This window comes from Rhinopithecus roxellana, chromosome 10 (assembly GCF_007565055.1).
Source record: "Rhinopithecus roxellana isolate Shanxi Qingling chromosome 10, ASM756505v1, whole genome shotgun sequence".
NCBI lineage: Eukaryota > Metazoa > Chordata > Mammalia > Primates > Cercopithecidae > Rhinopithecus > Rhinopithecus roxellana.
This window is the reverse complement of record NC_044558.1, coordinates 97,563,046-97,684,941: the sequence shown is the minus strand read 5'-3', so window position 1 is coordinate 97,684,941 and position 121,896 is coordinate 97,563,046. Positions and strand designations below refer to the sequence as shown.

The following is a 121,896-nucleotide window of genomic DNA, read 5'->3' as shown; positions in this document are numbered from 1 at the left end:
GGGAAAACTGAGGTTCAAAGAGGGAGAATTATTTACCCAGTTATAGTGGCTTGATTCCAGAGCCTGTGCATGTGATCACTGCCTGCCTACCATCCCCTCTTTTTCAAGCTGGCTGACCTCTTCTTAAAGGTTCCAGAGAGCTCTTCCCTCTGCTCTAAGAGGGAGGCAGGGACCCAGAGGCTGTGTGCAGAAAGCCTCAGTTAGTTAAATGTGCTGGCTTTCCAGGGCTTAAGCGTGGGGCCTCAGAAACTCAGCTGTACTGGAACAAGAATCCATCAAGGAATTACAACAACAACAACAATCAAAAGGAACTAACCTAAGTGTCCATCAATAGGGGATTGGCCAGATAAATTGCAAAACTCCTACTATGTCTACTAGGCAATCACTTGAATAACCAAACCTGCATAGAGGAATATTTAGTGAATTGATTTTTTCAAATGAATAAAAATGTTATAAAACAGAGTATCTTTTTTACTAGACAGATAGATATTAAAAGATACAAACATATAAACTAGACTTTAGATTATAAACTAAAATGATAATAGTACTTATTCCTGGGTTCATAGTTAGTTTTCCTTTAATCTTTCTTTCTTTGTTTCTCTTTCTTTCTTTTTTCTTTCTTTCACTTTCTTTCTTTCTTTCTTTCTCTTTCTTTCTTTCTTTCTTTCTTTCTTTCTTTCTTTCTTTCTTTCTTTCTTTCTTTCTTTCCCTTTTATCTCTTTCTCCTTCTTTTCCTTCCTTCGTTCCTTCCTCCCTTCTTTCTCTTCTTTTTTTCTCTCTCTTTCTTTCTTTCTTCTCTTTCTTTCTTTGTTTCTCTTTTTGCTGGTTTATATATACTAAATTTTTTGCCAAATATGATGAGCTAACGTAAAGAAAAGAGAAAAATTATTACTCTCAAGGGGTAAGGCATTCTGATTTTCTGAGAAATAAGTTCTTACTTTTTAGGAGAGCCCACCCCACCAAACACCGTAATTTTGCTCAGATCTGATAATTTATGTTTTCTCCTAATAAAAATGTGAATCCTTGGCCTGAACAGGTTGGTCATTATTTTTTTAAGTGTCTCCTGTCTCCTCTGTAGGAGACACCACTCAGTGCCTATCCCTAACCCATTCCCCTTCTTCCATGTAAATGAAACCCTGATCTTGTCTGAAAGTCCACTTCTTTCTCATGTATCCCCTGGGTGGATCCTGATTGGTCTAAGCCAATCTTCTTTCCTTATCAGCAATTGGTTTGCCAGTAACCATGTGACCCAGTTCTGGCCAAAGAGGTGTGAGGGGAGTTCTGCTAGGGGGTTGGGGGGGGGGGCAGGTTTCCTTGCAACATTCTGAAATAATGGCTCTTCTGCTTGATGCCATGGGCAGCTGCAATATCTGATACTGTGAATGCCATCTTTTGACCAGGAGATATGTCATTTTGGGGACAAAGCCAATCCTCTGAAGACAGAGCAAACAGAAGGAAACACTCTGGGTTCATGCCAATATTCAGCTGCTGAGTTCTCAACCTCCAGGCATTCTTAGTATGCAAATGAATGCACTTTTCCTATAGATTCTACCATGTTGAATGAGGTCCCTGTTACTTGCAGTCCAATGCATTCTAACTGAGATAATCTTATTTCTTCCAAACTTTTCTTGGTTTATTTCAAACTGTGATTCCTAAGATAAATGTTAACTAGCATAGGGTATCAAGGGTTTTATTCATGTAATGTATATTCCTAGCCTTTAAAGATATACTGATTTTCTGTTTCTCTGCTTCTCAAGTTTGCAGAGATTAATGTGTCTAAACCAAAATGTAAGAAGATGACTGAGCAGTTGAATGAAATGGAGAATCACATCGTGGAGTGGGAAACAGGGGCATGGACACATCCAAGTTTTTGCCATGTCTCACTACTAATGTATTGTGAGACTAATTTTTCATCAGAGATCCTGGGATGGGTTTGACAATACTGATTATAGGGCTTTTTATCTCTGACATGTTAAGACTGAACCAGCTGTTTCCATAGATCTATCTACATCTGTGAGGATTCTGTGGCCAGGAGACCGAGATGAGGTTTATGAAAGGATGGTATGCCCGAGGAATTCAGGAATCAGAAAGTGGTGACATTTCAGATTCGAATAAACTGCAAAGCCAATCGTCCCTATGGGGAGAATGGAAGAAGCTAGGGAGCCTCCACCCATTCTCTGTTACTTTATCCTTTAACCTGCCTCGGTTCCTGCAATTTCACCTTTGGCATGCCATTCACTTGGGTTAAGCAGCATCATCTTTTGCTGCTTTTACAAAGGAGGGAAAAGCTATTGGATTAGATCACTTTTCTGTTTTGAGAATTCAGAGATGGGGGAGCACTTACTGACAGGTGCATCATAAAACCCAGAATCAATCTCAACTCAGCAATCCCTAGCCAAAATGTGAGTCTTCTCTAACTCCTGACAGATTCCAGGCTTTATAACATGAAGTCTTTCTCTTTGTTCTGTCCTAATTCCTCTGTATCTAATTTATTTAACTCAGCAAGGATATGTAGTAAAAGAGTATAAACCACACAGTTACACAGCCATGGGTTCAAATCCCAGCTCTGCTGCATGCCAATACATTGTAAGATTCATGAAGGTCAGGATGGCATCTGCAGCTGTATCCCCAGAGCCTAGCATATTGGCCTGCCATATAGTAAATGCTCTACACAAATCAATGTGTAGATTCTGTGTGGTTCTGGGAAGCTTACTTGTTCCCACTGAACTTCACTTCTTCTCGTCTTCGTTTCTTTCTTTCTTTTTTTTTTTTTTTTAACTTTTATGCAAAATCTTTATTTGGAATATGTGTGTTACTGAGCAGACCAGCCGCCATCCTGAAATAGCAAGGGTATTTACATTGTGCAGATAAATATAAGAGCTCCTTGAAGACATTCATCTGTGCTTGGCCGGTATTTTATCTGGTACTTTGCTCTGCTTCTCTCTTCCCCGTGCCTATTATTCTTCATGCACCCTCACCTCTTATCACCTTAAGACATCCTGTACCACCTGATCTGCAGGCAATGACTGAAGCCAACAATCAGCCATTACCAATTGTGTCTTTCTGGGACCCATTCTACCTGCCTTAGGTATTAATGGTGCCTAAAGAAAGAATAAACTGATGAAAGTTTCTGTGGTTAGCTAGCCATGGTGGTGCACACGTGTAGTCCCAGCTACTTAGGAGTTTGAGGTGGGGAGAGCACTTGAGCCCAGGAGCTCGAGGCTGCAGTGAGCCATGATTGCACCACTGCACTCCAGCCTGGGCTCAAGAGCGAGATCCTGTTTCAAGGGGGAAAAAAGTTTCTTTGGCATTGCCAAGCCCTGTCTTCACCAAACTCTAGAAGTTTTTTTTTTTTATTTAGTATTTCATTTTATTCTTCTACATATAAATCAAATGGTCACTGGATTAGTAAATTTGAAAACTTTCTGTGTGTATTGACCATAATCTTAACTACTGTATCCTTGAAACATGGTATAAATTTTTTATTAAAAGTAATTCACTCTGATTTTTATTAAATCTACTTGTCAGCCGGGCGCGGTGGCCCAAGCCTGTAATCCCAGCACTTTGGGAGGCTGAGGCGGGTGGATCATGAGGACAAGCATTCCAGACAAGCCTAGCCAACATAGTGAAACCCTGTCTTTACTAAAAATACGAAAAATTAGCCAGGCATGGTGGTGGGCACCTGTAATACCAGCTACTCAGGAGGCTGAGGCAGGAGAATTGCTTGAACCTGGGAGGCGGAGGTTGCAGTGAGCGAAAATCGTGCCACTGCACTCCAGCCCAGATGATAGTGTGAGACTCCACCTCAAAAAAAAAAACAAAAAATCTACTTGTCAGGAGCTCATTGCTTTGCTAGTGTCCACTGATCAGCCGGAGATAGTGATGAATGGCCTGTTTGCATTTCTTGAAAGAAGATTTCCATTCTGCTGCTCAACACAAGTTTTTTGCCTTCTTTAGAGACTGAGGTCCATCCTATGGTTTTCCTGATTCTGGAGAATGGCCTGCATCCTCCCACTTAGGACTTGACTGTGTTCATCTAGTCCATCCCAGGGCTGGAAAGGATGTCCCTGGTGGTCCACAAAGGTGACCCAGCAGTGCCTGAACTTCCAGAGGTCATGATGGAGATTTGGGTCCCAGCCCTCTGCAGCATGCACAGCCCCTCATATCCTGGGAAGTAATTATAGATGCAGGCAACGAAGATGTGCAGGCTCACACATCTGTTCTCCCAATGAAATGTAGCCACTTGCTGGGCACAGCTGAAGCAGGTACTCCAGGAGATGAACCAGGTGACCCTGTAGCACTGAGCCCGGTCCAGCTTCCAAAAGGAAATCAGGTACAGGAAGTACTGCTCTGCATGGAAATCTTAATAGCAACTGAGATTATTCAAAGCCTGGTTAGGTAGGATGCCCTTGTGCTGGTCCAGAGGGACCCAGGTATCATTGTCATGGCACTCCACCTTGTAGCACAGGTAGGTCTGGTGCTGCCCAGAGACTGAAGGGTCATTGGTAAAGTTGTAAGTGAATGTGTCAGGATCCATCAGGTGTTTGGGAATCTCCCCCAGCATAGTGTGCAGTAATGCATAATTTGTATTCAGTTGCTTCCAAGGATCAAATCGCATTCTTTGGTTGTACACAAATTTGTCCCAACAGTGTTGAAATTCATCATAGTTCATGATCGTCATGCTGGCATGTGGACTGTTTTTTCTGACACCACCATCTGTGAAGCTCCTCTTGGTAATCTGGTTCCCAGAAGTAGTAGAGGTGGGCAACGAAGATGGTCAGGGTGACCTTGCCATTCTTGGCCAGGAACTCTGCCACTTTCTCTGCATACTCTGGCCAGGGACTCCAAGAGACGTACCAGATGACCAGGTAGTCCTAGTCATGATGCAGCCTTCAGTTGCAGAACCAATCGAGGAATCTCATCTCTGGGTGGTGTTAAGTTTGATAGACCTGGCCTCCAAAGATCCTTGTGTCCAAAGGGAGCTTTGAGGGGTCCTTCTTGGTTTTCACTTTGTGGCACAGCCAGGTGGTGTTCCAACCTGAGAGGATGGATCTGTTTTCAAAGTTGTAGTAGAATGTGCCTGGATACATCCACTCCATCGGGTTTCTGATCTGAGGCTTCATGAACAGCCTTCTTGGCAGGGTTGTCCTAACCGTGATCTTTGTCTGAAGTTTGTACCCCGCCCCCACCTCAGAGATGTTTCTGCTTAGCTTCTCTGACAGTGAGGGCTCGAACTTCAGCTGACCCAGCAGTTCTTCGTTTCTGAAGACAAGGTGGTTTTACCATTGAAGCTTCTGATGAGGGTGAACTAGGTTGACCACTGTGGAGTTCCCTCTGGCTGCCTGTCACCATCCCTAAAATCCCATCACAAGTCAATCCTTCCCAGTCAGGCACTGCTGCCCAGGCAGTGGGCTGGGCATTGTAAACTGCCTGCCATCAACCAGGCTATCATCTGCCACCAGACAAGGCTGAGAGCCTCCATTCCACCTCCCTCTGTGTGCTCTTGCTCCATAACCAGTCCCAACATCTGGAGGCAAACTGGAGACTTGTTCAGTCATCCGCATATTGCTCTGAAGGTGGCAAACATCTGCAAAAGTGGAAACCAGGCAAAGATATGCTGGATCTGCCTCTTTCTGTGTTAGGCGTCTGAGTCCCACGGGGGCCCTAGGGATTTGGCCTTGCGTTGGTGTCTTAGAGTCATCCAGTGCCCAGCACAGACCTTAACACCCAGTTGATTACTCTGTGATTTCTAAGTGAAGGGATAAACACAGGAAGTTTGTGGTCACAGTGGTACCAGCCAAACCCTTAAGAGAACCCTGGTCCAGAAAAGAACTACAAAAGAATATGAGGAGGAGGGAGGCATCTGGTTCCTTATTTTCTGACTGTAATAATTCAGACAACAGGGAAAAGAAAAGGCCAAGGGAGGTGGAAGCACTTAATGGAAACCTCCTTTGACTGTGATTACTCTTTTTTTCTTTTCCTTTTTTTTTTTTTTTTTTTTTTTGAGACATGATCTCACTCTGCTGCCCAAGCTGGAGTACAGTAATGCGATCTTGGCTCACTACAACCTATGCCTCCCAAGTTCAAGTAATTCTTGTGTCTCAGTCTCCTGAGTAACTGGGATTATAGGCATGTGCCACCATGCTCCGCTAATTTTTTTTGTATTTTTAATAGAGACAGGGTTTCTCCATGTTGCCCAGGCTGCTCTCGAACTCCTGGCCTCAGACGATCTGCCCGAATCAGCCTCCCAAAGTACTGGGATTGCAGGCATCAGCCACCGTGCCCAGCCTGTGATTACTCTTAATAGCACAAGTAAAGAACTGTGGCTCCTCCACTTCTGAACTAAGTGACCTGTGACCTCAGTTTCCACGTTGGTGAAATGAGGAAAAATCCCACCCTCGTCAAGTTTCATTGAGATAGGAAAAAAATGTGAAAATACTTTGGAAATGGTGTGTTATAAAAGTGATCATCATGAAACTCAGTGATGATGATGATGGCAAAAATAATGTCAGCTTATGGTTATGTCTTCATTCATTCAACCAGAAGTTATGAGCAGCTTTTCTGGGCTAAGCACTGCTGGGGATACAATAAGATAGCCAAAATCACTGCCATCTTGCTGTATCCAAGTAGGGGCCAGACTTAAGGCCACTAAATACACACATGATAACATGATTTCAGATGGCAGTCACTAATATAAAGAAAACACTAATACAAAGAAAGGGATCCGATAGGCAGTGAGCAGCGATGGAGGCTACCTTAGCATGGCCTAAGGAGATGGCATCTGGACTGAGACCAGAAGGAGGCGGACAAATCAGTCATGCAAAAGGAAGAGGCAAGTGGGTCCAGGAGCAGCAGGAACAGCAAGTGCAAGGGCCTGAGGTGGGACCAATCTTGGTGTGTTGTTGCTGTTGATCTGTTTGTTTTGTTTTGCTTGTGAGAGGCAGAAAGGATCACCTAGCTGGAAAGCAGCATGAAATGAACTTAGAGAAGGAGGGGGTAGCCGATCCCATAGGGGTTTTGATGCCATAGTAAGGGCTCTGGATGACTGTATTCTGTGATAAAAGCTCACTCTGGCTGCTTCCTACAGTGTGGGTTGAGGGAGCAAAGACAGAAGTGGGGAGGCCAGAGAGGAGGCCAGTTCATGTTCAGATGAAAGAGCCTGGCACCTGCTAAACGCTAGAGTGTGGCAATCTCATTGAATCCTCTCAGCAACCCTGAGAGCTGCAAACCTTTCATGCCCTTTATCATACAGAGGAGAAAACTGAGGCTTCGGAGGCATTGAATAGCTTGCCCAAGGTCACAGAGCCTAACTCTAACCCTGACCTTAGCTGACGTAAATAGTAGAGCTTGGATTCAAACCCTTGCAGTCTGATTCCTGAGCCTACCTGACCCCGTGTCATAACCATCAAAGGCCCTTTGAGTCAGGTGGTGAGGCCAGGGAGGCCCCCAGGAGGGCTTAGTCCTTCCTGAAACTCTGCCACTTTGGATGGACGCTGCAGAAGCCACTGCCCTCTAAAATGCTCTCTTGAATCAGGGACAAACCCTCAGACCTGGTTCTGTCCTGCCACTACCTGTACCAGTGGAGGTGGGAACTCATTTCTGCAGACATCATGAATTATTTTATTTTTACAAAGACTTTTGCTGAGGCATAACTTACTACAGTGAAATGCATTTATCTTCAATGTACAGATAATTGGGTTTTTACAGATGAAACCCCACTCCCCACCCCTTACCCTGTGTAACCACTATCTAGGTCAAGATGGGGAGCATCCCTCACTCATATTCAGGACAATCTTTAAGAGTAACATTTATGCCCCCAAACAAAGCATGTCTGCCCTACAGCAGTTTTTGCCAAGATCTCCCGCCTCCCCTTCAGCTAGGATTCTGCTGGAAACTCCTCAGGGGAGCCCAGACCCTGGGCAGAAATCTTTTACAGCAGATTAGCACCAAAGCCCTTGTCAATAAACTAAGAAGTGAAGCAGGGTGGCTTGGTGAATGCTCCGGTCTCTGGGGTGATGGTGTTTTAAGAGTGACTCAGATGAGCATTTTCACACACCTCTCATCTCCCGGCAGTCAGTGAGGCAGGTGGTCTCCATCGTATTTGCAAAGAGGTCTCAGTTTCACCATCTGTGAAATGGAGGAATAGGAAGGGACAAACTTGAGGAAGTGGAGTCTTTTCCAAACTCAAAAACCCTAAGAGTCTCGGGGTTGTGAGAAAGTGATAAGCCCAATCAAATGCAATTTCCTCCTCTCAAGGTAAAAGCAGTTCCTCAGACTCCCCAACTCCCACATCGTCAAAATTTGACATGGGAGAGAGAATATGTGCTTGTCCTCCTCCTGTCTCCAGGGAAGGGTCTCTACAGAGGACATTTTGCATTTGCACGTTTCTGGGGAAAACAGCAGGAGCTTTCGAGATAAACATACTGGGATTCGAATCCCAGCTCTGTCACTTACCAGCTGTGTGGCATCAGGCAAAGTCACTTCACCTCTCTGAACCTCAATCTCTTCACTTGTGTATGGAGATAGCAATAGCCCCTACCACGGAATCCTTGTTTCAAGGATTCAATGAGATAATGAAACTGGAGAGCTTGCCCAAAACTTGGACAAGGCTCAGTTAATATTTGCTATTATTACTGCTGTTGCTGTTTCTTCATCTTTGAGCACAAGGGAAGTGTTGTATAGACCTGTGCTTCTTCCTCCCTTACCAACTGTCATCTTGCCCCCACCTGTCTATTGTCTAGATATCCAGAGCAGTAGCTGCCTGACTTGTCTGGGGGTATCCGCATATCCCAGGGGGAGAGACTTCTGGAAGATTCCCCAGGACAGAACTCAGGTGACCTCCAAGATTCAACCCCAAGTCCAAGTGCTTGGCATCTCATCTGTATAAAGTCCCCACAGCACAACCTGCAATTGCAGCTTAATACGCCTCTGTTCCTCTTAGGTTAATATATGTATTATTTATAGGGCTTTATTATGTGCTCAGAGGGCTCCCCTGAGAAATGTAATTGTGCATTGGGAGGTACATTTGAATAATATTTACAATTAATTTCTGACAATAAAGCAATGCACAGAGGCTTCTGTGCAGCAGGAATGGGCCCTGGGTTGGTTTCCCACTAACCACTCCCCTGAGAAAACTTGGGTAGCTTTTAAATATCTTTCCAATAGTCCATTTCTCTCCAGCATCACCTCTGTTTACTCAGTCCAGATCCACCATGGCTCATCTGAGGCTTCAGCAGCCTCCAGGCTTCCCCCGCTGCCCCTGTCCAACCTGTCCTCGCCAGAGCAGCTAGGGGCGTTGTTCCAGCATGCAGATCTGAGGTCAAGGCTAAAGTGAGCTGCGATCGTCCCATAGCACTCCAGCCTGGGCAACAGAGACTCTCTCTCTCTAATGTCTCTGTGTGTGTGTGTGTGTGTGTGTGTGTGTGTGTGTGTGTGTGTGTGTAACATTTACTGGGGTTGTTTTCATTGGGGGAAGTGTATAATTTTGATTATTGGCTGTCTGTCCCATAAGTCAATGAATGAGCTCAGGAGGACAGGAACTGTGCATGTCTTGATCATCTGTCTATATTCAGTGCCTACCACAGAATTAGGCAAAAAGGAGGTGTTAAATGCATTTTAATGGAATGGATGAATGGGTGGATAGATGGTTATGTAAGTGAATGGGTGAGTGGATGGATGGCTAGGTGGATATTGAGATGAATGGCTGGGTGAGTGGATGTCGGAGTCAGTGGGTAAGTGGGTGGATGAGTGGATGTTGGGGTGGATGGGTGAGTTGATTTTGGGATAATGGGTGGGTGGATGTGTGAGTGGATATTGGGGTGAATGAGTGGGTGAATGGGTGGGTGGATGTGTGGCAGATATTAAAGTGAATGGATGGTAGATGTGTGAATGGATATTGGGATGAATGGGTGAGTGGATGGGTGGGTGGATCTTGGGGTGAATGGGTGGATGGGTAGATCTCAGAGTGAATGGGTGGGTAGACAGGTGGGTGGATGTTAGGGTGAATGGGTTGGTGAAAAGATGAATGGATGAATGTATCACAGGAGCATCTGTCCTTGCGCCACTTGATGCAGTGCCAAAGAGTCTAGACCTGGTCGTGAGGAGGCCTGGTTTGTGTCCCTTATCTGCTATGGTTTGCTATATTATCTTGGGTGAGTAACTACCCCTTTCACAACCTCAGTTGCTAGAAAAGTAAAATAAGTGAAAATAACTTTTTTCGAAATGCAAATTTCTTGGAGCTCAAAGGTTTGGGAATGGCAGGTTGGGGACTTCAGGGCTTCTCCTGCTGCCCACAACATAGCTCTGTGACTTTGCACTGGCCGCGTCACCTCTCTGAGCCTCAGCTGCTGCTCTGTGAAGTCAGTGGGGAAGGCAACAGGGAGGTGAAGGCAGGAACCTCCAGAACTGAGCCACACACTCTCGCTTCAGTCTCTTTATTCGAGAGAAACTGTGTACTCAAAGGGAGGAAGTAAGCAGACCCCATGCTGAATTATTTCACAGTAGAAATAGTAGATTCCTCTGTGGTCCTAGATACCAAACCCAGCAGCAATTTTCCAAACCCAGGATTTGGTAACCATGGGCCTAGGGCATCCCAGCCCCAGCAAGAGCATAACATGTTAGGGAGGAACAAGAGATGGTGGCAGGGCAGGAGCTGAGGAATCACCAACCACTTCCATCCAAACCAAACACCAACTCGTTTTGCAGAGTCCTCAAGGGAAGCTCTCAAAACCCCAGTTCCCTCGTCTGTGAAATGGGAGGTATCTGGGCAAGATAAGTTTGAAGGTCCCTTATGGTTCTCACGATTGGATTCTATCTTCTCCCACCCATCCAGGCTCCCAATCCCACCAGAGCTGACTCTGGAGTCGAATTTGAGCCAATCCCTTCCCTTTGTCAGTGCCAGTTTCCTCACCCCTTCTGAACCTTGCTGCTAGAATCTCTGTGCCTCTTTTCTGGAGGGGGACCCCGAGAACCTGCAGGGCTCTGTGTGCCCTGGGAATTATCTAAGGCTGGCAAAGGCATCCTGGTGCCTCAGGCCCTTCGTGTTCTTGCTCTTCCCTGCTCCCTGTCCTTGCTGGCTCAAGGGTCAGCTGGAGATGGTTCTGAAATCCAATTCCTCCCTCTCTTTTGACTTCCATTCCTCTCCTCTTCTCTCTTTCTTTCTTCCTCCTCCTCCTTTTCCTTCTTCTTCCCCCCAACCTCTCCTTCCAAGGGCTGAAGAAGTTGGGCATTGAGGCAGCTGACTTGATTCAAAGCCCAGCTCCATACCTCACTCACTGTGCAACTCTGAACTACTGAAGTCTGCTCTTGAAACAGAAACTCACCTTCTGCACCCCCCACCCCCACCTTGCTATGATGTTCCCATCTGCCAGGGCCAATTTGAGGTTTCGATGTTTGTGCCTGAACCATCATAGGTACTTCATGAATGCCTTTCCTTCATCATCGTGCTCTGGGACATTTCTGTCCCCTCTCCTGTCCCTCCCCTAACCTCAAACACTGTCTTCTTTTCTTTCCCCTCTACCTCTTGTCCTCACAATCCCTCAGCCCACCCACCCCACTCAGGAGGCAGGGCTAAGTAAGCCCCCATGGCTGAGTCCTGGGCCCAGAGAGAAGGCTCTGGGCACTAAGTGTGTTGGTTGCCTGTGCAGCAATGCAGGTGAGCACACTTTGCACACTGCAGGGACGATGCATGCATGACCCATGGAGATGCTCATATGAAGCTGTGGGGACAAGACTATATGGGACGTTAAGGCTGCATTTAAGTACTTGACAGGAACCTAAGTCAGAACAGGAAGACCAGCAGAGCAGCCAGAAAGAGGGAGGCCAGACTCTAAGGAGGAAAACAGCTGGTATGAATTGTGCTTCTGTTTATCAGCTTTTCCAATGACAACATGAATTCCTGGCTCCCCCAGCCTGGCCTGAACTGCCAGAAGCCCAGGAAAAGCAGCATCCTAGGAGCCAGGAGGCCCAAGTCACTGATGACTGCTGCTGTGACCTGGGACAGATCCCATCCCATCTTGTGCCTCAGTAAATGTGGGAAGAGGGGAAATGGGGGCCACTGAGCAATATTTAAAGCTCCCTTTTTGCTCTCAAACCGTCTATGTTCAAACTCTTTAAAGCATTCAGAGACTCCAGCTTGGGGTCAGTTCAGAGCTTCCTTGTCATAGGCATTAAGGCACAATAAGAGAAGGAACAGTTTGTCTCTTAATGAAGTGTGATTCCAAACAGCCTGTGGCCTCGGGAACTCGCCCAGCGCGGGGTAGACATTGCATCTGTTCGTTGCATCTTGTTGGAGAATCAGCTTAACAATGAAGGGACTTGGAAGAGAACAGAATGTGGACGCTTAGGAGCCAAAAGGCCTCGGGCCCACAAGGGACTGCCTCCTGCCAGCCTTCCCTCCCCATTGCCTTGCTCTCTGGAGACACAGGAGGTGGGAGCCATGGTAGGAGGCTGTTAATTGCCATTGAAGGAGCTGGAAGCCAAGTGCATTTTCTCTGCCACGTTGCATCATTTTTGAAAACTATTTGCAAAGTTTCTTAAAGGCCATTAAGATGTTCATATTCATTTGCAGAAGAATCAATATTTATGGTAAAAATCTCCAAACTTTTTAGGTCCTTCCCAACTCTGCAGCTTCATTTGAGTCAGGCAAACTGAAGTTCAAATCCCAGCTCTGGCAGAGACTAGCTGGGTACCTTTGGGCAAGTTACTTAACCTCTCTTAGCCTCAGATTCCTCCTATGTAAAAGGGAAGTTATAACCGTACCTAACTCAGCGTTGCTGTAATGATTAAATGAGAAAACATACATAAAGTGTGTAATATAAAATGTGCTAAAATCTTCATAAATGTAGGTTATCAATACACTAGAATAATCTCCACAGATAAATTCCAAATCGAAGAACAGCTTCTGGAGCCAGACAGAACCAGGTTCAGATCTTAACTCTGCCACTGATTAGCTGTGTGATGTTGGGCAAGTTACTTTCCCCCTCTGGGCCTCAGCTATGTCATTTGTAAATGGGGCAATGACACTCTGTTTCACAGGGACGTGTCAGTATTAGATGAGAAAAGCCATGCCAGGCACCCGTATCCAGGAGGTATTTGGTGTCTGCAGCTCGGAAACACAGTTCAAGGAGTCCAGCTTCAGATTCTGTTTCAAGTGACTAAGTCCTCGGACATAATCTTCTTCCCAGGGGACTCTCCGGAGTTGCTTCCCAAACTGCATTTTGGACCCGTCTCCAAAGGCATTGAGGAAATTAACCAGAATAAGAAGCCCCACCACCAGTGTCTTATTCTAAGCACCTCCAGCCAGAGCTGAGTGGATTAGGAAAGGCAGAAAAAATCCCTGTGATGGGGTGAGAGCTGCTGGTGAAGATGCCTGCCACAACCCCACCCCCAGGTAAGAGGGGCAAGGTGAGATCAGGGGCTGGCACCACCCTGACCCCCCAAATAGCTCCAGCCTAAAGCACCATCAGCCTGCAATGTTCTAGGGTGAGCTGCTCCATGCCTGCATCCTTTGAAGTTTCTTTTCTCCTTTCTCACTCCTTTGCCAAATCTCAAGTCCTCATTGCATCCCTCACTTGTCTTGCCCTTGCAAAGAGCCCACATGACCTCTCAGAATGGGTTATCTGTCTTCCTAGCTGATCCGAAAGCTAAATTCATGGCCTATGGAGTTCATGGGCTGATATGTCACCTTCCTCTCCCAGGTCACCTATGCATTTCCACACACTTTAACACAGAGCAGTGACTTGAAGGTAGGGTTTTCTGGCCAGCTACTGATAATAGGTATACAAGGGCCAGGTGTGATCTGCATCACACTGGGTTTGCTCTGACCTCCCCACTGCTCACATCAAGAATGGACCTTGGAGAGTGTCATTTCTGGGGTGCACACAGCAGGCAGCTTAATCCCACTGCCCTATGCCAATCCCAGTTCATGGCAGTGCTTTTGAGAATTCTTCCATTTTTGCTTTGAGTCAGTCAAGGCTGGTCTCCCAAGAAGCATAAATTGCTAGTCCAAGGCTGTGTGGAACACAGCATGTTCTGTCCACTAAGAGAAAGGGGTTCCAGGCCCTCGAGTCCCAGCATAAAACACTGTTCATCCCCATGCAAAATGCAGTGGGAATTGGCGGATGCTAAAGAGGTTCTTGCCTTGATCTTCAGAAGACATATCCTTGGGTGTCCCTGGGTTGAGAGGGCCCATTGAGGGGTTCCCCGGTGAAGCTCAAAGCATGCTGGTCTCCCTCTCATTCATCGAAGTCCTCTCATTCATTGATGACATCTTGGTAAAGCTTCTATGGCTGGGGTAGGAAGAGTGGCCTGTGTCTTCACTTAGAGCATTGACCAGGCGGGAGAAGAGGGCCACCTTGAACTTCTTGAAGTCCTGACCCATGAAAACATACAGAATGGGGTTCATGCAGCTGTTGGCAATGGCGAGGGCAGTGGCCAGCGGCAAACCCAGGCTGAAGACGGAACCAGGCATGGCAGTGTGGTGGAGCTCTAGGAGGTTGAGTGTGTGGTAGGGGCACCAGCAGAAGAAGAAGGTAATGATGATGGTCACGATAATCTTGAAGGGCTTCTTGGTCTTGGCCAGGCGGTTGCGCTGCAGTTTGCAGACGATGGTGAGGTAGCAAGCTGTGATGATAAGGACTGGGACCAGGAAGCCACAGAGGAAGCGGGTGACAGTCACCACCATGTGCCGGCTATACCCCACAGGGTCCATTTGGGAGTGAGCGGGCCATGAGGAAGACCCAGGTGTGGACAGGCTGAAGTTGTTGAAGCAGGATATTTTCCCATGTAGGTTGGCTGTGTCCCGGAAGACGAGAGATGGGGAACTCAAGAAGAAAGCCAGGACCCAGATGACCATGCAAGCCATATAAGCCAGGCGAACACTGCGGTGATTCTGGGACCAGACAGGGAGGAGCACAGAGATGCACCGGTCGAAGCTGATGACCGTCAGCAGGAAGACACTGGTGAACATGTTGTGGATGAGAAGGAAGTTGCTGATCTTGCACATGGCTGTCCCAAAAACCCAGTGGTAGTCCATGGCGGCATAGGTGATATGGATTGGGAGGAAGACATTGAACAGGAAATCTGCCACTGCCAGGTTGAGGAACCAGACTGTGTTCACCGTCTTCTTCATCTTGAAGGTGGCAATGATGATTACCAGACCATTGCCCAGAATCCCAAGGAAGCAGACGATGCTGTAGACCACCACCAGGAAGATCCTGGTCACCCTGGCTTCCAAGGGGGATAACTCCTCCAAAACCACAATGGAGTCTAAATAATCAGGGTATTCATCACCATAACTGATGGAAGTGTTGTAATCTTCATCCTCCATTCTCTGCAAGAGAAGACAGGCACCATTAGAGGAACCCTAGAGCTGGCTTTAAGAGGTTGACCAACACCAGCAAGACCAAAACTGTTCTCCCTGACTCTGAGCAAGTCCAGTTTTGTGATTTAACCATTTCCTTCTTTGCTATTTTATTTATTGAACAAATGCCTCTCCGGTACCTCCCACATGCCAGGCACTATTCTAAGGGCATTGCATCCTATACTCTCTTAATCTTCACAACAACTCAGTAAGGTAGGTAGGTTATGAGCCTCATCTTACAAATGAGGAAACTGAGGCACAGAGAGCTTATATCACTTGTCTAAAGTCCTACAGCTAGGAAAAGGCAGACCTGTGACTTGAATCCAAGCTTCAGAGTCTATCCTTTTGACAACCATGTTTTCTGCCTGCCTGGGGCCCTCTCTTCCTCTAGAGCCTAGTGGGGGAGACAATTTTTCACCAAAAAGTCCCTCAAATAATGGGAACATTGCAATAATGGAAAGTGCAATGAAGAAGAGGTATGTGGTGCTGTGAACTTGATTCCAACATGCTTCTAAAACCGAGTGGACAGCCTCGTTGTGATACCTCTGTGCACCCAACCTGTCAGTGATCACTGGTCCCCTTTGGAGTTCAGACCACAAGGTTTCCTCACCATTCACTGTTGTGTTGTCTGCACCTCTCCAATGTGAGTCCTCAGCCAATCAGTCCCAGTACACAGCTAGAAACACCTGCAGGGAAGAAAACAAAACAAAAAGCAGCAATTGGATCCAGGTCTAAGAACCAGAGGGTTGAGGGGACCCAGCCAGAAATAAGATCTGTTTATTCTTATTCCCATTTTACAGAGAAGGAAGCCGAAGTTCAGAAAGGCTGTTACTCAGCCAAGGTTATGCAGCGAGAAAGGGATGGAGGCCCTTGAACCTAGGTCAACTGACTCTACCCAGGTCAAGTGCTGGACCCTTCATTCTAACCACTCCTCTCCCCCAGCACATCCCTAGCTGACAGCTGGAGTCAGGCATGAGTAAAGGAAGACACAGAGGAGGAGCATGGATGGCTCAATCCCCTACCAGGTTGGGACCCAAATCCACTACCAGAGCAGGACCCAAAAAATACTGTTTCAGGCAGTGTGAGCACAGAGAAAATAGAAGAAGATCCGCACAGAGTACCTGCTATGTGCCAAGAACTTTTATTCCTTCTTGTTATTTAGTCTTCCTGGGGACTTTTCCAGGCAGCTGTTATTATTTTTGTGTTAAGAATTAGGGAGACTGAGGCTCAGAGAAAGAAGCATCGTTCTCGCTGGACTTTCTCTGGGCCCGATGGGAACCATGAATGAGATGCAGGCTCTGAGGCCACAGCAGTCTGGTATGAAGACAGACACAAATATATCCACCAAGCCTCTGCTGTGCAGACAACTTAAGTGGCACTTCAAGCAAGCCCCATAACAATCTTGCTGAGTATTTTTCCAATCGACAGGAGAACAAACATATTCTGAGGAGTTTGCAAGTTTGCAAGATCTTAGAGGCAGTGATTGCATGCAGGGTTCATACCTAACCCCAAACCCTTACGAGCTGTGTGGCTTTGCACAAGTGATTTCTCTTCCCTGAATCTCAGTTTTCTTGTCAATAAATGGGAATTCTCACTTCACAGAGTGGATATAAGACTAGAAGCATCAGGAATGTGGAGCGTTTAGCTTGGTATTGGCACATAGTAAGCCCTCAATAAATATTAGTGACTGCATTATTGCCTAGAGGTGCACAACTGATTAGAAGAGTTTAAAACCAGGGCTCTGATACCCCAGAGCCCATGCACTTTTTTCTGCCGCTCAAGATCTCCCCATCTTGTCAAATGGGCTCCAAACCAGATATTTCAGCTTGGTGAGACTGCCAATCGATGCTTCATTATAAATAACTCCAACCTTCCTGCACACAAATTCATTACTGATCCTTACGGGCTTAAGGTTATACTTTATTACATAGAAGTCATCTTTTGCTTTTATTAAATAAAAGCCACTTGGAAAATTCCATTGAGGGCTTTGCACTCAAAGGGCTCACAATTAAAGCTTGGGTGTCATCCCACTCTATGCTGGGACAATATTTTAGTAGTGCCCACCACGGGGTCCCCAAGGGTTTCCTGTGGCACTGGAATGCAGAGAGAAAATGGGGACACTGGAGCTGGCCTCCCGTGACTGCAGGAAACCTGACAGGCGTGCATGACCGTAGTGGGGAATGCATATTGAGCTCTTGTGTATGCCAGGGACCATGCTGAGCTCTCAGTCCAGATGGTCTCACTTTAACCCCATGAGGGGCTACAGCAGGGCTCAGAGAGATCAGGACCCATGCCCAAGCATACAGGCAGGGGCTGGAAGAGCTGGGATATGAACCACATCTGCAAAGCCTGGGCTCTTAACCATCACTCCACACTGCCCCTGAGACCATGATCTGCTCAGATTGATGACCATCACCAACATTCCTTTTGGAAGAAATGACGAAGTTGTGCCAGACTATGCAGGAACCAGGGATAAGGACATGGCCTTACTAGGGTCCCTTCCCAAAAGGAGCTCACAGGTACAAGACAAAGAGACAGTGTTGAGGCTGGGGCAAGACTAGAATGCCCCCCAGAAGCCCAGAGGAGGGGCTGTTACCCAGCCTGGGAGTCTGAAGCCTCCTGGGGCCAATGGCATCTGAGTTGAGTTTTAAGGACAAGTATGAGTTAAGAAGATGGAAGGCACAGAAAGGAGGAAGGGCATGCCAGGCGTCTCCCCATCTCTGACCTTCCCTCCCTCATTGACAGTGGCTGGGTGTGTGAGTCCCGAGAGGAGGTCAAGGAGGATCTGAGACTCAGGACTGAGTGCTTTGCACAGCATCTGCAGAGATACAGCCTGAAGCAGATGACATCCTGTCGGGCTCTCTGGCTGGGCTGGGAGCAGCTTGGGGTCAGAGGCCATGTTTTTTCATCTTAGACCTGGGGCCAGGCTGGGCTGGCACAGAATGGCGCTGACATCCTCCGGGCATGTCTGTCCTTCCACCCCTGACTCCTCATCCTTCCAGGAATTGAGTGGATTCGTGTCCCCTGTTGGTGCATTCCCCTCCATCCCAAGACCCCTCTCTCTCTCTGGAAGTGTAAGGGAGGCACAAGTCACGGGTTTGCTTTGAGCCTCTGCTCTGTCCTAACACACATCCCTCCTGTCCTGAGCACATTTCTGCTCCCAAACCAAGCGGAAGAGCAGACTCTGGGGCCCAGTCAGACTGCCTGCATCCACATCCTGGATCTGCAGGAACTCCCCTGTGACCTTGGGCAAGTCAGTTACCTTCCTTGCAGCTCAGTTGTCTTATCTGTAAAATGGACTTGATAATAATAGCTCCTATGTCATAAGAAGATGGTTGTGAGGATTAAGTGCTTAGAACAGGTCCCTTTATGGGGTAAGCACTATATCGTTGTTATTGTCATTGTTATTATTTCTCAGGCTTCCACTCTTAACTCCCTTCTAAAATGGTCTTTGCCTGGGATGCTGGGATGAGGCTAGGAAGCCAGAGGACCAGTGAGTTCCTGCCCACTTGTGTCTCCAGTTGTGGGATCAAGGGCAGGTCAGAAAGGGACATAGAGGACGGGCACGGTGGCTCATGCCTGTAATCCCAGCACTTTGGGTGGTTGAGGTGGGAGGATCACTTGAGGCCAGGAGTTTGAGACCAGCCTGGGCAACATGGTGAAACCTCGTCTCTACTAAAAACACAAAAATTAGCCGGGCATGGTGACACATTCCTGTAATCCCTGCTACTCAGGAGGCTGAGGCAAGGGAATTGCTTGAACACAGGAGTGGAGGTTGTGGTGAGCCAAGATCATGCCATTGCACTCCAGCCTGGGCGACAGAGTGAGACTGTCTCAAAAAAACAAAAAAGAGGGACACAGGGAAGGATTTTGCTTCTCTAAACTCTAATGTCTCAAGTCGGGGTAAGAACACCTCCCTCGTGCTGCTGGGAGAATCGTGTGAAGACAATGAAGCCTTTGCCAATTGTGAATTGTAAAGAGCTGTCAAATTCTAGTTACCCAAATTCTTTAAATTCTCCACAACCAGGAAGCTTATGAAAAAAGTATGTGTCACTATATATACCGCTAACCCTTGAACAATACAGGTTTGAACTGCGTGGGTCCACTTATATGTGATTTTTCTTCTGCCTCTGCCACCCCTGAGACAGCAAAACCAATCCCTCCTCTTCCTGTTCCTCAGCCTACTCAATGTGAAAACAGTGAGGATGAAGACCTTTGTGGTGACCCACTTCCACTCAATAAATAGTAAATATATTCTCTCTTCCTCATGATTTTCTTAATCACATTTTCTTTTTCTCTAGCTTACTTGATGGTATGAGTAAGGTATGTAATACATACAACATAAAAATACATGTCAATTGGTTGTGTATGTTAGTAACAATACTTCTGGTCAACAGGAGGTTATCAGTAGTTAAGTTTTGGGGGAGTAAAAAGTTACATGTGGATTATTGACTGTCAAGTGAGTTGGCTCCCCTAGCCCCTAACTTGTTCAAGGGTCCAGTGTACATAATATGTACATACATACAGTTAACATATGCTTGATCTCTCACTGTATGTGCTTTGCAAGACTCCATAATAGCCCTGTAAAAATAACTCCTATTTGCAGATAAGAAAACTGAGGTTCAGAGAGGTGAATACACTTGCCTGGGGCCACACAGCAGGGAGCTCTGACTCCAGAGGCTGACTTCCAAGGATCCCAAGTGAAAAGGCTCTTGGGCTCCTCCTGTTTCCCTGAGGGATTATCAGCTCTCATCCCAACCACTCTGACCTCTGTAAGCCTCAACCTTCAATCCTGATAGCCCAAACCTTTGTCAAACTCCTGGTCCTGCCACAGAGCTGCCTTCTCTGAGCCACCCTCACAGATTTCCCTTCATCTCCTCCTCAAGGCCTCTGCAGTCAGTTACCACATGAAAATCACACCTGCAGTGCTGTGTAATTCCTAGTCAATGATGTTGCTCACTGACTCCCTTGGGTTACCCTTTATGAAGCTCTCTGCCCAGTGAGAAATATGAGAAATACTCTGGAGGATTCAGGGTAAGGAACAATGTTGCTTCTCCTGAGGAACCGGGTTGCTTTCTCGCTCTTAATCATCCATGGTCTACAGCTGATCACATTTCCCTTTTTAATATGACCACAAGGAAGCTCAGAGTCATGTTTGTTGGTCAAAGGCACAGAAACCTCTAGGCTACAGGTTTCTGCACTGGTTTTGGTTGGTCCTTATGTCTACATCCAATTATACTTTACATTGGTTTTACTTCCTTGTAATAAGTAATAATTGACTGGGTGCACATAAGAGCCCAAACACTGTATCAAGCACTTGCACTGCATCATCTCATGCATCTCCAACAACCTCCAAGAGTGGTACTGCTATCACTCCCATTGTAAAGGGAGGAAGTGATGCTAGTGTCACAGACTTCAGCCAGTGACAGACCCACATCTGGGTTTACTCTGACTATGAGTCTTGCTCTTCACCACACTGCTTACTGGAAAGGAGAACACATTTACCGATGTCTGTTCACACCTTTCCTGATGCACCAGGCCCTCCAGCTCCACCCTACAGGGACACCCTCCTTGTTGCTCCACTTTTCCTAGCCCCTCAGGGAATTCACCCTCCCAGTTTTCAGGATAATCTAGCTGAGGTCTGGGGTGCACACACACACACAGACACACACACACGGGGGTTACTCCCCAGAGACCACATCATTCATCACAGCCCAGGCAGGCAGGCTGGCCTGACAGCAGTCAGTCTGCCTCCCTTTCCACCCTCAGCTGCCCAGAGAACCCAGGGGAAGCCCATTCTCCAGGCCCAGCACCAAGATTCTGCCTGAGACCCTGAACTCATACTGGATTTGGCCCCAGGGCAAAAGCCACTCCACCCTTAGCCTCCTGAGTTAGAACTCCCTAAGCCAGTCATACTGGTCCATTCCCTGGGACAGTCCCAGGAGGGATCCAGAAGGGAATGCCAGGGAGGAGGTGGCAGCACAAGGCCCACGTGTGGGCGGCAGGAGACTTGCTGTGTCACCTGAGCAAGCTGCGTCTCCTCTCAGGGCCTCAGATGTGCAATCTGCAAAATGGGAATGATAACAATACTCACCTCACCTGTGCTGCAGGACTAGAATGAGCTAAGATGACAGGAATTTGTTTTTGGAGTCAGGACTGGGCAGCAGACGGTCTCGAGAACACTTTCAGCTCTGGGATGCCCTGCATATGCCTGCACCAGGTGCTCCTCCCAGCTCATCAGTCTTGCCAAGAATGTCAGAGAAAGACCCCGGAAGGTCAAGGCCCCAGAGGTCTGAGAGCTGTGCTTTGTGGGACAGGCATGAACTGGAACAACTGAAACTTTTCTTGACCAACACATTTACTAGGTAGCAGTCTCTAAAAATCAAAATCACTTTTTTTTTTTTCAGTGTAGAAGTTTCCACTCCCTTTTAAATTCCTTCTCTAAGCCCAACCTCATCCCTAGCAACCAGGTTCAGGGATCCTCCCTAGGAAGGATCCCCTCTGCCTCCTGTAGTAAGTGGAAGGATGCACTCTGCACTCCCCACCCCCTCAAAATGTGCATCCACCAGAAGCTGTCAGTGCGACTTTGTTTGGGAAAAGGGTCTTTGCAGCTGAGATTAAGGTAAGGATCTCATGAAGAGGTCTTTTGGGGTTATAGTGGGCCCCAAATGACAGTCACCGTGTAAGAGGAAAAGCAGGGGGAAGATTTCACATGGACAGAGAACAGAAGGCCATGTGGGGATGTAGGCAGAGATGGGAGGGATGCTGCCCCAAGCCAAAGAACATCTGGAGCCACTAGAAGCTGGAAGAGGCGAGGAAGGATCCTCCCCTGGAGCCTTCAGAAGGAGCATGGCCCTTGATTTCAGAGTTCTGGCCTCCAGAACCATGAGAGAATAAATTCCTGTTGTTTTAAGCCACTCGGTTTGTGACTGTTTGGTATGACAGTGCTGGAAAACAAATACACGCCCCATTCTGGCTCCTACAGGGTCCTCCTCACCTAGGTGGGGCACATGGCATTTATGTGATTATTGCTGGCTTATGCATCTGATTAGATAACAAGTTATCTGAGGACAAGAACTGGGTCTTATTCAGCTCCATTTCCTCAGACTGGAGCAGAATCCAGGCACCAGACAGGTCCTCTGGATATTGGGCTTTCTTCGGTTTCGTTTTGTTTCTCTGACACTATGGACCAGGGTGCCATGTGGCTTGAGCTTACTCACAGCATGGTAGCTTCAGGGGAGTGGGCTTGTTGCCTGGCAGCCCTGAGCTCCAGGAGCAAGTGTGCCAGGGAACATGGTCTTTTATAACCTATCCTTGGGGGTCAGTGCTTGGAAATCACATAGGGGTCACTTCGGCCATACTCCTTTTACAACTCTATTTTGAAATGATTACAGACTCACAAGCAATTGCAAAAGTCAGTGCTTGGAAATCACATAGGGGTCACTTCGGCCATACTCCTTTTACAACTCTATTTTGAAATAATTACAGACTCACAAGCAATTGCAAAAGTAGTACAGAGAAGTCCCATGTACCTATGACCTAATTTCCCTAATAGTAATATCTTATGCAACTCTAGTGCATTACCCAGAATATTGTTTGATGAATGAATGAACAAATGAATGAATGCTTTTTTTTTTCTATCTCACTAGGTCTGTCTGGATATTACAAATAATAACAGTGACATTGTTGATGCCATAGAACATAGAACAACACAACAAAGGGATGAAGGGCCCAGAATACTGCTTCCCATCCATCAGGGCTAGACTTTTGCTCCATGACCTGTGAGCTGTGCGACCCTGGGCACATTACTTAGCCCTCTCTAAAGCCTCCATTTCAATATTGGTGCAATGGAGATAATCCAAGGAGCCACCTCCTATGGCTGTTGTGAGAATTGAAGAAGTGGTAGTGGTGAAGCATTTGCAGCACTGCCTAGCATAAGGAAGTTCAACATTAATCATTAATAAAGTACTTCCTTTGTGCTGGACAATGAGCCAAGGAGTTTATCCCATCTCACCCAAGCCTCATGATCACCCTACAGGGTTAGGACACAATTGTAAGCATTTTCAGACAGGGAGGGACACAGAGGCTCGGGGGGCTGAAATAAGCCCTGTGAAGCACGTTGCATCACTGTAGAGCAGAAAGCCAATGTTGTTATTTTTGTTGTCAGCAGTGGCTCTGACCACAATCAGCGTCCACCCAAGTCTTTTTTTTTTTTTTTTTTTGAGACGAAGTCTCACTCTGTCACCCAGGCTAGAATGCAGTGGCACAATCTCGGCTCACTGCAACCTCTGCCTCTGGGGTTCAAGTGATTCTCCTGCCTCAGCCTCCCAAGTAGCTGGGACTATAGGCACATCCCACCATGCCCAGCTAAATTTTTGTATTTTTAGTAGAGATGGAGTTTCACCATGTTAGCCAGGATGGTCTCGATCTCCTGAACTTGTAGATCCGCCCACTTTGGCCTCCCAAAGTGCTGGGATTACAGGCATAAGCCACCGCGCCCGTCCGTGTCCACCCAAGTTTTCTATCAGTACCTGGTTCTGACTCTCACTCTGTCCAGTTCCCCAGGCCTCTCCCTCTGCTGCAGACCATGTCTTACCTGACAATGCTACCCAGGCCACCCACACAAAAAAGCCCTACTATGTAACATGTGCTCATCCTCCACCAGCCCCCAGCTCAGTGCCTGGTGCATAGTAGGCACATAATAAGCACATGCTTTACCATTGCTGGCAGCATAATTTATTAAACACCTACTATGTGGTAGGAGCCAAGCCCATTAGAAATGTTGTCACAGACTGTTCCCAAACAACCTTGCAAAGGGGATGGTATTCTTCCCCATTTTACAGAGGAGGAGACTGAGGTTTTGGAAACATATACAGCTTAATGCCCATGTTGTTGCTGTTGTTGTTGTTGTTAGTGTTACTATTTGTGGCTCCACTCAATTGCTCATCTTGTGTTTGCGAATCCGAACTCCACCTCTCTGCCCTGAAGCTTAGCCCATGCGGGGGCCCAGATCCCACCCTTATAATGGGCTACACACACATACACAGGCATGCGTGCTCACACAGACACACACATTCAAATGCACACACACACACACACACACACTTCCTGCCTCCAACGGAGGAAGATATTTACAATCTCCAAACCCAAAAAGGATTGCTATCTAGCGTACTCAAGGAGCCCCTTCCTGCAAATCCAAAAAACAGTGACCCTAACAGGACAATGGGCAAACGATAGGAACAGGCCATTGACAGGAGGGAAATCCCCAAACCCAGGCATATGACAAATTGAAGATCAAAGAAATGCACATGAAAACCACGACCAGATGACATTCTACACCTTCTAGACTGTGGCAAGAACTAGAAAGCTGCACGCTTCCCAGGTTGGCCAGGTGGGAGCACAGGCACCTCATGCCGTGCTGCAGGTACCTGCGAACTCCCTGTGATGGCTCCTGAGTGAATACCCAGGCAGTGCCCCACCTCCCTGCAAGGAAGTACACAGGGAGGTGTCCACGTGCATTGTTTTCAGATATGTCTTCTTTCCCTAGAAGCAAATTCTCAACTGACGATTCTGGCAAAAGTGATTTATTAAGGAAGCATTTCAGGAAAAACTGGTGAGGGAGTGAGGAAGTGGGAGGAGGCCAGGCAGGGGTGCAGCATCCCACAGAGTCCTACAGAGGGTGGCCTTGGCTCACGCCCATCAAGGACCCTGGGAACAGTGCAGGTCACATTCCAGGAGTGTTTGCATGCCTCCACCCTGTCCTGGAGTGCGCACTCCCAGCCGCTCCCAGCCTCTGAGGTCAGTTCACCAACAAAGAGCCACAGGTGCTGGCTTTTGGGACCCTAATAGTGCTGCCCTACATTGAGAACGTGTCTGCAAAGCAGCAACACATGTTTTGCAAGAATCCAGCCAAATAGCAAGATGCACATTGAACACATTAGAACGGCTCCATGGGAGAGAGGGTGGGAGGGGTCACGGGACTAGGAAATAGGGCTACTGGGAAATGAGCGCTATGAAGAAAGAAAATACAAGTGCAGAGGCTTCTGGGGGCCCCTGATGGAGAAGTGGAGGGATGGAAGGATATAATTATGTCAACCGTCCCTCCTCTCCTGAGGTCCAGAAAACCCCAAAACAATCAAACACTCCAATCCCTGCCTGGGGCTCATGCTTGGGTGGTGCCCAACTCAGAGTCTTGGTTACTGAATCCCTGACCAAGCCACAATAGCCAGGCAGGGGGCCAAACACTCAACCCTCAGAACCCCACCCATTTTCCCCGTTAGGCGGGAATGAACTTGGACCAGCCAACGGAAGTAACGTCAGCCCAGCCAGGAGCGGCTGTGCAGAGTCCTGAGCCCCAGTCCTTCCTTGCCAAGCCCAGCCCCTGCAGAGGGTGGGATGGTCACCAGGCAGATGATCGTGTCCTACCCACACCCCCGCTGCTGGACCCTTGCTGGGACAGGGACAGGGCCTCAAGGTCGCATCTGGCTCCTCCTGCCATGCAGAACAAAACCCTCGAATGGACATTATCGGCTTAAGTTTTATAAAACAAATACACATACAGTCCTCTGTATGGTTCAACCACTATTCTAAACACAGCTACTAATGAGAAAACAGGCATAGAGAAGGTGCCCAAGGTCACATACAGGGCTCAAGCAAGTAAGGTAAGTCCAATTAACCATGCTGAAAGAATGCTCAGAGACAGGCTTCAAACCCAAAGCCTGCTGAATTAACAAGTTCACTCTGTCCACTGCCTCGCCTCCTTGGAACATTCCAGAAAACTCTAGCTTTTGCCCCAGTGGAACCTCCCAAGGGCCCCCAAAAAATCAATCTGGCAAGATTTGGGGTATGCATTTTACAGACGGAGCAAAGCAAAGTTCCGGGTCCTCTGCGATTTTCTCCCCCAGGTCTGTCTGCCTCTGGTTAATAGCCTGAATGCGAAATGCCTCCAATCTCGGTTACAGGAGAAGCCCTTTGGAGGCGGGAGTCATTCATTTATTCATCCATCCTCCAAGGACTTGTGGAGCCTTCTGCGCCCCAGTGCTGGCATGGCTGCTGGGATGCAGCACACCGTGGGTAAGAGCACACCTCTTCTCTCTGCAGCCTCCCCCTAACTCTGCAAGGTCTTGGCATCAGTCCCACTTTACCAACGGGGATGTCTGAAGCCGAGGCAGGGGAGCGAGTAGCTTGCCTCACACCTGCCTGGTTGGTTGATCGATGACCGTGTCAAGCAGGGATTGCAGGGCTGGAGGAGATCAAGGTTGGGTGTTTACCCTCCAGCTCCTTCCCTGTAGGGTCTCCATGGGTCGACTTGGCCACAGCTACACTCTCCAGGCACCAAGAACCACTGCTCCCTCTTGCCCCTCAGCCTAGGGACAGTGAGTTCTCCTTGCCATTACCAGGACTGGGATTCAAAAACCAAGTTCATATGGATCCAGGGCCCCATCTCCTCTGGCTGTTCCCTTGCCGGTGTGTGTCCTAGGGGCTCAGTGTACAGCAGAGCCGGGGGCCATCTGGGCAGCAGATATTTGCCTTCTGCTTCCTCGATTAAACTCCTTTGCCCAGTGGGTTCCTTATGTCGCAAAGCACTGGCTGCTTTTCTGCCCTGGTCTGTCTGTCCTTCGTCTCTTTCCCTACTTCCTCCTCTGTCCTGTTCTTACTCTCTTCTGTCTCATATCTGACTTGTTCTTTCTGCCTCTCTCTCTCCCCCGGTCTCTGTGTTTGCCTCTTTTTGTTCCTGGCCCTCTCCATCTATTCCATCTCTCTGCAGTCTCCCTGTCTTCTCCGTCTCCACCTCCTCCTCTTTCTCTTCCCATGTTGCCTCCAGCTCCTGCATGCCGGTCATTGGTCAGCCCTCCCCCTCTGACAGGCTCAGCTGCCCCTCACCTGCAACATTCCTCACCTGTGTGCCCAGCCAGCCCAAGCTTCCAGCAGCCGCTCTGTCAATCTGCTGTCTCTTTCATCGGAGCCTACCACTAACCTCTTCCTGAAAGCAGGCCACAGGCCAAATGCAGGGGCTTTATCAGGGCCTGTGGGCGTAAGAGCCCATCAGGGAAACTGGAAACATTCCTCGCTCTGCAAATGACCATGTTTGGCCTGGCTCCTGTCCCCATCTTCTCCCCACATGACCCACCCTGACTGTCCAGCCAGATGGCTCAGACACCTCTCCTCCAGTTCTGTCAGCCTCTAAAAGTTGCTGGGAGGCCCCTCAGAGGACATCTCTTGCAGCAGGGGAAACTAAGGCCCAGAGAGTGCATGACCCTCTCTAAATCATAGACAGGAGGGACTTGGTCTCTCTTGCTTATGTTGTATCCCCAGAGCCCAGAACTGTGCCTGGCACTTCCGTAACTTGTGCCTCAGTGTGGTCCACATACTGTTGCATAGATTTGCAAATAGGGAATCAGAGAGGTGAAGTGACTAGTCCAGATTCACACAGCCTTTAAGCATCAGCTCAGGATTTGAACCAAGGACTTTTTGACCCCAAAGCACAAGATCCCTGCCTCAGCCAGCAGCTGAAATGTAATGAGGCCTGCCAGTCACCACTCTTGCCCTCAAACACGTCTCTTCTGAGCAGCATACCAGCCTCCCCCAGGCCTGGATGACTGTAGGTGCTGATGCCTTTGCCTGCTGCCAGAGTTTCTGGGCTCGTCCTGTTCACCAGATCTCCTACCCTCCAGGGCAGAGAGAAGGGGCGTCTCATCTCCCAAGGATGGCTCCAGAGACACCTCCACATCCCTGTATCCCCAGGCTCTGAGTGACTCGGGAACCTGGAAACCACACAGTGCCTGCAGATGTTCCAACCACAGGCCTGGCTGCCAGCCCCAGGACAGAATTAGCTCCGTGTCAGGACAGAATTTCCTGCCTGGTCCCACGCCCACATGCGGGAGCTCGCACTGAGTCACTGCAGCAGGGCACAGTGGCACGGGCTGCCTAACAGACTATCCCATTTTCTTTAGGATTTGGAAGGGGCCATGACGGAGCTTAGGACTCCATAAGAACGGGCAAAAACAAGGAGCTTATGCCCCTGAACTCAGACAGCCCACCAGGAAGAGCAGCTGATGAGCACACGGACACAGGGAGACCCCCCAAAATATTCACGCCACTGCCTGGCATCCTCCCATTAGAACACTACTCCTTGAGCCTTAAAAGCGTTTCCGTCCTCCCCGGGGATCTCTGTCTCCAGATCTCTGTCTATTCTGTGCCCTACAGGCTGACCTGCTTGAAAGCTCAATAGGCTGTTTGCCCTCTGACCTCTGGTTTGATCTACAACTGCAGGCGTGGAGCGTGCGGTTGGGTGCAAACCCTCCAGCTCCCTCCCTGTCAGGGGTGTGCGGCCACAGTCACGCTCCTTGGGTGCTCTAGCGCCTCGGTCTAGGGGCAGTGAGTTCTCGCCCTCACTGGACCCAGAGTGTGGTAGGGATCCCTTGTACTGTCTACCCTTTTGTCAGTCCTCCCCTGACTAAGTTCTCATTAATCACCTCCTTTGAGTGGGTTGTCTGTCTCCTGCCAACACTCTGACTCAGAAACCAGACTCTCCACGCCTCCCCCTCCCTACTTACCCCCACATCTATCAACAAGTTCTTCCCATTTTGTCTTCCCAACAACTCACAAATCTGAGCATCACCTCTGCTTACCTATGTGGCTACCTGGGACTCCTAACTGGTTAGAAACCTATCTACCCAGTACACAGACAATTTTATTCCTAGTAGACAAATCTTTTCAAGAAGCAAACCACATCGTGTCACTCCTTGCTGAAAACCTCTTAGCACCTCCTTGTTCTTAGAATCAAGACCAACGCCTTACTATGGCCGGAGCAATCTAGACCCTGCCTACCTGAGGACTGAGCTGAGGCTCAACCCCAGACCCAGACTGAACTCCGACCAAGTTCCATGAGAACACGTCATTGCAAACTCAGCCTCATTATCTTATTGGACACCTAGCTGCCCTTTTACCATCTCCCCAGCAGCCATTCCTAGCCACAGAAGGTCCCCAACAAGAGCACTTGATGGACATCTGTCCTTCCAGGCCGGGAAGCCCCTGTAGACCCCAGTAATGGGTCCCGCGCACAAGCCCTAAGTATCTTCCCAGCCACCCAGCTTGTGCCTCTCCCCATAAACACTGCCCCAGCCCCTGAAGCTGCCCTACAAACAAATTTTCTCCCCTGTGCATATCCCACTGGACTGGGAGGCCCAGCACCATATTTTGTTAATCCCCTGACGTCAGGCTTGGGTCCACTCACGCAAATAATCCCCAAGCTATAAACACATTGTAGCTACAGGGCAGCTGGTGCTGGGGCTGCTCACGGCTTGCTCAGGATGTGGTCCAGAAGGCAGCTGGGGTGAGTGACTTCTGCCCATCCTGGGGGCCAGCCTGTGGTGCGCACTTGGTGTGCTGTTCTGAGTGTGGGCTTGGAGTCTCAACTCTGGGAGGTGACGGAGGCCCCACATGCCTTCAGAAGCGCCCCCGAGAAGTTGCTGTTCTCTTACAACCAGGTCAGCACAGCTCACCCTCTGCCCTTGCTTCTCTTCTCTGGCATCCTGAGATACCTGGAAAGTGGCAACTCAAGCAACTTCCCCAGCCACAGGGTCCCAATCTGCCAGGGTGCAGGGAGAAGGGCGCAGAAGTGGAGAACCCAGACTCATCTGCTCTGCAGCCCTTGTGTTTAAGTCCCATGCCTCTCTCCTTCCTTCTCTGTTGCTCTGGCAGATGAATGAGAAGAACATTGCACCGGGTCCCCCAGACTCACACAAGAGCCCTGGCCAGGTATACTAGATGCAGGGAGCCATCCTGTGAAGGAGCATTAGACCCTGGAGTGTCTGCGTTAAATAATATCAATAATAACCACCGTAGTAACTACATTCTGTTGAACACCTACTATGTGTGCTAGGACATTGAGAAGCCCTTTTTGAGCATCATCTCACCCAACCCCATGAGACAGTGGCCCTTATTTTGTCCATTTTAGAGCTGAGAAACTGATCCCCAGGGAGGTTAAGAGTCTTGCCTCACAAGGTCAGGAGATCGAGACCATCCTGGCTAACACGGTGACACCCCGTCTCTACTAAAAATACAAAAACAAAATTAGCCAGGCGTGGTGGTGGGCACCTGTAATCCCAGCTACTCAGGAGGCTGAGGTGGGAGAATGGTGTGAACCTGGGAGGCGGAACTTGCAGTGAGCTGAGATCCCTCCACTGCACCAGCCTCGGCGACAGAGCAAGACCCCATCTCAAAAAAAAAAAGAGTCTTACCAAGGTTATGTGGCTGGTGAAGGGCAGAGGTGGAATTTGAACCCAGATGAAGAATCTCACGCTCTTTCTTTTGCAACGCACAGGCTCTCCTTAGCAAATGTCCTTAAATATATCCCTGACTCTTTGGCGTTTCAATTTCCCCATCTACGAAACAAGGAGGGTTGGAGTTGATTATCTCAAAATTCCCTCTCAGCTTTCAAAAGACACCATAACTGAATGAACCAAGTGTCTATTTCCAGCCATGGGGCCAATATAAAAACACAGCACGACTCTGCTCCATGCTGTGTTATCCTGGGCAAGTTGCTTTACCTCTCTGAGCTGCACTGGAGTCACCTACGAAATGGCAATAATAAAACCTTCCTTTCAGGAAATCAGGTCAGCGGGAGGGTCTGGATAAAGGGATCTTCTGGGACCCTGACAGCTCTAAGATCTCTGGGCCAGAGGTTCAAGGTTGATTTATGTTCCATCTGTGCGCCACTCCAAGAGCGAGACTGGGGTCCTGGCTGCCTGCAACAAGGTTGTCTGATGCATCTCTCATTCCAAGCTGCACGGCAGCTAAGAGCCCACTCTTGGGAGTCAGCTAGACCAGGTTCAAAGACCTTTCCTAGCTCAGTGACAGTGGACAAACTGCTTCTCCTCCCTGAGCCCCATCTGTAAAATGGGCTATTAGTACTTCCTTCCTGGGGTGAGCATGAGCGTGTCATGACACAGTGATGTGGACATGGCACCTGGTACACAGCAGGAGCTCAGCAAATGTCTGCATAGAAAAACCAGCTTGTGATGTTCCGTGAGCCCCTGTCCCACAATAGAGAGGACAAGGCCGAGTCCAGCTGGCTGATTCTGCCCAAAGGAAAGGGCTTTGTTTCCAGAAATTAACAGAGCTCAGAGAGTAGCCTGGATAATGTCTAGAAGCCTCGGGGGGAGAGCCAAGCCGCAGGACAGAGATGCCTCTCAGCCTCCTCCCAGGCCTCTTCTGCCCCGGGCTGGATGAGGAAGCCATGGCTTCTGCCATTCCCATCCTCAGCTTGGCCTCTCACCTCCCCGGCATCCCTACATCCTCTGCAAGAGGCTCTGCAAAGCATGTTTCACTTTACTCAAGTCCCTCAGTTGAAACCAAGCTATTGTCTGGCCTCAGTCAGGACAGGGCATTAACACCTAACAAGGAGGTGGCCCTGGCTGGGTAACCTGGACCCGCTCTCCACACCTCCAAGTCTCTTTTTCCACTTCTGGGGCATGTGGACCACCCAACATACCATGATGATGAAGGAAAATAACCTCTGTGGCACACCTAGAAAAACAGCCAGCCCTTTGTCAGGTCACACACAATGGCACTTTCCCGTTATTCTCATTTCACAGATGACAAAACTGAGATTCAGAGTCAGTGAAGTGAGCAAGTGAGCACGTGGGTAGAACCCGGAGCCCCAGGCTGGGCTTCCAGCTTCTCCCTTGGTTTTCCATGGAGTCATGTTACATATCGTTTGGAACTAGGTTTCAGATCTAGCTCTAGCACTTCCTGGCTGTGTGACGTCATATAGGTTACTTACCTCTCTCAGCCTCAGGAACCTCATGTGTAGCATCTGTCTCAAGGAGTTGTGAGGATTCAATGCAACAAGGCTGGTGAAGTGCTTGTCACTACCACAGCCACTGCGTTAATAGGGAAAGGGGATTTCTTTCACAGGGTGAAACTGAGATGTGTTTCTACTGCTCGCACAGTGAAGCCCACTGTTTTAGGGTCCCAGGAGAATTTGGCAGGGCACAAGCCCCTTCCCAGCTCTCTCCTCTGCTCATTCCCTGAGCACATCCGGTCCAGCGTAGCCCCACCTGGACCTCTCACTGGCCACTCAACAGCCTGTTCCCTCAACAGCAGGCCACCTCGTTCTGGAGACTTCCTGCCCCGGTCTTGACTGTTCCCCTCCAGGGCTCCTGTTACTGTAGGAAGTGTGCTCAGCATGGGCCCAAGGAGCTGGGAATGAGGTTTGGCACCTCTTCTTGGGAGAGGTCAGAAAACAGAGGTTCTACTGTAGGGTGAGGACGGGTAGGGCAGGGGCCCCTCCAGACAGGCTGACTCAAATCCCTCAGGAGGCTGAGAAGCTTCCGACAAGACAATCTTGACGTTGGGCTCAGCTCTGAAGGCCAAAGATTCTTCCTTCCAATCCTCTAATCCTCCTGTTTCCCTTCCTCCATCCTTCCAAGAAATAGTCATTAAATTCCGATTATGAGCCAGGCCTGGATCTGAGTACTGGGGGTTGCAGCAGGGAACAAACCAGACACATCCCTGCCCTTGGAGTTGGGGTTGGGGGGGTTGTCAGGGGTGACAGATGCTAAACAGTCAAGTAAACAAATACATAATAAGGAGCGCAAACACATCTGGAGCCAGACTGCCTGAGTTTGAATCCCAGCTCTGCTGTGTGACCATGGGCAAGTCACCACACCTCTCTGTGCCTAGTTTCCTCATCTGGAAAATAGGAGTCATCATTGCTCCTCCCTCACAGAGTTGTTACAAGGATTAAATGTTGGTAATGGGTTTATGTTGGTAATGTTTTAGAAGCATCTTGGTTCATCTGAAGCTCTACGTAAATGCTGAAAAAATAAAATGAATATAAGAGCAGGCAGTGATTTGTGCTGTGAATAAAATATAAAGAGGGTCATCTTTTCAGAGAGGCTTCTTGGAGTGCTCTCTCTAAAATAGAATTCCCCTCTGCCAGCATTTATGCCCTGTCCCACCTCTGAATGGAGACCTGAATACACAGAGAGGGAGACATGGGCTGGTGTTGCGGAAGAGCATGGTAGTCAGTGGGAAGAGCAGATGCAAAGGCAGGAGGATTGCTTGAGCCCAGCAGCAGGGCTGCAGTGAGCTATGATTGCACCACTACACTCCAGCCTGGGTGACAGGATGAGACCTCCATCTCCAAAAAAAAAAATGCCAGTAGTGGGCAACATCTAAGGGTCACACTCCTTGCCAGATGCTGTGGGAGTAAGACGGCCCAGCCACTGCCTTCATGTAGAGAAAGTGGGTGCAGGAACAGATCATGGCACAGTCAGTATTCTGAGACGTCACCTAAATGCCAGGCTTCCAGCAAACCGGCCATGCTGGGCTTGCATTACAGAACAGGGTTATCCACAGTCCCCACCCCTCCCTATTTTCCCCTGGGGTAATAAGCCAGTTGCAATTTGCCATTGAGTTAGTCCAGGGTCTCTGCTGTGGCAGAAATAAGTGCAATCCAGTGAGAGAAAGAGGAACCAAGTCATTCCCACTTTCAGCTTTCATAGGAGAGCACATATTTCTTTGTGGGCATGAAAAGTGTTCATAAATGGGTCATTTGGGTCTCCTGCCTGGCCCTGTTGGTCACTGAGTGTGTGGCCCTGGCTCTGCACAAAGTAAAGGGAAAGGGCTGGGGAAATCAGGGGATGCTTCCTGGCGGAGGCGGCATTTGAGCTGAGCCTTGAAGAGTATGAAGGCTTTGCCAGATGGAGCAGCCGAGGGAAATGACATACCTGCAGAGGCACAGAGGCTTGATAAAGTGTAGATAGGGGCTGTGTGTGTGCGCGCGTGTGTGTGTTTGTCTTAGGGGAGGGGAGAAGGCAGGAGATGTGGCTAAGGAAAGAAGAGAGTTTCAGATTGTGAGATCCCTGCAAGCCATCAACTTTATCCTATGGGCAATAGGGAGCCATGGATGGTTTTAAGCAGAGGGTGCCATCTTTCTAAAAAGATTCCAGCTTCTAACCTGGGTGGCTGATGTGGGGGCTGTGTTGAAGAGGAGAGGCTGGAGGCAGGAGAATAGCAAGAGGCCTGGTGAACTTAGGGCCCTTCTGCCAATTCCAGGCTGACCCAGAAAGCGCAGTTTTTGGAGGCTCCGGGTGTCAGGATATCCCATCAGAGAGCCGGGAAGCCCAGCAATCTCTATTTTTCTTGAGGATTTTTCCTCAGCCCACAGGGACTGGTTTGTTTCCAAAGCCATTTCCATGGCAACCACCAATGCTCCAAGAAAGGTCTTGAGTGAGTGGAGGAGTGAGGACCAGAGATACTCAGATGGGTCTTCATGGGAGAAGCCAGGTCACAGAGAGGGGCCCATACTATCCAGTCCTGGGGGCTAGGAGCCATCTTTCCCTGGAGTCCGTGATGCCACAGATAAGCTATGGTTACCATGGTAACACTGAGTCCCCATCCCTGGACCTCATGGACCCACAGAGCCTTTCAGCCGGGGGGAGTAGGCAGAGATAGGAGGGAGGCAGTGCTGAGGGGCAGCCAGAACCTGCAGCTTACCAGGCACATCCCAGGACATGTGTGTGAGGCAGGTAAGTTTGAAGACCGCCTCCCCAGCCCCCACCCAGGAGATGAGCAAGGTGCAGATGAAGGAGCAGTCTCTGGGGTCTGGTGTTGGAGTTCTGGAAAGGCAACCCCCACTGCAAATTGATGCCAGATACACGCTGCTGCTATGCCTTCAATTCCACCATCAGGGTCCTGCTTTCAACTTTCCCCCCAGTGAACTGAAGTCAATGTCGTGATGACGGTGGAGAAGCAGAGGCCCACACACAAAGAGGAAGGAGCTTTTGGACACAGTTATACAGCAGAATGCGGCAGGACTGGGACTCAGATGCCAAAACCATTCCAAATATGTCACATCCAGTTAGTGGTTGACGTGAATGTGTGTATGTGTGCGTGTGAGATATTAACACTTAAAAGTGCTAGGGAGACCGGGCAGGGTGGCTCATGCCTGTAATCCCAGCACTTTGGGAGGCTGAGGCAGGAGGGTCACTTGTAGCTAGGAGTTCAACACCAGCTTGGGCATCAGAGAGAGACCATGTCTGTAGGAAAATAATAATAATAATTTTAAAAACTAGCCAGGTGTGGTGACACACACCTTGTAGTCCCAGCTACTCAGGAGGCTAAGGTGGGAGGATTGCTTGAGCACAGGAAGTCGAGGCTGCAGTGAGCTATGATTGCACCACTGTACTCCAGCTTGGATAACAGAGCAAGACCCTGCCTCCAAAAAAGAAATAAAGTGCCAGGGAAAGGATGCTAAGGGGAAAAGGCAGCAGAGAGGGAGAGCTGGTGGAGACAAGAGGCAACAGGAGGAAGGGTGGGCCACTGAGCATGGGCATTAGCCTCCCTTCCCCTTGGAGAGCCCAAGTGAAGTCAGTAACCCAAGGCCACTGACCCAGGACAGGGCTGCAGGACTCATGGGAAGTCCCAGGCTGGGGACAGGGAGGGACTGTTGGGGGGACCTCCAAGGCCAAGTCCTTCCAAACCAACCTGCTCCCTGTGCTCAAGGAGCCCAGTACCCCTGAGCATGGTTCAAAGTACCTGGGCCTCTGCTCTTGCAGGTCCCTCTGCCTGGGGTGTGCTTTTCACAAGCATCCCCTTGCTCCTCCCAGCCTCACGTGCACAAATCCAGGCAGAGCAGGCAGCAAGGTGACAGGAGGAAAGAGAGCCATCCTGCTACGTGCCAGGCACCTAGCTGTGAATTTGACTTCCCCTCATCTCCTTGTGTCCTGACAACCCATCTTCCCCCTGGCCTGAGGAGCAGAAGAACATTACCCCCATTCCACAGATGTTGAAACTGAGGCTCTGAAAGGAACGAGATCAGGATCACCACCCAGTGCCTGGTGGAGCCAGGACTTGAACTCAGACCTGTGGGAACCCAAGGCATCTATACCCTATCACAGCACTTCCAAGCATCATGGATAGGCTGACGGGCCCCTTTCGCTACAAAGCACTCCTTCCTCCCTAGGACTTCCCTTACATCCTGCCAGCACAGCTTCTCCACGGGGAACAGCCCTCACCCGCTGACTGTCACGGGGTCCTCGGGTGCAGCTCTGGGGTGAGAGGAACCAAAACTGAGAGTCTGGGGCTGATGGAATCCACCCCCTGCTTATGAGGCACCGATGGCAATACTCAGTGCCTCCACTCACAACAAACCTTCAAGGTAGATATTTTCATTCCCATTTTTCAGATGTGGAAATTAAGGCATAGAGAAGCAAGGGCACTGGCCCAAGATCCCACAGTAGGAAGGGGCAGAGGAGAGGTTTGAATCTGCGCTGTCCTGACTCCGGAGTCCACGTCTTCAGTGACGGTCACTGTCCTTCATGTTCTGTGGCTTGCCTGCTGCACGCAGGGCCCTGCCATCTTGTATCAGCTGTCCCCACCTGTGCATCTGTCCCCACCTTGCACATTCGCAACCCTACCTCATTGACTTGGGGTACTCAGAGACTCCAAATTACTCCCCCTCTGCACAGTCTCCACAGGCTGGCCAGACTCCCAAGGCAGGGGGCGCTGCAGAGGCCTGTCCAGCCACATGGAGTTTTGAAAAATCCCAGAGCCCTGAGCTGCCCCAGGGTCCTCCTGCCTAGGCTGCTAGCCCCAAGCGCAGAGGCCTTGGAGCGCTCAGGCAGGCTCTGGCCCCTTGGAATTCCCTGGCTCCAGCCCAGGCTGCTGACAAATGGACTGGCACCACTGCCAGCAATCAGTACGGTGGAGTATGAGATCCCACCCTGTTCCCAGGCACAGGGAAGGAGGGACAGGCTGCCCTTCCTTTTGACCCCGTCACCAGGCTGTCACTTCTCCCAAGGCAAAGCCCAAGCCTTGACCTAGGAGGGGTCTTGCCGGAAAAATTGCCCCCCACCCTACCCCACCCCACCTTCCATGGAAAACAAAAAGCTGCTTGAAGACCAGAGGAAATTCCAGAATCCTAAAAGTCATTGCTGGAGAGGCTTTAGGATCAAGGGGTCTTGTACCCTCATCTTACAGGAAAAGGGAAGTGGCTCAGTGTGGCTGAGAGCTTAAGCCTCACTCAGTTACAGCAAATCCACACACGAATCCCAGCTTGGCCCTTCCCATGCTATGATTTGGGTTACCAAATCACAGACTCCTCATCTGTAAGGGGGGTCAATGTAAAGATTTCATGAGATCATGTATGTAGGGTGCATAGGGTGACCGACCAGTTGTCCTGGTTTGCCAGAAACCAAGGGGTGTCCTGGGATGCAGAATGTAAAGTGCTCAAACTGGAATGTCCCAGCAAATCAGGGCCCGCCGGTCACTCTGTGAACATGAAGAGACTGGCTCCACCAAACCTGCCCTTTGGCTATTATGTTTAAAGAGAGCTATGTCTGGAGTCAGCTATCAGTGAGTTTGAAACCCCCACTAGCAGAACTTCTAGAAAGACTTGTCAAGTCTTTAGAAAGCTCTTCCTTTTTTTCGCTAAACTGACCTTGAGCAACCTGCCACATTCATGTCAGTGTTGGTTTAGGCCCCTGGAGTCACACAGGACGAGCCAGCCACCTCCCTCCCCAGGCAGCAGCCACTTCCTCCCTTTAATCTCAGCCAGCACTTCCTCTGCATCATTCTTAACCCCTTGCCAGCCGACCCTCACCAGGCCATCCGAGCTGTTCTCCTGGGTTGGGGAGGGGTGCCACAATACATTTTTGCTTGCAGGTTTGTTGATTTTTTATTTTTGTTCACTTATATACTGGCGTGATGCAGCTGTGGATGGTGGGAGGTTCAAAAGAGGCTCACTTATACAGAGAACATAAATTAAAGTAAAAGAAGGAAGGGAAACGTGTGTAGAGTCAGAAAATGGAGCCATGGCTAAGGGTGAAATGCAGGGGACAAAAAATGTCCTAAATGCTGACAGTGGCTGGACCACACACTGGACCCCCAGCTTCCTGAAAGGGGGACCCAGTTACATGAGTCACATGCTCCTTGTGAAAAACCAAACCCACTCAGGGGGAATGGCAAGGCCTCCTGATGCTAGGAGCAGAAGGACTGTCTCCAGAAGCCTGTGGAGAGAAGACATGGGGGATCTGATCACAGAACGGGGCCTCCAGTTCCTGAATGTTTTAAGGGAGGCACCAAACACTCACTGACGGACAGCACTGCCCCAAACTGCAATTCAGTAAAAGCCGCTTTTCCTAGATGTGACTGTGAGTTTCAGGCTACACAACCAAAGAATCCAAATTCTTTGGATTACATGCATTGCTGGTATAAGCCAAAGAATTTTCTAGAATATCTGAGAAGGGGCCTGAACCGTGGCCTTTAAGTCATTCTCCCTGACGTTGTTTTCTCAGAACTGAAGCCTTGGTAGCAGTAGCAGTGGTAAGCGGGACACTACTCTTTCTTTTTTCCCCCTCCCCTTTTTAAATTTTATTTTATTTTAATTTTTGGAGATAAGGTCTTGCTATATTGCCTAAGCTGGTCTTGAACTCCTGGCCTCAAGTTATCCTCCCGCTTTGCTTCCCAAAGTTCTAGGCTTACCAGCATGATCCATCAGGCCCAGCCCAAGGGACATCATTCTCCATGGCCCAGGCTCGAACACCATCTTTTTTTTTTTTTTGAGACGGAGTTTTGCTCTTTTTGCCCAGGCTGGAGTGCAATGGCACAATCTCAGCTCACCGCAACGTCCATGTCCCGGGTTCAATCGATTCTCCTGCCTCAGCCTCCCAAATAGCTGAGATTACAGGCATGCTTCACCACACCCAGCTAATTTTGTATTAGATGGGGTAGAGATGGGGTTTCTCCATGTTGGTCAGGCTGGTCTCAGGTGATCCACCCGCCTCAGCCTCCCAAAGTGCTGAGATTACAGGCATGAGCCACTGCACCTAACCCGAACACAGTCTTTCTCTACACCAGCTGGGGGTGGGCCTGGGGCATCCTTACACTCACTTATCTGTGAACATGTTTTATGAAACAGAATCCTGACAAGGACACACTTGACACACAGGTGGAGTGACCCTCCATCCTGGCTTGCCCATGACAATCCCTGTTTATGCTTTTTGTCAAGCTCCTTCCATTCTCAAAGTGCCCCAGTCTGGACAATAAATCCTAGTTTCCCTACTCATAGATCATTCCCTCCTCTGGCCCAGAAGCTCCTGTGTCCTGGCCTTGCCCACCTACTTGTGCCAGGCCCTAAGCTAAGCACATGTCCTGTGTCATTAAATTCCCATAAGGGTCTGGTGAGGCAGGTACTACCATGATCCCCATTTAACAGATGAGAAAATGGAGGCTCAGAAAGGCTGCAGCTGCTGTTTCAGGAGGTAGCCACGTGCCAGGAACGTTCCAGGATTTAAACACCAGTTGTTTCTGCACAGACGGCTACTTTCACTACCTCTATTTTTCAGATGCAAAGACTGAGCCTTAGTTCACCAATAAAAGGGTGAACTAAGGCCCTTACCAAAGCCCCTATGGTTTCAGCCAGGAAAGGACCACAGAATGTCCAAATTTCAGAGTCAGCTTCCTTCAATCCAGGCTCATGAGCTGTGGGTCCTTGGGCAAGTGACATGGCCTCTCTGAGCCTTGATTTATCTCATCGGTAAAATGAGGTTGAATCTTGCAACTCACTATTGGGTGAATGAGGAGTAAACACAGGACCGGCACCTGGACCCTGTGCCTCAGCCCAGCTCTTACAGCTCTACCAGGAGGGGATGTGTTCCCCCAGGAAGTTCACAGTCCTCAGCAGAACCAGTGCATACTTCATGGAGTCACAGCAAAATGAGAGGCAGCCCCTTATTCAAAAATTACTGAGAATTCAGGACGGCAACAGCCAAGTGTTAAACCAAGCGCAGGCCTTCTGAACCCTGTGTGGCTGCACTGGTCACCAGCCCGAGATGCTGGCCCTGCCCCTCAGCTCTGGGGAATTTGAGGGAAGAGCCCTCTTCATTTCAGGCCCCAGCAGGGCAGGGGCTTGGCGGGGTGTGTGATTTTAGGAGGGAGGAAGGAGCAGCACAGCCAAGAAAGAGCAGAGAGAACAGAGAATGGCACCTCCTCAACGTAGACAGAAAGAGATGGGGAGGAGGGGCAGGGAGAGGAAAGCCAGCAGGAAGAGGAGAGATGCAGAGGGACTGGAAAAAGGAAGACAGAGCGGCCAGGGCAAAGCTGCAAAGTGGCAGAAGAAAGACGAAGGCAGAGCGAAGAAAGTCCCCAGGAAGAGAGACCCAGAGGGAAGAGGAAAGGGCAAGGCTAAAAGGAGTCTTCTGCCAGCTTCTGAGAAGGTTTAACAAGACCCCACGGAGCCACCTAGTTTGGGCAGGGAGGGCCCAGGAATAACTGTCCTCCTGGGGTGGGGGCCGTTTGCTGTTGCATTTGCATACATTTAAAAGCACAGGAAAGGCAGTGCTGGGGATTTCCAAAATTCCCAAAGATCAGGGAGCTATGGGCAAGGTGTCAACCCCATAGCAGAAATGGGTGGGGTTTTGCTTTGAGATGGAAAGCCAGAGCTACCTGGCAATGGGTTAGACCACGCACTGGTTGGAATTGCCAATGGGAGCTCAATCACAACTTACTGCAGCCTCAACCTCCCTGGGCTCAAGTGATCCTCCCACTTCAGCCTCCTGAGTAGCTAGGACTACCATAGGCATACACCACCGCACCCCACTAATTTTTTTTGTACTTTATAGAGATGGGGTTTCGCCATGTTGACCAGACTAGTCTCTAACTCCTGGACTCAAGTGATCCCCCCACCTCGGCCTCCCAAGGGGCTGGGATTATAGGCATAAGCCACTGCATCCAGCCTCAATGTCACTGGTTGATTTTAACACAGCCTGTTTGGTGATGGGCTAGAGGCAGTTTGGGAAGGTCTGGCAGACACAAGATGAGCTAAAAGCTATTCCAGGCAGTTCTCTTTATTGAGCACGGGTTTCAGTCATTATCTGCTCTAGAGGTTCTCTTCATCCATGGATATTAGCATCAAGGAGAGCCCACAAGAACATATTGTTTTCCCTACAAATATTTCACCCAGAGCTCAAGGGTATTCTTGGAATGAGACGGGAGGTCCACTATGAGACATAGGTATTGACTGACTACCCATGGCCTCAGGAGGCCACCAGGAATGCATCACAGTCACAAGGATGATGTGGACACTGGAGGGAGAGGTAGGCTCTGTGTAAACCCCACAGGACTCTCTCAGCTGGTTCAAAGTGGGCCAAAGGTGGCCTCATTCTGACATCAAGGAAAGATGTAGTCAGCTGGACAATAAATCCAGCTAGTTTGAAAACCCCAAATGTGGTTATGTCACAGTCAGGGAGAAAATAGGAATGAAGACCATGGGCCTTAGAGTTTACAACACATCTGCTATTCACATAATAACACTCTTAGCCTAATGGCCATCCATCCACAATGTTAATAGGCTTTTTGAATTTAAATTGCTGACCAGGCATCACAACTCCATCTAACTGGTGATGTTCAAACCATCTAAAACTATAGAAAGATTATAATGAAAAATCTTGCTCCTACCTGCCACCATTCATCCAGTTTCCACTGTACCCACCTTCCTATGTTAGCTCCTTATGTCTCCTTCCAGAGTTTCTTTGGGGAAATACATTCTCTTTTCATTTCATTTCTCTCATTTTGTATAAAAGGTAGTATACTGAACACACTATTTTGCAACTGGCCTTTCTTACCTAACAATTTATCTTGGTGATGATTTCTTATTAGTATATTCATATGTACAAAGAATCTTATCCTTTTTGATAGTTGCATAGTATTCCATTGGGAGATTTGCTAGCATTTGATTAACTAGTCCCAGGGATGGGCACTTGAGTTATTTCCAGTTTCTCATTGTTACAATGTTGTAATAAATCATTGTGTGTGTTACAACGTTACAATTAACTACAAATATGTATCATTTCCCACATATTCTTAATAGAGTCTGGAGTTCTCAAGCCCTGGTCTTTCATAATGAGCAAATGGACTTTAAGCACTCCCTTTGCACTGACTGTGCTGTGTTTTGATACATCAAGAATATCTTTTAGAGCCACTTAGACCTTCAGTCCCCCGTAGAACCAGGGCCATGTCTTTAGCACAAGGTCTGTCTCACGGGAAGTCAGAGAACCTTGGTTCCTATTTCAGCTGTACTGGCTGTTCCAACTCCCTGTCCTCAGTTTCCGCATTTATCAAAGGGAAATGACAATTGTTTGCAGGGTCACCGTGGGGAGCAGGGATCAGGAGAGAATTCTGTGAATATATGACAGTATCCACAGTATGAGGGAGATTTCTGCCTGAGGCCTCCTTGTCATCCCAGAGGGCAGATCTGTACTCTGTGGGTTCCCAGAGAAGATGCCAGTCAGGCTGGAGGAGGGAGTCTCTGCAGAAAACAGAGCAGCCACCCGCCAGTGACAAGTTTCCAGTGTGATCCCTGATCCCATAGCAGCCGCTCTGAGCCCACAAGGAGCTGTATTCTGGAGGTGCCTTCGGTGGCCCCAAGCAGCCCTGAGAACTGCCAAGTTGAAGCTGCTTTTATTCTGTTTTAGAATAAAACAGTGATCACATTCCCAGGGTGTGGAGACACCCCTCCCCTCCATGAATTAGTCTCAGCTTTTCCAGCCACTCAGGAAAGGATCCAAAGGAATTTTCCACCCATGGCTTACGCAGAGCAAATCCTGGTGGGCAACAGGGTGCCTGCCCCACTTCCAGGCAGGAGTCCTCATCTCCTGCTTTGCAGCACTCACATCTTCCCAACTTACCTCCCCTGGGACCCCAAGGTGCTGACAGAGGAGCCTTTGTCTCCCTCTTCCTGGCCTCCATGCCCTTTGCCAAGAACCCTGGCCATGATGTCTCTGCTGATGCAGGTTTCCAAGGCTCATTTTGTAACCACGAGCAGAGGTCTTTGAAACCGCCGCCTCGCTGAACCATGAGAACCATCAAGGGTCCTCTCCATCCCTTACTTTGCTCCAGCCTCCCAACAACGTTGAGGACCACCTCTGCCTCACAGGTAAGTAAACTGAAACTCAGAGAGGTCAAGCAACTTGCCCAAGATCACACAGCTAGAAAATGAAGGAGCTAGGACTTGAACCCAAAAGCCATGTTCAATGTGTGATGGTTAAGGGTATAGATTCTGAAACCAGACCACCTGAGTTCAAAAGCCAGTTCTGTCATTTACTACCTGTAAGACCTCTTTGTTGCTTAAATTCTTTCCTCAGTTTCCCAATCTGTAAAATGGGGCAATACATACCACACAAAGAACATACCTCATAAATAGTATATACCTTCTAAAGTTGGTGTTAGGATGTAAGAGAAGGAATATAAACAACTAGAACAATAATACCTGGCCCATGGTAAGTTCTCAGTATATTAGCCATTGTTATTATTGTTGCTGTTGTTGAGTATAATTATGAATCTTACCATTATATGACATGGCCTCAGACATAAATGTGGCATGATTCTAAGGGAGTATGATTTAAAAACAAATCAAAACAAAAACCTCCTCTCAGAATTTCTTTCACACTGAGGTATAAATATCTGATGACCTATTACATATTTCTCCTTCTTACATTCAATAAACTTTATTGAGCACAGATTACCTGCCAGGTGTCAGGCTGGGAGAGAGAATACAAAGATATAGTTCCCACTGCCAAGAAACCCAAAGCCAGGTAAGGGCAACAGACAATGAGTAAATCATGACAGAGTAAGCCCAGGGCTAGGGGGACCTGTCGGCATAGTATCAACTCCAGCTGCCAAGTCAGGGAAGGCTGCCTGGACAAAGTGAAACTTGAAGGACAAGCAGGAGTTGGCCAGTGGGCAACCCAGGCTGGAGTAACTTCAGAGGCACAAAAGCATTGCACTTTCACGTGATATAGCTGGAGAAGAAGGTTGTGGACTGAGTTGGGATTTAAAGCTGTGATGGTGGAAGGAAACTCAGGTACCTTCCTGAGTGGAGTAGAGGTAGAGTTTCAGCCAGAACATATGGACCCTGGTGTCTCTAAAATCCCAAAGGGGTAGCATGACTAGGGGACGAAGCCCCAAGCTTCCCTCCCCAAGCCCTGGGAGGTATGTGCCAGGCAAGGGGTGCTTTCTCCTGAACTCCAGCAGGAATCCCAACCCACTCCAGGGATCCGGGACTCAGAATTAACATCCCAGCCCTCACACTGTGAATACTTCTCCCCCAAATTTAGAAAGAGCCAAAGTGCCAGCCCACCTCCCAAGCCCCTCATATAACATATGCCTGATTTCCCAAAAGCAAAGATTTCTCCTTCCTTCCCTGCTTCTTCCACCTTCCCCTCAGCCTCTTCCTCCTCCATATCTCCTTCCATGGGCCGAATCACAGACACCTGTTCCACTTTGGCCTTCCTCTCCCCAGCTCCCACCCTCCAGGAACCTGAGCCAGCAGCTTAGGACAAACCAGCTCATCAGGTCACACACACATCCACACTGGCTCCACCCACCCTCCTGCTCATTCATTCGTTCTACAAGGGGAATAGAAAATGGACCCCAGAAACTCCAGCACAGCCATATTTGAAGAAACACAGTCCAACAGCCAAAAGTTCCTGTAGACCTTTGAAATTTTTACTGCCACCTCTCAAAGAACAATAGAAGGGTATTGTAGTGGATGTTTTTCGTACCCAGTCTGGGTCCTTTTCACTAGCAGGGTCCCCCATCTGCCAGCTGCAGGGAGTATTAGATGCTAACAGCTCATGGCTGCCCTCTCCTCCTAAGAATTGCCCTTAGCAGAGCAGGAGCTGCCTCTGCCTGGCTGCCACAGGGCACAATGCTCACTCCAGGGCTCCCCGGGAATCAGACTGAAGCTAGTCTCACCTGAGGCCATATGCTCAATAACCCCTTCCCTCATTCCCCTTCTCCTGAGAGCAGAGCTTGGACTGGAGGAGGCAAGTGAGGCACCTGCCTTGAGTGCAAACTTAGGGAGGAGAGTTGCCAAAAACCTCACTCATCCAAAAAATAATAATGTAATGTAACATTTTTTCAAAATCAAAGTTACAGCTATTCAGGAGGCTAAGGCGGGCAGATCAATTGAGCCCAGGAGGTCAAGGCTGCAGTGAGCTATGATCATGCCACTGTTCTCCAGCCTGGATGACAGTGAGACCCTGTCTCCAAAAAATAATAATAATAATAAATAAATAAATAATCAAAATTAATGTAAAAAATCGCATGATGAGCAAAACATCAAAATAAAGATGGGATTCCATCCTGCACTTTCTTTTTTTTTTTTTTTTTTTTGAGACAGAGTCTTGCTCTGTCGCCCGGGCTGGGGCTGGAGTGCAGTGGCCGGATCTCAGCTCACTGCAAGCTCCGCCTCCCGGGTTTACGCCATTCTCCTGCCTCAGCCTCCGGAGTAGCTGGGACTACAGGCGCCCGCCACCTCGCCCGGCTAGTTTTTTTTTTTTTTTTTTTTTTTTTGTATTTTTTAGTAGAGACGGGGTTTCACGGTGTTAGCCAGGATGGTCTCGATCTCCTGACCTCATGATCCGCCCGTCTCGGCCTCCCAAAGTGCTGGGATTACAGGCTTGAGCCACCGAGCCCGGCCCCCATCCTGCACTTTCATGCGCCTGCGTCACTCACCACCCCCTAATCCTGACTCTGCTGGAGAGCACACCCTAACACAGAACGTGCACCCAAATCCCTATCTCAGGCTCTGCTTCGGGAAACTCGATCTGAGACAGGGATCCAGATCAGAACCCATTGCAGGGGTTCTTAGAACATACTCTGACTCATTCCTCTCCTCTGTATTTCCACATCTAAGAGACCCTGATGTCCTTCCCTAGCTCCTCCCCACACAGCCCCATTCCAGCCAAGGCTCTGCCTCTGCTTACTGCCCTGGCAGAACTGGGAATTGAGCACACATGGTGATACAGTTTGAATATCTGTCCCCTCCAAATCTCATGTTGAAATCTGATCTCCAGTGTTGGAGGTAGGGCCTAAGGGCAGTGTCTGGGTCATAGGGGTGGATCCCTCCTGACTGTCTTGGTGCTATCCTCCAAGTAATGAGTGAGTTGTCTATTAGTTCCCACAAGAACTGATTATTTAAAAGGAAGAGGTCGAGGGGAAGGTGGAAGAAGGAGGGAGGGGAGAAAGGATAAATCTTTGCTTTTGGGAAATCAGGCATATGTTACATGAGGGGCTTGGGAGGTGGGCTGGCACTTTGGCTCTTTCTAAATGTGGAGGGAGAAGTATTCACAGTCTGAGGGCTGGGAAGTTAATTCTGAGTCCCGGATCCCTGGAGCGGGTTGGGATTCCTGCTGGAGCTCAGGAGAAAGCACCCCTTGCCTGGCACATACCTCCCAGGGCTTGGGGAGGAAAGCTTGGGGTTTCATCCCCTAGTCATGCCAACCCTTTGGGATTTTAGGGAGACACTGGGCTCCAGATGTTCCGGCTGAAACTCTAACTCTGCTCCACACAGTGCCTGAGTTTCCACCATCACAGTTTTAAATCCCAACTCAGTTCACAGCTTTCTTCTCCAGCTGTATCACGTAAAAGTGCAATGCTTTTGTGCCTCTGAAGTTACTTCAGCCTGGGTTGCCCACTGGCCAACTCCTGCTTGTCCTTCAAATTTCACTTTGTCCAGACAGCCTTCCCTGACTTGACAACCGGAGTTGATACTATGCCAACAGGTCCCCCTAGCACCCTGGGCTTACTCTATTAGTTCCCACAAGAACTGATCGTTTAAAAGAGCCTGCACCTTCCTTTCCTCTCTCCCTCCTTCTCTCCTCATGTGATGCTGGCTCCCCTTCCCCTTCCACCATGAATGGATGCTCCCTGAAGCCATCGCCAGAAGCAGATGCTGGTTCCATGCTGTTTGTGTAGCCTGCAGAACCATGAGCAAAATAAACCTCTTTTCTTTGTAAATTACCCAGCCTTGGGTATTCTTTTATAGCAACACAAAATGAACTAAGACACATGGTAATCATTTCATCCAATTGCCACATCTGGGCACCTACTATGTGCCAGGTGCATTCTGCCCCTGCAACCTAGCCTTGGATCTGGCAGCAGATACCTTTCCCTCCATACCTCATTCTCTCAGATTCCCCCTTCAGCCAGACAGTGCCCACCTGAATCCCCCACTCAGCTCAAAGAAGCCCAAGAGACCAGCTGAGCTCAGTCAACATCATGCCTTAGGATTTCATGAACTGGTTACATTTCCCAAAAATTTTTGAGACTGTCATAGAGTTGCCACCTTTCTACATTTGCCAAGTAAGGATTTTGCAAAACTAAAACCATCCCTTACCATCACCACCACTTCAGAAAAGAAACATACCCAGGAAAATAGGTGAGACATAGACTCATCCTTTTCAGTTGAAAATATTTCACTTTATGAAAAGCTTACTCTGCTATCTGTTATTTTCCTTTTTTATTTTATTTATTATTATTATTATTTATTACTTTTTTTTTTTTTTTTTTTTTTTTTTTTTTTTTTTTTTTTTTTGCTTATCTGCAGACTGGTAAAAATGTGGACACAGCTAGGCTCTGGTGGGCTGGGGCTGTCAACCCTTCTGTTTGACATTCAGGGAAACTAAGACCAAAGGACAGCTTGTCTTCCCCATTCAAACCCTAGTCCTTGAATGTTTCCCTGAAGAAAACCGAGGAATGAACGAGGTGCAGTGGAGACAGGAAGCCTGGGTTTCAGTCCTGACTCTGCTTCAGATTTTCTGTGAACCTGCACAAGTTTCTGCTCCTCTCTGAACCACAAGGCTGCAAATCTTTCAGATGACACTGACCTGGAAGTTGCCATCTGGTCCAACATGTAGGACTTGGGGTGCAGTCCCTGCCTGAGCTCACAAACAAGCTTGGCTGGAGAAAAAGGACTGGATGCCAGTCCTCTTTCTCTGATACCCAATCTAGCGCCTCAGTTTCCTCTTCTGGAAATGAGTTCTTTGATCCTTGCCAACTCCAGACTGCCACACAGACAGTGGCACAGGGGCCAAGGGGAGAGAACTGGCAACAGCTAAGCCACCTGGAGGAAGAGGCTGGCCCCACAGCCAAGGGCCTCTGATAAGAGGCACACAGGACTTCTTCCAGCTCCAGAGAGACCAGGGGTCTACAGTCCAGGCCTGGCAGGTCCCCTCCCTGTCAGAGACCCAGCCCAGGCCAGAGGTCTAGGACTCCAGCTGGGAACCCCCAGAGTTTACATCTCTGGGCAAAGCCAGGCATTTACCTGTCCCCAATGGAAAGGTGCTTGGGGTGTCTAGTGCCAAATGGGTTCTTGGTGGTCTCTTTTTTCTGGGAGCTGGATGTGATCACACTTGTTGTAGAAGGAAGCACGTCTCAGCTGTCCAGGAAACGTGTCCTGGCTGCCCAGACACAGATGTAGGGGGGCACATGGGAACAGGGCTCACCAAAGAGGCATCTTTTTAAGTGTTGTAGTGAGGCTGCCTGGGTTCAAGCCTTGGCTCTGCCGCTTACCAGCTGTGTGACCTTGGGCAAGTCACTTAACCTCTCTGTGTCCCTATTCCCTCCAATATACAATGGAGAGGTGAGGGGAAGAGGATCCCATCATGTGTGAGCACTCCCCTCAGACCTGACAATCCATGAGTTCTCTACTCCAAGTTTCTCCAAACAAGCCACCCAGACAGGAAGCCAGAGCACAGACAAGGTGCCTCTCCCTGGAGCCGACCCAAAGACTTCCGAGGGGCTCCATTTTCATCTTTAAATGCATGGGTCTATTATGGCGCTGAATGCAAAGTTCTCAAGCTATTTTCTTAAAGCAAGTGCCCTCAAAATAATTGTATGCAGTTTAAAAATAAAACACACGGCCTTGAAATAATTTTAGTGAGGGTTTGGTTTTCCCTAAGGGAAAGAGATCCTGTTCCCTGAGGGCTGAGGGTGTACCCTTCTGCTGTTGGGGCTCGCTTGTTCATTTCCTTGCAAGTGTTTACTGAGCACCCACAATGTGCTGGGTGCAGGGGTGGTGGGTGGCCTGAGCACGCTTCCTCCCACAGCCTCCAGTCTGACCACAGCCAGTTCCCAGAGGGAAGAAACCAACAAGAACCCTGTCAACACCCAGGGCCTCAAGAACCCTCCCACTGGGAATAGGTGAGTGCTTGGTTTTGCCCAAAGTTGCTGCACCCAACCTCTGGAAGACCACAGCTGGTTCAGAGCACTTGCTACAGAAGGAAGAGGGCGAGAGGAAAAGGAGGAGAAAGAGGGAGACGGGGCAGTGGAGACAGGGCAGCGGAGTCGGGGCAGTGGGAGGTGCACTGGGAGGACAGGGATCAGGCAGCCTGGAGATGCCCCCAGCATTTCCAGAGGGCTCCCAGGCACCACCACCCCTCGGGGAGCCAGAAGACACCCAGACAAACCTTATGGGTCGTTCTGGAAATTTGTTCTGGGGGCCTGCCTTGGACTGTGGCTTCTTTCATTTCACCCCTGTCTGCTCTCAATCACCTGAGAGGATGAAGATCAGAGCCACAGAGCTTCTTACTAAATCCACATCGTGACTGGGGATTGTCCACATTGTGGGTGCTCCTGGCAGGTGCAAGGCAACTTGCACCCCTACTGTTATCAGCCCAATTCCAATTTCCCCAATGGGTAAATAGCTGGCTGTGGCAAATACCACAAATATTTAAATAGCTGGCTGTGGCAAATACCAAAAACAAGTAAAGAAATAAAACATACCCTCCCACAGATCCATCTCCCCCTGCCCCACCCAGACAACCCTATGAGGCAACATCAATATTACACCCATTTTACAGATGAGGAAACTGAGGCAATCAAGCAAGGAAGTCAAGGAATTTGAAGCCAAGCCACCAAATTCCAGAAGCTTTGACCATCTTGCCATGCTGCCTCTCTAAACACACCTGGATAAAACGCACTTCTACCCACACCAACCCAGCCACCAACACCACATCCTATCCCAGTTCCCGCTTCCACTCCCTGCACAAGGAGGGAAGGAAAGTCAGTTGAAAAACAGTTTTACCAGTTCCACAGAGAGTGGCAAGGACCCCAGGCTCCTCATCCAGGGCACGGGACATGTTGGGGTAACCACTCCTACCCCCAGGCTCTGTCAGAAATGCTGGAGGGTGGGCGAGCAGTGTAGACATGAGTGTGCTAAGATTGGGACACTCACCTCTGTGACCTCCCAGGCCTGCCCTATTTCTCTGAACTCTGCTAATGTGGAGCTCTGTCATTTTTTTTAAGGCAACCCAATTCTGGCCATTCTGTCTACAAGAAAAGGGAGGAACAGAGAGGCTCCAGTGGAGGTGCGAGGAAGTTGGAACTACAAATTTCTCCTATGAAATTGACTCAGTAGTTTTCTGTCCTCAGGTCCTTGCAGCAGAGGAGGCTGTGGCTTGCTTGTCTCTGGGAAGATCCCCAACCAAAAGCTGCCCCTTCCCTGTGCTTATGTCCGCAGCATCTGAATGTCCCCCATCCTGAGCACTCTCTGCTGGCTGAAGGCATCCTGCTCGCAAACCTTCCACTCCGGCAAGCTACCATCAGTTGCAAACACCTCAGTGTGAATGAGTGTATTGCTTTGGTTTCCAACCGGCCATCTGGATGAGAATAGGCTTCTGAGGCAATGGGCCATGACACTGATGAGTCAAGCCATGGAAGATGAAGAGACAGTCCCATCATAAAGGCCATAATCAGTATAGAAGGGGTCTGCAGCAGAGGAACGGGGGAAAGACCTGGAAATCACAGGGGAGAAGAATTCATGGACTCTGGAAAAGGGAGCTGGGAGAACAGGGGCAGCCTGGGCGATGTGGCCTTGGGCACTCAGCTGATGTCTTTGAGCCTCAGTCTCTGAGCCTCATCAAGGACAGGGAAAGCTGGCTGCTAAGGGACTGGGGGCTAGAGCAGAGGAGGTGATTGCAGAATTCAGTCGCATTTCAGAAAGTACTTCCCAATGACCTCGCATGCACCCTGCCTTATTTTAAGTGCAAGGAAGTCTTCAGCATGCTTCTTTTACAAGGGCTCTACCAAGCACTGGTCCTACTGCTATGTGTTTTTTCACGGATTCGCTGATTTAATCCTCACCACACAGCTCGTGGCAGATCCTGTCATCAACTCTAATTTACAGTGAAAAAACTGAGGCTGAGAGAGAGAGAGAGAGAGAAACTGATCCAAGATCACCCAGCTGGTAATCAAGGGACTCAGGATTTGAACTCAGGTGTAACTCCTAACGTGGAACTGTAACACGATAGAACTCATCAAAGAGCAAAGAGCTATAGCTGCTAAAGGGTGGGTGCCTTTCAAAGACAGAGAGGGGGATTGGCTAATAAAGATGTCCTGAGGCCGGGCACGGTGGCTCATGCCTATAACTCCTTCACTTTTGGAGGCCAAGGCAGGAGGATCAGTTGAAGCCAGGAGTTTGAGACCAGCCTGAGCAACATGGTGAGACCCTATCTCTATAAAACCTTTTAAAAATTATCTGGGCATGGTGGCACATGCTTGTAGCCCTAGCTAACTTGGGAGGCTGAAGCACAAGGATGGCTTGAGCCCAGGAGTTCAAGGCTACAGTGAGCTATGATTGCACCACTGCACTCCAGCCTGGGCAACAGAGTGAGACCCTGTCTCTTAAAAGAGAGAGAGATGTTGTGAATTAGAGAACGAAGGAGTGAGTGAACACATGTCATCTCTCTAGGTCTCCGTTTCCCTGGCTATAAAACAGGACTGTTTTTCCCACCTCCCACACATCTGATGAGTGTCTGTGAAGCCAGCGGGTGGGTGCTTGGCTTATAAACAGCCTGTTGTGATCAGCCAAGAGGTAGGACTGGTCCCAGAGGACAGTCTCGGAGGAGGGAAGCAGGACTGGGCAGCAGCCCAGCCTGAACTCCACGGGTGAAGGCTACCTGTCCCTTCAGGCGGTGGAACCAACACAAAAGGCTCTTGGAAGGAAGAATGAGGAGGTGCAGTGGGCTTCCTGGGCCCCAGGACAATGTGAAACACCGGACGGGGTGGGACGGGGCTGAGAAAGTGTGGATCAGAGGCCAGCCTTCCAAGACGTGGAGGTCAGAAACCCTGTGATGGGGAGGGGAGGGTGTCTCCCCACCAGCTGGCCTCACAGGCTGCTCACAGCAGTTCTCTCCTCTCCCCAGAGTCATGTTTCTAATTTCCTGATTTCCTTCACATCTGAGACTTTTCATGGGAGGAGAGGGAAAAACAGTAAAAGAAAGGCCTGTTTAGGCCAGACAGGGCCAGCTGCCCCCAGGAGAAGTGAGGCCAGCAAGTCAAGGTCTCCACCCAGTCCGTACCATGTCTTTTAGCCAAGGCAGGAAGTCCAAAGGGAAAAGCTTGGAATGAAACCAGGACTTTGGCATTGCCTACAACGAGCATTTCTTAGCCTTTCATGGTTCAGGAGTGTTGGTCTCCCTCATCCCTTCCCCACCAGGCCAGCCCCTGACACTGAGGCCCCAACTCCGGGCCACACATGATCTCGTGTAAGCCCCACAACACCCCAGTGAGGAAAGCCCTTTTATGATCCTCTTCGTAAAGTTGAGGAAACTGAGGCTCAGAGCAGTTAAGCAACCCTTCTGGGGCCTCCCAGCCAGCACGCGGCTGAAATGGGTTTCAAAAGAGGTCTGTGAGAAAGCAGAGCAGCTGCCTCTATCCACCCGGTGGCCATCCCTTCTGACTCAAGGGAAACCCTTTTTCTTCATGACCTAAATCGCTGACAGTTGAAGAGGCCCCCTGTGAGTTGAGTCTGTCATAAAAGAGACTGCAAATTGCCTGCACTCCCTGAAGACCTGTTCTTGACATCAGTCAGCCGTACCTCCCCACAGCTAGGAGGCCAGGGGACCCTTTAGTGCCCAGCCTGGACTGGTCTGGCTGCCGCAGCTGGTGGCCAAGTCTGCCTTTCTCCAGTAAAGACATCACCAAATTGCCTTGGGCAACCCAAAGGTGCCATCTTAAATCAACTCTCCTTTAGCATTAAACCTGAAGGAAACACCTTGTTTCCTCCCAGCCTCTATGCCTAGGTCCATCAGCAAGTCCTGGGAGTAGTGGAAGGGGGATCCACCATTCAATCAAGGAAGTCACCAGTGGAGAGAAAGATTCTCTTCTCCAAGCTGGTTGATGGGCCAGACAACCCATGAGATAAAGCCACAAACCAGCATGCCCACTGGAATTTCAAACTTAATTAGCTTCGGGTTGTCTGGAATCTTCCATTGCCCAAATGTTCAAATTTAATCAACTGAGTTTGGAGAAGGCAAGGGTTGGAGACAGCAGGATGCTGTTCCCATGAAATGAAGCACAATGTGGACCACCTGGAAAATTGGGTAGGGCCTTCAAGGCCCTGAGGAGCATTCCGACCTCCTCCTGCTGTCCCTGTTTCCTGCCCACTGTGCCAGACTCCCTGCAGTCATCAAGTCTCTGGATCTGTGTTCATGCAGCTCTCCCTGCCTAAAATCTCTCTCATGTCTAGCCAACTGCTCCTATAGGCAACTCAAGGCCAACTCACCCTTAGAACCCAGCTCGAATACATGCTTCCTTCTCGAAGCACTATTTCCTGGCTTCCCCAGTGAAAGCTACCTCCACTCCACTCCTGCAGTACTTTGCACACTAAATGTATCAAGCAGGCATAAATGGGAAGATATTTATCAATAAGCACTCAGTAAAAATGGCCCAGTAGTCACTTACTGTTCTGAATGGATGATGAATTGAATCTCATGGGTGACTGCAACCTGTGAGCAAAATTTGCCCCAAGCACTGACATTAAAGTCAACCTTCTGGCTAGATGGGCCTCCACTCTGTTTACTCACCTGTCTCCCACTCAATGGGGAGCTCCCTGTATCCCATGCTCCTAGCACACAGTTGGTGCTCAGTAAATGCTTGTGAAGTGAACAGAGGCTCCTTTAGACAAATCCTTTCTGAGTTTCAGTTTTCCCATCTGAAGAATGGGAGTGTAGACTAACTTAGGGTGACAAATGATTTTCTCCAGATGGCCACTGTCATTCGTTGTTTTAAGATGAAGATGGTAGATGGTCTTTAAAGACAGACTCTAACATCCCACCCTGCCCCAATACTCACATGTCACTCCTCCCATCAAGAAATGGACTTTATTTCTCCTTCCCTTGAATCTGCACTGGCATGGTGAGTTGCTGTGACCAACAGAAAGTGGTAGAAGTGATACTGTGCTAGTCCCAGCCTAGATCTCTCGATGCCAGCAGCTTCTGCTATCACTGTTGCAGAGCCCTGAGCCTCCTGGTAGAAAAATCCAAGCAGTTCTGCTAGAGAGATGGGCTACAGAGAGAGAGAGAGAGAGAGAGAGAGAGAGCGAGCGCACACAAGTTCTGGGATGTGAGATCATCTTATATATCCCAGCCTCGGTCAAGCTCCCAGCTGAATGCAGCCCATGAGTAATGCAGCCAATACTATATGGAGCAGAGATGCACTGTCCCTGCAGAACTCTACTAAGTTGCATAATTATAAATGAATAAATCAGTTCAAGCCACTAAATTTGGGGATGGTTTGATCCACAAAGATAAACAACAAAGACATCTGGGCTCAACTAGAGGAAAAGTCATGACTGATGTGTGATGTCTGCCACAGCACATGGTGAGGCATGTGGACTTCCATACCTGGACTAGGTCATGTCAAGGTCAATGCCAATTCAATTCAATGTCAATTCATTATTCTTCTGAGGCCTTCTAGAAATTCAAGTTCCAGATTCAGAGGGAATTCATCCACCATCAGAGAGAACCCCAGCAGGCATCCAGTGGGGACCCTGGAAGGATTAAATGAACCCATGAGGTAGCCCCTCTTGGGGCAAAGAAACAGTAACTTGGAAAGAAAGTAGAGCAGTTGGTAGCAGGACTGGAAGCAGAAAGAGGTAGAAATGGGAGACACTGAGCCCTACTGATAGTAGAACAGCTGACTGGGGGCTGCAGGCTCTTGCAGCCTAGGGGACAAAGATAATCCATCCCTCAAGCCAATTCATATCCCAAGAACCTTCCAGGTCAAACACAAGCCTGGCTGGGCAGCTGGCACTTTCTCCCCTCCTAGTTAACATCCACATCCTCAAAAACGAACCTTCTTTCTTATGGGGGGAAGAGAAGGAGCCCTCATGCTCCTTGCAGCCCATGAGCCAGACAAGCATGTCTCTCTAGCATGGGGCAGAGACAGAAAGGTTCTCATAACTAGAAGTCACCAGTACCTGGGATGGAGAGACTCAAGCTGGGAAGTTAAACTGCTGGGGGATCATTCATTCATGTTGAGCCTCCTACCAGCTGCCAGGCACTTAACTTTTGCTATCTCCTTCCATCCTAACAACTACCCTATGTACTACATGCTGCCATCCCCATTTCACAGATGGGAGAACCCCCTCACTCAGAGTCAGCAGGTTCATAAGTGCAGGGACTTGAACGCAGTCTAAATGATGCTAAAGCCTGGTTCCTGGGTTGGTCCTAATAATCACTGAATACTCCCTGGTAAAGCCTCACTGGTTGCTAACACTTGCATCCATTCTAATTGGTCAATACTCTGCTGAACCAACTGTCAATAGATGGCCACCTGAACTCCCAATATCCAAATTCCAAATTCAAGAAACAATCAGATGCAGACCAATGTCACTGGTAGACAGAATAACAGATCCCTAAAGATGTCCACATCCTAATCCCCAGAACTGTAAATATGTTATCCTACATGGCAAAAGACACTTTGACATTTTGCAGATGTCATTAGGAATCTTAAGATGGGGGGATTATGCTGGATTACCCAGGTGAGCCCGGGGTCTTTAAAAATGAGACAGGGAGGCAGGGGGGCCAAAGTGATTTGATGTGACAAAGATTCAACCTGCAGTTGCTGGCTTTGAAGGCTGGGGAAGGGGACCATGAGTCAAGGAACGTGGCAGCCTCTAGAAGCTGGAAAAGGAGGGCAAACAGATTCTCCCCTATGGCCTCCAGAAGAGATGCAATCCTTGATTTTAGCCCAGTGAAACCCATTTGGGACTTCTGACCTCCAGAATAATAAGATAACAGGTTTGTGTTGTTTTAAGCCACTCGGTTTATGGTTATTGTTACAGCAGTAACCGGAAACGTATACACTTGCTACCTGAACTCTTACTTCATCTAACACTCAGGAATTCATAGATTCTGATAACTGTTCAAACCAATTCAGGTAACAAAGGATTGGCATTTGAGCATCCCCTGCCTTTATTCCCCACCCCAAGTCATTTATTGAGCACTTACTCCAGGCCAAAGAACATAGCAGACGCTCTCTCAACAACCCTGGACAGGAGGAAACTGAGGCCTAAAGAGGTTACATGTATGTGACTTGCACATGCTCACAAAAACAACAGGTGGCCAGGTGAGGTGGCTCACACCTGCAATCCTAGCACTTTGGGAGGCCAAGGCAGGTGAATCACTTGAGTCCAGGAGTTCGATACCAGCTTGGGCAACATGGTGAGATCCTTTGTGATGGTGAATACTGAGTGTCAACTTGATTGGATTAAAAGATAATAAGTATTAATCCTGCATGTGTCCGTGTGGGTGTTGCCAAAAGAGATTAACATTGGAGTCAGTGGGCCGGGGAAGGCAGATCCACCCTTAATCCAGTGGGCACAATCTAATTAGCTTCCAGAAAATATAAAGCAGATAGAAAAACCTGAAAAGGAGAGACAGGCCTAGCCTCCCAGCCTGCGTCTTTCTCCCATGCTGGATGCTTCTTGCCCTTGAACATCAGATTCCAAGTTCTCCAGTTTTGGGACTCAGACTGACTCTCCTTGCAGATGGCCTATTGTGGGACCTTGCGATCATGTAAATTAATACTTGGTAAACTCCCCTTTATATATGTAGAGAGAGAACCCTAAGAGAACCCTCTAAGAGAACCCAACTAATACATCCGATCTCTACAAAAAATACAAAAATCAGCCAGGCATGGTAGTGCATGCCTATGGTCCCACCTACTCAGGAGGTGAAAGGATTACTTAAGCCCAGGAGGTCAAGGCTGCAGTGAGCTGTGATCATGTCACTACACTCCAGCCTGGGTGACAGAATGAGATTTTGTCTCAAAAAATAAAAAATTAAAATTAAATCAACAGGTGTCAAACCCAGGATGAGAACTCACATCTGCCTGACCACAGGCCCTGCCCTCCTCTCACTACACCACACCCTCTCCCCATTGACTTCCTGTTTCTCTGACCCCTGATTTCCAGGAGGAAAAACCAAGTGTGCTCACTGTTGTTTTTTGTACCCATCTCCCCACCCACCCACCTGCTTGCACAAGAGCTACCCTCAGCAGGAACCCAGGGCTGGAATCTGAGGACCCAAGTCCTATACCCCAAGAAAGCAGAACCGATTCCGACACTCTGCCTGGATAGCAGCTGACCTCCCTGCTGAGTCAGCCACTGGTACTTCCAACAATGCCAGAGACTGTCTATGGTGGAGACAGCGAGACCCAAGGCACTCTCTACCAGCAGAGCCCAAGACTTCTCCTTGGGGCCAGACATGGAGAGAAGAGACTGGCCCAAATGACATTTCCAGTCTGGGAACCCAAGATCACAAGGCACCAGACACCCAGATGTGCAAAGACCAATTTCAAAGCTCACTGTCCCAAAAATAAAAATAGAAATGCCTTCATTGAACTGACCACGTGCTGTACTCAGTGCTTGATGGATATGGACTCATTTAATCTCACCATAACCCTGCCAGGCAGGCATTCATAGCATGCCCCACTTATGAGTGAGGAAGCTGAGGGGCTCAGGAGGTTAAAGTTCAGAGCTGGGTTCTCAACCCTGGAGCACTTGGATCTGGGATCTATTATCACTAGTGTGCTGCCAGCCAACGCCACCCAAACATCAACATTTCTTTCTTTGATAGCACCATGTAGAATTACTGTGTCTTGATTCCATCTGACAGTGCGAGGATTTCTACTTTTTTTCAATCATACCTGTGTCCATTGCTGCAAAAATCTAGAAGTTCTAAAAAGAAATAACTGGTTTCCTGCTATTGTCTGAAACCAGCATGTCCTGAGGCCAGCAGCAGCACAAAGTGGCTGCCAATAACAGGGGCTCTTCACTGCATGTCAGTCCTGGCCTAGGGCCACCTCTTCAGCAGCGGGTATGGAGAAAGTCCTGGGCTGGAAACCAGGTGTTTCAAGTCCTAATCTGGCCAAATGATCTTGGGAATGTCATGTAACCAATCAGGGTCTCACTTTCCTCATCTCTCAAATGGGTTCCACAAGGATAGGAATCGTGTCTTTCCATTGTTCTTGCCCTGTGGAGAGCCAGACGTGTAGTAGATGCTAATAAATGTTTGTTGAGTGAATGAATAAAAGTATATGTTACAAGTTTGTTTCTCCTCCCTGAGGGCCTCAAAGACAGGAAGCAGGTCTGATTCATCTCATTTTCTCACAGTGCTGCAGCTGTTACTCCCACATGAATTTATTCACACAGGAAATTGCTCCCAAGCACCCACTATGTGGCCAGCCCAGTTGAAGCCTCAGTGTCTTCCATGGACCACACAATACCTTCATGCACTGTCCCTTCTCTTTTACACAGCCAGTGACTGTAATACTTGGTCACACTGTACTTCTGCACCCCAAGACCTAGGACAACCACCCAGCTGCCTTACAGTCAGCAGCCTTGGCCCATTCTGGGGAGTTTGAACATGATTCCTGAGTTTTCACTTCCCTCATGCCCAGCCCTGGGGGAGCCCAGCCCCAGGAAAATCCCGACTCTAACCACACCATGTACACAAACATGCACACCACCATTCAAATGTGCAGTGGGGCCCTAGGACAGGAATAAGATGTTTTTAGTTCAAATACCATTCTTTTGCTATGAGCTGTGTGACCTTAGGCAAGTCCCTTTACCTCTCTGAGCCTCATTGTATTCACCTATAAAATGGGGATGATAGTCCTGAGGCCTTTCCATGTAGGCTTGTAGGGAGATTCAAGTAGATAATGAATATAAATACCTTTGACTTAATAACCCGCAACATGCTCTATCAAATCATTATTCTTATTTCCTTTTTCCAGAAGGGAAAGAGAATGGCAGTTGCCTATGTTTCAGAAAAATCCATGTTTAGGGGCCTGGAGCCTGGAAATGTACTTAGTATATTTGATGGGAATTACCTTGAGGACAGGTGATGTTGTGAGTCCAACATCACCATGTTAACTAAGATTGACTAGTGAAAATGTAGACTTAGAATGGAAGAATGAAAGCAACCCAAGAGGTCACCACATTTGTGACAGAGACAGGTGGCTGTCCACAAAAATTCATTCTCCCTGTCCACAATACACGACTGTGGCTGGGAAAGAGCTGCTCTTTGCCAAGAACCTCATATCCTTGTAACTCTATGTCCTGGCCTCCTTTGCAATTAGATTGGCCACATGATAGTTCTCATGTGTGAGTGGAAGTGATGTCTGCTGCTTCCAGGCCAAAGCAGATAAGCAAATATGCCACTTCCATACTTTCTTTTGTCTTCTGCACCTGACTGCAGACAATGAGGATATCCGAGGAGAGAGTGGGACCACCAGATGAGTCACTGAAGTAACATGAAGAAGAGGCCCACCCTCCATTCAGAAATACCTGCCTTATAATAAAGCTGTTTTGCTTCAGCCCTTATGCCTTTGGGGGCCTATTTGTTACTGCAGCTACTACCCTAGCTGATACTCCATTCGACCTCCTTATTTACAGATGAAATTATTGTGGCCGGAGAGTGAGAGTGCCTTGCCAAGGTTACACAGTAAGCCCAACAGATGTCTAAGACTTTGGTCTCTTAACTCCTTGGAGCAGAGGAGTTGCAGTTTCCTGCCTGCTCTATGGAGCCACAAAGATTCTTAGAGGCCCTTCAGCAACAAGAGTGAGATTTAGTGGCAGCCTGGAGTCTTCCACTTCTGTTTCCACGAGAATAACACCGCTTTTATCTGTTTTCAAATTGCACTTCCCCATAAGACTTTCATTTGTGGAAAGGATTCTGCAACTGAAAATAATTTCAAAGCCCCCATGCTGGGGGATTGCTAACACGATCTGACTTTCTGTGGTACTATAAGACAAAGTTTCGCTTCTTCTCTGCCAAACCTTCTGGCCTCAGCTGCTGACACAGAACATGTGGATTCACAGACGTACATGAATATTTGCTTAGAAAGGAAAAAAGAAACCTCATTGTGCAGCAAAGAACCCAAGACCTCAGTGTGAACAAAGGGCAAAAAGCAAAGACTTTTAAGCACTCTAGGTTGGTGGTTCTCAAGTTTTGGGGTGCATCCGAATGACCTGGGGTGCTGGTTCAACATGCAGACACTGAAGTCTCATCCACAGAGATTCTGATTTCCTAACTGAAGCTTTAAGAAACACTTGCAATTAGCTGGGCGTGGTGGCTCATGCCTGTAATCCCAGCACTCTGGGAGGCCGAGGCGGGCGGATCATGAGGTCAGGAGATCAAGACCATCCTGGCTAACACGGTGAAACCCCATCTCTACTAAAAATACAAAAAATTAGCCAGGTGTGGTGGTGGACGCCTGTAGTCCCAGCTACTTGGGAGGCTGAAGCAGGAGAATGGTGAGAACCCAGGAGGTGGAGCTTGCAGTGAGCCGAGATTGCACCACTGTACTCCAGCCTGGGTGGCAGAGCGAGACTCCATCTTGAAAAAAAGAAACAAAGAAAGAAAAAGAAACACTTGCGATTATTCTAATGCAGGTGGTCTAGAGATTGCACTTTGAGAAGCTCTGAGTCTACTTCATAGCCTCACAACTGGTGGTAATGACTGCACCTGTGTGGTGTAGATCAAAGGGAATGAAATAGGCTTTTGGTTTTCTTGTACATCAGTGGGAATAACAGCATTAATAATCCACCAAAGAAATCAATAATAATTTCCATTTGGCTCAGATGAGTGTCACAGGTATAGACAGGCAGAGTGGAATAGAAATGATCATCAGAACAATAGCTAATGTTTATAGAGACCTTATTTTACAACAAATCCTCTGCTTACATGTATGTTCTCATTTACTCTTTAGAATAATCTTATGAGGCAGTTTCTGATCATATTCCCATTTTATAGATGAGGAAACTCAGGCACAAAGCTAAGGAATAACTGATTCCATGTCACTCAGTTGGCCAGTGGCAGACCAATTCAAGCCCACCCCCGGAATGATGACAATATCAAATAATACCATCCTTATTTACAGATGATATTATTGTGGCCAGAGAGTGGGAGTACCTTGCCTAAGACCAAGCTGCCCCTTCTTGCACAACGTTGTATTCCCTCTTGTGAGGAGGTCTAGCATCAGAACTCTTTAGGCTTCAGTTTCCTAATCTATAAAATGAGCATGTTAATAGTACCTTCATCATATGGCCATGGTGAGGATTTGATAAAATCATCTCAAGAAAGTGGTTTGCAAACTGAGAGGAGTTATTAGGTAAACATCTAAGAGATAAGACTTCAGTCCAGCTTCCCCCACCCCATTTTGCAGACGGTGAAACTGAGACCTGGTTACTTTATTCAATGGACACTATTCAATGACCCTAATATATGCTAGCTCTTGTGCAGGGGACTGAGGATGCAGGAAAAAAAGTAATATCCCAGATCTGGCCTCTAGGAGCCTCCCAGAGAGACAGACCAGATGACTGGTCATTAGAACACGGTGTGGTAGGAGCCGTGATAAGGGAGAGACAGGCCCTGGGAGAGCCTAGCAGACAAGCCCTGACCCAGTGTGGGTAGGGGACTTCTCAGAACAAGTCAAGCCAGAGAAGGGCATGACTTGCCCAAAGTTAAGGTTATATATTCCCTGAAGTTTTGGGGGAGTCCAAAGAAGGCCCCTGTGCATCAAGAGATAACTCTCCTGTGGACTTCCCAAGTGTCTGACAATCATCATTTGAGGGTCACTGGTTTAGATTAAAGCAAAGGCCAAGCTGCCTCCTCCTGCACCTGAATTACCCAGTCACACTCACCTCAGCAGCCAAGGCATTTAGAGGAATCTTTCCTTCAAACCAGTTTGGAAGAGGCAGGAGAGACGGCAAGAACCACAGGGAAGATTGGTCTTGAGAAGGAGGTAGGGATGCAAAAGGGAAGTTGAGGGCTCTCCCTAATAGAAGAAGAAAGACTCGGAACCTGGACGTTCAGGTGTATGACCTCAGACCAGTGATCTGGCATCTCTGAACCGCACAAGTCTGAGTGATTGGGTTTATACCAAGTAGTAGTTCCCTGATATTGTAGTGTGTTGTTTGTTTATAATTTTGCCAAAGCTGGCCTGCCCATTTAAAATGAGCTAGTCTGAAAACAGAGGAGGGAGTGGAATATTTCCAACAGAGAGTGCTGGCAAAAGGTTTGTGTCCTTCATATACAAAGAACCCTTAGATATCAATAAGAAAAAGATAAACATGCCCCCAGAGGAGGAAAAAAATGGGAACAGACTTGAGCAGGAGAGTCACACTAGAAATGTGGAAAATAAGTTTATAAAAGAGAATCAACACTAATAAGTGAAATGCCTATTGAAGCATCTAGATATTATTCTCAACTTCACATCAGGGAAGTTTTAAGGGATGGGTAGCAACAAGGTGGGTTTAGGACATGAGAATACTGTGCCCTGGTATAACATCATAGAGAGGTCAAGCTGTCACAGCCTTCCAGGATACAGTGTGACCAAAAGCTCAAAAAAGTCTCAAAAATAGGCAAACCTTAAATCTAGCAGTTTCTAAAAGGTATTCATAAGACACACACACAAAGATGTCATACTAAATAAAGTGTTCTAATAGGAAAAAAAAAAAAGGAGAAGCAAGTCGATTAGGGAAAAGTCAAATAATCTTAAGATATCCTTTCTATGCAGCCATGAAAAATGTATATTGGAAGAATATAGGTGATACGGAAGAAAGTTCACAGTCTGTGGTTACGCAGGTTATCCAATTAGATGTGGAAATGCACATTCATATATCTAGATGTGTGTCCTTGCTATTCCTTTAAACAATGAGCATGCATTACTTTTGACATCTGAAGATAATAACAAAACTCTTCCTTTTGACAAATATGAAATTATAAAAGGAAACAAACTTTTCTCTCTGTTAGTATTCATTCCCCTTCTCTGGCCCCTCTCAGAAGACACCCAAGGCAAGTGTGCGAAGATACCTTCCCTCTGGTCTCTGCCCGGAAGGTCTTCCTGAGAGTTCCCTGTGACTGCAGGCCACTGGAGGCTGTTGGGGAGACTTGCACACCCTGGCTTCTTTCTCCAAATCACAGGTTCCTCTGGCTGTGGCTGTTTGCCCAGAAAGCAGTTCATTCATTTGTTCACTCAAGATCCCCCTCCGAACCCCCAGAGCGCTGCGGCTGGAGCACCCCTATCACCCGGAGGCTTCCAAGGGAGCCGGCTCTGTGCTGAGCTACCTCCTGGCCGCGGGGCTGCTTCCCTGAATGGGACTGGGACAGAACACAGCCAGAAAAACAGCTGGAGGGAGGAGAGCAGGAGGGAGGGGCAGGAAACTGGGCTGACCGAGGGCGGGGGCGGCTAGCTGCGTGGAGAAGGGGCTGCGAGAGGAGGGTGCCCCTACCAGCCGGGGACTGGGCTCGTGGGTGGCGGCGGGGGCCCGCTGGGGACCACCCGCCCCTCAGGCAGCCTCTTTTAGCTGGAAAGCCGAGCCTACTGAGCGCAAACCGGAGCACAGGCGACCCCCAGCTGCTGGGGAAAATGCAAGCGCCTCTGCTCCCGGTGAGGGGCTCCAGCTCCACGCTGACCGAGAGACTGGCTGCCTCTCACCCTGGGCCTTTGCAACGCTGTTCCTCCCACCTGGATGCTATTCCTGCCCTAATTCGTGGCCCGATGGTCTCCTACTGCCTCTTCAGGTCTCAGACTGACGATCACCTCCCAGGGAAGCCTTCCCCAACCCTCAGGGGCTGCTCTGCTCCTCAGGGTCACCCCATCACCTCATTGATGCAGTGCTGTCCTTGCCTGTTAAGATGTCTCTCTCCTTGCACCAAGAACTCCTTGCACCAGGAACTCTGTAGGGAAATAACTGTATTTGTTCCCTGCCCTAGCCAGGCACTAAGTGCTGGTTCATCAACTGTGTGGCCACCATCGTTAGTGGAATAATCAAAACAACTGCGAGCAAGGCAGGGTGCTAGGCGATGTGCTCACACTCTAGATAGCAGGGATTATTACTACCCCAGTCTTCCCAATAAGGAAACTGGGACACAGAGAGATTAAGCCACTTGCCCAAGACCACACCACCAGCAGTTGACAGAGCTGGGATTCCAACTATGTTGTCTGGCTCCAAGGCCCACCCTTGGCCCCAGACTGAAGAAATAACAGAAGTGCCCACTGTGGGCCCCTGTGCCAAGTGCTTCTGTGGAGTAAGCCGTGTGAACCACCATCAACATCAGGGAGGCATCACTTGCCCATTCTACACATGAGGATGCTGGAGCCACAGAGCAGAAGTTGTTTTGTCCAAGGCACCCAGCTCATGCTGACGGAGCCATGGCTGGATCTGAGTCTGTCTGATTCCAAAGCCAAGACTGCCTACGACTGCCTAAAATAATATTTTTAGAAAGGAAAAGAAAAGGGAAGAGCAGGGGAGGGGAAGAGAAGGGAAGGGAGGAGAAGAAAGAAAGGAAGAAAAGGGAGGGCAGGGAGGAAGGTAATGGGGAGGAGAGGAAGGTGAAGGGAGAGGGAGATGGGTAGGGAGGGAGAGAAGGAGAGAAACCTGTGTTTTGGGCCTCAAAGTCTTTGGCAGGTGGAGGAATATGTCCTCATCGTCTGATCAGCCTTAGAACCCCACTAACCTCTCCCCACCATCCTCAATCCTTTAATTCAGTGAGCTTTACACTTAGAAACCATCTAATTTCATTCTTCCATTGTACAGATAACTTGAAGCCCAGAGAGATTGAGTCTCTTGCCCAAGGTCACACAGATCTCTACAGTCAGAAGTCTAGCCCAGTCTACCCAACTGTCTTCTTTCCTCTCTTCTTCTTTGGGCTTATCTAGGGTACAAAACCCCTTATCCAAACACTTACTATACAGATAAGAACGCTGAGCCCAGAGGAGGCAAGGGACTCACCCAAGGTCACCAGAAGCTAGTAATTGTATTAGTCCATTCTCACACTACTGTGAAGAAATACCCAAGACTGGGTAATTCATAAAGAAAAAAGGTTTAATTGACTCACAGTTTTGCATGGCGGAGGAGGCCTCAGGAAACTTACAATCATGGTGGAAGGTACCTCTTCACAGGGTGGCAGGAAAGACAATGAGTGCCAAGCAAAGGGGGAAGCCCCTTAGAAAACCATCAGATTTCATGAGAATTCACTCACTGTCATGAGAACAGGATGGGGGAAAACCACCCCCATGTTCAATTCCCTCTCACCTGGTCCCTCCCATGACTCATGGGGATTATGGAATTCCAATTCAAGATGAGATTTGGGTCAGGACACAGAGCCAAATCACGTCATTCCCCAAGTTCTCCTGGTAAAAGGAGAGGATATTTCCATAACGTGGCAGGGATCCTGTATATCACCATCTAATAGAGACCAGAGATTCCTAAAGCCTAGTTTCCAGACCAGCCCCAGCAGCCTCACCCGGAAGTTTGTTAGAAACACAAACCCTTGGCCGGGCGTGGTGGCTCATGCCTGTAATCCCAGCACTTTGGGAGGCCGAGACGGGCGGATCACGAGGTCAGGAGATCGAGACCATCCTGGCTAACATGGTGAAATCCTGTCTCTACTAAAAAATACAAAAAACTAGCCGGGCGAGGTGGCGGGCACCTGTAGTCCCAGCTACTCGGGAGGCTGAGGCAGGAGAATGGCGTAAACCCAGGAGGAGGAGCTTGCAGTGAGCTGAGATCCGGCCACTGCACTCCAGCCTGGGAGACAGAGTGAGACTCCATCTCAAAAAAAAAAAAAAAAAAAAGAAACACAAACCCTTGGGCCTCACTGCAGACCTAGGCAATCAGAAACTCCAGGAAGCCATCTGGGTTTTAAGAAGCCCTCCAGGGGATTCTGATGCTTGCTCAAGTTTGAGATCCACTGATATAGGCATTTCAATTAGGAATCCATTGAAATGGGTCCTGGAACAAGTCACCTTGCCAATGCACAGAATAGTGGCTAAGAACAGAGGCTTTGATAGCAGACGGACCTGGTTTGAATCCCTGTCTCTGTCACTGTAAGCTGTGTGACTTGGGCAAGACCTTTCACCTCTGGAGTCTCAGTTTCCTCATATGCTGTGGACCGTGGAAGAGGAGGAGGAGGAAGAGGGAAGGAGAGGAGGGAGAGGAAAAGAGGAGGAGAGAAAAAGGAGAGGAGGAGGAGGAAAAAGGAGGGCCAAGTGGAAGAGAGGGGAGTGGGGGGAGGATAAAAAGAGAAGGGGCTAAGAAGGAGGAGGGAAAGGGAGGAGGGATATGAAAAGAGGAGGAGGAGGGAAGAGAAGAGGAAGAGGAGGGAAGAGAAAGAAAGGGGAGGAGGAGAGGGCGGGGGAGGAGGAGATGAGGAGGAGGGAGTAAGGAGGAGGAAGGAAAGGGAGGAAGGAGATGAAAAGAGGAGGAGGAAGGAGGAAGAGAGGAGGAGAAGGAGGAGGAGGGAAGAGGAGGGGCCAAGAGAAGGAGAGGGGAGAGGGAGGAGGAGAAGAGGGGGAGGGGTTAAGGAGAAAAAGAGAAAGGGAGGAGGGAGATGAAAAGAGGAAGAAGAGGGAAGAGGAGAGGAGGAGGGAAGAGGAAGGAGGAGGAGGGGTCAGGAGGAGGAGGAAAAGAGAAGAGGGGGAGGAAATGTAAAGATAAAGGAGAGGGGAGGAGAAGGAGTTGGGGAGAGGAGGGAGAGTGGGAGAGAGGAGAAGGAGGCTAGAAGGCAGCCTTTCAGGAAGATCGAGCACACGGGAGCTATGGAAGAGGAGCTGGGTAAATCCAGCCTGGGATGGACTCCTGGACATGCCTCTTCCTCCCTGGAGGTGGCTGTAGCTGTGGCAGGCCTCCCTCTGCCTCTGGCCTCCCTAGGCTCGGGTCTCATCAGCTAGGAGCCACAACTGGCAGAGCAAGGACACTGGTCCCCCAGCCAGCTGGGCCCCTTGGCAGTTGGCAGAGGAGGTGGGAACCCACAGCCCCACTGGGCCAGTGAGGAAGGCGTGGGGCTACCTGGCTCATGACTCTCCACCTGGGGGCTGTGGGACAAGCTGAAGCCACAGGCCTTTGGTCACGCTTTTGAACAGGGCTAAACAGTTTGGCTTTTCTTTCTTGGAGCAAAAAGTGTTTGTTGTTGGTTGTGGGGGGTTTTATGTTTTTGTTTTAAATAGGATTTTGAAATCTAAGGGCTGAGCTGGGGATACTGGGACTTGAGAGAGAAGCAGTCTCCTCCAGAACCCTCAAGGAAATCTCTGTGTACACCCCTAGCAACTCCACATAGAATCAAGATGGAGGGTCAGGCTTCTTTTTGGGGTCCAGCTCAGGTTGACTGGTTCTTGATTCCTGGAGCTCTGTGTTAAAGGGAATCTGAGGCCACATCCTGGCCTGGCTGGAGGGAGCACAGTGATCTGTGAGCAATGCCTGCCCTGGACCTGGGGTTGGGAGGAGGGTTGCCTTTCTCATCCCATGCTGTCCTCCAACTAAAGTCCGTCCCATTGGCGCAGGGTGGACTGGTTCAGCAGGGACTGGTTCCACCCCTACCACACCCTCCCGGTACTGGCTGTGCCTGACATAATGGAGCTTATGTCTCATTCCCAAGCCACTGGGTAGCTCCTTCCAACAGATCTTTAGTGTTCACAGATTCCTAACCCTCTACTTAAAGCTGAACGGTTTCCCCAGCCTCCCTGATCACCAGTGGTTAAACCAGGTTCACCAGAGAGGCTCCCAACCAAAGGAGGCCTTCAAAGATGCTTCCTGCCACATGAAGGATCCTCTCTGAAGTCCAAATTCTGCCTACTTTGGACTTTCTTTAAGGTATAGACAGGCCACATGGGAATGACAGCTCCTCTATTTCAGCCAAAGATGGGCCATGTGGCCTTGGGCGAGTCCCGTACCTTCTCTGGTTCATTCAGTGGTCAGTAGATACTCACCGGACCCCACCTCTGTGGCAGGCACAGGCTGGTGAACAAGACAGCCATACCCCATGCTCAGAAAGCTGGCCTGCTGGAGAATTCATTTTTTTTATTTATTTATTTACTTTTTAAAAAAATTCTTTTGAGGCAGAGTCTCCCTCACTCTGTTGCCCAGGCTGGAGTGCAGTAGCAAGATCTGGGCTCACTGCAAGCTCAGCCTCCCGGGTTCAAGCGATTCTCTCACCTCAGCCTCCCAAGTGACTAGGACTATAGATGTACACCATCACACCTGGTAAGTTTTGTGCTTTTAGTAGAGACGGGGTTTCGCCATGTTGGCCAGGCTGGTCTCGAACTCCTGACCTCAAGCGATCCTTCCGCCTTGGCCTCCCAAAGTGCTGGGACACAGGGGTGAGCCACCATGCCCAGTGAAATTCCCCATTTTAAATGAGATATGATTATTTCTAAGAACCCCTTAATTACCAGGAAAGATTCTCAGGCAGGCTAAGCATGGTGGCTCATGCTGATAATCCCAGCATTTTGGGAGGCCAAGGCAGGACAATTGCTTGAGACTAGGAGTATAAGATCAGCCTGGCCAACATCATGAGACCCTGTCTCTACTAAAAAAAATAATTAGCAAGGCATGGCAGCACATGCCTGTAATCCCAGCTTCTTGGGAGGCTGAGGCACAAGAATTGCTTGAACCCAGGAGGTGGAGGTTGCAGGGAGACAAGAAGGCACCATTGCACTCCAGCCTGGGCCACCACGCAAGACTCTGTCTTAAAAAATAAAAATAAAAATAAAAGATTCTCAGGCAATTAACATGTCCTGAAGATGGAAGCAGCCTTTAAAGGAGCAGAGGGCAAAATAGGCTGGAAGTCTGTGACAGGCAGAATAATGATCTGCCAAGATACCCACATCCCAATCCCCAGAACCTGAGAATATGTTACCTATGTTACCTTAGGTGGTAAAAGGGAAGGGATTTTGCAATGTGATTAAATTACAGATCTTGAGATGGGGAAATTAGCCTGGATCATCCAGACAAGCCCAGTATCCTAATGTGAGTCCTAATAAGAGTAAGGCAGGAGATCAGAGCAGTGAGAAGGCAGTGGGGTGATGAAGGAAGCAGAGATTTTAGTGATGTGGCCACAAGCCAAGGAGTGTGGGCAGCCCGCAGACATCAGAAGAGGCAAAGAACAGATTCTCTCCTGCAGCCTCCAAGAGGAACCAGCCCCACGAAAACTTTGACTTTAGCCCATGAGTCTCATTTTGGACTTCTGAGCTCCAGAACTGTAAGGATACAAATCTGTATTATTTTAAGCCACTAAGTTTGTGGTGATTTATTATAGCAGCATTTAGAAATCTAATACAAGAGTTGTTTCAAAGAAGACCAGAACACTGGGCTTGGGGGCAGACAGATCTGGATTTGAGTCTCTGCTCCACTTGCTAGCTGTGTGACTTTGTGCAATTTCCTAACCTCTCTGAATCTCAGCAAATGGGAGTAATAGAGTCTCTACTTCAGGAGGTTGTTGGGAAAATTAGAGTTGATACACATAACCTGCTTAGAAAAGAGTGTAGCACAACTGTCATATAGTAAGTATTGAATTTCCACCCCCTTCTATTGAGCATTAAAAAGGCCACATACCTTGTGCAGGAGGTGGGTTTTATGAGGGGGAAAAAGGCCACATTCCCAAATGCAGGCCCTCAATTGTGTCTTGGGACACTGCAAAACTAGCCATCCTGACATTCCATTTTGTTCTGTGTCACTCCACTGCTCAACAACATCCCATGGCTCCCTATTACAGTGTCTTGATTCTGGTCTATCAAAATCCCCCATAAGCTGGCTCATGCCAACCTCATCTCCCAAGATGGAGAAAAACTAAAGGGATGACACAGCTGGAAAGAAATCTAAGGGGAGCAGGACCTTCAGAGGTCAGCTGATATGTCACTTTCTCCCAACCTCTCATGGCACCCTGACCTCTACTGCAGCACCATCCTCAACCATAATGCCATGACGATGTGTGCAATGTATATTTTCTCAATCCACACCTAAAGCTCCAGCGGGACAGGGACTGGGACCAGTGATCAAGAAGCTGCTCAATACACGTGTATGTTAAATGAATGAATAAATGAATGGCCGAAGTCAGCAAGCAGTTCAGGCCGGCTAGGCCAAGGAGCCGGGGAAGCCTTCCTGAGGGCTGAATTCTAGTTCTTAACCACGGAGAGGACTGCAGAGTTACCAAGACAGGAAAGTGGAGCATTGAGCTGTCACCAGACATGTGCTATGCCCCCAGACAAACATTTTATTGGAAACAGGATTCATATCCGGGAAGTGTGTGTCTGAGGAACTATGAGAGTTACTTCTGTCCTGTAGACCAGGCTCAGAGAAGGAGGGGGAAGGAGGAGGGAGTTTCTTGAGGACTTGGAGACTGAAGTGGAAAGATGGACAATTGTGAAGTTGAGGTTTTGGAACTGAGAAAGAGAAACAGAAGGAAAAAACTGGCACCCTAGTCTATTCTGTCCATTAGATGAGCATCCAGGCCCCTGGACTTTGTCCAAGCTGGAAAGGTTAACAGCACTGAAGGGTTAACAGTCTCCAGTGGGGATGGGGAGTCAGGAGGCCCCAATTCTAAGGCCAGCAGAGGGATTTTTCTGATGGAGGTGGGCAAAGCCCACTGCTCCCTGGTGAGCCCTGGGGACCCCACCTACCCAACCCCTTCTGAAAAAGGCAGTTTTCCACTCTGGGGGTGGGGGGACCACCCTGGACGCCTGGGAGGGGTGGAAGGGCTGGGCAAGGTTGTTCTAGAGCATTTTTCCTGGACCCCAGATGGGGATGGGAGGAGGTCAGAGCTGGTGAGACCTGTGGCTATTCCCCAACACTCAGGTGATGTCCAGCTGCACGTAGCTTCGTTCTGGGAAAGCTTCCATTCTTGAGGGGCGAGAGAGATACAGTGGGGAGAGACATGGGGAATGGAGGCCCAGAGAAGGTTAGTGACTGCCCAAAGTCACACAGCAAGTCCTGAGCAGCTGATCTAATCTCCCAATTCCCAGAGAAGTCCACCAGCCCCCATTTCACACACACACAGACCCCGGGGCTTCTGGTGGCCTCGCCCCTGGCCATCCCCCCAGTTGCATGGCCTACCTCTTCCCCTCCTACTCTGAACCTATCATGCAATTTAAAGACTCCACATCTTTGTTAGAATTGCCCCTTTGGCCAGAAATACCCTCTCACTACCATGTGCCCAGCCATCCAGCAACCTCCTGGTCATCTTTCAAAATCTAGCTCAGATGTCCTCTCCTCCAGGCAGCCTTCCAGGATTGTCCCTTCTCCCCCCATCCCCGCTGGGATCATCCCTTCTGCTAAGCAGATCTGTACTTGGCCAACACATTCATGCTTTCTCAAATCACACTGCTTTTTCACTTCACCATGTGCACATCTGTCTCTGCCCTCTGGACTGCCATCACCCTGGCCCTGACACGGGACCTAACAGTCATACCAGAAGTGTTTGATGACTTGAGCCATCCCTACTCTCTTGCCTCCCTCCCCAGGGCCAGCTGTTAGTATGAGCTACTGGAAATGGACAAGAAGCACCAAAGTCACTGCATTTTAGGAAAGTCAGCCTAGTGGACAAGAACACAACCTTTTGAGGTCAGAAAGGTCTGAGTTCCAACCCAAGCCCTGCAACTTTCTTGCTGTGTGACCTTGGGCAAGTCACTTTCCCTCTCTGGGCTTCCCTTGCCCCTTTTGCAAAATGGAGATGGTAATCCTGACCTCAGAGGACCAGAGGACTGGTTGGGAAGATTCTCTGGAATGATGCATGTCGCATGTACCACACAGAGCGCAGAGTAAGCACTTAGTACATAGTGTTGCCATATATCTGTGGGTTGTTTCTGGAAGCCTATCTCCCACACCCCTATTCCCCACCTCTCCCTCTGAGCCTGGTCTTGCAGCATTCACCAAAGTGCCTGTTCTTGCCTTGTTTTTACCAGGGAGGAAGTAAAGCCATGTCCACTCACTGGCTATGTAACCTTGGGAAAGTGACTTCACCTCTCTGAGCCTCAGTTTCATCCTCTGTAACATGGAGATAGTAATAATTCCTGCCGGGCAGGGTACTGTGAGAAGGAAAGGTCTTAGTACTTGTAAAGTCCTTTGAGCAGTGCCTGGCACCTACTGAGTGCTGGCAGGCAAGGGAGTAGTCAGAATGTTGGACTCACCACCTCAGCCCCTTCTTTGTCCTCCCTCTTTCTCCTCCCATCCCCAGCCCCACCCACCAATCTATAATCATTCACTTGGTTTCTTTTCTTGCCTCTGTTAGGCAAACCCACAGCCTCCGAGATGGCTAGACTCAGACTCTTCAGGTCTGTACTAGTCCATTCTCACACTGCTATAAAGAACTACCTGAGACTGGGCAATTGATGAAGAAAAGAGGTATAATTGACTCACAGTTCCATGGGCTGTACAGGAATCATGACTGGGAGGCCTCAGGAAACTTACAATCATGGCGGAAGGAGAAGGGGAATCAAGCACCTTTTTCACTTGGTGGTGCAGGAGAGAGCACGCGTGACAGGGGACATGCCATACACTTTGAAACCATCAGATCTTCTGAGGACTCACTCACTACCATGAGAACAGCATGGGGGAAGTTTTCCCCCGTGATCCAATCACCGCCCACCAGGTCTCTCCCCCAACATTGGGAATTGCAATTCGACATGGGATTTGGGTGGGGACACAGAGCCAAAGCACATCAAAATCCTTAGGCCCAAGTCCTGGGGCACCTCCACAGCCAGCAGACTCTGGCTTTCTTTCTAAAGGACCCCTTTTTTCCCCGAAGAATCCACATGGAGCTCCAAATACAAGGCATACAGAAATGGACCTGCTTAGTTAAGGAAGACGGGGACCATGGAACTCCCTCTTTCGACGTGCTGGGTGCCCTGGAGTCCTCCCAGGCTTCATCTGAGTGCAACTCAAAATCTCCCAATTAATCCGACACCCCCTGTTCCCACCCCTACCTGGGGTGAGGGGGAGGACTTTCCACTTTTACGTAATTTCAAACTTACAAAAAAGTGGCAAGAATAGTATAAGAAACTCCATTATAGGGAGTTTATATTTATTAAAATATATTTATTAAAGTATTTAAAATAATATTTTATTTATTAAAGTATTTTAAATAAATATTTTATGTATTAGAATATTTTAAATATTTTATTTAATAAGCTATTTTAAATTTATATTTATTAAACTATTTTGAATTTATATTTATTTATTAAAATATAAATAATTGGCAACTCAGGGTAAATACAGACTTAAGAAGTTCTTAAGTTTATATTTACCAATTTACCAAATTATTTATACTTTGTAAATATAAATATATATAAATATAAATATATTTTGTAAATATAAATAACTTGGTAAGTTTATATTTATTTATAAATATAAATTATTTATATTTACCAAATATAAATAATTTGCCAATTATTTGTATTTTGTCCCATTGATTTCACCATTATATCCTCTTTCTCCTTCCTCTTTCTCCCTCTCTATCTCCAACTTTCTACATATTTTATCCTGAAACACTCCCATTTTGCATATGGGTAAACTGAGGCCCCAGGAGTTGCTTGGTGCTCCTGACCCTGGCCCTGCCCCCATGGCCCCACACTTGGGGCCCAGAACCTGGAGCCCACCAACTTGTTAAGGGCCTGAAGAGATATTTGAAACCTGTAATCATAAGTGAGTTGGCCCTAGAACACCAAAAGGAAACTGCGACATCAAAATTAATAAACGTCTGGTTCGACGTCTGCAATTAATTGATTCACATGAGTGAATCAGCTGCACCTCCACAGTCCTCCTGTCATTGGAAATAGAAGAGCACAAGTCATGAGAACACGATGAATAATTTATTTTTCATAAAATCCCAGATTGCATGAACTATTTTAAAACCTTTCCAGATATTTTTATAAGAAACACACATTTTGAGGTTCACCATGATGTGGGGTGGGGCCCCCAAATGTCAGAGATCCCAGAGCCTTCAAAGGCTTTAAAACAAGCTCTCCTTGCCTCACATCTCCTTGATCCTCACTTGAATCAGGCATAAGATGGAGGTTTTTCCATGTATTTTTACAACGAGACTGTATGTACCTTTTTATGTGGGTCATAAAAAAAAATAAAAAAATTTCAAAAACACGGAGCAACACGAGGAATTCGTCATAGCAACGGGGCTGCCTTTCCTATTTTTGAAAAGTAAGCCTCCCCCTCCCCCTCTTAGTACAGAAAGTTTATTTTCCTGTGGGAGCCTCTGACTCAGGACTCAGGCTGCTGCCTCTGCAGAGAGATGGGAGGAGTGGGGGCGCTGGCCCTGGGCCTGGGTGGTTGAGGCTCAGGGACTGAGTTTATTTGCTCAGGGGTCCCAGGCCTCAGATCCCTTACTGGCATCTGCACTAGGAACCTGACGCCCAGGGAATTCTGGTCACCACCTGGGCCTCCTGCTCTGCTCATTCACGCACCCCACCACCCAGGCTGGCCTCCTTAGAAAGCCCTCAGCTTATAGCGGCACAGCTAGGAGAGTTGTACCAGTTCTGTAAATATTAAAATATTTCCTGATCAGTTGGTTAAACAGAATCGTATCCTAGGACCAACCCATAATCCAGGAAATAAAGGGGTATCGCTTGTTAGCTGGGAGCCCAGGATCCTCATGTAGGGCTTCATTGTTATTGGTCAGGGCCCAAGCCCTATCAGATGATAAATGGGATATTATTGTAACCTGTGTGGGCTTCAAAATAGCACCTGGGGGAGGTAGAGGGCACAGTGTAGGTTTTTTGTTTGTTTGTTTTTTGTTTTTGAGACGGAGTCTCGCTCCATCGCCCAGGCTGGAGTGCAGTGGCCGGATCTCAGCTCACTGCAAGCTCCTCCTGGGTTTACACCATTCTTCTGCCTCAGCCTCCCGAGTAGCTGGGACTACAGGCGCCCGCCACCTTGCCCAGCTAGTTTTTTGTATTTTTTAGTAGAGACGGGGTTTCACTGTGTTAGCCAGGATGGTCTCGATCTTCTGACCTCGTGATCCGCCTGTCTCGGCCTCCCAAAGTGCTGGTATTACAGGCTTGAGCCACCGCGCCCGGTCCACAGTGTAGGTTTGAATCCTGCCTTTATACTTGCCAGCTGTGTGACCTAAGGCAAGTGACTTAACCTCTCTGTGCCTCAGTTCCCTGATGGGCAATAATAGTAATAGCAGGTTGTGGTGGGAATGATTTGTGTTAATCAGTATGCCTTCACCCATTTGGGCTGCTGTAACAAAATACCATAACTGAGTTGCTTATATACAACAAACATTTATTGCTCACAGTTCTAGAGGCTAGGAAGTCCAAGGTCAAGGCACTGGCAGATTCAGAGTCTGGTGAGGGCCCTTCCTCATAGCCATCTTTTCACTGTAACTTCAGGTCAGAGTGGGGGAGGTCCTCTCTGGGGTCCCTTGTGAGGGCACTAATCCTAATCAAGACAACACAATTACCTCCCAAAAGTCCTCACCTCCTAATACGCTCACCTTGGGGGTAAGGATTTGAACATATGAATTTTTGGAGGGACACACAGCATTCAGACATTAGCACTGTAGGAGGCACATAGCATAGTTCTCAGCACATAGAGGACCCTTGAGAAATGTTCTTATGTATTATTAGTTGATACTTACATTAATTTAATAACAATATCATTATGTCTCTAACCTCCCATCCTTCATAATACTTTTTGTAACCATTTCTTAGGAACAAAGCAATGAAATCAGAATCTCTGTTCCATCAGTTACTGGCGGCGTGTCCTTGGGCAAGTTGTGAAACCTCTCTGAAACTGATTCCTCGTCTGTGAAATGGGGATAATACCATAAACACATAGCTCAGCTCCTGGCTCATGGTGAGTGTTCATTCCTAAAAACTATTATAATATTATCAGGGGTAGGAAAACTATAGCCCAAGAGCCAGATTTGGCCCACTGCCTGTTCTTGTAAGGGAAGTTTTACTGGAACCCACAACCATGCCCATTGATTTATGCAATGTCTGTAGCCATTTCCACACTGCAACGGTGGGCTGAGAAGTTGCAACAACAGACTGTATGGTTCACAAAAACCTCAAATATTTACCCTCTGGTCCTTTAAGAAAAAGTTTGCCAACACTTCATTTTGATTATTACAAGCTGCTTTAATAAAGCAATAATTGCAGTACATACCACATTTCAGCTCCTTCAGTGGATTACACAAAGCAAGGTTTGCTTTCTAGGGACTACCCCAGTGATCCATGATTGTCCCACAATGATTCAAACCTCCCCTCAAATTGTTTGCCATAGTATATGGGGAAAGAGTCCAGAGCTTTTCAAAGGAGGCTGTGACCGATGAGAAGCCCATCATCACAGGAACATAAGCATCTGAGGAGCTGGCCCATGCTGAAATCAACACCTGCCTCCATTTTCCCAGGCTTACCTGTCCTCAGACAGTCCACTCCAAGACACCCACGGTTCATAAATAAGGTTTTGTTTTGTGCTGCTTTAGTGCCTGCTCTGCAGCAGCTGGCTGCCTCCTGGTCCATATATTTCCACATTCCTTTTGTGTGATGTTGAGGAGAAAGGAAATGGGAGCCCCAAGAAGTTACCTAGCATTCAGCAAAATAAACCTGTGAATCACTCACCCCAGAAATCACCCCAGAAAGATTCCTATGTCTGCTCAGATGCACTCCTTCAGGACACAGGTGAGAGAATCTGCTCTTTCTCCTTGGTTTAATAGGATTTTGGTTGTGTGATGTAGAATACACCACAAAATGTCATCATAGACCTTCCAGATGTTGAAGGTATTTGTGGCCACATTGGCTGGCTTTGTTCCATGCCCTCAGATGTCCCCCCTTGGTTTCCACCAGTCGAGGTGTATCTGCTCCTAAACCCTTAATTGGGCCCTGATGTCATCTAAAAGACCAGGCTGAACTCAGTAACCTGCAACACCCGTCTTCATTGGAGGTTCCCAAGGCTGGTGTGATCCAGGCATGCTGACACCGCAAGGCCCCCACTGCCTGCATGCCTCTCTTGTGCTCATCTCATCCTTGATTCTTCCTGGCCCGCTGTTTTTGTTTTTTATTTCTTTGTTTTTATTTATTTTATTTTATTTATTTATTTTTGCTTTTTTAAAAAATCAAATTCATTTTTTTAGAGACGGGGTCTAGCCATGTTGCCCAGGCTGGTCTCAAACTCCAGGTCTCAAGCGATCCTTCCGTTTCAGCCTCCCAAAGCACTGGGATGACAGGCATGCGCCACTGTGCCCAGCCCTGGCACACCATTGATGAAAGCTAGAGTTCAGATGATCTCGTGAGATCCGTCAACTATTTCTGAGAGAGCCTAGGTTAGGTGTGAACAGGAGTCCGTCCCCAGATTGCAGGCTTCCTGAGGGCAGGGAGCATGCCTGTAGAGCGGCCTGCTGAAGCCGCAGCACCCCAAATATCCCATGCATACAGCCTAGGCACCCATGTTCAAATACCAAAGTCCACAAATCCTGCAGTGGGAGGAAGAAATCTTTGATTAGAAATCAAACTTCAAGGTGTTGTATAATAATAATGACACAAATCAGACACCATATTTTTTGTCCATTTACTGGAATATAACAATGACTCTGAACCTGGAAATCTTTGGATGACTTTCAAGAAGACTCCCTAAGAAATCTATTGATCATCTTCAAGGAGGCCATAAACACATAAAATCATGCACATATGTCTGTGTGGGCACAAGATTTTCTGGGGAGGAGGTCCAAAATTTTCATCAGATTCTCAAAAGGATCCCAGAATCTTAGGTGGTTATAAGCATAAAACCACAAGTCTGATTCATATTCGTGCACCTAATGCCTGGCACTGTGGCTGGCACATGATAGGTGCTCACAGAATGTTTGCTGAATGAATGAATGAATCAACTGATGACAGCTGAAAGCAGCAAACAGCCTGATAGGAGATTTCCTGGATGGTCAAACTCCACTAATCTGGAATTTTAGGGTCACTTGAATGAACTCTTGTCAGAATATCTTTGGTCACTAAGGTAAAAAAGAAGTCAATTAATGGTGCAAACAAGAATGAGTGGTGACTGATGCTGAAGGGTGCCTACTTGTCAGCAAGCGAGGGTTTGCAGAATTGCCATTTAGTGCCCTGTTTGTTGAAGCAGGCTCCCCAAGGAACTTTATCAAGTTTGGAGAGAACGTGATGAAATCAGAACCCTCGTACTCTGCTAGAGGGAATGTAAAATTGTGCAGTCACCTTGAAAAACAGTATGGTAGTTCCTTAGAAAAACCAAAGAGTTACCTTATGACCCAGCAATTCCATTCCTGGGGAAAATGAAACTATATATCCATACAAAACCTTGTACATCAATGTTTATAGCAGCATCCTTCATAATAGGCAAAAAGTAGAAACAACCCAAATGTCTATCAACTAATGAAAGGTTAAACAAAATGTGCTATATGCACACAATGGAATTTATTCCAACAGAATAGGACTGAAGTACTGATCCTTGCTACAACATGGATGAACCTTGAAAATATTACATTAAATGAAGAAAGCCAGACACAAAAGGCCACATGTTGTATGATTCCATTTATATGAAATGTCAGGAACAGGCAAGTTTATAGAGACAGAAAGTAGATTAGTGGTTGCCTTGGACTGTGGGAGGGAGATTGGAGAGAAATGGGGAGTGGCTGCAATGCATACAGGGTTTTTTCTTCTTCTTGTTTAAGAGACAGGGTCTTGCTCTATCACCCAGGCTGGAGTGCAGTGGTGCTATCTTGGCTCACGGCAGCCTCTACCTCCTGGATTCAAGTGATTCTCCTGTCTCAGCCTCCTGAGTAGCTGGGATTACAGGCATGCACCAACATGCCCAGCTAATTTTTTATGGATTTTTAGTAGAGCTGGAATTTCACCATGTGGGCCAGGTTGGTCTCAAACTCCTGACCTCAAGTGATTCACCCACCTTGGTCTCTGAAAGTGCTGGGATTACAGGGTTTCCATGTATTACAGGATTACCATGATTACAGGATTATCATGCCCAGTCACATACAGGGTTTCATTTGGAAGTCTTTTGAGGCAAAGAAATGTTCTAAAGTTGACTGTGGTAGTGGTTGTACAATTGTGTTAACATACTAAAAACCATTGAAATGTACACTTTAAATGGATGAATTGTATAGCATGTGAACTGTATATAGATAAAACTATTATGTATTATCATTTAGTATAATTTGTTATATAGAAGTATATGTATGTTAAAAATATAACTATATAATATATGTTAAACCTATATTACATTGTATATTTACATGGTACATATTAAGTACATGGTGCCTGGTGATTGTGTTAGTCCATTTTGTGTTGCTATAAAGGAATACTTGAGGCTGGGTAATGTATAAAGAAAAGAGGTCTATTTGGCTCATGGTTCTGCAGGCTACACAGGAAGCAAGGTGCAGCATCTGCCTAGCTTCTGGTAAGGCCTCGGGAAGCTTTTAGTCATGGCAGAAAGGAAGGGGAGCTAGTATGTCACATAGCAAGAGAAGAAGTGAGAGAGAAGGGAGAGATGCCACACTTTTAAACAACCAGCTCTCACATGAACTAATAGTGAGAATTCACTCTTTACCCCAAGGACAGCATCAAGCCATTCATGAGGGATCTGCTTCCATGACCCAAACACCTCCCACTAGGTCTCACCTCAACACTGGAAGTCACACTTCAACTTGAGATTTGGAGGGGACAAACATCCAAACCATATCAGTTACAGAGAGAGAGAAATACTTCTCCCACCTACCTACCAAGTGAATGAATGCATAGCTCTGCAGGTCTCTGGTGAAGCCCAAGACACTAATGCATTTTTCAGTGAAGCCTCATAATTTCTTTTACAAAATTTGGGCACATTTTTCCTTCTATTTCAAAATGTGGCCACGTTAATTTTAACATAAAAATAATTTTTTCTCCAAATTCATGAATAAAATTTGTGGTCTAGGAAAAAAAGAAAACTAAAGCATGTATAAAGCGTGTGTGTGTGTGTGTCTGTCTGTGTGTGTGTGTGTGTGTGTGTGTGTGTGTGTAGAGAAAAATGACTGGAAGGCAATGTGCCAAGATATTAGCAGTGGTTATCTCTATCTGGGTAGTGGGATTACAATTGGTTTTTTCTTCTTCTTCTTGATACTTTTTTCCTTTCCCATAGTCTTAATGAATGTTTCATAATATTACAGAATAAACATTGTTTGGTTCAACAGTTGAGGTCCCAGAGGGAAACATCAGGCAATGTTCTTCTGGAGACCACCTGGCACAGCCCGCACTGTGATGCACACACCCTGACCTCATGCCCCACGCATCACAACTGAGCCCTATGCGGGACGTGTGTGCACACAGGGAAGCTTCCAGCATTCCCTGCTTTCTGCAGGTGCTGATAGAGAAAGTGGATTTATTCCCAGAGAGGAGATAAAGCCAGAGCCTTTGCAATATTCTGAAGAAAAAAAAAAGCAGATGATCATTATATGACAACAACTAGAGGAGGCACTTAAGGGCTGGGCATGACATGGGGGACAGATCTCTGGACTGGATATTAAAAGACATGGGTTCAAGCTTCTGATTTGCTTCCAAACAGCTGATGACCGTAGTCAAGTCACTTCCTCTCTCCATGCCTCAGATTTCCCCTCTATTAAACAAGGGAATTGGGTCCTTCTGATGGTTTACGATTCTGTGGATTTACATCTGCTGTCCTCGTTTCCACCATTCATGTAAAAAAGAGGAGGGAGCCCCTCATCTTGACTGCCCAGCACAGCCCTTGTCCCCCAGGAATCTCAAGAACCATTCTGCCCCAAAAGGCAGTCTCTAAATTGACACATGCCTCTTTTCCACCCATCTAATTGGAGAAGACATTCTTAAGAAGGCAGCATTAGCAGACACTATTCCCCACCCTCTGTACCCCCAAACTTCCTCAAATGTGATGATATGTATTGAGCGCAGACCAAGTGCCAGGCCCTAGTGCTGTGCAGCGAATAAGACAGATACTGCCCTGCTCGCTCAGAGCTCACAGGATCCACAGTGACCACCAATTAAGGACCACCTGCCATGTGAGAGGGGGATTCACATGCAACAATTTCTTATAGACCTTACATCAACCCCGTGAGGCTGATACTACCATTCACATTTTACAGCATAGAAAATGTAGCCTTAAAGAAGTGAAGTGCTTTGTGCCAGACCAGGGAGCAAATGTGGTAAGGCCAGGGTTCTGACCCTGATCAGTTACACTTCAAAGGCACCTGTGATTTGTCGGTGGTTCTTAACTTCACAGTCCAGGCAGAACAAAGGACTTCAAAATGGGGTGGGTCTGGAAGTCTCCATCTGATCTCCAACCTTTTGATCTAGCTATAAAAAATAACTGGAGAAAAGCAAAATAAATTGCAATAAACTTGATGCCAAAACATAAAACTTGCTATTGATTTTATAAGAGCAAGCTATGAGCTCAGACAAATCAATTTGTATTATAAAACAATAGCCTATAACATAGACAAGACACTAAATAAATACTGAATCACAACACGAGAAAGTTGCTTTTTCAATTCTTTTTCCATCCTTCTAATTATACCAGGGAAGATCTCAATTTGATGCTACCGGGTCTTTAACACCTTCTTCAACAGTAGCCAATCTCCCTTTCTAACAAAGAAAGAGCAGGCCTCAGGCTCAAAGCCTTGGGCAAGCAACAGTATCAACCAAACATTAATAACCGTGTTTTATTTTCATTGTTTATGTAGGGGTGGTATTTTATGGTCACTTTCTATTTGAGGAAATTGATATTGGTTTTCTATTTACTGTGGTCATATAAATTTCCCTTTTGAGCTACATTTACTGATATTTTTAATGAATACATTCACTGACATTTTTAATGAGTAGATTTAAAGGACAATATTAAATTCACGACATCATAGAAATGGTATACAAGCAGGGCAAAAATAAAAAAGGTGGCATTGGGATGGCTGAAGCTTGAGAAATGCTGTCCCATGAAATTAAAAATAGCCCAGCCATGTAATTATACTGTCCTGAAGGTAGATTGCAAGTTACCTAAATAGCACAAATCCGCTATAGCCCATCACTATTAAAGCAAATTTTTGAAGTCTTACATAGCAGTTACTTTAGCAACAGAGGTATAACAGAATCATATTCGAACCACAAGACATATGTGCCTGAAAGTCTAATTACTGGAAAATTACAGACCTAAGAAATACAGCTATGCCTCACTGCGCGCTGCAGGGCTGGCTGAATAGCTCATGGTAATTGGATAAACCACATCTACATAGAGGTTGTGTGGAAAGGAAGAACCCTTCCCCTAACACCCTCAAAAACTTTAATGATTCATTTATTCATTCACTCAGTCATTCATTGCAATTTTTACTAGGTCCCTGCTAGATACGCTGGAACACCGTGAAGGACCACACAGGCCTGACAACTGCCCCTAGCAAGTTTCCAGTCCAGGGTGGGGTCCCCGACTTCAACCCCAGCCTCCCTTGCCTGAGTGTCTAACTGCCAACTAGGCTCTGAAAACAGCCCCATTCTTTGAACACGTTTAACAAAGGAACCTGCCACCCAGGGGTGGGTGGTCAGGGGAGGCTTCCTGGAGGAAGTGAGCATCAGGCTGAGATCTGAAGAAAGAATAGGAATGAATGAGGGAAAGTGGGAGAGTTGAGGGATGTGAACGGGCAGGTGCTTCCGTGTGTGGGTGTGGCCTCGCATCCCATGAGCAGCCCACAAGGTGAGCATCTCGCCCTGTGAGTGTGACTCTTGGATTCCAAGATATGCATTTCATTTGTCTTGACCCCTAAATGCAATCCAATAATGGTATCTGTTCTTCAGTAAGAAAACAGCTATCTGATCCCAACACTGAGGAAAAATGTAGGGATGCTGAGTGGGTTTCCTCATCGTCCCCACCCCCATGGGATTTTAAAGAAAGATTGTGACCACTCAGAACTTTCATCAGATGCACCAACATTTTAAAAATATATAAAAAACAGTTGTTCTTGACCCTGGCTGCACTTTTGACTCCCTAGGGAGCTTTCAAAATCTCCAAGCCCAGATCACACCCAAACCAAGTTAGTTAGAATCTCTTGGGGGTGGAGCCCAGGGATCAGTAATGTATAAAGCTCCCCAGAGAATCCAATGTGTGGCCAAGGCTGAGAACCACATAAGGAACCTGACCTCTGTGGTGGATGCAAATCTACAATGACACACTGAGCACTTACTGTGTGCCAGGCACTGGGCTGGGGGTGGAGAGGAGATTTGTGAGAATCGGATCCCACTATGGTTTAACAACAGTGTGGAAGACTGCACCCACTTTCAAAGTATGCACTAGAACCAAGATAAAGATGAAAATTGCTCTGGTCACACCAATTGCCTGGGGAGCCTCAGTGCGGATTCTGTGTCAGTAGGTCTGGGTTGGAGCTCGAGAGTCTGCATTCCTAGCAAGCTTCCCCGCATACCTGAGATACTGCTGGACTGAGAACCACACCTGGGTGGCAATTGATTCTAAAGGAAATCTCTCAGATCCAGGCTACTTTTCCCCACCATGTCTCTACCACTCTGACAAGGCTGAGCATTGTCTGGAGATGATTTTTTTCTTAAGTTTAAGGAAAGAAGGAAATGCACCCTCGCAGCCTGCCAGGTGTGGGCTTGTATCCCCATGCCAGCTCCCAGCACACACCTTCAGAACATGGGGCATAGCTCAAGAAGAAAGAGAAGGGCTGGGGAGGGGGTGCTGGGTCGGGGGTTTTCAAAAATAGCAAACCGTCTGTGCCCAGCAGCCCCCGCTGCCTAACGAGTTCCCCATCTGGGGCCAGAACAAAGGCAAGGAAATTCAAGAAGCGTAGAGATCAAAACGGCCTCTGAGGCTCTCCCACAGCCAGTCTTCGTTTCTAATTAATCATCTCATTCTTTGCAAATCAATTGTGCGTGTTTTAAAATCCGTACACCAAGGGCAAGCGATGGGGTGGGAGTTGAAAGCAAAAGGGCTTTGGAGCTGAGCTCAGGGCCATGAATTCTTGCGGGAGTAACTGAACAGCAGGAGGAAACAGTGGAGTCAGCCCTGGCCCATTCAGCAGAACCAGAAAAGAATAGATCAGGGGACACAAACGCGTGCAGAGACCAGGCAGGTCTCTGCCTGGGAACCGGTGGACTGGACGGGGGTTCGTTGAAGGAGCAATGGGAGCAATGGTAGACCAGTCAGGGACTGGTCCACCTGACCCCAGAGGGTGGCTACTCAGTGCCAGTCCCTCCTTGTCAGCAGAAATGCAGGCCTGGCTTTGCTGGATCTCCCTTTTGGTTTCTGAAAATATCTGAAAGTAAGATTCTTTTAAATATGAAATATCCTGATTTATAGAAGTTGTCTCAAATGGTTTGGAAACACCATGCCATCCATCAGAATATATTAGAGAACCACATATGGAGTGCATGCCGCCAATGTGTAACCTCTGAAATAGAGACTGGAGGAATTACCTGGAAAATGAAAAGTTATTTCCAATTAATTTAAGCCCGAACCCATCAGATTCTCTGGGAGTCCTCCGATGAAAGGATGAAAGAGAATGCATATTCACATCATGCCTACTGGCAGCAGACCCTGCATCCACCTCTCCAGTTGCTTATTCATTCAAACAAGACTAACTGAGCAGCTACTATTTTTCAGGCCCTTTGCTATATGTGCTGTCATCAGGTCGTCAATGGGAGCAATGAACATGGAAGTCCACAAGATCATTTCAGATAGTGGTAAGTACTAAAAGGTGCGTAAAACAGAGGGTCGTTGGCCAGGTATAGTGGCTCACGCCTGTAATCCCAGCACTTTGGGAAGCTGAGGCAGAAGGATCACTTGAGGTCAGGAGTTCAAGACTAACTCTGGCCAACATGGTGAAACCCCAAGCCTGGCCAACATGGTGAAACCCCAACTTTACTAAAAATAGAAAAGTTAGCCAGGCGTGGTGGTGCACAGCTGTAGTCTCAGTTACTCATGAGGCTGAGGTGGGAGGATTGCTTGAGTCCCAAAAGTGGAGGCTGCAGTGAGCCATGATCACGCCACTGCACTCCAGGCTGGGCAACAAGCAAGACTCCATCTTAAAAAAAAAAAAAAAAAAAAAACAGGGGGGTGTGATGATGGCATTCAGGAAGCAGTTGTGTGAGCAGGCAGGGCGGGCTCCCTGAATCTGAAGGGTGCAATTATCAGCCATCAAAATCTCAGGATGGACTGTACCAACCAGAGGAAATTACCAAGACAGACACCCTGAGGTGAATTTGAGCTTGAATTCTTTTCATTCATCATCAAGATAAATGTATGAGGCATTGTTGTGCCCATTGATCAGATGAGGACGCTGAGGCCAGGCTTGCTTCCAACATCACATGGCTAGTGAGTAGCAGAAAGCCAATTATTGATCCCCTGTCTTGGACCAGTAAAGTAGCTGAGTGACTAACTTGGGGGTCATTTTCCCACCTTTGCATTGCTAACGATTCTTCCCTAAATCAAAGGAGCCAGCAGATGAGGCTGTAGTCTGTTATGCCAGAACATTCTCTATGGGGTTCCTTATGGTCCCCAGGTCAGCAGCTGTCCCTGTATTTGGAGCATTCAGGGCACTCATCTTTCTCATCAACATCCACACATACAATGCCACATTAGGACTTCAAGACCTCCTCCCTGGGGACTGTGGGGAGCCCCTGAGGTTTTGGTGGATGCATCTGCTGAGATCAGGGCATCCAACCAGAACCTGGGCTTGACCCAGATGTGTAGGAGAAATGAGTCATCACAGTGGCCCATTATGCTTTCCAATACCTTTCAAACTTTTCCTCCCAGTTTTACGCTTCTCAGCCTGGAGCTCACTTCCCTGGAATTCCCCAGTGGCTTGCTAACGAAAACGTTCTTGTGGAACCTCTGCCTTCAGTGTCTATTTGACTCAGGAATTAGGGAGTGGAAACACATCATTTTTCCCCAAAACAAGCACAGGTACTTTTTGTGTCCAGATTTTGCCACCTAATGCTGTCTAGCAAAGCACCTGAGATTCTGTGGCTTAAAACCATAATACTTCATTCTCACTCACATATTCGTGAGCTGGGGGGTGATCAGCTAACCTGGATGGGCTTGGTCAAGCTTGGCTATTAGCCATTGATTGGATCCCAATCTGCTCCAGGTGCCACTCACTCTCCCTGGTCAAGTCAGCTAGCCAGGGCATGTACTTTTCAAGGTGATGGCAGAAATTCAAGAGGGGTGAGAGTCAGCCCATGAAGACTTTCAAAGCCCAGGTGAGGAACTGGCACATCGTCACTTCTGCCCACATTCCATTGGCCAAGCAAGTCACAAGGCCACACCCCATAGATGTGTAGAAGAAAGTGAATAATCACAGTGGTCCCTTATATCTTCCAATACTTTTCAAACCCTTCCTCCAAGCTTAATGCTTTCCATAAAACCGACCCCCTGTCTTGACCCAGTAATGTCACTACAGTGAATGACTCACTTGGCATCATCGTCCTATCCTTGCCTGGCCAAGGTTTCTTCCCTAGATCGGGGGAGCCGGCAGGTGAGGCTGCAGTCTGTTACCCCAAATATTCTCTATAGAGTTCCTCATAGCACCCAGGCCCAACACCAATGGGGTGGAGTAGACTTGCCCCCGGTGAAGGCATTGCAAAGACACATGACAAAGGAATCAACATGACAGGAAGGATGCTGCATTGGCAAAGGGAGAGATCCAGCTGGGACATAGCCTCAGTGGGACTTCTGTTAACCCCACAGAGAATGCTGGAGCTGAGATGATCCTACAGAACCAAGTGGAGTGGGGACAAGATATAAGATCTTACTACTCCTGCACTGTAATCAATGTGGGCTGTTCCCCGAAGGGACATGGCTTTGAGCAAGTTAAGCAAGAGTGATTTCTACATCAGAGGGGACCTCTGCAGAGGCTGATAGTTGCAGCATCCCCAGCTGCTGGGACAACAGGTTTTCAGTCCCGCATCCACGTCACAAGTCCACCCTGACATCTGTGGGCCTGGGGGCAAGAGGGCAAATGGAGGTCCACATAGCACATGTCTAAATGCTTAAAATTATCAATCAAGCTCGCTAACGTTAAACAGAAAATGTTCTATCCTCCTACTTTGACAAATGGACATTTCCCAACAACTTGGAAGCCCAGAATCTAATGAGGAACTCAGATTTCTCAGTGCTTCATGCTGGAAGACAGCAGAGAGAAAGCTGGTTACCCACCTATTTCCCACTCCTCTTAATTTCCCACCCCAGCTTCATCCCACAGTAAGAGGGGCCTTGCACCCACAGATGAACACACACACTGCAATGCTCAGATCCAAAATCTGTCACTCTTTAGCCATCTTTGGCCTGAGTGCACTGCTCTTGGGAGAAAAGATCCGAGGAAGAAGGCCTGCAAGCCCCTTGGGCAGGGAATTCTCCACTCCCAGATATTCAGGACATGCACTAAAGGAGGAGGAAGTGAGCTCTGGATAACAACTTCCCTGGGGAAGGGCATGGCCAGAGGAGCATCAGAGCAGGCTTCTGTCTTCCACTGCCCAGGGAAGCACCTCTTGCCCCAGACCAACTGTAAGGCTGGTCTAGAAGACAAGCAAGTTTTCCTCTTAGGATGATCAAGCTCACTGGAAAGGCAGCAGAGCAAGGTGGTTAAGAACACAACTCCTGTGGAACCAGACAGCCTGAGTTTCATCCAGGCTCCATCCCTTATTAGCTGTGTGATCTTGGCCTTTGTATCCACATCTGTAAAATGGGAGTCACAAGGCTCACAGGGCTGTCATGGACATTAAGAGACATCACACATCTAAAGGCCTTAGACCTGTTGCCTAGTAAGCATTACGTAAATGTTTGATGAATAAAACCACCTCCCAAAGCATAACTTTAACGTGATATTCTAGTAAAAGAGCCCTCTTTCTCATAAGGGGTGGGGAAGAGGAAGAGTGAGATGGTGAAAGTGACAGAGAATCCCATCTTGCCACACGAGTGAATTGCTTAACTTCCCCACACCCCAGACATCCAGCAAATCCATACCCTTCAAGGATGGCCACGGATGGCCGTGGCACCATGTAGCCGCCCCCAACATGGGCAGAACAACCCACTCCCTGCAGTTCATGGGGCCTGGTCTGACAAGAGCAACAAAAGTGAAATGTGGTTCAAACTGATTTGGAAAAACCGTGGAAGAGAAGACCTGACACGGTCAAGCTTGTTCCAGAGAAGGAGCTGAGAGAGTGTGTGTATGCATCTGTGTGTGCGCATGGTGTGCGTGTGTGGAGTGGGGGGGGCATGTGTGGTGTGTGTGTGTAGTGTGTGTGGCATGTGTGTGCGGCATGTGCACAGTGTATGTGCATGTGTGACGTGTGTGGTGTGTGTGTAGTGTGTGTGGCTGTGTGTGGTGTGTATGCGCAGTGTGTGAGGTGTGTTGTGCATGTGTGTGGTGTGTGTGTGTGGTGTGTGCGGTGTGGTGTGTGTGTGATATGTGTGGTGTGTATGATGTGTGGGGGGCTGTGGTGTGTGTGTACGCGTGTGTGGTGTATCTGTGGTGTGTGTGGTATGGTGTGTGTGTCGTGTGTGTGGTGTGTTTGTATGTGGTGTGTGAGTGATTTTGTGTGGGGGGTGTGGGTGTTGTGTTCGTGTGTACGTGTGTATGGTGTGTGATTGTGTGTGGTGCGTGTGTGGTTTGTGTGGTGTATGTGTGTGGTGCATGTGGTGTGGACGTGTGTATGTGCATGTGTGTGGTGTGTGGTGTGGTGTGTGTCGTGTGTGTGGTGTGTGGTGTGTGTGTGAGTATATGTGCGGTGTAATGTGCGGTGTATGTTTGTGATGTGTGGGGGGTGTGGTGTGTGTGTATGTACATGTGTGGTGTGTATGTGGTGTGTGTGCGAGTGTGTGTGGTGTGTGTGTTTGTGTGTATGTGTGTGGTGTGTATGTGATGTTGTGTGTGGTGTGTGTGTGGTGTGGGGTGTGTGTGTGTGTGTGTATATATATATATATATATATATATATATATATATTTTTTTTTTTTTTTTTTTTTTTTTTTTTTGAGATGGAGTCTTGCTCTGTCGCCCAGGCTGGAGTGCAGTGTCGTGATCTTGGCTCACTGCAAGCTTTGCCTCCCGGGTTCACGCCATCCTCCTGCCTCAGCCTTCCTAGTAGCTGGGACTACAGGTACCCACCACCACGTCCGGCTAATTTTTTGTATTTTTAGTAGAGACGGGGTTTCACCGTGTTAGCCAATGGTCTCGATCTCCTGACCTCCTGATCTGCCTGACTCAGCCTCCCAAAGTGCTGGAATTACAGGTGTGAGCCACCGCGCCCGGCATGCGTGTATGTTAAAGAGAGAGAGAACACAATCCTGGAGAGATGCTCAGAAGGTACCACCAGGGAAATGGAGTTCATGGCAGAGACCCCCCTAAACAGAACAGTTGGAATCAGAAGCTCATGGAGTCACTTTCATGAAAAATCTGGGGACACTCTGGGTTCAAGCAGTTCTTCTCTGGGGCCCAGCTGACTGAGGCAAGCCTGAGTGAGAAGGAAGTCCCTCCACCCCATTCCAGTGTGGGCTATGGAAAGCAGACAGGAGTGGAATTACCCAGGGCCCAGGAGGGAAGCAATGTCCTTCAAGAAGACCCTGGCAACTGGGTCCTTCTGGAGAGGCCTCCCTCATGTGGCCTGTGGCCAGGGACTTCCTCTGGGAGCTCGAAGCAGAACGTGGATGGACAGCTTCTGGAACACAAGGAGGTGCCCCTGGGGACCCGCTGAAATCACTGGGGGAGATGTTGAGGAAAAACTGAGGTCTCACAAGTAGCAACTGAAAGCGACGTCATTTGGACACTTCTGCTCCTGCAGCCCCATTTGTATAAGGCCAGGGACATTTGCTGCAGTTACATTTTCATAGCTACAATACTTACTGAGCACATACTATGTGCTGACACTGTGCCAAGGACTTTATTTATATTAACCTATTTAATTCTCACAGCAACCCTATAAGATAGGCACTGCTGGTACCCACTTTGCAGATGAGGAAACAGACCCAGTTAAGTGACTTACCCAAGGTCACACAGCTAGTATGTGATTGAACCGGGATTCAGACCTGGACAGTCTGGCTCTAGAATACAATCTCTTAGCTGAACACAGTCCTGCCTCTCTTAACTCCCATAGTTTCTTGCATGGAGCTTAGCCCATAGAGGTGCTCAGGGAATGACTGCTACATTGAAGCAAAGTCTCCATGAATTGAATCTGTTGGAATCGGGTGCTATTGTTCCCACTGATTTTGTGTTCTTGTTTTGGGCCATGGTTTCTGCTAAGGCAGGGCCTTTGTCCGGGTAATGTCCTCATCACTGTGTTTAGTAAGTGCTAAGTCACCCAGGCACCATCTGCAAACAAGGAGCCTGGTCCTCCCCTCCACTTCTTCCCCTGTCTCTGCAGTCTCTTGCTTCTTATACATCTTGCTGCCTTCCTCCAGCTCGTGGGCTCATGGCTTCCTCCTGAGCTACAACTAAACCTTCCGGGTCTATTTCAGATGCATCCCTATGAACCTCTCTTAGCATTGGAGCCTTCAGAGTAACTTCTCTCACTGCAAAGTTCACCTGAATGGGGAGGAGGTGGTTGTCTGGCCAAAGCTAAGCATTGGGGGTGCTGTTTAAATCTTTTTCCTTTTCTTGGGGCTTTTAAAGCCCTTACAAGAAAATTCCCACTGCCTGAGATGCTGAGCTTCCACCCGTGGGAATCCTGATCCCCCATGCACTGTTCATTTCCACGTGAGAAATACACAAAACAGGCATGAGCTGGGCAGCAGGGAGTCTGCCACTCCTGAAATTGGCCACTGAGCCCCAGAGGAAGCCTTTACATCACACAATCCTAGTTTCTGATCTGCTGATAAACATTCATTCATTCAGAAAATATTTATGGCATCTGTGATGCTGTAAGCACTGAGGTGGGTGCCAGAGAGGCAGCACAAAACCAAGCACATCTTGTGAAATTTACAGCCAGGAGGTCAAGTGCCCTCTCTGAACCTCAGGGGTTTTGTTCTGTAAAGTGAGGGTACTCATAAAGACGTAAGGTCCCCTCAAAAGTCTTTTTTTGTGTGTGACGGAGTCTCGCTCAGTCACCAGGCTGGAGTGCAGTGAGTGGCACGATCTCGGCTCACTGCAACCTCCACCTTCCAGGTTCAAGCGATTCTCATGCCTCAGTCTCTTGAGTAGCTGGGACTACAGGCACGCACCACCACACTCAGCTAATTTTTGTGTATTTAGTAGAGACTAGGTTTCAGCATGCTGGCCAGGATGCTCTTGATCTCCTGACCTCGTGATCTGCCTGCCTTGGCCTCCCAAAGTGCTAGGATTATAAGCGTGAGCCACCATGCCCTGCCAAAAGTGTTTTCCTTACGCTGTGCAACTAATCCCCAACTCTAGGAAAAAGGAGCAATGGAGGAAGAGCTAGGATGCAGCCTCTGGTTGAATTCCCCCTGATTAGGTCATTTCCCACTCCAGGCCTCAGTTTCTTCATCGGTAAAACGAGAGGCTGGACTGCACGGTTTCAGAGAACTCATCTTACAGCCTGTGACTCTTCAATTCCAACATTCTGATTCTAGCATGAGAACACCCTCTGAGTCCAGGAACAGACATCCTGTCATTCTGAAAGCAAGTCTCCTCCACACAGGATGCTCACGTCATCACCTTCTCAAAAAGCAGCAGAAAGGGAATTGCTTCTCAGCGGCTTGAGCGTGAAGGTGTGTGGAGACCCTCCCAGGAGCTGCTCTCTGCAGATCTCCCCAAGTCACTAAATTTATCTTCCCTATCATGCTCTTAATCTCTGAAAATTAATGGCATGACCATCAGCTGCCTGAAGAACATAGCTGACCCATCACCAATAAATCAAAAACTCTCAGTGATGCTTCTGAATAAATGATAGCCACTTAGATCGTCAGGCAGGCTGACTGGAGATGTTTAATGTACCCTGGGAGACACCTAAACCCATGCCGTGCTTGGGTGGGGAGGTAGGGAGCTTGGTAAAGAAAGCAAGAGGTGAGAATAGCTGAGAAGGTAGGGGGCTTGGTAAGGAGAGCAAGAGTCCCCAGAGTCATCCCTGGGTATTTGCACAGATTCAAACCCAAAAGAGCTCTCCCAGTCAGGCATGGTTCTGCCTTGCCCAAAAGGAAAATATTTCCCAGAGGGAGAGGAAAAGATGTCCCAGACATCATTTGATGATGTCTTAAAAGATCTTGAAAACCTGTAAAGGGGCTGGGCATGGATCCCAGCACTTTGGGAGGCTAAGGCTGGAGGATCACTTGAGCTCAGGACTTCGAGTGCAGCCTGGACAACCTAACAAGACCCCTGTCTCTACAAAAAAAAAAAAATTAATTAATTACCTGGACATGGTTGCTGGTGCGTGTAGTCCTAGATTCTCCAGAGGCTAAGGCAGGAGGATCACTTGAGCCCAGGAGTTTGAGGTTGCAGTGAGCTATGATTTCACCACTATACTCCAACCTGGGCAACAAAGTGAGACCCTGTCTCTAAATAATAAATAAATAAAAATCTATAAAGGTTTAAGGAAAGAGATGCCAACTCAGAAACCTCAATGACAATCCTAACTTTTCTAAAAATTTTGTTTGGCCAGTTTCTCCATCTACAAAGCGGGGACTCCACTAAACAGAGATGAGTCCTTCCCTTGGCCTTGCACGGTTTGGTGATAAGCACCGACTAGCCCTATTTTATACAAATATAATAGGAAACAGACACTCAAGAACGTGAAGCAACTCATCCAAGGTCTTTCAGCAAAGGCAAGGCATGAGTCCAGTGCTGTGCCTTGTCTCCTGCAGAGAGAAGTAGTGGGAACCCTGCGTGTTATTTGGCCGCTTTTTTACTATTGGGGACTAGAGCCCACAAGGAAGTCCCAGGCCATGCACCCCACCCAGGGCCTCTGAGGGTTGGGTTACAACAGATTGATATGACTCACACGGTCTTCCTACGCATACCCCCAGCTCTGTGTTTCCTCCCATGTAGCAACTCTGAGAAACTGGCAGATGGTCAGCTCCGGCCGTGGCCAGAAGTTCCTATGGAGTCAGTTCTAATGGATGCCATGTGCAAGGACATCCCATGCCCTGCCAGGAGCTGTTTGGAGTTCCAACCAACCTTGGATCATGGGAAGCAAACTCTGCTTGGAAATGGGTAAGGAAATGCTGTCAGGGCTACTTATGCTCAGCCCTTCACCAACATGCAGGCCTCTCTGGGAGCAACTTAGTGCATCAGGCATCCAACAGTTCTGCCTCAGAACTCAGTGGTCCTACATCCCAGGGAGATATGTGGATGTTCGCCTCTGTACTGAGAAGGTGACCCAACGTGATGGTTTTTAAACTTAAGACATCAAAGCCTTTCTTTAAACAAAATCTTACTCAAAATCCCAACAAGCAAAACAGATGAAAGGGAGAAAGGGGAAATGAGAAACCCAGTCCCATCTACTCTCTTCCTCTTTCCTTCCAAAGCAGCCCCAGGGCCCTTCCACAGAACCCTAGTGCCACAAGGAACCCAGTTTGCAAACCACTACTCTAGTCAGATGGAGAAACAGGCCCAGAAGGGAAAATGTCTGGCAAGGAGAAGACGCAAAGGTGAGGCCGCTTCCCAGGTGACGGTGCTGAAAACCTGAGCAGAAAAGAGGCAGCCTTTCACCTGGGCCAAGTCAGAGTCTGGTTGTATTTGCCTAACACCAGCACACTTTGGTTGATTTGTTGGTTAGTTACTTTGTGGGTTAGTTGGATAATGTATTAGTTGCTCGGTGAATGGTTAAGTAGTTGATTGGCTGGTCCGTCGGTTCATTGATTATTTGGCTGGTTGATTGGTTAGTTGGTTGATGGTTAGTTGTTATTCAGTTAGTTGGTTGAATGGTCAGTTTTCTAGTTAGATGGTCAGTCTATTGACTGGCTGGCTAGCTGGTCGGTTAGATGTTTAGTTAGTTCATTGGCTGGCTCTTTAACTGGCTGGCTGGACAAATGAGTGAGTTAGTGGTTGCATATGTAGTGTGTTGGAGAAGGCTTCCAGACATAAAGTGCACATAGGAAGAAAGAGGCAAGACAAGGAGGGAAAAGTGGGGCTCACTCAGGGATTTCAGTAAAAGTGAAGGTTTAAAAAACTATTAGTTGCTATTGCCAGAGCCTGTTTGTCAACTTCTTGAACAGCGAAATGAACAAATAAACCAATGAATATGAGTGTCCTATATAAACTGTAAAATCCAGTACGCACATCAAGAGTCTACCCCTCTCCCTCCAAGCTTCCAGTCCCTCCTGTTTTCTCTTCTTCCACTGCTTCCCCCAAACCTTCTGTTCTTCAATCCTTTGCCCATCTAGGAATGTCAGTGATGGATCACAGCTCTCTCTTACCTCTCCATCTCTCTTTCTTTCTCTCTCCCCACCACCCCTCACATCGCCCCCCCCAACACACACACACACACACACACACACACAGAGATATAGCATTAATGGGAGTATTTTAGCCATCCTAGAGCAGATGAAGCAATTTGAAGAAAAGAGTTCTTCTAAGACCCAATAATTAAATCCTGGGAGCAGCATCTCTGACCTAAAGAAAATGGCATAGTTTTATGTAACCCTTAAGCATTCTTCTGCACAAAGTATTGGTATAATCTCCAAGTCAAAGATGAGAAACCTGAGACTCAAAGAGGGACAATGATCAAAATTCAAACACAGAGACTTTGGGGTGGGGGGCTGTGTTCAGACTTGAAACCCAATCCGTGATTGTCTCCCAATCCAGGCAGCACACTCTCTCATAACCCTGGAATCACTAAAATGTTTGAAACACACTGGGTCCTCCCCAGCTTGCTGTTCTCCAACCCCATGGTCCCTTCTAGCTTCCCTTGGGTTCTGGCAGTAGTTCCAGTGCCAGTGCTGGTGGGAAGCTCCAAGCATCACCCACCAACAGACCAGAGCCAGAGTGGGCTGCCACATGCTACACATACTACACAGCAACCTCACAGCAAAATGAGCCCAGTGGGTCTACTGCTTACAGCCCTGCCTAATGGGCTCTGAACTCAGTTCTGATGCCACAATCAATTAATATGAAAACTCCTAGCTGTGGTCACTCCATGCATTTGTTTGCAAGATTAATGGCAAATACAAAATTGCTTGTTCACCTTGGGATAGTGAGGGAAATCTGGAGAACACCCATGCAACAGCCCCATAAATATTCCCTGAGGCCACTCCTGCCTTTTGCCACATCCTTTGTTATCAGAATGTAGGATCCCAGTGTTTTTCTGCTCATGCTTTGCAAGGCCAAGGGACATGCTGGGGACTGGGCATGATTGTATAATTGAAAGTAATTTCAGGGCCCCTTCTCCCTCCTGGGAGCAAAGGGCAAATGGAGAGGGCCTCCATTTGCCCTTCCCAGGGGTATGGGAAGAGAAGATGCTTCAGGGAGGACAACAGATTGCTCCCTCTCCTGTATTTTTTTCTTCAAAAACCAGCTTTAAAGATTGAACAGAGGCCAGGTGCAGTGGCTCATGTCTTTTGTCCCAGTGCTTTGGGAGGCCAAGGCAAGAGGAGTATTTGAACTCATAAAGTTTGAGACCAGACTAGGCAATATAGTGAGCCCTCATCTCTATTTTAATAAAAAAGTAAAAATTTAAAAAAAAAATTGACTATAGTAATAATAATGGTACATTAACTTCCCCATATTCTGAGCTCACTAGAAGCCAGGGACTTTACATTGTCTCACTTCATCTTGGCCACGGCCCTATCTACGAGCATGAAACAGTTATTATCTCCATTTCGCAGATGAAAAAGACCAAGGAAAAAGGTCATACAATGATTTAGTTGGGGAGCCTGGACTTGAGCCAGGGCCCTCTGACACCAGAGTACTAGAGCCTGAGCCCTTCACCACAGTCCATGTAATTCAGGCATGTAATTCAGGCTCCACATATCTTGCTCATCTTTCCCTGAGGGTCTTCACAAGGTGGGGTCCCCTGGTCAGGACTAAATGAGGAAAGTCAGCTCCTGGGGACTTCCGGGGCTGGACTCTGAAACATCACCTGCATTTAATCCCCCCACTTCTGTTGGAGCCCCCATCTCTGCTGCCCAGTACTTGAGAGCTCAAGTCCCAGGGTCAGACAGGAAGTTCCAGCCTCAGCCCCTCTACTTTCCAGTACTGTGGCCTTGGACTTTTCCTGAGTCTGTTTCTCCTCTATTAAAAAGGGTTTGTTGTAAGGTGTGTTTTGTTCTTGTGTTTTGCTAGGTAATAAATGGATTTTAAAAAATTCCAAATAAGGCTGGGCACAGTGGCTCATGCCTGTAATCCCGGCAGTTTGGGAGTTAAGGCAGGCAGATCACCTGAGGCCAGGAGTTCGAGACCAGCCTGAGCAACATGGTGAAACCCTGTCTCTACTAAAAATACAAAAATTATCTGGGTGTGGTGGTACGCACCTGTATTCCCAGCTACTCAGGAGGCTGAGGCATGAGAATCACTTGAACCTGGGAGGCAGAGGTTACAGTGAGCCAAGAGTACCAAGAGTGTGCCACTGCACTCCAGCCTGGGCCAAAGAGCGAGACTCTGTCTCAAAAAAAAGACAAAACATTCCACATGAACAAAAGAGGAAAATTTTTCTTCCACCCTTGTCTCCCTGTCCCCTCTACCTCCCAAGATCTCCCCAGTTGTGACCACCACTACCAGTTTCTCACACATCCTTCAACAGCAGCCCTGCCAGGCAGCAATGATGGAGACATTCCATATCTGCATTCTCCAAAACACTGTCTGTAGAGCACTTGAAATGTGGCTAATGTGATTATGAACGGAATTCTTAATTGTATTGAATTTTAACAAATTTACATTTAAAGAGCCACCTGTGGCTAGTGGCTACGATATTGAAAGGGTGGTGCAGGTATAGTAACCCTAATGATAGTTAACATCTATGGAGCCATAGATGTGCCACTATGTGGCAGGCTCTGCTCCAAGCATTTCCCACATATTAACTCCTAGGTCTCATAAGAAGCCTATGACATAGACATTATTTCCACTGTTTTCTCTCTGGAGAAAATGAAGGGTGGCGAGGTTAAGTTCTTGTGAGTTCATACTACCAGGATGTGGAGGAGCTTTGATCTGAGCCCAGGCTGCCTGATACAAAGCCTGGGATCTTAGCTACTGTAATGCAGGGGCTGTTCTAAGATGAATAAGCAGGTGAAATGAGAGTGTGGATGGTAAGCTTGGTACCATGCCTGGCACAGAATAGGTCCTCGGTAGCTTACCCTCCACCCACCCCTTTCATCAATTCTGTCTCCTTTCTGTTCCGTTTAAGTTCCTACTTCTTCCCACCCCTGAGCCCTTGTGTAAGCTGTGCCCCCTTTCCAGAATATCACTCTCAATCTTTCCACTGAGTCAAATCCTCCCCATCCATCAGGCACCAAGGATGGGATCAAGTGCTTGAAGCATGAGTCGGTCTGGGCAAGGAATGAAGGAGCAGGGGGTATGAGGGAACTGGTTGCCAGAACTCAGAACTGTGCAACAGAATCTGTGGCCTTCTGGAGGGGGATGCAGCCAAGCCACAGCCCAGCAGGGCAGTGAAAAGACAGACATTGGTAGGGTGTGGACTGCATAATGGGGAACAGTGGGAAAAGAGGTAGGTAGGAGAACCTAGATGGATCATGGGGGCCTTGACCACCAAGTATTAGTGTAGTGTAGATCTGATTTAATAAGTGGTAGGGGGCTGGTGTTGACTTATTCATCCATTTAGCTAATATTTATTAGGCACCTGCTGTGTGTACCTGGCCCTGTGCTAGGTACTTGGGATACAATGGTAAACCAAAATCAAAGGTCCTATACTTAGAGGGTAATTATATTACAGTTATATAGGAGTCATGATGGGCATGCTATGATGGGGCAGAGAGAGGTAGGAAGATGTATAACCTCCACTGTGGAGGGAAGATCATGCCCAAGATGATCTCTGAGGATGAGTAGGAGGTAATCAAGTTGGTGGGAATGTGAAAATAGTGCAAAGGAGGAGTATTCTAGAGAGAGGAAATAGAATATACAAAAAACCCAAAGATAGTAGAGAAATAAGCATATCTGGAGAATTTAATATAGCACAGTGTTGCTAGAGAGTGGGATGTGGTTGGTGAGGTTGAAGATGTAAGCCTGGGCCAGACCTCACAGGACCTGGCAAAGAGCTGGGATTATCCTGAGGGCAATGGGGAGCTATTGAGAGTTCTAAAGCAGGAGCAACATGGTTAGATTTGTGTTCTAGAATATCTCTCTGGCTTTCATGGTGGAAATGGGTTGTAGAGGGGCAACAGGAAGCAAATCAATTAGGAGGCTATTGCTGCAGTCCAGGAGACATAATGATGGCCTGGCATAAGGCAATAGCTATGAGGATAGAGAGGAAAGCAATAGAGATTCCAGAAAAGTTAAAATTGACAGAACTTGAGGACCCTATGGGGGATGAACAAAAGGATGGAGGTGCTGGAAGCAAAGTGGCCATCACCTTTCAAGTTTGCTTAGGACTAAGAGGCTGAGAATTTGCACCTGCATTTCCATTCCTGAGCCCCATGAGGCACTATTGGGTAGTACAGATACTGACTGGCTCCTCTCCCCTAGTGCCCACTACCCAGATTCTGGGAGCCTTCAATTTACTCATCCTGCCATCCAACAAAACTCCTGTCTGCTTCTCATTTTCTAGAATGTTTTCAGCAAATATTCACTGAGTGACCATCCTAAGCCAAACCCTAAGTTAGGAACCACAGCTATAGAAGTAACGAAGTGACCAGACAGAGCCTCTGCCCCCCAGGACATTTCTAATTATTTCTCTCTCAATCAAATTAATGCTTTTATTCTCCCTCCTCAAAATAACACATCACATAGCTATAAATGCATGGATTGGGACATGCAACGTTCTGAAGGAAGGACATTCCTGGTAGAGGGAACAGCAAGTACAAAGAACCAGGGCTTGAAATTTTTGGTGTGTCTGAGAAATAGCAAGAAGACCTGAGTGGCTGGAGCAAAGTGAGTAAAATGTTGAGTGCTAGGAAGTGAGATAAGAGAGGAAATGGGCCAGATCATGTAAGATTTTGTGTGCTGTATTGATTATCTGCTGCTGCATAACAAATTACTACCAATTACAAATTAGTAGTAACTACAAATTAGTAGCTTAAAAAACATATATTTTATTCACACAGTTTCTATGGGCCAGGAATCCAGGCATGCTTTAGCAGGTCCTCGTGCTTCAGGGTCTCCCCCAAGGCTGCAATCAAGTTGTCAGCTGGAGCTGAGGTCCCATCTGAAAGCTCAGCTGGGGAAGGACTGCTTCCAAGCTGGCTCTGGTTGTTGGCAGAATTCAGTTCCTCAAGGGATGTCAGATTGAGGTCCTCAGTTCCCTGCTGGTTGTTGATCAGAGGTTGCCCTTAATTCCCTGACATGTGGACCTCACCAACACAGCCCTTCATCCAAGCATGCAAACTGAGAAAGCAATAGAGAGAGTCTACTAGAAAGACAGCCCTTAGAATTGTATGTAGTATAATCATGGAAGTAATATCCCACCATCTTGGTTAGAAGTGAGTCACAGTTCCTGCCCATACCAAATGGAAGAGGATTACACAAGATGTGAATGCAGAAAGTGGGGATCAGGGAGACCACTTTGGAGTTTGTCCACCACACGACTATGCCAAAGACAAATTGGGCTTTCTGGCATACCTCCTCGCAATATTATCCCTTCTGAGTAAGAGAATGTGTAGGGGCAACAGTTAGGTTGTTTACCTACATCCTATTAACAAGACTTCACAGATACTTCCTTTGTACATAAATCTATCCAATACCCTGTGAAGAAAGTAAAACTAGTACCATGATCCCATTTTACAGATGGCAAGGCAGAGGCCGAGGCTGAGGTTTAGATGATTTGCCCAAGGCCACTTTACCTGTTAGTGGATGAGCATGTGAGCTCAAGTCTGGATTTCTTTCTTCTGTGTCTAGCTATTCCCATTCAGGACACAGAAGTCCATAAATTCCATCTGCTACAGCAGGTCTTGCCAGCAGAGGCACCCGGGAGTCCCTGGCATTGGCTCAAAGGACTGTCTTCCTGCTGTGGAGGCAGGGAATCCTTTGGCTTGGCACTCCTCCTGCAATTTTCCACCTGGTGGGTTTTAATCTTTCAGATAACAGATCCCACCACCCTGGGGAAAGCAAAAGCATCCCACCACCCTGGGGAAAGCAAAAGCTCAAAGTAACTAGGGAAGGAGAAGGGGACTCAAGAAAATGCCCTGTGTCTGAGTACAAAGGGACAGTCGTCGTGGTCAGCCATCCAAGTGACTAAGAAACAGAGCATCCTACACAGAACCTTGGGGGAGAAAAAAAAGACAGAGACTGCCCCTAGATTCAGCCTGGCAACCAAGTCTTGGGTACCCACTGGGGAGGGATGGTGGCTCATCTAGGCACCTGAGAAGGACTCCCTGCCAACTTGCTTCCCACTGGGTCTGCGCCTGTTTGTCTTCATATCCACACCTCACCCTTCCCTGGCCCAACTCTGTATCTCAGGGGGCCTGACCCTGTGGGCTGAATTTCCCAGGCTCCTTGGTCAACTGGGTTCTCTCTGGGTTCCACCAATGGGAGGCCCAGACAGGAGATATGAGGGTGGAGAAAAGGCAGAACCAGAATATTTTTCCCTTTCCTTCTCTGATTTGGGTAGTGCATTAGTCTATTTTGTGCTGTTATAACAGAATAGCACTTAGTCTATTTGTGCTGTTATAACAGAATACTATTTTGTGCTGTTACACCAGAATACAACAGAATTTTGTGCTGTTATACAGACTCGATCATGTATAATAAAGACAAATTTATTTCTCACAGTTCTGGAGCCTGAGAAGTCCAAGACCAAGGTGTTGGCATCTGGTGAGGACCTATTTGCCATGTCATAACATGGTGAAGGGAAAAGGGAGTGGAAGGGGGGGGCACTGAAGCTGCCTGTTTATAATCAACCAACTCCAATGATGACAGCATTAATCAGTTCATGAGGTTGGAGCCCTCATGGACTCATCTCCTCTTAAGGTCCCACCTCTTAATATTGTTATGATTACAATTAAGTTTCAACACAAGTTTGGAAGAAGAAAAATGTTCAAACCATAACAGGCAGTGTGTCTGACAGTGTTGGATTCCTCGTTGGCATCAATTTCCCCTGGACAAGCCCACCGCAATTACAACTTCTGCCAGGTGACCCCAGCCCCAAGAGAGCAGTAACACCACCCCTCCTTACATTCTTCTAGCCCTAAGGGATGTAGGAGCTTCATGCTCTTGCCAATCTCTGGAGTGTCTCCTATCTTAGATTGGGTTACCCTCAAAGCAGATCCTGAAATAGACAAGAATGCATTGAATTTATTTGGAAGGTAATCCTGGGAGACACAAATGACGGGGAGGGGAAGTGAGATAGGGAAAGGAAAACAGCTGATAAAGGATGCGTTAAGGATGGGTTACTACTGTGGACAACTGGGACTAAATCCCACAGGCGCCCTTCTAAGAATTACTGTGAAACACGCCCCAGAATCAACCTACTGGAGGAAGGGGCAGCTGCATTGTTTATCTACTAAATTCCATTCCCATGACTGAGGATGGTCCCTGGGGTGTTAACTCCTTCACACCCCCAGGTTGGCCAGTAAGTACATGAAAAAATGCTTAACAGTGTTAGTCATATTAATAACAAACCACAATGAGATAACACTTCATACCTTTAGAATGGCTAAAATTAAGAAGACTGATAATGCCAAGTGTTGACAAAGATGGAGGACAAGTGAAACTCATACATCCTTGGTGGCAATATAATCATTTTGCAATCACTTTGGGAAAATATCTAGCTGTTTCTTATAAAACTAAATAAGCACTGGCTCTAAGATGCAACTGTCTCCCTCCTGAGTGTTTACGCAAGACAAATAAAAACACATATTATCACATATACTTGTACACAAATGTTCATAACAGCTGTACTCATCATAGACAAAGATGAGTTAACTGGAACAAGACAAGGATGCCCACTCTCACCATTCCTATTCAACAAAGTACGGGAAGTCCTTAACCAAGCAATCAGGCAAGAGAAGAAATAAAACGCACTCAAAAAGGAAAAAGAAGTCAAACTATCTCTCTTTGTGGATGACATGACTATATACATAGAAAAGCCTAAAGACTGCCAGAAGGCTCCTAGAACTGATAAGCAACTTCAGCAAAATTTCAGGATGCTACAAAAATAAGTAGCATTTCTATACAACTATAACATTCAAGCTGAGAGCCAAATCAAGAATGCAATGCCATTTACAATAGACACACACACACACAAAAAAATACCTAGGAGTATACCTAACCAAAGAGGTGAAAGATCTCTACAAGGAAAACTACAAAACACTGCTGAAAGAAATCAGAGATGATACAAACAAATGGAAAAATATTCCATGCTTATGGATTGGAAGAATCAATATAGTTAAAATGGCCATACTGCCCAAAGCAACCTAAAAATTCAATACTATTCCTAGAAAGCTACCAATGTCATTTTTTACAGAACTAGAAAAAAGCTATTCTAAAATTCATATGGAACTGAAAAAAAGAACCCAAATAGCCAAAGCAATCCTAAGCAAAAAGAACAAAGCTGGAGGCATCACATTACTCAACTTCAAACTATACTGTAAGTTATACAGTAACCAAAACCACAGGGTACTGATACAGAAACAGACAGAGCAATGGAACTGAATAGCGAACCTAGAAACAAAGTCACACATCTATAGTCATCTGATCTTAGATAAATCAACAAAAATAAGCAATGGGGAAGATAGTGCTGGGATAGCTGGCTTGACATATGCAGAAGAATAAAACTGGACCCCTATCTTTCACCATGTACAAAAATTAACTCAAGATGGATTAAAGATTTAAATGTAAGTCCTCAAACTATAAGAACCCTAAGAGAAAACCAAGAAAGCACCATTTTGGACATTGGCCTTGGCAAATAATTTAAGACTAAGATCTCAAAAGCAATTGCAACAAAAACAAAAAATGACAAGTGGGACCTAATTAAACTAAAAAACTTCTGCACAGTAAAATAAATTATCAACAGAGTAAACACACAACCTACAAAATGGGGGAAACTATTTACAAACTATGCATCCAACAAAGGTCTAATATCCAGAATCTATAAGAAACTAAAATCAATAAGCAAAAAACAAAGAACCCATTTTTTAAATGGGCAAAAGACATGAACAGACATTTCTCAAAAGAAGACATGCAAGTGGCCAACAAGCATATGAAAAAAAATATTCAACATCACTAATCATCAGAGAAATGCAAATCAAGACCACAATGAGATACCTTCTCACATCAGTCAGAATGGCTGTTATTAAAAAATCAAAAAACAACAGGTGCTGGCAAGGCTACACAGAAAAGAGAATGCTTACACACTGTTGGTGGGAACGTAAATTAGTTCAGCCACCGTGGAAAGCAGTTTGGAGATTTCTCAAAGAGCTTGGAACTACCATTCAACCCAACAATCCTATTACTGGGTATATACCCAGAGGAAAATAAATCATTCTACCAAAAAGACACACACATGCCTATGTTTATTGCAGCACTGTTCACAATAGGAAAGACATGGAATCAACCTAGGTGCCCAACCACAGTGGGTTGAATAAAGAAAATGTGGTGCATATACTCTATGGAATACGACACAGCCATTAAAGAGAACAAAATTATGTTCTTTGCAGCAATGTGGATGCAGCTGGAGGCCGTTATTTTAAGCAAATTAATGAAGGAACAGAAAACCACATTATCTCTCAAGTAGGAGCTAAATGATAGGTACTCACGGATGTAAAGATGGCAACAATAGACACTGGGGACTACCAGTGGTGGGAGTGAGGGAAGGGAACAAGGGATGAAAAACAAACTATTGGGTACTATGCTCAGTATCTGGGTGACAGGATCGACTGTAACCAAACCTCAGCATCACAAAATATACCTAGGTAATAAACCTGCACATGTCCTCCCTGAATCTAAAATAAAAGTGGAAACTATTTTTTAAAAGAAATTATGGCCTATTCCTATAACAGAATGCTAGTCAACAATAAAAATGAAAAATTACTGATACATGCAACAACATAGATGAATCTAAAAAAAAAAAAAAAAAAAAAGCCAGTGAAAGAAGCCAAACACAAACTATATTATTCCATTTACATAAAATTTCAAAGGCCAGGTGTGGTGGTTCATGCCTGTAAGTCTAACACTTTGGAAGGCTGAGGCAGGAGGATTACTTGAGGCCAGGAGTTCAAGACCAGCCTGGGCAACATAGCGAAACCTCGACTCTACAAAAAAAAAAAAAAAAAAAAAAAAAAAAAAAACACTAAAAATTAGCTGGGTGTGGTGGTGTGCTAGCTATTAGGGAAGCAGAGGTGGGAGGATCACTTGAGCCCAGGAATGTGAAGTTATAGTAAGATATGATTGCACTAGAGCAATCTGGGCATTACAGTCTGGGTGACAGAGTAAGATCTTATCTCTAAAAAATATAAATAAAAAGTAAAAAGTAAAACTTCAGGCCACGCACGGTGGCTCACGCCTGTAATCCCAGCACTTTGGGACGCCAAGGCTAGTGGATCACCTGAGGTCAGGAGTTCAAGACCAGCCTGGCCAACATGGTGAAACCCCATCTCTACCAAAAAATACCAAAAATTAGCTGGGCATGGTGGCACACACCTGCAGTCCCAGCTACTTATGAGGCTGAGGCAGAAGAACTACTTGAACCCGGGAGGCGGAGGTTACAGTGAGCCGAGATCCCACCACTGCACTCCAGCCTCGGTAAAGAGTGAGACTCCATCTCAAAAAAATAATAAATAAAATAAAATAAAACTCCAGAGTAGAAAAAACTAATCTATGATGATAGAGGTCAGGGTAGGTGTTGTCTAGGAGTAACGCTGGTAATGGCTAAAAAGTGACATAAGGCTGCCTTCTAAGGATACCTTCTAGAGGGATATGAATGTTTTGGATCTTTATCTGAGTGGTAGTTACACTACATTCCCAAATGTAAAAATTCACCAAGCAGTACATTTAAAATGTTATGCCTTTTATGTAAATTACACCTTACTAAAAGCAAAAACATGAAGTCAAATGAATGAACAGCTCTATTCTTAAAAGTCCTGCTACAAGCCCTCAACCGGTTGCCAAGGATGACTCTACAGTTGGTACCTCCAGCCTCATTAGGGCAGAAGGTAAGAGAGAGCTGGGACTAGGCCAAGCCTCTGGAGCTGCCAGTGTAGAGAAAACACTTGCTCCCACCAGTGAGTTATGATTAAGAATTTTCTTTCTGGCCTCCAAGTGTTTTACTGGCTCATCCATCAATCTGTCAGGGCAGCCGTCAAGACGAGAACAGTAGAAAACTAACAGCTCACACCCAAACAGCCTGAATAATTCAACACCCACCACAGCCTCTGGACATCAGGATCATGAAGCTAATTTTTTATTTATTTATCAGGCTCTGCAGTTTATTTCCATGGCCCTTGAGGCTCAGAGAGTAGGTGTGGCACATCCATAGGCCAAGAGGGAACAGACTAAATTTTTAAAGGCTGGGGTATCCCATCCTGATATTTGAGGCAGAGCAAGGGAGAATGGACACCCAAACCAGTGGATCCTCTGAACAGGGAGGAGAAAGAACAGATGTAAAAGTCACAACACACCAGTGTAAGACCCTGGGGTCAGCTACTCCTTGTTTATATGGTCCTGAGCAAGTCTTTTGCTTCTCTTAGCCTCAGTTTCCCTGTTCCAAGATGTGCATGGTGACATGATACTTACCTAGTGCTTACTATGTGCCAGCTTCCATTTAAATAACTTACATACATTAATTCATGTAATACTCAAATGACACCGTGTGGTAGTTATGACATCATTCCCATTGTACAGATGAAGCAACTGAAGCCAAGAGCTCACCCAACAGAACAAAAGCATCTATCTCATGGGGTGAGAATTCAGGAGTTAGAATTTATAAATCTCCAGACACCATGCCTGGTACAAAGCAGACGCTCAATAAAACATAGCCAATGCTGTTGTCATTGTTAAAATATCTTTCAGGGTCATTGTTGCATTCAAGTATAACAACAAATACGTGTGGTTGATGAGTGTTGTATAACCGTAGGATGGGTAAACTGAGGCAGAGAAAAGTGAAATGGCTTGCCTAAGGCCATACACATACACTGAAGACTTTGCTCTTTTCTAAGATCCACCTTGGCTCCTTTATGGAGTTTTTGAGACCAAGCCCCAAGTTTGGTAGACTAGACCCCAACACACAGGCTTTGATTCTGAAAGACCTGGATCCAAACCCTACCTCTACCACTCCCCAGTTGTGTGAGTAGAATAGGGTCCTTTTTATCACCCTCCCTGCCTAAGAAATAGGATGAAACAATCAGGCACACAAGAATCATGAGCAGAACTGGATGAGAGGGAGCATGAGACCAGGGTTTGCCCTCAGCCCTGCCACTCCCTCCCTGCAGGACCTTGGACAAGCTGACTTCTGCTTAGTTTTCTCATCTGCAAAATGGGGATTACAACTCCATAAGATAATGTTAGAAATCTTGGGTTTGCCCAAAACCAAACCCAAGAATGGGGGATCTGAAAATGTGTATTTCTAACAAATTCCCAAGCAATGTTGATGCCGCTGGTTTGGGGACCACACTTGGAGGATAATAAATCTATAGGAAAGATGGGGGGATGGAGTTAAGATCAAAGCTCTGCCATTTCTTTGCTGTGTGACCTTGGGAAAGCTACTTGGCCTCTCTGAGACTCAGTTTTTCTATCTTAAAATGCGGCAAATGATGTCTACTTCACAGAGTTGTTAAGATCAGAGGTAATAGAAAAAGTACCTGATACTTAACAGGCTGTCGATAGAGGGCGGCTCTAGGTGACAGTTCTCTCGAGGTGCTTGAAAATAAGGTTTTCAATGAAGACCACCACCAACAGAATAGCCTCCTTGAATTTGTTTTCCTGACAGGTAGAGAAGAGAGGGAAGTTTCATAAAACGTAGTTCCATGAAGTCAGCAGCAAAAGACTGGGGCTGGGAAGCTCAGAGGAAATGCTCAGTGACACATTAGGCAGAATGGATGCCCAGATTTGTCTGTGCACACAAAACAGCACTAACCTAAAGAATCAATTAGCTCCCTGCCAGACAAGCTGTCTCACCCCAGGCACCCAGAGAGGGCCTGCCTGCCCCAGCCACCCTAAGCACCACGGGAACAAATCTTCAAAGTCATTTTCTTTCTAGTTCCGATGTGATTAAGAGACAAGCTGCCTCAACTGGGGGACAACTCCATTAACAACCCTCAGATGGCAAAATGTCATTGGCCAAGATGTCCTGGGAGGGACATTGTTCACAGGGGGAGGGAGACAAATGCACTTGCAGGTACAATGTGACCGTTGGCAAATCTGGGCTCTGGGCCTCGGTGTCCTCTTCATACAAAAGAGAGGAATTAGATTAGCTGACTTCTAAGAACCCTCCAGCTTCAATGTTGTATGATTCTATATACAACAGTCTTGAGTGGGGTCAGAAACAGGGATCTAAATGGTATTAAGAAAGTCACGTATACATATGTAACAAACTTGCACGTTGTGCACATGTACCCTAGAACTTAAAGTATAATAATAAAAAAAAAAGAAGTGAAGCTTTCACAATTACATACGATGTTAAGTACAGTATTATTTTTAGATGCCCTTAATAATGGTTGAGAAGTTTCCTTATATTTATAGCTTTCTGAATGTTTTTGTTGTGAAGTAATTTTGACATATAATAAGCACTAATTTTTATAATTAAAAAAAAAAAGAAAGGAAGGGCTTGGAATGTGGTCTGCTTCAGCACCACAGACAGCTCCGAGCCTCTGGGCATCCCAAGAAAAATGCCTGAATCTGTGTGAAGGCAGATGTATGTATGAGTGACGCTGACATTATAGTTTCAGTCAAGGGTCCTCAGTCACACCACTGTTGGCATTTGGGGCCAGATAACTCTGGAATTTTTCCCATGTATTGCAGAACGTTTGTAAGCACACACCCCCCACCACCCTCAAGTCATGACAATCAAAATCATCTCCCAGACACTGGCAGACATCCCCAATGAGTGGGAACAAAAACACCTACACTTGAGAACCAGCAATCTAAGTAAACAGCTCTCCCTGCAGTGCACAGGGGGGATCACCCTCATTGCCCCGGTCCTGAGTCTGTTCTTCTAGACTTAAAGAATCCAGGAACCTAAATCTCTATTCTTGTCTCTTCTGGTGAGCAGCAGTAAACAGGTTAAAAAGAAAAGGTAAACAAGTTTTTAAAAGAATTACAGACTGCAGTAAGTGCTGTAGAAAAGATCAACAGTATATGATTAAAAAGATAATATGAGAACACATGTCACCTTAAATAAGGTGGTTGAGAAGGGCCTCCCTGAGGAGGTGACAATTGAACTGACACCTGAAGGTTGAGAAGGGACTACTTGTAGGAAAATGTGGGGACATTCATTTCAGGCAGAAGAGACAAAGAGTTCCAAAGCTCTGATGTTGGAGAGAGTTGATTATATTTGAGGAAAAGCAAGGAGGTCAACGTGGCCTCCTGTAGAGTGAGAGAGGGAAGAACAGTAGAGATGAGGCAGGAGAAGAGCAAACAGGTTGTGTTTTAAACTAAATCCTTGGGGAACACTTCAGGTGCTAGTGAAAGCCTCCCCTCCTGGGTCCTCAAGACCCACAGCAAAAGCCTTAGGCCTCCTTCACTGTAAGAAGCCACCAAGGCTGCAGACCAAGCCCACACTTGCAGCTAAAGCTGAGGTCAGTGTCTTACAGGCTGCTCAGAAAACTAAATTTTTCTACAGCTTTTGAAAGTTCCCCCTATTTCTAACTGAAGGTCAAGATCAAGAAAATGCAGCACATTTTGCAGCATCCAGGGAACAGGGTCTGCCCTTCCTTAAACACATGTCTTGCCCTAGATCACATGGTGTTATTAAGCTTTTGAGAGCATCTTGTGACTTAGTAAGATGTCATGGTGTGGGGGAGAAGAGAGAAAATAGCAATTTTGGGGGGATTTATGACCATATAATTTAGTTTTCCTGCCTGAATCGTTGTCTCTTGTCTCTTCCTCCAAGCGTCCTTCAAAAGTCAATGACTTCAACCCTTTGCAAACCTGTCCTGGGCCTACCCTCCCAAGGGGAAGCTCAGAGCACCTCTGTCATTCCTGTTTATTGAATGGAGCGTTAGGGGGCAGTGAGGTCTTGTGAGAAGCTCCCAAAGCCCCCCTATTAAACAGCAATTCTAGGCACTTGGCTGTTCTAAATGTACATATTTATTCATCTCTACCTTAAAAAAACATATCTATAGAGGAAAGTCAACAGCTTGATTCTCAGAAAATTTCAATGAAGAAATGGACACCACTTCAGACCTTGACAAGGACAGTGGAACTTGAATTCCAGGAAAGGGAATTATAATAGCAGCACCTACCCATAAGAATTCTACAATCAAACAGAACTGAGTTCAGACACCAGACCTTCTACTTACTATCTGGCAGGCCCTAGGAAATTGATTTTACCTTTCTGAGCTCAAGCTCCCTCATTTGTAAAATCAAAATAATAACAACACTAATTTCATAGGGTTCTGGAGGAGAAGGGAATTACATGAGATTCTGATAGAAGGTAAGCTTCATGAGAGCAGGTCCTGAGATTGTGTTATCATTGTAAGTACATGTCTTCCTTCTATAAATATTGGTTGAGTTCATAATCTTATGAGTGAGTGCATGTGTGAATAAATAATGAACCAGAGGAAAGGGGATGCTTGTTATGTAGTGGCAGAGAGTTTAGCCATACTGTCACCTGTAGTAAAATGGAAATTAGTAATATGTCTAGTCTACTCAGTTATCTAAACAAGGGGATTTCCAGGCAGAATGTTGAAGATGACACCTGGTTCTTCTTGCTGCTTATAGTAAAATGCAAGAGGCAAGAGATAACCTGAAGGAATGACTGATAAACAAAAAGAAGCCAGGACTTGCTGGTTTTGAAAATTGCTTGTGTCTCTAGATGGCAAGTGGTGCAAAAATTGAGAAATATCTCTGGGCAAAGGTTGAATCCAGGACACTGTCAGGAAATACAGTATAAAGTTGAGGGTGTGACTAAAATTCATTATTAATGCCTCATAAAGACTTAAGGTAACCAATCAGTCAAACCATGCAACTTTTAATAAGCAAGGGTATTGTGCCTCCACTGCACTGGGATTCTCAGCAGAAGTTCAAGGTAAAGAAAAGTTTATGCCAATGAGATTCATGACTGTGGCTTTTTTTCTAATTAAATGAGCCCCCAATGAGATTCACAAAAGACCCACAAAATTTTTAAGAGAAATATATTTGCAGAAACACAGCCCATTTGTATTGAAAGAAGCATAAACTGCACAAATTAAAAAGAGAACTTTAGACACACTCCCGCCACATCTACAGAAAAAAAGTAAGCTAAAAATACATCTCATCTTCATGCATGCTACCTTCATGGAGAAGAAATGATGACTGGGTAATCAAACCAAGAGTTCAAAGGGTAAGCCAAGAGCCATGGAGATTTAGTCTTAGGCCTTGAGTCTTATTGAGTAATAAACAGCTAGATTATCTGCACATAAGCAGACAAAATTTTCCTAGACATGACTACTTAGCTCAAAAATTTTAAATCAATAAAACTCGTCTTTTAAAGTGAGTTCCTTGAATTAGAAAAGAAAGTTATTGAAGCCATGGAGGGAACATTTGTGGCAAAGCGTTAACCATCCTGAACTCCTCCCTCCTCATTGTTAATCCATTAGGTGTTATGATCATGCATGGCTAAAGGAGTCCCAGTGAACAGACCTGGCCAGTCTGAGTCCTGCATTCCTCTGGTCAGGGTGTTGGTCAGGGGTGGGGACACATGGCTCCATCTGTCAATGAGATGGCAAGAGGTTTTACAGAGACTTCTGGGACAGAGTCAACTTCTCCTTCCCACTGGCCTCAGTACTGAAAAGGCACAGGAGTAGGAGCCACCATTAAGATTACTCAAGCACAGAGGAGGAACAGGAGGGGGAAAAGGCTTCACAGTGGAGGTAACATGAGCTGGGTGTTGATGATTAATTTAGTAGGCAAACAAAGTAGAGGAGAAGAGAACTCCATGAAGAGGGAAGAGTGTGAACAAGGGCTAGGAGGATTCAGACAGTATAGAGTGTTTCATGGAAATAGAACATCCTGGCTGAAGGGAAGGGAGCATGTGGAGGTAGGATGAGAGATGAGACTACAGCAGGCTGCAGGCCTAGTTATGAAGAGCCTTGTGAGCCATGTAGGTGACTTTGGATTTGAGGGTTCTGGGAAGGGCATAGTCAGGTTTTATTTTTTGGTTTTGTTTTTTGTGTTTTTTTGTCATTGTTTTGTTTTGTTTTGTTTTAGAAAGATCACTCTGGCTACTCCCTGGTGGAATGACTAGGTGACTCTTGCATAGTCTTCATTCATCTTAAACAGCCTTCAAGACCACAGACTATGAGGGCCAGAATTTTGTGGGTGGGGCCTCGAGGACAGGTCCTTGAGGCCGAAAATCTGGGAATGCAACTTGTTTGAATTGAAGTCTTCAGTGGCCCCATCAAATACAGCCTCTTGGCATCTGACTTAGTTTAGGTTCTCCAAGAAGCAGACCCTGAGACCGATTTGGGCACAGTTATTTATTTGGGAAGTGATGCTAAGAAGCACTGGTAGGAAAGTAGGAAAATGGGATAGGGAAGGATAGAAGCCAGTAGATAGGGCATTGATGAGCAGGGCATGGGTGACTGGGGCTAATCCCACTGGGCGCTTCTGGGAGACAGTGTAGCATACGCTCAGAGTGATCTCACTTGGAAGGTGAGGGAGCTAGGATATTTATCCACCAACTAACCACGCTTGCTTAGTTTGAAGGGCTGTGTCTCCCCAGCATTTCTGGCCAGCCCCATTGCAGACTGAGTATGCATATGGCTGAAGAATGCCTTCAGACAAGAAGCCTCGGGTGCTGGCCACAGAAGTCTGTGAACATGTTCAGGGTCCATGAATGCTGGAGGGCTGCAGGTGGGACCCCAACAGCATTTGCTACAGGATGCATGAATAATTCTTGACAAGAAAGGAAGGAAAAGAGAAGAGAGGGAGGGAGAGCAAATGAGGTAAAACAGAAGAATGTAAACAGGAAAGAAAAGAGAAAGGAAGGAAAAAGGACTATTTACTGAGCACTTACTATTTACCAGGTACTATAACAAAAGTCTTCATTTATCTTATTTAAATTTCACTGTGCTGTGAGGAGAAACTGATTGTCCTGTTTTCCAGATAAGATATAAAGGTTTGGATAGGCTGAAATAAATGACAAACAGATCTGGAGTTAAAACTCATGACCCCAAATTCTGAAAAAAAAAGAAAGAAAGAAAGAAAGAAAGAAATCATTATCCTTCTCACTCTTTGGTGTGATGTGGGGTTGACACATCTGGAAATGTAGGCCCCAGGCTGCAGTCCCCTGGTCACATGACACTCGGCTGGTGGTAGCGGGTGTGCTCTGTCAGACCCGTTGACCCTGCAGGAATAATTTATGCCTGAGGTTTTTGCTTATTTGGAAATAACTGGCTGATGGATGGTGCTAAATGAAGACCATCTGCAGATATGAATTATTTAAAGGCAGGAGCATTATTCGGGTGCAGGGAAACTCACTGGGGCCCAAGCGAAGGGCCTGGATCCACTCTCCTGTGACCCATCACATCCCAATCAGAGAGTAGAAATACTCTTAGGGAAATAGATTTGAAATCTCCCAGCAGGAGCCCTGCCCCATCCCTACCTCCCACCCCAGTCCCCCAGCTTCTCCATCATGATTACTCACACATGACCTGGATGAAATCAACTCATAAGGGAGTTCCTGGGGAGAGAAGTGATGCCACTGACAAGATATGTGAGCTTGGGCAGGGGCAGGTCACATTACCTCTTCAAGCCTCAGTTTCCTCATCTGTAAAATAGGGATGATATGGTTTGGATCTGTGTTCCTACCCAAATCTCATGTTGACTTGTAATTGCCAGTATTTGAGGTGGGGCCTGGTGGGAGGTGGTTGGATCATGAGGGTAGAGTTCTCATGAATGATTTAGCACCATCCCCCTAGTGCTATTCTCGAGATAGAGTTCTCAGGAGATCTGATTGTTGAAAAGTGCATAGCACCTCCCCGCTCTTGCTCTTCCTCCTGCTCCCACCACATAAGATGCCTGCTCCCACTCTGCCTTCTGCCATGATTGGAAGCCCCCGAGGCCTCTCCAGAAGCAGATGCTGCTATGCTTCCTGTGCATCCTATGGAACTGTGAGCCAATTAAACCTTTTTTCTTTATAAATTACCCAATCTCAGGTATTTCTTCATAGCAGTGCAAGAATGGATCAATACAAGGGATTATATTAGGGTTCTCCACAGAAGCAGAACCAATGGTGGAGAGAGACAGAGAGAGAGACAGAGAGAGAAAGAGAGAGAGAGAGAGAGAGAGAGAGAGAGAGAGAGAGAGAGAGAGAGAGAGAGAGAGAGAGAATGGAGGCTTAGCAGTCCTACAGTCTGCCATCTGCAAGTTGGAAACCCAGAACGTTTGGCGATGTAGTTCAGCCTGAGTCCAAAGTCCTCAAAACCAGAAGCACCAGTGGTGTAAGTCTCAGTCTGAGGGCAGGAAGAAACTAATGTCCCAACTGAAGCAGTCAGGCAGAGAGCAAATTCAGCCTTCCTTGGCTTTTGTGTTCTAGTCAGGCCTTCAATGGGTTGGCTCATGCCCACCCACCTAGGGGAGGGCGATCCGCTTTATTCAGTTCACCTGTTTAAACACAATCTCTTCCAGAAACATCCTCACAGGCACACCCAGAAATAATGTTTAACCAGATTATCAGCATTTTTTGGTCCAGCCAAGTTGACACATAAAATGTGTCAGGGATCATTAGGACTTAATTGAAAAATCCATGAGTCAACACATGAGTTACAGACCCTCTGGTGCCCACACATATCCCCTTGCCCTCACCACTTCAGGGCACACTGCCCCAATTCTCTCTTGTCAGCACCTAAGGGCTTTCTCAGGTCCAAGGTTGGCCTGAAATGCTGGGGTATCGGTGGCTCCTGGCAACATCCCCAATGATCAAATACTGAAGCTCCCCAACTCCTCAGGTAGGATAAGTCTGAGGCATGTTTTCCACACAGTTTCCTAGAGCCTCCTAGTGGGATTGGACTCCAGCCACCCACAGTGATGACTGGTTTAATAATGGATGTGTTTTAGGCTCCTTCCCTTCTTTGTCTCACTTCCCTGTTCCCCTTCTGTTTCCTTCATTTCCCATATAAACTTATTGCACTCAAATCCTTGTCTCCAGCTTTGCTTCCAGGGGAACCCAAGCTAAGATAACATTTCAGTTTCTGTTGTTGTTTTATGAGGTTTAGAATCCTGGGGAATAGACAACACCCATATTCTGTGTGGGTCCAGAAGTCAGAGCCAGCATTAACCTGGAGGAGCTTCAGGGAGGCAGATTCAGCCTCTACCGAAGAAAAGCCCCTCTTCACTCCCCCTAGGCAAGATCACACTGAGGAATAGCTGTTGTAAGCGACACCCATGTGGTGCTGATGCTGTTACACAACTAAGACCCCTGCAGGGCTCAGTGTGTGAGACCCCTGGGCTCACCGGCCTCCATGATCTACCATGATCACTGAGCCTGCACTGGCAGCTCTCACTAGACCTGCCCTGGCTCCATTGTCAGCCATCACCCTACATGGGGCCCAGCCTGGCTATAGATGGTGCTGGCCCCTCATTAAAGTACCTGATGGGGAGGGAGGAAGAAGAGCAGATGATGGAAAGATAGCTGCTAGCTAGGAGGAAGACATTACAGTGAAACCTCGGGGAACTAAGAGACACTGGTCACTAGCTTGGAGGGCAGCCCAGAATAATACTGGCTGGGCATGGAAATTTGTGCCAAGACTGTCAAGCACTCCCTAATCTTCCTTTTCCACCACCATCATCACCACCACCATCATCACAATCATTATCATTATCACTACCATCACCATCACCATCACCATTATCACCACTAACAACACTATCATTATCATCACTATCACCATCATTATCATCCCCATCATCATTATCATTACAGCCATCACCACCATCATCAGCACTATGCCCACTATCACCATCAACGTCAGCATCCCTATTATCCCCACCACCATTATCACAACCATCGTCATTATCACCACCAGCATTATCACCATTACCACCATCATCATTATCACTACCACCATCATCACATCACCATTATCATCCCCATAATCATTATCATTACAACTATCACCACCATCATCACCACTATCCCCACTATTACAGTCATCATCATCATCACTATTATCACCACCAGCATTATCACCATTACCACCACCATCATTATCACTACCACCATCATCACCATCACCATTATTATCATCCCCATAATCATTATCATTACAACTATCACCACTATCATCACCACTATCCCCACTATTACAGTCATCATCATCATCACTATTATCACCACCACCATTATCACAACCATCATCATTATCATCACCACCACTATCACCATTACTACCACTATCATCACCATCACAATCACCACAATGACCACCATCATCACCATCATCCTCATCATCACCACCACCATCATCATCATGGCAGTACTGCTTATTTTTATGAGCTTGGAACTGTAAATGAAGCATCTCTACCCCTATCACAACCCTGCCTCTAAGGACTGTTAGTTACTCTCATTTTACTGAGGAGGAAACGGAGGATCAGACAGGTGAACGATCATTCCCAAATTCATCACAACCACAAAATACAATCAAAATAGCTGGTTTGAGGTGGGTTCAAACCAGATCCAGCTGGTTTCAAAACCCATGATCTTTCAAACACCCTCCATATTCATCCATTCATTCAAAAAAACACATCAGGCCGGGCGCGGTGGCTCACGCCTGTAATCCCAGCTCTCAGGGAGGCAGAGGCGGGAGGATAGCTTGAGCCCAGGAGTTCGAGACCTGCCTGGGTAATATAGCGAGACCCTGTTCTCCACAAAAAGGAAAAAAAAAAAAAAACACACATCAATCTGTTGAGCACCTACTATGTGTTGGTCACTCTATTGTATTATGCGCAATCCTCTGAATATTCCTGAAAAGTTACCCAGAAGATTGAAGCTCAGAGGGGTGAAGAGACTTATCCAAAGCCACACAGCTGGTAAGTGCCAGAAGTAGATTCAAACCCAGGTCTGTATGGCTTTAAAGCCTGAACTTTTGCAACTTCATGGTCTTTCGTTCACTCATTCATCCTTCATTAATGAATGAATTAATTAGGCAAATACGCATTTTTACAATGCCCACTTTCTGTTAGATGCCTGGACACACCTTCTGGGGGCCTCCTTTGTGGTAGGGTTTTGGGGCAATAAGCACATGTATACAGAGCTCAAACAGAAGTTTGGGGAGGCATATGCTCAAAAAGACTAGAGAAAGTGCTCTGTGAATTGAAAGATCACTTCTCACTGGGGAAATCAAGGCAGACTTCCTGGAGGAGGAGGGTGTCTAGGCCTGGGCCCTGAAGAGTGAAGAGGCATTTCCCACAATGAAATAAGAGAGAAAAGCATTCTAAGCAAAAGGACCAGCACAAGAAAAAACATGGGGCTGGGAAGTTGGTGGGGGACGGTACAAACAAGGAGTGGATTGGTTAGGATGGAGGGTGGGGCAAATGTAAGAGTAAAAATGAAAGCTGGACAAGGGATCGGGACAGTTCATGGGGGCTGGGGGCCGATTGTGCAGGGTGTTCGATGTCAGCCCAAAGGAGCCTGGGACTTCATTTCACTGGCGGAAAGCAGCCATTGAGGGCTGTTAAGAAAATCCAACATGAGAGCAGTTGGATTTTCTGATTCCCCACAGTGTATAGAGGGCAGACTCCAGCAGGAAGGCCTATTATAGAAATCTTTGTAGGAGGCTGCTACAATAGTCCACGTGAGACTCCAGGCTCGTACTGGGACAATGAGTTGGGAAAGGGCAGCTATAACTGGAGAAGGTTCCTAAACTGCAATGTGCCTGCACCAAGAAGGGGCTGATGACCTCCACCACCAGGCTGCATGGCCTCCCAGATTGATATGCACAGAGAAGAGGAGGTGGGGCTGGTTCTGTGAGTTCCTAAAACTAGAAGGTCCTTGCACTGGTGCATTCCACTTTTGTAAGCCTCCATTTCCTCAACTATAAAATGAGAATGGTAACATCCACCTTAGCTTTCCACTTTTATCATCATCATCATCATCATCATCATCATCAGTATTATCAGGAACCATTGGTATCATACAATCTGAAACACTCATTTTTTAGATTATGTTACAAACATTTATTGAGCACCTACTGTGTGCCAGAAACTGAGGATGTAATGAGTAAATAAACATCGGTTCCTGACCTTCCAAAGTTAAACGTCTAGGAGAAAGGACAGAGCACTGGACAAATGATGTGTGATCCAGTGAGGGTCTCCCTGGGGACATCAGGAAAGTCTCTCAAAAATGAATTGACTTGAACCAAGGAAAGACAGAGATGGTGTTCCTGGCAAAGGGAAGAGCATGTGCAAAAGCCTGGAGGTGCCAGTGGTGACAAAGCTTAGTCAAGAAAGTGAAAGACATTCCTTTTACCTAAATCATAAGGTGAAAGGCACTGAGGCAGAGATGGAGGGAGGGCAAGAACTAAGCTTGGAGAGGTCAGGAGGGGCCAGATCACAAAGGGCCTTGTAGATCTTTATCAGAGGTCTGGGATTTATCCATGGCAATAGGGAGCCATAGAGGGCTATAAACAGAAGAGAGACAGATTGCTCTTTGGGAAGATCAGCCTGGCTGCAGGGTAGAGCACAGTTTGCTGTGGGGTAATAGTGGAAACAGAATGATGAGTAGAAGGTGATGAGCTGAAAGTGGCAAAGGCTTGCAGGGTTTGAGAATGTTTTGGAGGATATCTTCTTCAACAGCCATTTACGGGAAAGTAATTAAACTTATGGCCATCATTGTTTTTATAAACTAAAGCACAAGCAATGGGAAGGCCAGTATTGGGCACTTTGACCATATGTCCATTTTCTTGTACCCCACCACTACCCTATGGCTCTGTCTGGAGTAGACAGAGAGGACAGGCTGGCCCAGGTCACCCAACTCCCTCCAACCACGTGGCCAGGAAATAATTGCATTTCTTAGCTCCCAAAGGCAGCCAACCCAGACGAAGGGGACCCAGAGTCAGCGGCGGTGCCTGGAGGTGCTCCTGAGTTAATTGGGAGCATGCAGGATGTGCCATTTCTCTGTTTTCATCTTGATGGATCTAATTAGCCTAGCAGTGACCATACTAAATGGACTGACCCCAGCAGACTGAGGCCACGGTCAGATGTCCCAGGACCCAGGCACAGAGCAGTCCCTGCAGAGATAATTGTCTTTCTAAAAAGAGAGTGGCGGGGGAGGGGGAGAACTGCAGCTGGGGCTTACTGGACACATGTAACCTGGAGAAGTCAGAGTTCCACGGTCACAACAATGGAGTCGTATCAGGGTTCACCAAGATGCATTAGGTATTTCTGGAGCTTCCACTTACTATGTAAGTGGATGTGTTGGGTGCTGGGACACAGCTGTGGATGAGACAGACTTGGCCCTACCCTCCAAGAGATGACAGTCTGGCAGAGAGACAGGTATAGTCAAATGGTCACACTTCAGAGGAAATAACAATCGTGGCATAGCAGCAAAGGAGAGGACCCAGGGCTGCAAGAAGGAGTCTGTATTAGTCTGTTTTCACATGGCTATAAAGAACACCTAACACTGGGAAATTTATGAAGGAAGAGGTTTAATTGACAGTTCAACATGGCTGGGGAGGCCTCAGGAAACTTAATAATCATGGCAGAAGGCGAAGGGGAAGCAAAGCACGTCTTACGTGGCAGTAGGAGGAGAAGGCAAAGGAAGTCGCACACTTTTAAACCATCAGATCTCATGAGATCTCCCTCACTATCACGAGAACAGCATGTGGGAACCACCTCCATGATCCAATCACCTCCCAACAGGTCCCTTCCTCGACATGTGGGGATGACAATTTGAAATGAGATTTGGGTGGGGACACAGAGCCAAATCATATCAGAATGTGAGCTCTTAGCCCACATGTGTATTAACATGCAATTGTTCATTACCACAACCCCATGAGTCAGGTTTTATTATTGTCAGCACCGTTTTGCAGAGGAGGAAGCCGATGCCCAGAGAGGGGAAGTAACTTTTCCAAGGCTGCCCAGCTGGGAAGTGGCAGCGCTGGGATTTGAAGCGGGTGTTCCAGCTCCACAATCAAGGGGTCAAACAAGAAGGAGAGGGCTATGCAAAGGCCCTGTGAAGGGAAGGGGCCTGAATAGGGAAGAAACCACCAGCAGGCAGGAGAACAAGAGGGCAGAGTTGGAGGGGCTGGGGTGCAGGCAGGGCCAGCCCACACAGTCACATCTGGGACACAGGTCTTTATTTTGAGAGCAGTGTAGAGCCACAAAAAGATTTCAAGCAGGGGAGGGATGTCATCAGCTTTGATTCTTAAACCCCTTTACCCCAACCCTGGCCCCCAAGCAGAGGCAGCAGGTCAGGAACAGGACATACACTTGACAGTTGAGCTTGAGGCCAAAGAAATGGGGTGTCTCAACATCCAGCCGAGTCAGGCAGAAATAGGGCATGATAGCAGCTCTCCCTCCGGCATCCCCCACCCTGGGATTCTCCAGAGAGAAGAGGCTAGGGAGACTTGAGGAGGTCTGCTAGCTGGGTGACCTTGGGCAAGCCCCTTGACCTCTTTGTGCTCCCACTTCCCTTTCTGTAAAATTGGGACATAGGGTGATCATCAAAGACTGTTCTAGCTCCGACCTGCCAAAATCACATGGCTTCTTTCTTTCCCTTTCTGTTCTTCCTTCCATCTAATTCTACATAAAGCACCTACTGAGTGCCAGGCACTGCGCCTGTACAAATCCCACCGTGGGAAGATCGTGGACCATGTTGGGGTTATTTCATGTCCCTACATTGTGCTCCTGACAAAGGAGGTACCCAACACCTGCCAAGTTTACCCAGGACTCCCGCCTCACACCACCCTCATGCCACCCACTCCAACAGCTGTGGCCGCAGCAGGCTTTCCATCTCCACACACAATCATTTTCCCTCTGATGAAAACAGATGGAGAAACTTGGAAGGAAACACAGCCCAGGTCCTGCCCCGGAGCTCACGGCTCTGGGATGGGAAGAGGGCCAGAGCTCATTCCAATACCAGCTGCCTCAAGCAGCTCCAGCCTCTGAGGCCAGCTTCCCTGGAGACTTCAAACGCCTTCTCTGCAGACCTTGGGGAGCTCAGATTGCAATTCCTTAAGCTCCAGTCTCTCCAAGACTGGCTTCTCTTTCTGCTCACATAGCCCCAACTCCCTTGGCAGGCTCCTGGTGCAGCATCCATGCATCTCTCTCTCCAAGGACTTCAAGGCCCCCTGGCCCACCCCCACAGACCTCCACCCACCCCTAGATGCAGGAGCTTGAGAACGTCCACTTTCATAGCAGCCCCAGCTTAGAACAAACACCGCTCACAGGGCAATCTGGGGTGGAAATTTATAAACAATTACAAAAGGTTTAAAAATGAACAGACTTTTCAATCCAACATTTTTTTCTAGAAATTTATCTTACAGAAATATTTGCCCAAGTACGTAGTCATGTACTTATCTATAATTTAAAAATCCAAGAAGCTCTGAAAATTGAATGTGTTTCCATCCTAAGTTTGGAGCCAACATTTACTTGGCACAAAACCTTCCCTGAACAAACGTGAGGCTATTTATAGTCTTTATTTATGCCACTTGGTGGGAATATTTATGTGTTGCACTGAAGAATTTATCCATGTGTTTGATTATAGGACGCTGCTCTGAGCCCCCTCCAATCTCTGGTTTTATTACATAGTATACGATAGATATACCTTAAAGCCCACCTAAAATCTATAAACACTGAATCTCAAAACACAGGTGGTTCCAGGTGGTTGGATAAGGGATTGTGGACCTGTACTAGCAAACAGTGAAGATTACTTAGAAGTCCACCCATCAGGAACTAGTTAACAAACTAGGACCCACCCATACAATGGGGTTGCATTATCAATACCAAAGGGTCACTGCCAACCTCTGAGGCAGATTCTATCATCATGCCGATTGTACAGATGAGAACACTGAAGCTGAGAAATCACCTTCCCAAGAAAGATTATACTAATATAGAAAGAATAAGGGAGTGCTGATCTGAAAAGAATTAGAAGAAACACCCAAAATCAAAATGCGTTGTTGATTTTTTTTAAAAAAGGCGAGTCATAAAAACAATAAGTAGGATGTAAATCCATTGCATAGATCCAATCCTCGTGTTTGTGTGTGCACAGGAAAACGACAGAAGGATCCACTCTGAATGGTTAATAGTGACACACCCCTGGCAAGGGAAATTAGGGATGGATGGAAGTATTTTGACTTTATAATTTTTCTCCTCTTTGGAGTTATTTGGGTTATTTGGGTTTTTACCAGAACTATAACAATGACCTCAGCCATTTTAAAATTCGCTAAGGTGAAAAAGTTCCTGGAATGAAGACCCCATTGGCTTACCTGATTCACCCTTAGGATTCATATGAAAGCCTAAAGGACTGAGCAGACTATTCCTGACAGCAAGGAGGGCGTGGT

At 47.3% G+C, this 121,896-nt stretch overlaps 1 protein-coding gene across 1 annotated transcript; it reads right to left on the bottom strand.

Annotated features, from left to right (window-relative positions):
- Positions 1 to 10,417: 10,417 nt before the first annotated feature.
- Positions 10,418 to 63,605, bottom strand: CMKLR1 (chemerin chemokine-like receptor 1). Its single transcript, XM_010360617.2, has 3 exons — positions 63,316 to 63,605; positions 15,972 to 16,047; positions 10,418 to 15,331 (listed from the first exon to the last, which is right to left on the bottom strand). The coding sequence occupies exons 2-3, from the start codon at positions 15,972 to 15,974 to the stop codon at positions 14,213 to 14,215; spliced, it is 1,122 nt and encodes a 373-aa protein (XP_010358919.1). The 5' UTR covers positions 15,975 to 16,047; positions 63,316 to 63,605; the 3' UTR covers positions 10,418 to 14,212.
- Positions 63,606 to 121,896: the final 58,291 nt, after the last annotated feature.